Raw genomic sequence first — 139,799 nt, 5'->3', positions numbered from 1 at the left:
AATCTAATTTACAATTCTGTGTATAAAAATATAATTTGTGGACCCCCATGAAGCTTGTTTTAGTTTACACTTGCCGAAAAGCAGGAGCGTTGCAAAGGAGGAGTGGAGAGGACAGAATTCTGCTTTCTGAAAGTCAGGTCGAGGGGCATGTAGAAAAATAGACTCTGAGCGGGTGGCTTGGCCTCACAAAATAATCTTTTCCCCTGTGAGTACAGTTCACATGATAATAATAAATTATCCAAGAAACAAACTATTTAAGGCTCTTGAAGGTCCGGTTCATATTATTTTAAAACATCTATTCATACCAAACAAATAAATAGCCAGGAGAGGTGAAAAAAAAAATAACCAAAATTAAAACAAGAATCAAAAAGTCAAAAATATATATATATATATAAACTAAAGACGACGACAGAATTTCTCGGGGTCTTTGATTCCTTATAGTCTACTTTGGACTGTCCTACTTTATTCTTATTCTTACTCTTATTATAATTAAAGTCTCATTGCGTGCGCTGTTGCCGTGTGTCCTTTGCGGCGTCCGGCCCCCCCACCCCGCCCGCCCCGCCCCGCTCCGGTGCCCTCCCCGGCCCCCGTGGCCTTCAGCTGGACTTGACCGCCATGCCCAGCGGATGCAAAGCCTCGCTGTCCAACAGCCAGGTGCCTATTTGGTAGAGCAGCTCCGAGTACCAGTGGATGCCCGCGGCGCCCGGCGCGTCGGCCGACCCCGGCGCCCCCGGCGCGGGCGGGGGGACGCGGCCGCCGCCCCCGCCGTCGCCGGCTCCGCCGCGGTCCGTGCGCCCGGGCGCCAGCGCGGCCAGGAGCGCGTGCGCCAGGCGGTAGGGCGCGAAGGCCCCGTGCGCCCAGCTGTGCTCCTCGATGACCGCGTAGCACGAGGCCAGCACCCGGTTGATGAGGATGGTCCCGTGCGCCGTCAGCGGCGCGTAGGCGCCCGCCGTCTCCTCGCGCAGCGTCACGCTGTGCACCGCGGCGGGCAGCAGCCGCCGGGCCCCGCCGCGCTCGGCCACCACGTACACGTGCTGGCCCGGCCGCACGCGGCTGGCGAAGAGCGCCCGGCGCCCGGGCGCGCCCCCGCCCGCCGCCGCCGCCGCGGCCGCCGCCGCCGCCCCCTCGGGCGCCCCCGCGGCCGAGCCGTTGTGCGGCGCCACGAAGAGCAGGTGCGCGGCGGTGAGCAGCAGGCGCTCGCGAGGCTCCCGCGTCTCGATGGCGTAGAAGACCTTCTTGGCGCCGCGGTCGCGGTCCAGGAAGGTGAGGAAGTCGCTGTAGAGCAGCCGGCCCTCGTCGTCGGCCGCCAGCACGCGGTCCCCGGGCCGCAGGTCCTTCACCAGCTTGGTTCCGCCCTGCTCCAAGTGCACCGTGGCCGAGCCCGGGAAGCAGCCGCCCGACTTGGCCGCCACCGAGTTCTCTGCGGGGAGGGAGAGGCGAGACAAGGGGAGACGGGGGGGGGGGGGTGGCGGTGAGTCCCGAGAAGGAGGCGCCGGTGGAAAGGGCGGGGGCGCACGCTTGCGTCCCGCGCGCCCAGGCTGGGGATACCTGTGGCTCCGGGGCGCGGGGGAGACAGTCCGGCCTGGGCGCGCGCAGACCTCCCTCCCTCATCCCCGCCCCGGAGGCCGATTTCAGATGCAGACGCATTCCTTAACGACTCTCTTAGGGCTGGACCGGCGGTGCCAAAGGTCGGCTGGCGTCTCCGGCGGGAGGCCGGTTCCCCTCCTTCCCTTCCGCCTCCCTCACCCCCACCGCCGGCTTCGCACACACCCAACCTCGCCGCGAATTCACAGGGTATTTGCTCTCCACTTGGAGTCCTCAGGAAGCCTCCTCGAGCTTACCCGCGCGCCGGGGCGCACCCTCCTTCCCTCCCGCCTCGGCGGGGGGCGCGACGCCCCTGCCTTCGTGCTCTCCGCACCCAGGCCGCGCGGCTGGCACCCTGGGCCGCCCACCCCCAGCGCCCAGCGGGGTTGGAGTGGGGGGGCTTGGGGGTCGGCCGGCTGGTGTGTGTGTCGGGGGGAGTGCGGTGAAAAATAGCTGTAGTAGTTGTAGCAACTGGACAAACATTCCAGAGCTTTTCCTGAGGTGTGAAAACCCGGGGCTGTGTGGATTTTCTAATTAAAATCCAATAAAGGGCTCGCCATTGTCATTGTGATTTCTGCACCAAACAGGAGGCGCTCTTGGAAGAGGGGACCCTTCCCCCCCGCCCCCCTACTTTCTCCGCGCGGCCGCCCCCCTCCCTGTTTGCTCAGGTGCAACGCCCCTCCCCCCGCCCCGCAGCGATTCACACGCGGGCCCTCCAGAGGCCCGGGCCTCACAAGCACTATTTGCACAGCCAGGCCTCTCTTGCAAGCACTCAAGATGTGTATTTGAATTTTAAATGGCGGGGCCTGCTCCGCGCTCGGGAAGCCCCGGGTTCTCAAGGCCCCTTGACTACCGGCTTTCTCCGGCCTCCGTCGCTCTCTGAGGCTCACTGTCCCCGGGACAATAATCCCGAGGAGTCGGGCGGCGCGCGGGGGGCCGGGGAGGAGGGGCGGGACGGCCCCCCGTCTTCTTTGCATTCCAATCTCCGGGATCAGGCTTTTGGCAAATAGAGATCGCCAGAAAGAATCTTCCTGCTGGAATTACTGAGGGTATTTAATCTTCTCATCGTTTTCTCGGGCATGAAGTGCAGGGGCCGGCCTTTGGAGGCCCGCCGCAGCCGCCCGCAATGCGCCCGGGACTCAGGCGAGCCCGAGTCGTCGAGTCGCACGACCCTGCCTGACACGCACCGCCCCGCGCCCGGCCCGCGTGAGCGGAATGCCAATGAGCGGCTCTGCTGCACGCCCGGCCCCGCGCCCCCGCCGGGGTCCCGGGCCGGACGACCGTTGCTCATTTGCGCGGAGACCTCCTGGGACCACCCCCACCCACGCCAGCCCCGCCAGGGGGGGACCCCGCGGACCGGGGCGGCCGGGAGGGGGCCGCGCGCCGCGCCTCCGTTTGGGAGCCCTGCGCAGGGCCGGGGGTGAGGGGCGCGCCTCCGTTTGGGAGCCCCGCGCAGGGGCGGGGGTGGGGGGCGCGCCTCCGCGCCCTCCAGCGGCTGAGACCCTTTTTCGGGCTATAAACCCAGACCTTCTGCCCACCGTCCACACCTTGTGTGCCAAGAAGCCATTATTTTCCTTTCCTCCAAAGTGTGACGACACTTCGCAAGTGTTTTTCCTCCTAACATGTGCTAGTAAAACACAGGTTAGGAGACAAACAGGCAAACCCAGGGGTGAGGGAGACGCAGCTCCTCCGACATCCCCTGTGGACTGCTCTGCTGAAGGCGCAGCTTCTGCAGCGGGGTGGCGGGACCGCCCGGCCGAGTCGGGGCCTGCGCTCGCGCGCGCGCCTGACTCCCGGAGCTGTTCCTCGCCCGCAACAGCGAGTGGCGTTGCAGGCCCAGGGAAGCGGCCTAGCGGCGCAGGGCGGCTAGGCTGGTTCCCGGGGAGGACGGGCTCTCCGGGCTGGCGCCCTCCAGATGTTGGAAGCCGTAACTACTGGCTTTGTGGCCGGCCGCCGGGCTTCGTCCCCCGGGCCGGGTGAGCCGGGTTAGCCTAGGCTCCGGCGGGGCGGGGAGGGGCCGGGGTTTCCACCCGGGGCGGCTCCTCCCGCGCAGGGGGGCGGGGGCGGAGTGGGGAGTGGTTCCTTCTTAAGCCCTCCGGAGACAAAGGCTCCGGGCCAGAGCTGGCTGTCTGGGCTGGGCTGCCCTCTTTCACCCGGAAAGTACCCCCAACCCCGCCCCGCCACCCCCAATCTCCCAGTCTCCTGCCACCTGCACTGGGAGCTCCGGAAACCGGGCTGGAGGAAGGCTCGGGAAGCCAGATACGCTCTGCATCTGGACTCCGAGGACGTGGGCCTCTGCAGCCTCCAAGGTGGGGCATGGCGAAGGGCCTCAGAGAGCACGGCTGTCCCCCCTCCCCGGCCCCCCCGCAAACAGCAGTCGGCCTCCAGGGCCCTCCCTGCCCGTCCCCCACCTATCTTCCTCCGGGCCTGGCGTCAGCCTGTGGGGTGCAGAGCTGGAGGGGGGCGGGAGGGGGGCGTGCTGCCGGCAGGGGCGGGCCCGGCCCCTCACCTGCTTTCACGGAGCAGTGGATGTGCGCCTTGGACTCGTAGTAGACCCAGTCGAAGCCGGCCTCCACGGCCAGGCGCGCCAGCATGCCGTACTTGCTGCGGTCGCGGTCCGAGGTGGTGATGTCCACTGCGCGGCCCTCGTAGTGCAGCGACTCTTCCGAGTGGTGGCCGTCCTCGTCCCAGCCCTCGGTCACCCGCAGCTTCACGCCCGGCCACTGGTTCATCACGGAGATGGCTAAGGCGTTCAGCTTGTCCTTGCACCTCTGTGAGGAGAAGAGGACACCCCAGAGATGTTAGCATCCAGGCCTGCCAGCCACCCCTACCACGGGCCACCCTATGCCTCCCCACCCTATGCCACCCCCGTCCCTGTGGGCTGTTCAGCCCAGCCCCCCAAGATGCAGACTGTCCAGAGAAGGAAGGAGACAAGGCCTGGACCGGGCACTTGGGTAGGAGGGGTCCTGGCATCTGGGGGATGAGTCAGTTCCCTCGGAGACGACCTGGGGACTTTCTCTGCATCTGAAACAGCAGAGGCTGGATCGTGGCCCGAGAAGCAGATGAAATTTCTCTGCAACAAGTCAACTGTGCGTTTCTGGATGATGGTGGCAGGCCTGCACCCTCGGCCAAGGTGCCCTCCAGCCCTGCCCTCTCCTGCTTGGCCCCATCGCCCAGCACCTGTGCGAGGCTCCACCCCTCTCCCTGGACAAACCCCTCGTCTGGAGGCCGCAGAGACGCCGGGGCGCAACGTTGCCGCAAAAAGAAAAATACACTGCTTCTCAAAGAATTAAAAGCCTTGCCTTATCTCTGTGCCCTCCCGCCTGCCCTGTGCCTATCTGGGGCAAGACTTAAGCCAAGGGTAGAGAGGCAGGTGGGACGCTGATAGCGACTCGAGGGGCGGGGGAGCCGGGAGTGAAAGGCAACCAGGTGAGTTATAATTTTCTATAAGGCCAGGGCCGGATGGCAAACATTCTTTATCTGGACAGCCGCATTCCTTTTCCCCGTGGAACTCTTTTTTTCCCCAGCTTTTCTGCGGTCTGATTGTGACTCTTGTTTTCCTTAACCTGTTCCCTTCCCCCCTCTTGTTTTCTTGGCCGGCTCAGAATGGTGTCCTGCAAGTTTGAAGAGCAAACTTAAGAGCTGGAGGAGGGGTGGGGAGGGGTGGGGAGGGGAGGGGTGGGGTGCAGTGGGGTGGGGTAGGGGGGGATGGGGGATGGGGAGGGGGGAGGGTGAACTGGAGGCTGGAGGTGGGGGGGCCCTCTGAGCCCTTGTCTTGGGGAGCCTCCTTCTGGAAACTGTCCTTGGGGTTCCCCCTCCTCCCCACAAGGAAGCTGCCTTCCCTGTGGGGTAAAGAAGCAGTGGATAGGCGGGACTCGAGCCAAGGCAAAGTTGTGGGAGTTCCTGCAGGATTCTTGGGTCCCATTCAGATAAGGATGCGAGAGAGCCTTGGATCACGTGTGCGTTGCTGTGGACAGCAGCTCACTGGACTGTTGCACCGCGGGTGGTGGGTGCGGGATTGCAAAATGCGGGAGTGGTGACCAAGTCAGGACGGGGGCATCCCCCAAAGAGGCAGACTCGAGGGGGAGGTAGGTGACAACTCCAAGCTGACTTGTGCAGAGGGTGGGGTTGACCTCCAGCGGGGACCCCGGATCCCGAGATGACACGACGCCCCCCGCCGGGACCCTGATTATGGCTGGGGGTGGGGCCCGTCCTACGGAGTGGGGGTGGGGGGTGCCGAGGGCTCTGGCAAGGGCTGCTGCCGCATTTTAAGGGGACGTGACCGATTGCGCAACAGGAATAGTCTTGTGTATTTGGCAGCAATAAATACCAGTCTATGGTTGTAGGGTTAAACATACAACAAATGTGTGTGTTGGGGGGGAGGGGATGCGGGCAGAGGACTAGGGGGCGGCTCTGGTAACAGGTCAGCGCTTGCAGGTTTCTGGGCCCGCCAACAGTTTTCTTAAAAAAAAAAAAAAAGTCGGAAGGACAGAGTTTGAGTGAGGTCATCTCGAGGACTGAATGCGTTTTACATGAAAATCAATCAGTAAACCAGGGGCAGTTTCGAGCCGGGATGTGGAAGGCGCTGCGCAGGCGCACACCACGACGCGCACACGCAGACACTCGCCTCCCGAGCCCCCATGGCACCCCGGCTCCCTGCTTTCGGGGGGCAGGCGGAGCTTTTTGATGGCTTCCTCGGGGGCCGCTGGCGAGGGGGAGGGCGGGCTGAGGAGCACCTGTACCGGCCCCCCGCCTTCTGAGCTGCGCCACCCGCGCAGGCGATGGAGAAGCCGGGCGAGGAGCCCCCGGGCCGCGCCAAGGCAGGCCCGAGTCGGCGCCCCGCGCCCCACGCGCGCTCCCCCCGCTCGGCCGGGCGCCGGGGGCGGGGGGGCCTCGGCCCCGCGGCTGCAGGACGCTCCGCGCCCCGGCCGGGCGGGGTCGTCGCAGGCAGAGCCGGGAAGGCTGAGCCGGTGATCAATTCACTGGGTCGTGTGCCGCGAATCAAGCCCGCCTCTGTGCAGCCACCGTGAAGCCCGGCGGGGCCGGCGGGCCCGGCTTTGTGTCGGCGGAAGGCCGAGCTGTTCCCCACGCCTGGGCTCCCGCCGCCTCCCCCGTCTGCGCAGCCGCTCCGCGCCCCGGGCAGCCAAGCGGGGGCTGTCGCCGCCGATGGGCTTCCCCGGCGCGGGGGAGGGGTGCCCCAACTTCACAAGGGTCCCCCCCCCCGTCCCGCACGCGCCTCTCTCCACGCCTCCGCCCCCACTGCAGAAAACCAGGCCCCTCCCGTGGAACCCATCGCGGAGCGCCGCTCCCCGGGGACCGCCACCCACCCCCCCCCGGAAATCTGGCGGTCCCCACCGCCGCCCCCGACCGGCCCCCGGCGGCCCCCTGCCCCCTCGGAGCCCCCAGGCACCCATGGCCGGCCTGCGGGGAGAGCGCGTCGGTCTGCGCTCCCCCTTCCCCGCCCCGAGTTAATATTAACAGGAGCGCCTGCGTTCCTGAACTGCTCTCAAAGTTCCACTGGGGACGATCTCGCCATGGTTGAGGGACTTGGGCGGCAGTCCCATTAGAGAGACAGGGACGCACAGAGACAGGGGAGGAGGGACACGCACCTGAGAACAGTCTGGGCGGTTATCTTAAGTGGGGGGCCCGCGGGGCGCAGGTGCCCGCTCCCCCCCCTTCGCCGGCCCTGCCCTCCCCGCCCAGGTCTCCCGCCTTCCGCGCTTTAACTCTTAGGTCGGGGGCGCGGGAAGGACGCGGTGGCGGAGAGCAAGGGGGCACCTCTCAGGCCGCCCCCCGGCCAGCCTCCCCATTTTCAGGGGGCGTTGGGGGGGGTCCCGGCTTCGATCCTGGCCCGCCCTGCCCCACCCCGCCCCCTCGCCGGCTGCCCCTCCCCCCTCCTTTTGTGTTGGGAACGGGAATAGCCACTGCCCAAGGAAAAAAAGTATTTGTTTTCGTTTCGTTCGTCTGAGGGAAGTTGACAGAAGGTCAGAAGTTCAAATGCTGCCAGCGCACACGGCGGCCGGAGCGGCCCGGCGTCGGGCCGCGCGGCCGTGGGTCCCGGCGGGGGCGACTAGGGGCCCGGCGGGGGTCTCGGCCGGGCGCCCTGGCCCGGGAGGCGCCCCCGCCCGGGAACCGGCCTGCCCCCTCCCGCCCGGTGTCGCCCGGTGCCGCCCCTGCCAGCCTGGCCGTCGGAGCGCCGCCGGGAGCCCTTGGCCGAGCCCGCGCTCGGGCGCGTGGAGGGGCCGGCGGGAGGCCGCGGTCCAGCCCCACGCGCACTGAAACCCGAGCCGCGGGATCGATAACCCGGGAGTAAGTGGAGCCGGGATGCGTCCGCCCGGGTGCGCGGCTCCGCGCGCTCGGCCCGGGTGGCGGGGCTGCGAGGCCTGCGGCCCCGGCAGGGTGCGGGCCGGGGACCCCGCGCCCTCCCGCGCCGGCCCCGAGCGGAGCGCGGCGCACGCCGAGCCCTCTGGCTCGGGGACCACCGGCGCCCCCGCCCCCGCCGCTTTCTCCAGGATCGCGCCCCTCTCGCCTGGCTCCGAGGGGTCCTGGGAAGGCCCCTTCCGTCCCGCGGGGGTCGAGCGTGAGCCGGGGGTAGGAACCCCGCACGCGCCGGGCCCCCCGCGGCCTGTGCAGAGTTAACTGCGGCTCTCGCCGCTCCCGGCACCGGCGCGCGCGTCCGCACTCGCGGGCCAGATTTAAGGTGGTCGGGAGCAGATGCCAGCGAGCCGGGGAGAAGGACCTTCTCCTCCCCCGCTCCCTCGCCGCCCTCTGCCCGTCCGCGGAAGCCCGCTGCCCCGCCGGGCCCTCGCCCTGCTCGGCTCCGCCGCAAGGCCGGGCAGCGGGCCGGGGAGCGCCGCGGCCCCGGAGGTGGCTCCCGGGTCGCTCCCGCCCCCAGCCTCCCCCGCACCAGCGCCCCGCCAGCGCCGCTCCGTCAGCGGCGGTGCGCTCCTGGCCCTAAAGGTAGGACTCGAATATTTTAATAGGGCAATAAAAAGGATGTTGACCTATATTCCTCAGGAAATCCATTTCTAGCTTCAGTCCTACGTGCGTGGAGTTGGCGGAAAGTCTCCCACTGGCGGGGAGATGGGCAGTCAGGAGTCTTCAGCGGAGGTAGGGAGGGCGAGAGGAATGTGTGTTTCGCTTTGGTTCGTCTCTCCAGCCCCCTCCCGCTGATACCGAGTCTCTCCTAATTCCTAGGCAAGCAGGTTGAAAACTAGCGTGATGCAATGCCAGTAAGTTCTAAGTCCCTCCCCTCAAGTACCGCGGGCTCGGGAGAATCAGAGGGCATCCTTAAAGAAATATCGATACGTTCACACTCGGATGGGCACAACCGCCCGCGACCGAGTGGCGGTGGAAGCTCTGTGATCCGGGCAGGGGCCAGCCCGGCTGCTTCTGGAACCCCGACCCTTTGTCAGCACTGCCTGTGGAGGGGCTTCGGTGGGGTGGGGGCGACAGAGCGGGGGTAGCGGTGGGAAAAGCAAAGCACCGAGGAGAAAGAGGGTAAGCGCAGAGGCTACACCTGCCCGGTGACCCCGACACCCCTTGACGCTGCCTCCTTGCCTCCTCCCAACTTGGAAAGGACAGATGACCCCAAAAGGAAGGTCTCCCCAAGTTTCCAGCCAGAGCCAGGCAGGATGGAAAGGCCATCCCAGCAGGATGCATGCGGTCAGGGGCTCCCGTGGACCGCATGTCCTGGCGTCCTTACCCCCCACCCCCACCCACAACTTGTCCATCTGGACCCTTCACCTCCATTCCCCTCCAGGAAGAGGAAGGCACCCGGAGGCCCGCAGGTGGGTGGGGAAGGAGCGGGCAAAATCGCCTTTCTACCTGCCTGAAGAGCAAACAGACCGAACTGCATGGTTACACATAACCCCTTGAAAGCAACACACTCCACGCCCCGCGCTGGGTTTCTACCTGAGTCATCAGCCGGTCCGCTCCAGTGTTTTCTTCATCCTTAAATATGATGTCGGGGTTGTAATTGGGGGTGAGTTCCTTAAATCGCTCTGAGTTTCTGGTGATCTTCCCCTCATATCTTCCACTGGCCCCTAGGGTCTTCTCCGCCACGTTGGGGATAAACTGCTTGTAGGCTAAAGGGGTCAGCTTTTTGGGGTTCCGCCTCTTGCCAAATCCCCTGCCGGGTCCGCACGCCAGCCCCGAGCACATCAACAGCGAGGAGACAAGCAGCACCAGCAGACATCTCGCCAGCAGCAGCATCTCGTCCATGGAGCCCGGGGACCTGGCGGCCGGCCGGCGCAGGTCCGAGTGCGCGAGGGTGCGGGTGTGCGAGTGTGCGCGCTCTGCCTCCCTCGCTCCGGCTGGCTGCGGGCGCCCGCGCGCCCTGCCTCGCTCTTTCTTTTCCTATATAACCTTGCCCGCCGCCGCCGCTGCGGGGGACTCGCCACCGATCCGCACCCAGACGGGGGCTGGGACGGCAGGCTGCTGGCCGCTGATAACGGAACGCATCGGAGTTGGGGCTCAAGACAGCCGGCAGAAGACAAAAAGAGTCTGATTTTAAATGGTAGCAAGCCTGAGAGCTTGTGCGAGAGGCTGTCTTCAGTACTATATTATAGCTGGCAGGGCGGATCTGATTGGCCGAAGCCGCACAAGCTTGTCTTCTGATGTTTAACCCTAAAAAAGACTCATTTTTTTTCCCCCCTCTGTTGCTGCTGTGGCTTTATTTTTACCTGAAGGCTTCTAGTTAAGAGAGGAAAACATCTTCACCGAAACAAAGGTGAGAGGGAGGGAGGAGACAGGCGGATGAGGATAACCTCAGTTACCCCTGCCCTGCACACACCTCCCATTCCCCCTTCCCTTCCTCCAGAATGGTAGATGCTTCAGTTAAAACCAACTTAAGTTTTTAAAGGACAATCTAGACTCAGTGTCCCCCACCCTCAAGCTTCCATCACCAAACAAATAGTCTCACAAATGTTTGTTGGGCAGAGCTGCCCAGGTCTTATTTAAATGTTTTCCCAGGGACTTTATCATGCAGGCCAGGTCTCCCTGCAGTTGAAAGACAGGGGTGGGGGGGCGTCCTCTGCTCCTGAAGGTTCCAGTCGCTACAACTGGTCAGGACGCACATCACACACCATGTGGTGCTGTTTGAGGAGCTTCTGACACCTTAAAACAACGCGAACCTGCTGCTCTTTATTGTGCTTCGCTTAATGCATTATTTTTAATGCCCTGAAAGTAGAATAGAGATGAGCTCAGGGGCTGGTGCAGAGTGAGCCGAGGGGATGGGCCAGCCGGCTGGGCCCGAGTGAGTCTGGGGGGCTGCACCCCAGCTCAGAGCAGAGGACAGTGCTGGTGCCTGTGTGGTGGGCGGAGGCCCACTGTGCTGGGGACAGAGGCGGGCAGCGGTGAGTGGACAAGGCTGTGCACACACCGCCCCCACGATTGCATCGATCAGAGCAAAGTGCAGGCCAGGGATGAGGTGAATGTGGAATTCAGGCTCCTTGCACATCACGCCGAGCTGGCTTTCCCTGGAGCTGGGCAAGCCAGTCATCGTGCCCTGGGGGCTGCAGCCTGGGGTGGGGCAGGGCGCTGGGGGCACACCGTCCTGGTCAGAGAGGGGCGTCCAGGAGCGAGCTCAGCGCTCAGGGCCGGCAACGCTGGAGCTCTCAGGTCCTGCCTTTAAGGAACAAACTCAAAGTCTTATTTCAACCAGAAAAAGAAAAGCAAAGGTCCACCCCCACCCTTTTGTAGAATATGCCCTCCTTCTGGGCCCTGCCCTATTGCTCAGACACAGTAACTGCTGGGAGTGGGGTAGGGGGCGGGGCTCTCCACGTGGAGAGGACTGAGCGAGGCCTGGGACTCACTCTGCAGTTAAGAGCTGTCGCTGGGCCCCAGCCACAGTCCGGGCGAGCTCCACGCAGACACACTTTGCTGAGGGTGGCATGGAAGGGGGGAGTCGTCAGAGTCTGCAATGCGGCCCTCACAGACACCCAGCATCACCGAGGCTCTGCCGTCCAGGAGCCCCTCCCCTCTCCATGCTGGTCTATGATTCGTGGGGCATCAACCCAACTTCCTCAAGGCCTCCCAGTGGGACAGAAGCGAAGGGTCACACAGGCCTGGACCCCGGAGGTCGGTCTGCTTGGGGCGGTGGCCTCGTGCAGCTCAGTGTGGTCGTGACACAGCTGGAGGTGGGGGCTTGTCCTCAAGCCCCTGGGCCCTGGGGACACTCCAGCCTCTTGACCGCCCTCCCCCGGACACTGAGTGGCGTCTCCCTCCCTCCAGCCCCTTCCCTCCCCTCCCCTTTTCCTCTCTTAGAAAGGCAAAAGGCCTGCAGCACTGGGTCTCAGACCTCGCAGCTGGAAACCCAGGACCCATGTAGCCACCATGCGAGCAGGAATGCTCCCCCAGAATCCCGCCAGGACCCCAGACCGGCCAGGCACCAGAGCGAGGCTGGCACTTGGGGAACCAAAGCCTGAGTTCCTCAGCTGCAGAGGGCTTGGAGACCTAGGGCCTCGGGGAGCGGGCACTTGGCCCGTCACTCCCAGGAGGTGGGAGGTCCCTTCTTCTGCCCCAGCGGAGGGGGGCGGGGGTTGGGCTGAGGCCCTCCGTGCCCGCCAGCCCAGGACACCCTGAGAGCCTGCCAGGGCCGCCTGCTCAGAGACTGGCAGATCCTCAGTAATGAAAAAGCAATAGGCCGTCCACCCACCACTGATGCCTGAATTCCAAGGACCTGCTCCCTGTCGTTGGGGCAGGGGTTGGGGAATCAAGACAAATCAACTGCAGTTTGCATCTCTTGCCCTAGAAATGAGGGCATCTGCCGCGCGCCCGGAGAAGCTGAGGTCTCGCCCTCCCCCCACGTCCCCTTCCTTTCAGCCCACCCCTCCCACCTCCCAGACACCAGACACGGTTGTCTTCCACCTCCAGACGCCAGATGGCTCCCTCTCTTTGCCTTTACCCCTCCAGACGGTCCGGGCCCCTCCCCTTGCGGGTCCGAGGTTCCAAGCCCCAGCCTCTGCCCGCGCTGACCCGGCCTCCCATGTAACCCCGAGGGTCCCTTGCTGACCCGTCTGGGCCCTGCCGGCCTTTCCCGCGGTCATCTCCTTCCTCCCTCCACCCCGCCCCCCTCCCCGCAGGCTCCCATCCTCCCATCCCTCGCCAGCATCCTTGCTGAGGACAGGTGGCTGCCCGGTTCCTGCCCCCGCTCCCAGGAGGCGCCTCCAGGCCGGCCCCCGCCGCCCCGCCGGCCCCCGCCGCTAGATGGCCCCGTCAGTCTGCCTACAGGCTCCGCTCTGCCCGTGTGGGAGCCGCGTGCCGCCCGGGTCGGGAGGCCCCGCAAGCGGGGCTAGACGGCGTGCTCCTCGTCCGCGGCCCCGTCTTTAGTTTACACGATCGCCCCTTCCCTTTTCCGGTTTGGCTGGGCCCTGCCGCGGGAGCGCTGGCCTCCCCATCAGAGCGGCATGGCCACACCGCTGCAGGGTTGCCTGGACCGCGGATCCTACCTCCCTCCTCCATGTGTCCCCCACTCTGACTTCTTTTCCCCGATGACACTCGTACTCAGTCTCTTGCTATCCAATCATCCAGTTTCAATTGCTTTCACATTTTTGTTCCAGCTTTGGCAAATTGACTCTCTGCTGTTCCAGTTCTCCTAGGGATTGCCAGCCAGGCCCCGCTTGGGATGCTGGAGGGATGCACCCTTCTCCACTGCAGGCCTCACCCCATGTTCCCTGCCCGACGGCCTTGGCCCTGGGCCAAGGGTCCCCGGCCTCCTGGGGTGTCCAGGCAGGGCCCTGCTGGCCCCAGCGGGAGCCCCCCCGCCCCTCCACGGGTCAACGGCAGCTGCCGGCCGCCCTTCATCCGTATCCCCATCACGCTGTGGCTGAGAGGCGGGCAGGGCTGGGAGGAACTGAGGAGGAGGCCCCCAGCCCTGGCACGCTGGCATGAAGGGCCAGCAGGGCAATGCTGTCTGCACGGGCTGGCGCCTGCATGGCCATGTCTCTCAGCGTTCAGAGCCAAGAGAGGGCCCTGCCCAGGGATGGGCACGGGCCTGGGGGGCGGACCCAGGGTTTTCCAGGCCTCAGTCGGCCTCTGAAGCAGGAGCGGAGGGGACAGTGAGCTCCCCTTCCCCCCGCCCCAGAGGACCTGTGATCTGCTCCTGGAGGGCCGTGCGTCTCTCCCAGGGACAGGATGAGCCCAGAACCAGAGCCGACTGGCCACAGGTCCTGGAGCAGGGTTTGGAGCGGCCCGGGTCAGACTCAGCCCTGCCTCTGGGAGTGGGCACCCTGGACAAGGGCACCCGTCTGGGGAGTGGAGACTCGGGGCCACGTCCGGCTGCGCCTGCCATCTCCTGGCCGGGGGTGGGGGACTCTGGCCACCCCCGCTGGCACTGCTGCGTTGGAGGAGGATGGCTGCGACCCTTCTTGGCAGCTACCAGGGCGCTTGCGTCATCTGGGCAACTTCTGCCCAAAGGTTTTATTTTAGATGGAAAATGATGCAGTGCTGACATGCAGGAACACTGAGGCTGTCACCCCCTCCCAGAGAGGAGGGAGCGCGGAGACCTCGGGGTGGGCTGGGGTGGGGGGCATGGCGTTTGCTGGCAGCTCTGCTGCTCCAGGTCTGCCCTCCTCCGCCCTCTCCCTCTTGACCGGTCACCTGACCGCTTGTGACCCCCAGCGAATGGTGGTCTTCGAGCCTGTGATTCCGTGTTGACCTTGGCCAACAGTTGGTTTAGGGTGGAGCCTGGGAGCCAGCCCCTTCTGCTACTCTGAGCCCCCTACCCCCGCTGGCCCCCTAGATGTGCAGATTTGACACCTTGGCCCAATCCTGCCCTCCTGCAGGGAGGCACTGGTGGTTTGGGCTGGCCTCCCAGGAGCCTTCTGGCTCTGCCAGGCACCAGTCCTGTGTGGAGCTGGGGTGGGGGCCCTAGGGGTCCTGCTTGGCCAGCCGCTCCTCCTGGACCCTCAACTCCACCCCCCAACAGAGTATCCCCTTCCTTTGCTGCCTTGAAAGGGGGTCATGCGCTTCCTCCTTTTCTAAAGATGCTTTTTGACATGGACCACTTTTAAAGTCTTTATTGAATCTCTTGCAGTACCGTTTCTGTCTTCTGTTTTGTTTTTTTTTGGCCCCGAGGTATGTGGATCTTAGCTCCCTGACTGGGGATTGAACTTGTACCACCTGCATTGGAAGGGGAAGTCTTAACCCTTGGACTGCTGGGGACGTCCTGCCTCATCCCTCTTAAGGTGCCCAGGCAAGACCCAGAAACACAGAGGAATCGGGAGGAGGGGGCTGAGAGGTGGCAGCCGGAGTGGCAGGAGGTGGGAGACGGAACAGAAGGGGAAACTGAGGAGTGAACGCACACTCTTGGGCTTCGCACCATTAGAACAAGTCCCTGGAACCTCAGCAGCTCATCTACCCCAGCACTTGGGAGGCAGTGTTGACAAGACTGCCTGGGAGGGTTGTCGGTGCCTCTGGCAGCGGGGTGAGGAGTTTCCTGGGGAGACTGAGGCTGCACTCCAGGGGGAGGCCCTGTGGGGGGAGGTCCAGAGGGGAGGCACGCTGTGGATGCAGGAGGCACTTTCCCTGGGGGCCCGTGGCCCCTCGCCTGGTGGGGAATATGGCACAGGGCCCTTGCTCACAGTGGTGCCCTCCTGTGTGTTTGCCCAGCATCTCACCCAGAGAGTGCCGCGTGGCGAGAAGTTAAATCTCACCTGTAGCTTTGGGTATTCATATTTGCTCATTCATTGTTTATGATACATTTTCATTGTGCTTGGATGATATTCAGTTAATCAAGGCGCAGGACCCTATCAAGCAGGCACCACTTGCAGCTGAGTAAAATGAGACGCAGAGAGGGGAGACCTCTTGCCCAGGCACCTGCGGAAGATGAGGCAGAAGGGTGGCAGAGGGTGGCCCTGCCCTGGAGGCATGCTCGCAGCCTCTGCTGGGCTGGGGCCACATGCATGAGCTGCAGGCAGCTCTGCCCAAGGCCACTTGGCAGTGAGAGGTCAGCGTGGACCAGACTGACCTCCATGTCCAAGCTCTGGGTTCTGCACTCCTGAGGCCCAGGAGAGACAGCCAGCAAGGCTGCATTTCCTGGGTGACCATGAGACTGGCCCCTGAGGTGTGGACAGAAGCGGGGGTTCCAGGTTAGGTGTGCTCAAGGACGCTGCTTCTATGAATCCTTGAATTATTGACCGCTCAGGTGACTGTGGAAAAGAGCACAGAACAGCATGAAAGAAACCTTTAAAAATAAGAGCAGTCTTCCCTGGCCAGCCTCTCCAAGAGATGTCTCTGTTTTAGAACCTGGGACCTTCACTTGGAGGGGACAGCTGCTAGTTGGGAATGACAGAGATTTTCAGATGTAGGACTTCCCTTACCTACGGGTCCTCTGTTATTGTTACTCAGCGTTCTGTTTACCATGTGACAACATGTGGGTCTCCAGGGCCTTTGACCGGGCCAGTCAGAGAGGGGGCAGCACCCACGTTGTGTGTTATCCATCTGCAGGATGGAGAACGGAGGTGATCAGATGCACGCCCACCATCCCCCGCTGGGATGCTGAGCCTTTCTTTCCTCCTTGCCAGATCTCAGCGTTTGCTCATTCCAATTTTATTTTTCCAACAGATGATTGGTTTAAAGCGGCTTATGGGATACTCAGATCCAGGCAGACGACGAGATTCCCTGCAGCTGAGTGAGCCGGGTCCTCTCGTGTCCCTGTCTCCACAGGGTTGGGCAGGACAGACCGTCTGGAAGTCTCACTGACTGCCTCTTGCCTCTTGGTCCCTGAGTGTGTTCATTTTCACACCATTCTGCTCTCCGTCTTGGTTGTCTTGTTGTGGGCTAGCTCCCCCGGGCTGCAGTGACCAAGCGCCACGAAAGGCTTAAGACAACGGAGTACGTTATTTCATAGTCTGGAGGTCAGATGTTTGCAGGGCCATGTCCCGTGAGATGCCAGGGAGGGCAGTCTCCCAGCATCCTCTCAGCCTCCGGCGTTGTATCTTATGGGTTGTTGACGCTTCACACCTGGCCAGCTCCTCCCCACGCGTCTGTGCGTCTCTCCTCTTAGAACCACGCCAGTCTCTGGCTTAGGGCTCACCCCATGCCAGTGTGGCCTCATCTTCCCTAATTCCACCTGCAGAGAACCTAACTCCCACTAAGGCCCCATTTGCAGGTACTGGGCTGGTCTTGTTGTTCAGCCACTCAGTCGTGTCCAACTCTTTGCCACCCCATGGACTGCAGCACACCAGGCCTCCCTGTCCATCACCATCTCCTGGAGTTTACTCAAACTCATGTCCGTGGAGTCGGTGACGCCATCCATCTCATCCTCTGTCGTCCCTTCTCCTCTTGGACATGACTTTTGGCCCCCGCTGAGCCCACCAAAGATGGATTAAGTGTTGGCTCTTCAGTGAGAGGCCAGATTCTCTCCGCCCCGCAGGTGAACTCCTGGTCAGGACCGCCTGGGACCCTGTTTCCTGCTGGGGTGAGCGGAGGCAGTCAGGACCCTGGAACTGCAAGTTGGGCCACCGCAGCTCGTTGCTGCCTCCGTTTGTGGGGCGGAGGCTGCGTCACAGACGGCTCTCTGCCTGTGTCTGCAGTATCCCCCAGCTCCTCGTGTGCGTGCACGTGTTTGCAGATCTCGCTGGAGCCCCGGCAGCTGCTGTCATAGGTCAGAATCCGTCCTGAGAGCTGGCACCCGATCTGGCCATTCCAGCCCCCCCAAAGAAAAGCTGCAGCCCATGGTACCAGGGTCTTTAGTCACAAACATCTCTTTCGATTAACTTAGATGGGCTGATTCCAAGTTTCTTGCTCTCCCGCATTTCCGTCCGCCGCCCTTGGGTCTTGCATGCCATCCTTGCAAGACCCGCAGTCAGCCCGTGACCGGGCCCAGGAATGCCTCCATCACTTGCCCTCTGTGCCTCACGTCCATCTTTGGGGCCAGCTGTGGCCTCTCGCCCTCCATGGAGTCTGTCTATCTCCCAGTATCCCCACCGCGACTTGTGGACCCCAGAGCTCGCCACGTTCCACCCTCAGCGTTGAGCTGATGGCCCCTGTGTTGCTGCTCACAGCAGCTTTGGCTTCAGGGGTGGTGGTTTGCCTTGAATCACTGGGGAGCTATTTGTATCCTCAACACGTTTGCTAATTTCCAGAAGAGCCTTCAGGGTGTGAGTCTTATTCATCTCTGTTTAAGTCCAGCAGCTCCTGCTCAGAAGATGCTCAATAAATATTTGTCAATTGACAGATGTTTCTTATTAATTAGCCAGTTCGACTGGTGACGTGCTGTGAGATGCACTCTGGTGGACGCTGCTTAAAAAGTAACCCAAGAAGGCAAAGCGAGCAAAGAGCAACAACGGAAATCTCCACGTCAGGTCAGAGTCTGGGTACTTCCAAGGCCTCGGTCTTGCTTCGCTGTGATCGCAGAGGGGCTGCGGGGCGGCGGGTCTCCTCCTGTTCCCACACATAGCACCCCGGGCGCTGACCACAGCAGCCGCAGGGCCTCAGAGTGCAGCCCGAGTCAGGCCTGGTCTCTGCGGCCCGCAGGACTTGAGCCGGGGCGGGATCCCCGTCTGTGAAACGAGATGAACGCCCGGGTGGCAGGGCTCACTGGGCAGGTGACCGGTGCCTGGCAGTGCCTGGCCCCGAGTGGGCGATGAGCTGAACAAACGTGGTTTTGCGTAGACTGGTGGACACGGCCACTCGATTCTCGTTGCGGGGAACTGGGCGTCAAGCAATGCCACCTTTTCTCACCAGAGTGGGTCTACGCCAGGTGGCTTCTTCAGTCCGATGAAAAGGACACTGGACCCAACAGAATTTAGATCATATTCTTGCCTTCGTGGCTCCTTTTCCTCACCCTGCAGGTTCCCCTCAGTCTCAACACCACCTGGGCCCTGGTTGCATCCATGAAGGGTGTCTGGCAGGGGCCCAAAGGGGCCTCAGAGGGCCGTCCCAGGCGAGGATGTGTGAGCCCCACAGCGAAGCTCTGAGATCAGGGTGGACACCAGACAGGACCCCAGAGTGACTCACTCAGCCTCAGGCTTGGCCCCGGCTCTTCTGCTCAGGCGTGGAATGAGCTTGCACTTGGTGGCCCTGGATGCTACCTTTTCCACCGTGAAGCATGAGTGACTGGTGTGCCTGGGGCCTGCTGAACTCTGAACGACTTCCTTTTCCATGTAGGGAGCTTTCCCTCGTTTTCTGCGCTGACTCCCTCCTGCAGGATCTGGGATGTCCCTACCAGCATCTTATCCACAGGGAAGGGAGACTCCCGATTGGCGTGTCCCCTTGAGCGCTCCATGCTTGTTTCCATGGAGGGGAAGGTGGGGACAGCCTGGGGGAGGTGGGCCAGGGGCGGGGGGTGGTGCGGAGAGGGTGGGATGCCAAGAGAAACCTGAGGGCACGGGATCAAGTCAAACCCGACACCGCTCCTCCGGGCCTTTTCAGTGTGAGGACGGCTCACCCCAGAGTACACAAACCGACAGACTGCATCCCAGCTCTCCCTGTTTGAGCAGTGCCCAGACAAAGACTGCCCTCCGAGCCCTCCCTCGGGCCGGCCCCGTCCGCCATGGTAACCGCTGACTCCCTGGCCCTGGGAACCGGCCAAGTATGTGCCCGACTGCCCTGGATTCCCTTGCTTCTTCCCCGTCAGCGGATGGCACTGGGTGTTGTGCACGTGTGTTCTTTCTTGCCCTGATGTATTTATGCCCTAATTTTCTCGTGCTTTGTTTGGGGGAGGATGGGTGGGGTGGGAGGCTGTGGAGTGGCCAGGGGAATCTTTTGTATCAGATTGGCCAAGAATGTGTGTCCCTTGGGTTCTTGAAAGGCCACCGCCAAGACGCTGGGCAAGCCAGTGTTCCGCAGGACGCAGCTCTCGATGCGCTCGGAGCGACGTAGCACCTCACGCCAGTGTGATCACGTGGCATCCTGATTCCGCTATTAAGGAAGAAGTAGGTAAAAAGGCCACGGACACCTCAGGCAACAGTTGGTCAAAGGAGGCAGTAAAACGTGTCATTAGGCAAATCCAGTAAGGCGTGGCGGCAGCTTTCAGCCATCCAGCCGCATATCACCTCTGTAATTCACTGTGTTTCAACGAGGTCCGTCTTTTTATAATTTCCTGTTAAAAGCCACGGCAGAAGCACGATTCATTTTTAAATCTCTAACTCAGAGTGTTCAGACAGGCACAGCGTGGTTTCTTCCGGGTGAGGAGGGTGGGATCTTTCAAGGACAAGCCTGGAATTCTGTTAGCTTTAAGTCCACAGACCTGCGTCCAGAGGAATCTCTGAGTCTTAACGGTCTCTCTTCCCACTGAATGTCAGGTAGCTCCACCCCTTTAACAATTACACAGTTTTGCCCAAATCTGCTATAACAGGACAACTAATCTATCGGTCACCTTTCTCTGTAGAAATAATCAATTCTAATCAGTAATTGCTTTTGGGCAGTAGTTCAATTCTGCTGTCATCTTTTGGCTCATGGCATCACAGCATCATCCGAGTAGCTCTAAGGGCAAGAACACATTTCACGATGATGGTGTTCAAGGCCAGACAGCATTTATTCCTGTGCGTAACTATTAGGTTGGTATGCAGTGCCTGTGTCCACACTTTATTCTCCACTTCCACCGGGCAGAGATGTGCGTAGGAGTCTGTGTCTTCAGAATGTCAAACATCTGAGTCTCTGGGAGAGGTCATCTTTTCTTAGTTTTTGGAGAAAGATTTGGTGCCAGGTGAGCACAACCCGGGATTATTGAAGTGGATTTTCTGGGGAAGCTTTTATAAGATCTTAGATTCAGCATAGGAGGAGGGAACGGCGTTAAGTCAGAGGTGAACCAAGAATCTCATGCAAACAGTTTTCAAACCCCGACCCATATCCCTGTGGCTGAGTCATGCTGGAAGGGTGGAAGCCAGTGCTGGCAGGTTTGGCCGTGGGCAGCAACTTGAGGACCTCGGTCCCCGCCTCTGTGACCCATCCCCAGAACTTCTGTTTCCACATCCTCCCAGTGCTGGGCCCCCTCCCTTCCCCGGTCTAGGTGAGTCTTACTAATAAGTTTGGGCTGTTAGATGACTCAGTTATGGGATTTTCTGTGGTCTAACTTGGGCTTCCCTGATAGCTCAGTTGGTAAAGTATCTGCCTGCAATGCAGGAAACCCTGGTTTGATCCCTGGATCAGGAAGATCCCCTGGAGAGGGGATAGGCTACCTACTTCAGTATTTTTGGGCTTCCCTTGTGGCTCAGCTGGTAAAGAATCTGCCTGAAATGTGGGAGACCTGGGTTGGGAAGATTCCCCTGGAGAAGGGAACGGCTACCCACTCAAGTATTCTGGCCTGGAGAATTCCATGGACTGTACAGTCCACGGGGTTGCAAAGAGTCGGACACGACCCAGTCACTTTCACAACTTGGCTTTATAATTTCCCCAACTGGAGGTTTAAATATCCAGTATGTCTTATTTACTCAATAATATAGTCCTTGAGAAGTTGAGTTAAAAGGGGGCATATCTGTTCCTGACTGCCCTCTTGGGTTGTTGGTGGGGGTGGAGCTTGTAGATGAGCAGAGTGGGCTTAAACCAGCTGTAACTGCCACCTACTCCTCAGGGACTTTAAAAACTGTGACCATTTTCTTGAGTTTTTTTCTCTCTCTCTCTAGTGTAGGTTTTGTAGGAGAGAAACACGGAATTTGCTCCTAGTGCAAAGTTTTCCAAAATATATGTTATAAAGAAATAAAAACCCTATTAAAATATTTATAAATCTAAACAACCCCAGAAGCCACACACACAATTAAGCCTTTCAACCTTCTATTCTGAAAGCCAGATAAATCATCATTCAGAGAGTGAAGATGAAAAATCAAAACACACACAGAGTGCTCAGACGGCTGCCATAAAAGAAGGCTCGGAATGCGGTCTAGAAAATTACCCTCGTTTCTGATCCATGCACGGTGCACAGACATCCCAGGAAATCTTTGAGTTTCTGACTCATCAAAAAAAAAAAAAAAGCTTGTGTGATGTCATCTTTGGAGAGCATCACTGAAGTTTAAGGACTCTAGCAGGAAAATGGGAAATCTGATTCAACCCCTGACATTATAGATGGGGAAACTGAGGTTCATCGAACTCAAGTCCCTTGCTCCTGTCAAAGGGTGGAGAGTTTACAAAGCCAGGGCTAGAGCAGGCCCTTCCCACCCTTAGATCAGGCCCCGCTTTCATGTCCGTCTCATCCCAGAGATTCAGAGTCCAGCCTGTGAACCAGCCCTGGAGCCCAAGAACCACACATCTTATTCTTCAGGTGTAGGAGACACTGGAAAAAGCTTGTTCACCGGTTCATCTCCTACCGTGTATCCACACTTCTGCTTAGTCATTCATTTCACTGACATGCACTTGACTCCTAGGAGGTGCTAACACGGGCTCAGAAGTCCTTTCCTACAAACTCAGGAACCATCTGCTGACATCACGTTCAGTCTGCGGAAGAGATGTGATCGTGGAAACTGCTAAGGCTCGTCCCAGAGTCAAGGGCAAGGGCTGCTACCCCTGGAAATGAAGCCCTGGGGTTTCACACCTGCTTCTGCCCCTGGGGTTGGCATTAATTTCTCAGGCAGGGGCCTCCTGGTAGTGTCAGTTTGGAGACCACATCCGTCCATCTATGGCTGGGCTGGGGGGGGGTGTCTCCCTTTTCCCTTGGGGCGGTGGGGGTGGGGTTCAGTTCCTGACACCAAATCCTGGCTAGAGTTTCTTTACTTCTCCAAATTGAGGGGTAGGGTTTCCGCAGCTGCCTCCCAGTTTCTTCCCTGCAGGAGAGGCCCTTCCGCGTGGCTCTCCTGTCTATCACAGGGGCCACTAAAGCCAGCTCCCAGGGTCCACAGCAGGTCTGACTGCCCCCCTAGGGCTGTGGCAACGTCGGTTTCTAAGAGTAAGGATCTTAGCGTTTGCTCTGTAGCTGCTGGAAAATTCCTCTTTCCAGGTATGTTTCAGCACCTTGGAACGGGGATGTTGCTGAGCACGTGCGCGGTGTGCTTGTCGCAGGTCCTGAGGCCCCAGCCTGGCTCAGTCCGAGGTGCTGGCAAGACCCTGCCCACTTCCTCGCCAGGCAGCTCTGCGAGCGGCGGCAGCTCCTAGCAGCCCCTGCTTTCCTGGCTCGCCGCCCGCCCCTCCCCCGCGCCGGGCGCTGGCTGTGTGCAGGTGCAGGCTGTCTGGATCCGCAGGCTGCGCGGGCCGCTAGTGGCGGGTGGGGGGCGGGGAGCCCTTTGATTGACAGCCTCGCCCGGTGGGCGTGAGGCTGAGGACGGCCCTCACAGCTGGAGGGGCCTCGGTGATGTGGGTGGCGACGGCGCCTCTTCCGTTTGGTCTTCTCGGTCGAGGCTGTCTGGACTCCCGGGGAGGGTGTCACCTGGTGACCTCCGGCTTGTGGGGCGCGTGGCGGGTGCCTGGAAAGTGCTCACCTCGGCTGCCGGATGCCACGTCTCCTCCAGGATGCGAAGGGGTCCAGCCTGGGTCCCCGTCCGTCTGCTGCCTTCCTTTGAGGCAGTGGCCCGGGCAGGGCCGGAGCAGGGCGGAGAGGTGCGAGAGGGGGCCGGGCCACGACCCCCGAAGGGCATCGGCAGTCGGGGAGCCCCGGTGCCGGTCCGCGGTAGCCTCTGGCCTCCCTCCTGGGCGCTCATCACTGGGAAGGACCGATGACAGCGTGACGGGGAGAAACGCCCCCCAGGAGAGGGCCCGGCTCAGCCTGGCCCGCCCCGCCCCTCCGGCCGGGCGTGCGGAGGGGAGGGGAGGGGAGGGCACCGCCGGCCGGAGGGAGGGAGGTCGTCCGGCTGCGGATGAGGGTCCCGCCCAGTCCTCCGTGCGGGGCCAGGGTCGCTGTCCATGGTTCTGTCGTTCAGCGTTCTCCGCAGGCTCCCCCTGTGCCGCTGTGAAGGCGCTTCTAGACTAGGTTGGGCGTTGGGGGAACTGAGGGGGCCCGTGTTCATCACGTAAGGCCGGGGATTCCACGAGTGAGACGCAGCTCTGCAGTGAGGCCGAGGGGAGGGCCTGAAAAAGCAGGGGGCTCGAGAGAGGGGGCCTCTGAGCTGCATGACCCCGGGGCAGGGGGCTCCGCTACTCTGGGACCCTGGGTGGGGGGGAGCTCCTGTGGGTGCACGTGCACAGGAAACGGGGTCAGGGGCTCCCCGGGAGCCAGGAGCCGCGGGGAGGACGCTGTCTAAACAGGGCTGGATTTAACGTCTTCTTTTTCAAGTGCCTTTTGGGTTCCAGGCAGGAAGGGGCGGGGGAGGAGAGGAGGCTTGGCCCAGGCCCCCAGGCCTTCCCTGGAGACTGCCCTGAGTCACTGCGGAAGCAGCACCCAGATAGCAAGTGCCCCGTGTGCAGGGGCGAGGGCATCCGTGCTCTAGAGGACACGGGCCCCCAGCTTCTCAGAACTCCTCCTCTATTTGATGGAACCTTCCCAGCAATCTATAGGGGAGGCACTGACAGTCCTGGGGGCTTCCCTTGGGGCTCAGACTGTAAAGAATCCGCCTGCAATGCAGGAGACCTGGGTTCAATCCCTGAGTTGGGAAGACCCCTTGGAGAAGGGATTGGCAACCCACTTCCGTGTTCTTGCCTGGAGAATCCCATGGACAGAGGAGCCCGACAGGCAGCATCCACGGGGTTGCAGAGAGTTGGACACGACTGAGCGACGAACGCACACACACCAACAGTCCCATGTTACAGAGGAGCAAACGCAGCCCTCGAGGACGGCACACCGGGTCGGGAGGTGTTTGTCTGTGGCGGGGGTGTCCTTCCAGGCGTGGAGCGGGTGTCGCTCTGCACGCTGGCATGGTCCCTAGCCTTGCAACCCCTGAGCCTCCAAGAGACCTCACAGGGCCCCACCCCGCAGCCTGAAACCTCACAGACGCCCACTGTCAGGAAGACTGGACAGTTGTCAACGCGCTCTTCACTATTCCTCCAAGGAATTAGAAGGCCTCCAGGCCCCTCCCTTGTAGCTCTCGTAACCCACGGCCAGGGACACCAGGGAACAACCCAGCAAGGCCTTTCACAAATGCACTAACTGTAGGGAGGACTCCTGCAAACAGACACCTAGACGGAACCCATCTTACATGGCAGCTTCACTTATTCAGAACACACCCAGTAACCAGAAGAAGAGTGAAAAGGCCCCTGTGTGTGCTCCATCACTCAGCTGTGTCCAACTCTTAACGACCCCAAGACTGTAGCCCACCAGGCTCCTCTGTATATGGGATTCTCCAGGCGAGAATACTGGAGTGGGTTGCCATGCCCTCCACCAGGGGATCTTCCTGACCCAGGGATCGAACCTGCATCTCTCAGGTCTCCTGCATTGGCAGGTGAGCTCTTTACCACTAAAAAGGACTCTGGATGCCCAGATAGATGTACTAGGTCCATACCCATCCCGTCCAGACCCTCACCTGCAATCTTCATGCTCTTGAGAAATTTATAACTTGGTTTTCTGGTTATGAGCATCCGGCATTTTTAGAAATAAAACATCCAAGACAGAAGAGAGCTTCCTACAGGTTGGCATCGCTAGAGCCCAGATGAAATGAGGGAAGAGACAGGAAAATGAACTACCCTGGGCCAGGCTCAGGGGCTCCAGGAGCCAGTGGCCGGGTGCCTGGGGGAGCTGGCAGCCGGAAGCACTGGGCAGGGTTCAACTTCTGCAGAAGGCAGTAACTCAAGCTCATGGAGCAGGTGGATTTTGTTCAGTTTGAAGTTTAATAAAGTGGAGAGATGGTGCAACATTTCTCCAGAGACATTCTGGTCCAATGTGAAGAGCAGGCTAACTGGGATGACAGTTAGCCCTGGATTCCTGGAAGGCTGCCCCCTGGGAGGGTGGGCACTTGCGTCTCAGCTGAGTGGTGACCCCCCCACCCTTGGGAACTTGGCTGCCCTCGGGCCAGTGGGGACAGGTTGGAGATTGACCTCCACTCTGGAGACGGTGGCAGCCTGAGCCGGGCAGGAGCTTTGCTGTTGGGGGTGGGGACAGTGTGTCTGTTCCCTAGGACTGGTGGCAGTGGTGGCGGGGCTGTCCTCAAGCCCACGGCAGGAACTGACTGGAGCTTTTCTCACTCTAGGAGGCTGGTTTTTAAACTGCTTTGTTAAGCTTCCCTGGTGGCTCAAATGGTAAAGAATCTGCCTGCAATGCCAGAGACCTGGGTTCAATCCCTGGGTTGGGAAGATCCCCTGGGGAAATGGCAACCTGCTCCAGTATTTTTGCCTGGAGAATTTCATGGACAGAGGAGACTGGCGGGCTACAGTCCATGGGGTCACAAAGAGTCAGACACGACTAAGTGACTAACTTTGACTTTGTAGAGATGGAATTCACAGACCCTACAACTCATCTGTTTAAAGTGTGATTCAGTGGTTTCTAGAATAATCAAAGATATGTGCAGCCATCACCCCAGTTTAGAACATTTTCACGACCTTCAAAGGCAGCCTTTAGTTACAGCTCTTCTGCCTCTTCACTGCCCGTCCCCTCAGCCCGGCCCAAGGCCGACCTGCTCTCTGCTCTATCACGGTCCCTGTGCTGGACGTTCAGGGCGACAGGACGCGTGGCCTTCCGTGACTGGCTTTTCCGCACAGCGTGACGTTTCCAAGGTTCATCCGTGTTGTAGCCTGTGTCCGTGCGTCACGCCTTTTTTTAATAGTAGAAATATATGTCCTTGTATGAAAAGGGCATGTTTGTTTATCCCTTCTTTCATCTCCCCCTGCCCCAGACATGCAGAATCGTGTTGTCAGCTGCCCCCATCGCGTTGTAGATGACGTGCCCAGGGCTCGATTATTCTGTGGCTGCGAGTTTGCACCTTTTGCTCACCTTCACCTGTTTCGTCCCCCTTCCCCGTCCCTGCCTCTGGTCACCACCAGTCTGTTCTCTGCCTTTATGAGTTTGGAGTGTGTGTGTTTAGAGAAGGCATGTCAGATCGTACAGGGTTGGTCTTGCTCTGTCTGACTTATTTACCTTAGCAAAATGCCCTCAAGCTCCACCTGTGTTGTTGCAAATGGCGGGATTTCCTTCTTTTTATGGCTGAATAATCTACCACTGCTAAGTGTAATGTGAAACTATCATGCGTGGATATAGGCCGTTTTTCTTTATCCACTCCTCTGTCAGTGGACACCTGGGTTCTTTCCATGTCTCTGCTACTATAAATAATGCTTCAACAAACATGGGGATTCAGATATCTTTTTACGATGCTGATTTTTCCTCAGATAAATACCCAGAAACAGAATTGCTTGATCAAATGGCAGTTCTATTTTTTTTTTTGAGGAACCTCCATACTGTTTTCTATAGTGGCTGTACCAATTTCCATTCTCCCCAACAGTGTACCAGGGCTCCCTTTTCTCCACGTCCTCTCCAACTCTTGTGGTCTCTTGTCTTTTTGACGACAACCATCCTAACAGACATGAGTTCGTCTCTCACTGTGGTTCTGATCTGCGTTTCCCTGGTGATGAGTGGTGTTGAGCATCTTTTCGTGTACTTGTTGGCCACCTGTGTGTCTTCTTTGGACAAATGTCTATTCAGGTCCTCTGTCCATTTTTTAATCATATTATTATTTGATATTGAGTGGTATGTGTTCTTTATATATTTTGGATATCAACTCCTTATCAGATATATGATTTGCAAATTTTTTTCTTATTCAGTAATTTGCTTTTTAATTTTGTTGATGGTTTCCTTTGCTGCACAGATGTTTAGTTTGATGTAAACCCACTTGTTTATTTTTGCTTCTGTTGCCTTTGATTTTGGAGTCAAATCCAAAAAATCATTGCCAAGACCCACATCAGGGAGTTTGCCTCATTTTTACTTCTAGGAGTTTTATGGTTTTGGATCTTACAGTCAAGTCTTTAACCCATTTTGAGTTGATTTTTGTGAGTGGAGTAAGATAGTAATTTCTTTCACATGTGGCTGGCCAGGTTTTCCAAATCTATGTATTGAAGAGACTATCCTTTGACCACTGAATATTCTTAGTGCTCTTGTCAAATATTCCTTGACCATATACGCAGGACTTTATTTCTAGGCTGTGTATTATCTTCTGTGGGTCTACGTGTCTATTTTTATGCCGGTATCGTACTGTTCTGATAACCACAGTTTTGTCGTACAGCTTGAAATCAGGAAATGTGATGCCTCTTCATTCATTTTCAGTATTGTTTTAGCTATTTGGGATCTTTTGTGGTTTCCTACAAATTTTAGAATTGTTTTTTCTACTTTCGTGAAAAATGCCATTAGAATTTTGATAGGGATTGCACTGAATCTATAGATGGCTTTGGGCAGTATAGACAGTTTAATAATATTAATATCTCCAATCCGTGAACATAGGATACTGCTCCATTTATTTGTGTCATCTTCAATTTCTTTCATCAATATCAGACAAATTTCAATGTACAGGTCTTTCACCTCCTTGGTTAAATTTCTTCCTAGATATTTTATTCTTTTTATGAAACTGTAAATAGGATTATTTTCTTGATTTCTCTTTCTGATAGTACATTGTTCAGTTCAGTTCAGTTGCTCAGTCATGTCCAACTCTTTGCGATCCTATGGACTGCTGCACGCCAGGCCTTCCTGTCCATCACCAACTCCCAGAGCCTGCTCAAACTCATGTCCATCGAGTTGGTGATGCCATCCAACCATCTCATCCTCTGTCGTCCCCTTCTCCTCTTGCCTTCAGTCTTTCCCAACATCAGGGTCTTTTCCAGTGAGTTAGTTCTTTGCATCAGGTGGCCAAAGTGTTGGAGCTTCAGCTTCAGCATCAGTCCTTCCAGTGAATATTCAGGACTGATTTCCTTTAGGATGGACTGGTTGGATCTCCTTGCAGTCCAAGGGACTCTCAGGAGTCTTCTCCAACACCGCAGTTCAAAAGCATCAGTTATTTGGTTCTCAGCTTTCCAGTCCAACTCTCACATCCATACATGACCACTGGAAAAACCACACCTTTGACTAGACGGACCTTTATTGGCAAAGTAATGTCTCTACTTTTTAATGTGCTGTCTAGATTGGTAATAACTTTTCTTCCAAGGAGCAAGCGCCTTTTAATTTCATGGCTGCAGTCACCATCTGCAGTGATTTTGGAGCCCAAGTAAATAAAGTCTGACACTGTTTCCATTGTTTCCCCATTTATTTGCCATGAAGTGATGGGAGCGGATGCCATGATCTTCGTTTTCTGAATGTTGAGTTTCAAGCCAACTTTTTCACTCTCCTTTTTCCCTTTCATCAAGAGGCTCTTTAGTTCCTCTTCACTTTCTGCCTTAAAGATGGTGTCATCTGCGTGTCTGAGGTTATTGATATTTCTCCCTGCAATCTTGATTCCAGCCTGTGCTTCATCCAGCCTGGCATTTTGCATGATGTACTCTGCATATAAGTTAAATAAGCAGGGTGACAATATACAGCCTTGACGTACTCCTTTCCCAGTTTGGAACCAGTCCGTTGTTCCATGTTTGGTTCTAACTGTTGCTTCCTCACCTGCATACAGATTTCTCAGGAGGCAGGTAAGGTGGTCTGGTATTCCCATCTCTTGAAGAATGTCCTACAGTTTGCTGTGATCTGCACAGTCAAAGGCTTTAGCTTAGCTGATTAAGCAGAAATAGATGTTCTTCTGGAATTCTCTTGCTTTTTCTATGATCCAACAGATGTTGGCACTTTGATCTCTGATTCCTCTGCCTTTTCTAAATCCAGCTTGAACATCTTGAAGTTCACAGTTCACGTACTGTTGAAGCCTGGCTTGGAGAATTTTGAGCATTACTTTGCTAGCATGTGAGATGAGCGCAATTGTGCAGTACTTTGAGCATTCTTTGGCATTGCCTTTCTTTGGGATTGGAAAGAAAACTGATCTTTCTCAGTCCTGTGGCCACTGCTGAGTTTTCCAGATTTGCTGGCATATTGAGTGCAGCACTTTCACAGCATCATCTTCTAGGATTTGAAATAGCTCAGCTGGAACTCCATCACCTTCATTAGCTTTATTCATAGTGATTCTTCCTAAGGCCCACTTGGCTTTGCACTCCAGGATGTCTGGCTATAGGTGAGTGACCACACCATCACGGTTATCTGGGTCATGAAGATCTTTTTTTGTACAGTTCTTCTGTGTAGTCTTGGCACCTCTTCTTAATATCTTCTGCTTCTGTTAGGTCCATACCATTTCTGTCCCTTATGGAGCTCACCTTCGCATGAAATGTTCCCTTGGTATCTCTAATTTTCTTGAAGAGATATCTAGTCTTTCCCATTCTATCATTCTCCTCTATTTCTTTGCACTGATCAATGAGGAAGGTTTTCTTATCTCTCCTTGCTATTTGTTGGAACTCTGCATTCAGATGGGTATATCTTTCCTTTTCTCCTTTGCCTTTCACTTCTCTTCTTTTTCTCAGCTATTTGTAAGGCCTCCTCAGACAACCATTGTTGTACATTTTTAGAAATACACCTAACTTTTGCATATTAATTTTGTATCCTTCAGCTTTACTGAATCCATTTAATCATTGTCATATATATTTTTTTGGTGGAGTCTTTAAGATTTTCCCTGTGTAGTGTCATGTCATGTACAAACGAGACACTTTTACTTTTTCTTTTCTCGTTTGGAGGGCTTTATTCCTTTTCCTTGTGCAGTCGCTCTAGCTAGCACTTCCAGTGCTGTATAGTATAAAAATGGAGAGAGTGGGCATCCTGTCTTGTTCCTGATCTTAGCGTGGAAGTTTAGCTAGGAGCTTTTCACCTTTGAGCATGAGGTTGGCTGTGGGCTTTTCTTACATGGCCTTTCGTATGTTGAGGTAGGTTCCCTCTATGCCTGCTTTGTTGAGAGCTTTTGCTTTTGGCTAGAGGTGCTGCCATTACCATTTGTGGACTGGTCTCTGGGTGGATGTGTGCTCCCAGAGAGGGTTCATCAGAGCCTGGTCAGGAGACAGAGGCCAGGGGTGAGGACTTGCTCAGAGGCCAGGAGGGGCTAGCTCCCTGCTCTGCCCCAAGCCTGTGGTCACTCTCAGGGTTACCCTCGTGAGAGCTGATCCGCAGGTGTATTCTCTGAAGACAGTGAGTGTCTGAGCTCCTGGCCCCACAAAGGTGTTTGAGTTCTTTCCTATAATCCTTATAATTCTTATGTATCCTGTCATCAATGGTATATGAACTCGTCTGTGCAGAAATCACTCCTGCATGGACTCTCCTGTGATTCTGCGGGTACAGTGACCTAAGAGAACAGACGCTGCAGTGAGGAAATGCAGAGTCAGCTCAGTCCTAGGCTCGGAATGGGTGTCAGGGCCCGCTGCCTCGGTTCCTGATCCTGAAGACATCGGGGTGCACCTGCCGAGATGTCTCTGAGGTCCCCAGCCCTGGCATCTATGGGTGTAGCCAACCTTGTTGACAGAGTGAGGTGCACGCAGGGTCCACCCTGCTTCTCTAGGGGCCTCTGCTGCCCCCGCAGAAAGCCAAAGTCCTTGGACTCGGTTGTCCGGTCAGAGTCTGGGCTCCTGTCTGGAGAGCCGGCAAGGGCCCTGGCCACTAGTGGCTGGATGCTGGCCGCCCGGCTTCCTGTCCCCTAGGCATGGTGCTGTCCATGTCCTGTGTGAGATGTAAACCCTGTCCAGGGAGGAGATGCCACAGCCCCGCTGGGTGTACAGCACTCCTGGAATGGGCGGGGTCTCTTAGGAACTTGGTCTTGGAGGGTTGTAAGCTTTCCTACTCTGCCGATGTCTTCTTTTGTATTTTTTAGTATTTATTTATGTATTTGGCTGCATCGGGTCTTAGTGGTGGAATGTGGCGTTCCGTCGTGGCGTACTGACTCTCCAGCTATCGTGTGTAGGCTTCGTTAGTCCGCAGCTTGTGGGATCTTAGTTCCCTGACCAGGGATTGAATCTGCGCCCCCTGCATTGTAAGCAGGGAGTCTTAACCACTGGACCACCACAGAGGTCCCTATGTCTTCTGAATCCCACCTGTCTATCCCCCTAACCCCAGCTCCTACTACTGTTCTAGGTAAGCAAAGGTGTTTAATAAACACTTGTAAACTGCTTGAAGAATTAAGCGGTGTTCTCAGAGCTCCCTGGATTCAGACATCACTGGAAAGCAATTGAAGTTGTTCACATGCCTTGGGCTCTTAGCCAGGATGGCTGTGACCTGGCCGCAATCTACTCGTCATGCTGAGGACACATTCCCCACTTCACACTGCCTCCCTGGGCCTCGCCTGGCCAAGGCTCTGAGTCACTGCACGTTTGTGACGATGGCCCTTTTAACCAAGAGAGACCCAACTACGGAGCCAGGTTTGTGCAAGAATCTATGTCTGCTGATCATTCATATAAGGGCTTTCCTCGTTCTTGCCTTTCATTAAGAATGACAGTCCAGAACTTCTCCGGGTCTAGAGACAGAGCCGTCACTAGGGCACGGAGACCACCCCCCGCCCCCCAACTCCTCTGCTCTAAGAAGGCATCTGTTCTGACTCCTCTTGAGCCAGGACTTGGGAAAATCACTTGTCCGGAGTTTCTTAGTGGTGAAGAGGGAAGATGCACCTCTGTTATCCTGAGGGTCTGCACTGAGTTGGGCTTGGGGGTGGATGTGAAGTGATGATGTTGAGATCCGGCCAGAAAAGAGGTCCATCTGGCCGTCATTCTGATTGTCCCACGACCAGCTCGTTTGCTTCTGCTGGGCGTTGTCTTGGTGCGAGTACACCCAGCATTGTTCCACTCATCCTGCGTCGTCCGCAGTGGAGTGGACGTTCTTTCAAAGACAGCGTCAAGGGCTTCCAGTTGTTAGGAGGTGAGACAGCAAACTGTAGTCTGAGAAGCTTCAGCAACACTTCTGCGAGAGCACCTTGGTTCTGTGAACCTAATGGAGGGGTCCGAGAGAAAGCTAGAGGAACTTTGGTTGTTTGCTGAAGTGTTGGCTGTAAGGAACTTCCCTGGTGGCTTGGACAGTAAGGAATCTGCCTGCAATGCAGGAGACCTGGGTTCAATCTCTGGGTTGGGAAGATCCCTGGAGAAGACAATGGCAACCCACTGCAGTATTCTTGCCTGGAGAATCCCGTGGGCAGAGGAGCCTGGCGGGTTACAGTCCATACAAAGAGCCTGGCGGGTTATAGTCCGTGCAAAGAGTCAGACACGACTGAGCGACTATCACTTTCACTTTTTAACTGTAACAGAGGCTTCAAGTTCAATGAACTGAATTAGGAAAAAATATATAAGTTACTGGGTGTAATGCCCTTGATGTCCCATGACATTTTCTTTAAATTTTGGCACCCCCCCCACCTCCGTAAAGTGCATTAAGATGGCAAAAAACACATAAACACATAAAACAGAGGTATTAAGTGTGGACATTTTCAAGAAGAATTACGTTTTTACACTGACTTATTTTTTGTGGACATGGATGCTTATGGTTGTGATTATCCACCGAAACACTGAGAAAGTCAAATTGAATAAAACCTTTTTTGTGATTGCCCTAGAAAGACAAATGCTTCTTGATAGTCTTAAAAAACTGCTGTGTCTTTCTAGAAGAGAGCTGGAAATCCTGCTCTTTGGTGGAGAGGCCAGACCGCCTCCCAGGTGAAAGACTTGAATCTCAGTGTCCCCAAGAAGGGGGCCGAGGATTTAGGGTCAGACACACGAGTTCATTTCCCTGGAACACTGGGAGCCAAGCTCGAAGGCACGGAGTGGATGCTTTACTCTGAAATGACAGTGGAGAGACGGGAAAGCAGCCCAGCGACTCAGAGCTCTCTGTAGTCAGCAGCTCTTCTGGACGAAGCTATGCAAATATGCTCAGCCGGCTGTTTAATTGTGACGCTCCTTGGGGCTCTGGCAGTCTCAGAACCACTGACTCGGGAAAATTCCTGACTTTCGGGGCCCGGAAGTCTCAGGAGGGTGCAGCCTGTCAGGCGCGGGGTACAGCGTGGGGCCTGCTCTGCAGGTTCACGCCGTCAGCAGCGGCAGGACGGCTGCCATGACTGCACCCATCTGCTGTCAAAGAGGAAGTCTTATCTTCACTCACTAAATACACAAGGGCTGGGATTTCCACTTGGCAAATGCTGCTGTTTACCTGAAGGCTGCTTCTCTCTGAACTCAGGTAAAGTTCATCCGCAGCTGTTCCCAGAGACGGGCCGCCCGCCGATGCCCACGACTATGCCCTCAGCGGGAGGAGGCTCCTGCCCGGCCTGGACGAGGACGGTCAGCCTTCTGACGGAGGAGGGTCAGCCGTCTGATGGAGGAGGGCCCTGGGACCTCGCCTCGGGGAGGCCAGACCTCCACCCTCTCTCCGTCTTTGTAGATTCTGGAGCCCGAGTCCCTGCTGGGCTTGTAAAGCCGGGCGTTTATTGGAGTTCGTGACGAGGTTTCCCCTCGGCATCACAGACTGTTTAATTGCATTTCTCACAGATGCGCCTTTCAGCCAAGTTCGGGTAGGCTGTATTTTAAGTAGAGCTGAGATAAGTAATGCAGATTTCTAAAACATACCTGAACGCAGATTTTTGAGATTTTTGTTTTATGTTGGCGTGTAGTTGATTTACAGCGCCACGGTAGTCTCCCATTAGCTCTCGGAAAAGACGGGCGACGAGGTGCCTGTAAGCTGTGAGATCTCCAGCCACTTACCTGTGAGTCTGTTAACCCGACAAGGCCTCAGAACAAGGCGTGTCACACCCACATGTGTACACACACACACGCACGCACATGCAAACCCTGGCAAGGAACAACACGCACTTCCCTCAGCCAACACACAGGCCCACATACACCCCGTGCAGGCTTCTCCCCCAGGGCCGGGCCTCGGGACGCCGAGCCCTCAGGCAGTCTGAGCCTGTGGACGCCCGCTCACTGCCTGGATTTGCCTTCTAGCGTCTCTGGCTGTGGTGAAAAAGGAAATTCTCTTAGAGGACAAGCACTGGTCACTTCTGAGGACTTCTGGAAAATGTGCTTCAGCTTCTGAGCAGCTGTGGTGTGGATGTCTGGTGGGGGCGGGGCAGGTTTGCGGCAGGGGCGGGGCAGGGCCCATGGTGGGGGCGGGGCAGGGGCCCATGGCAGGGGCGGGGCAGGTCTATGGTGGGGGCGGGACAGGGCCCATGGTGGGAGCGGGACAGGTCTATGGTGGGGGCGGGACAGGGCCCATGGCGGGGGCGGGGGGGCTGGTCTATGGTGGGGGGCGGGACAGGGCCCATGGCGGGGGCGGGGCAGGTCTATGATGGGGGGCGGGGCAGGGCCCATGGTGGGGGCGGGGGCTGGTCTATGGTGGGGGCGGGGCAGGGCCCATGGTGGGGGCGGGGCAGGGCCCATGGTGGGGGCGGGGCAGGTCTATGGTGGGGGGCGGGGCAGGGCCCATGGCGGGGGCGGGGGGGCTGGTCTATGGTGGGGGCGGGGCAGGTCTATGGTGGGGGGTGGGGCAGGGCCCATGGGGGTGGAGTCGGGTGGGTGGGTAGAAGCCCTGCCCTGTGTCTTAAGGTCCGGGTCTTGTTCTCCTTGTTTGAGGCAGGGGGCCAGAGGCTCAGGAATGGGACTGAGTCACACAGTCCCCTGTTGGCCCAAGAGTCGTCTTTGGTCTTCCCTTGGGCTACTCTCACTTTGAAAATTTCTGCCCTTCTTGATCAAGTACTGCACGCAGTTATCTCGTTTTCAGTCTTAAGTCAGATCAGCACTGCTAGCTTCTGGGTGGAATTTGGATTTTTGCCTGCTTGGCCTTGCTTCATTTCGGACAGTTCCTGACTTGGGAACCAGGCCCACCCGCCCTGCCAAGGTTTGCCAACAGGGATGCGCTGGAGGCGGGCGGGGCCTGGCATCCCTGCCCAGGTTGTGCCTGGGTGTGCGGCATCTCCGCTGCAGAGGCCAGCTTGTCCTCAGGACAGCGTTAAGCTGTGTTGGCCCTCACTCCTCTCTGTGAGGCTTGCACTGCCCTTGGTTCCCTGCCGGCCCCAGGGCGGGTGACGCACCGCCCCAGAGAAAAGCCAGCCCCACTGTCAACGCCTGCCTGTGTGCCCTGGAGGTCTCAGCCCGGCGGGCACCCACCCTCATGGGCACGTGCCGTCCTTTCAGTTTTGAGAAAAAACATTTATTTTTATTCCTGCAGGAGCTTCACCTTGAAACTGAAAGAGTGGCTCCCATCCGCATCTACAGATTCCTGCTGCCCCATCCCGGTTAAGACTCCGTCTCGTGGGAGGACAAGCAGCCGGACAATTTATTACCGTCATTTCTACGTCCATTCCGCTTTCCATTTTGATATTAAATTATCTGCCATAAAGTGGGAGGAATTATGGTCTGTGGGCCTTTCCCTTCTCCCTGCTCTTTATGTGGACAGGCTGCTGGGAAGAATGCCCCTTCTCAACCAGAGGATGTGGCGGGTCAGGAAGTCGGAGGGTCACACCTCGGAGCCACTTTCTGCTTCTCCATCGGCCAGTATTTGCCTCATGTCTGCCCGGAGGAGGTGTAGGGGTGGATGGCTCTTTGTGTGGACCACACGAAGCTTCCAGTCTATTCCAGGAACATAGGAGACGGGCATGCTGAGCAGCAATGCTGTCGGGGGTGGAAGGACCTCTAGCAGCTGGGATGTGGGGACAGGTGTCCCAGAGCCCTGGGCGGGGTTTCCCAGAAAGATGGTCAGCACAGCCCCGAGCTGGGCGGCGGCCAGAGTGGGAGGAGGATGCTGGAAGCCGGGGCGTGAGCCTGGAGCCCTAGCCAGAGGACCCCCAGGCTGAACAGACAAGCGATCGCCCCAGGCTTGCACCAGGAAGACGGAGGGCCAGGAACCTCTCATCGTGGACCCACTGCTTTGAATCTCACTCAAGAGGTGAGGCTGACGACGTGAGATGTCCTTGGAGGTGAGGACTTTGGAGTTTATCCGGAGGGCCTGCTCACAGCCACCCCGAAAGGGGCTGTCACGCACGGGCCCCCTCCCAGGTCGCAGCTGTGCAGGGGTGGACTTGGGGCCCCTGGAGCTCAGAGGAGCCGTGGGAGTGCTGTTCTTTGTCCCCGACATGCGGGCTCTGTCTTACACGCACGGGGGCTGGAGGTCTTTTGGGTCCCCGATGACAGAATGTTGGGCAGAAGGTACTACAATGTCTCTGCTTAGTTCGGAGGCCTCTTTCTTTTGGGCAGGGGGCTTTGGGGGGCTTCCCCTCCCCCACATCCAGACACTGCCCAGGTCCTGGAGCAAGTTTAGGGCGTCCAGAAGTAACCGTCCACTGGCAGTGGGTGAGGACGGCCCCCAGTTGCCACCTCAGGCTTGGCAGAGGTCACTCTCTCTTTCAGGACGGCACCAGGCCATCTGGGTCAGCAGGAGGGTGTTGGTCCCGGAGCCACCTTGGCCTTGGGCCGGTTATTTCGGTACCAGTGTCAGGGTTCTTGTGGGGGTTAAAGTGATCCCAAAAACCTCTTAGCTGAGGGCCTTGAGTGTTAGCCCTCAATAGGTAGGTGTTAGTTATAATTCTTCAGTTCTTAAAGCACCTCTGAGATAGTTTTTATTATCCTATTTTATAGATGAGGACAATGGGGCTCAAAGAGGTGAAGTGATCTCCCCAAGGTCACACAGCTGGGGATCTGTGTTTGGGTCCCTGACGCTCGGCAGTCTTGGCCTTGTTTCCAGGCTCCTCTGTGCATTCTGTATGCTGGCACCTCTTTCTGAGCATCTGAGCAGCCCAGCCTGGTGCTCCTTGCCCCTCCCTCCGGGCTCCTCTCCTCCTTTGCTGTCCCTGGGGACCACCGATCTGTGGTTTGAGGTCTTTGCTGTTGATTCTGAGTATGGGTCCCTTCTGTCTCACTGGCTCAGCTTCCTCCTGGATGAACTGGAAGTGGCCACAGGGGCTGATTCCTGGGTCGCCGAATGGTCACACGATGTTAGCGTCCAAGGATGGAGCCCAAGGTGAGGGGGACCCTGGGCTTGCAGGTGCCTCCTTGCGGGCACTCAGGATGGGAGGGAGGGCTCCAGGAAACATGGAGGATTTGAAGGCTCGACTTTCAGGCAGCCTCACCAAGGGAGGTCTAACTGGTCAGTGTGCTTCCAGCAGGACTGAAGCAGCTCGTCACCAGAGACTGCAGGGCCCCTGGGGTGCCTGGAGCCCGTTGTACACAGCTGTGCAGGCCTCTGAGGCCCTGAGACCTAGGGCTCCTCTCTCCCGGGGCAGGGAGGAATCCAGGAGGAGACAGAGCGTTTTAAATGACCTCATCTGCTACCCACTCTCAGGCTCCAAAGACAAAGCTGACGTCAGCTCATATTTGCAATCATTTTTCCTCTTTCCTGCAAAACGGCCCCTGCTGCTGGGAGAGCATTTGGCAGCTGGCCCCGTTGTGGGCTTGCCAAGGCACAGTTCCATCCCTGGGAACATTTCTCAAGTGCCCACCGTGGGGGCGGGGAGGCCGCAGCTCCCCAGCAAGGGTCTCTGATGCGGCTGGGGCCTCTCCAGGCCCAGGTCTCAGGGGGCATCTGGCGCTGCTCCCCCCAGACCTGGAGAAGCACCAAAGAGCTGGGTCTTCTCCGACCCTGGAAAGGGCCCTCGGGGTTGGGGGGGAGGATCGCTGCCAGGCTTGTCTGGTGGAGGAGCTGAGACTGCGGTCCTGCCCTCTGAGCAGGCATGTCTTGGCACGGACCCCGGGAAGGAGGCTGGGAAGGCTGGGGGGCAGGAGACCCAGGGTCCCCCCCAGGAGTGGATGGTGGAGCTTGGTGTCTCCCGGCCAGGAGGGCGAGGCAGAGAGGCAAGTGGCCGCGTCGGCCCAGCCGAGTCGCCAAGAGTTTACAGAAAATCCGCCCCCCCGAGTGATCGCTCCAATTTTGTAAGTGCATTTCCACCACAGAGCAGCCCCCTGTAGACCCATAAATAGTGAGCTGTGAAATGTCTCTGTTGCCAGGTTGCTGTCCCCAGCGCACGCAGTGGAAAGGGGGCCCAGCCTGTCCAGCCGGCAGATGCGTCTCCAGTCCTCACCTTCTCGGGCTCCTGAGGGGGCTCCCATCCCCTCCCCTGTCCAGGCCACCCTCCCCCGGGCTCCTGACTTCACCCCAACATAAGGGCTACATATTGACGTTCAGGTTACATCTCAAGCTCGGGTGTTCCTACAGGAAAGACAATCACCTGTTGATCCACAAGTGTTTACAGGTAGGTCCGTGCCAGGACCTACCTGCTCAGAGGGTGTGACCATGAGCTCAGCTCTTCTACTGGGCAAGCCTGGCAGCAGTGCCCACGAGCACCCTTTCCCCGGAACGTAGAACAGTTAAGATGCTGGCTCACAAGGAAGCATTATGAGCACAGGCTTGCAACTGTGCATCTCACCTTCATTCAGAGTGCACGTGATCAGTGCCCACCGAGGCCAGCGCAGGGGACCTTGGGGGCCGATGTTTACTCAGTGGGAAGAATATGGAGCTTTCTTATCTCGTCCCCCATCCTGAGGCCAAGGAGACGCGCCCCACCTGCCAGGGGCAGCCCCAGCTCTATCGATTGGTGACTCAGGCTTTACAGGTGAGTGTGCGATTCTGCAGGCTGCGAACGTCTGCTCTGCTGCAAACAGCCCGCCTCGCCCTGCATACATGTCCCACCACACACGTGCCCACGACGGCTCTCCTCACGGCTCCGTCTTTGTCCTGAACGTGATTTCAGGGGCACAGACTCCAGGATTGTTGAGTTCTGTTTGCAGTTTAAAAAAGTGGAATGCAAAGTTCCACTTGCAAATGAACTGGGGTTTAGCGTGCTGATAAATAGCACAGGTCGCTGCCCTGCCTTTCTGGAAGGCCACCACCCGCGAATTCAGGCGGTGCAAAGCTGGTCCGAGGTGGCAAGATGCTGCTCCTCAGGTTTAACCCCAGTCCTGATGGGTGGCTGTCCCTTCAAGGGGTCCCAGTTCAGATGGCAGGGACCCCTGAGTCTGTGGCCTCTGGCCTCCCTGTGGCTCTGCACAAGCTTGACTTGGCAGGTGCAAGAAAACCTTTCAGGCCAGTGAGCTGGGCCCCGGGCCCACCCTCCGAATCCTCCTGCCTGGATGCTTAGGGTCTCTGTGCCTCAGGGCCTCGTCTGGGAAGAGGGCTGCCGGCCCCTGCCCCTTGGGTCTCATGAGGGTTCTGTGAGAGCTGCCGGTGAAGGCGGGGAGGGAGCGAGCAGGTGTTTCGTGGCCGTCGGGTCCATCCGTGCTGGGTTCTGGCATCGCATGTCCTCAGAAGCCCTGGGTGACGGTGGAGGCCGCCTCTCCAGGGGTCGCTGGCCCTGGGCCCCAGGCCACCCTCCACCACCCCCAAACCCTCACACAGGCCTCCTCAATCTCACGGGTCTGTGTTTCCATGCGCCCGCCTCGCTGGGTTTTTGATGTACTTTCTTTGTTTCCTGGGGCTTTTTGAGGAGAGAAGACACTTTGTAAAAGTCTTTTAAACCACCTGAAATACTTCAAAGTCAGTTCTTGGCTTTCCACCTTTATCTGGAGATGCACACGGCCATGGCTGGCTTCTCATGGAGATGGCAGGGCGAGGCTGGCCTGATGTGGCCACAGACTAAGATGATCAGGAGGCCTCCCCATGTGTCCACAGGACATGGCGGGTGGCCTCCCATGTCCCCCTTCCTCTGCGCCCCTTCAGGCCACTCGCCGCCCCAAACATGGCCCCGGTCTGGGGCCCCAGGATGTCCATGCACTGGGGTGGCCTCGTGGATTTGGGGCTCACAGAGGCACAGGGCTCACAGGGGCCACCAGAGGCCTCCTGGCCTCGCCCCTCCACTGGGGCTCTCTACACAGTGACTCTGACGGGCCCCTTGATCCCAGGCACGCATCGAGGACTTGCTTCAGCAAACAAGAGCGGTTCCAGGACTGCCGACTCTTGGACTCTCCGCACCTGGCCTGATGGGCCATGGCCATTCCTCTGGAGGCCCAGTCCAGACCCTCACGCCCCGGGGTGCGCCTTTCTCAGCATAAAAGGCAAACTTCTCGCTGAATGGGTGGGTGTGTGACCCTCCAAGACAGCGGGGTCAGAAGGGCATCTTCTTGCTTCCCCCAAGGTGGTGACCCTGGGGTCCCCTCAGGAAGGGTTAGGGTACTGTGGGCCCAGGTCCCCTCCATGCAGCTCCTTCCCCTGTCCCCTCTGCGTCCCCGACCCCGAGGCAGCAGCCGGGCCTTCACGGTGCTCGGCTCTGGGCCCCCTGCCTTCCCCCCTCTTCCAGTTCCACGTGAGCACCTTCCCACACCCCAATTAACCAGGTTTAGCTGTCAGGTGCAGCCTCAGGCTCAGAGATGCCCACCATGGTGCTTAAATGAGCCCGGGAGTTATTCCTCTCGCGTGCAGAGGCCTGGAAATCTCTGCTCCCCCCAGACCAACTTGAGCTTCTGGTCTGTCTGGTCCAGACTCCTTTGCAACAACACTCCGGCCACAGAGGAGGGGACAGGAGAAGACAAGATTCGATGGCTGCGAAGGTGGTGACAGGGTTGCAAGGTCACTTCCCTTCACGTTCCACCAGGGAGAGTCCTGCCTGCTCGGACTGAGCTCTGGGGAGGGGGCACGTGGCCTCCACTGAGGCCAGGGCCGGGAGGCCCTGTGTGAAGGGAAGGGAGGGGGTATCCGGCTTGACTGAAGCTCCACCACCGTGGTCCTCGCCTCTGGTCTTTCCTGTAGGCACCCTGTTCCCACAGGGATTTTCCCAGAGTGCCTTGTGTGGTGGGGGAGGGGGGATGCTCACGGAGGCCGTTTGCTTTCTCGCTTCTGCTGGCAACTCTGGTCACAGGATCTGGCCTGATTGACCAGAAGAAAGCTGGCCGCCGAGGTTTCTTGTGGCCCCTGAAGGACTCCCAGGCCTTCTCCTGGGGGTTGGAGGAGGCTGAACGGTGGGCATCCCTTTCAGACCATGTTTCCGATGCTTGGACCTGGTGCTGTGGTTCGATCCTGGCAAGGACCCGGGGTGGGCAGCACCCAGGCTGCGTCCTGACGTCTGCTGCAAGCCCCGCCACCCTCGGTCTCCTCGGCATTTTTCACTCTCTTCCCACCCCCACTGCTAGGGCTCGGGCCTAGGGGCCTGACAGCCACTGTCCTGACGGCCTCTGCTCATGCCTCTTCACCCAGACCCAGCTCCCAGGCCTCCAGCTTTCAGCCTCACCAGGGGAAAATGTCGGTGCCTTTCCAGAAAGGTTGAAGGATCCGTCCCCCTGGAGGAGGCCATGGTGCTCCCTGTGCCCTGGGGAGGACCAGGTGAGGGCGTGGGGAAGTGTCCGTGTGGGAGGTGGTCCCAGGAGTCAGGGGTGAGCGAGGAGCGGCTGGGGGCTGTGTACAGGAGGACGGGGGCTCCGCTCTGTGAGGCAGGGATGCCCCTGGAGTTGCCTCTCAGTGGGGAGGGGGCGGGCCTCTGCCCACAGCTGTCCTCCCCCGGCTGGGGTGGGGGGCTGCCTCCGGGGGTGTCGCAGAAGAGCCTGAGGACCAGCACAGGGAGCCCTCGGAAGGCAGGGAGTGGCACGGAGCTGTCCAGCACCCTGATGGAGTCAGGCAGCTCAAGAAACTCCCCCCACTCCCCCGCCGAAGACAGGCTCCACACGCCCCGCGAGAACTGTCGCCCAGACACCGACGCCAGTCAAGACCGCCTGCCACGCTGTGCTCCCCGTGTTCCACGCCACTCACAGGATTTTGCGCCTGGTTTTCCGTGTGTAGATGCTATTTTCCAGTCTGTCCTGGGAAAACTCATAACCCACCATCCACTTGTCTCCCTCCCACCCAGGACAGAGCGCAGGCGATGGGCTCCCAAGACCAGGGTCCTTTATGATTGGAGAGGGGACTTCCCACAGAAACTCAGAACATGGCATTTTCACTCTAGCAAGTAACTTTGATGCAAGGAACATTCCCCCTCGGTTGACAGGGGACCCTGAAGGTGGATTCACAGAGATTTAAGCCCCTGGTCTGAAGGGAACAGTCTTTACACAGTCATCGTCGTATAAATGCACTTAACGTTTTAAAAACTTTTATTTATCTTTGATAATCAACCTAGGAATACAGCCCAGAAGACTTAATTATGGCTTCAGGAGTGAATGCCAGTGTTAGTATTCCTGACAGCGTGAAATAAAATCAGCAAAGTGGTAGCGAGCGCAGAGAGGAGGGAGGGGGAGGTGCCCTGCCCCTGTTCTGCAGAGCGGGTGTCAGGAGACGTCTGGACAGCTGGCAGAAGGGACAAAGTGTATCATCTCAATGTATCAACTTGAGTCAGAGGAGAACTGAAACTATGGGATAGTAACATAGCTACTGGGATTCCCTCCTGGTGCAGTGGATCAGAATCCACCTACCAATGCAGGGGACGCGGGTTCAATCCCTGGTCGGGGAAGATCCCACGTCCAGCAGAGCAATGAAGCCCATGCACCACAGCTACTGAAGCTGGAGTGCCCTAGAGCCGCTGCTCCGCAACAAGAGAAGCCGCTTCGATGAGATGCCCCTGCACCGCAGGGAGGGGTAGCCCCAGCTCAGCCCGACTAGAGAAGATCCCAGTGCAGAGATGAGGACCCAGAGCTGCCAATCCCCGCCCCCAAAAACCCCGAAAAACACATAGCTACCATATGACTGGGGGTCTTGAGAAGCAGTGAGTGAGGGGCCCTTTGCTTGTCTCGAGCGGCCCCCACAGAGAGTTTCTAAAGCTGAAAACTTGAAGGAATAGAGGCTGTCCTGCCGGGACAGACAAGGCTGTGCTGTTTACAAACAGGCTCAGAAGTGTCAGCTGTGCAGCTTCGAGGGAAGGTTATTTCCAGCTCCTGTTAACTGGGGGGTTGGGGGTGGAGGTGCAGCCTCGGCTGTGGTTTCGGCCGGGGAGGCAGCTTCCGGCGGCGCTGAGGATCTGTGTCCCTGAGATGAGCCGGTGCTGAGAAGTGTGACCCGGCCCCTCTCCTCCTGCGGGGTCCCTTGGATGGGGCAACCACCTCCTGGGTCAGAGGTCAACAAACCTGGCTGGCCACTCATTTTTAGGTGACTGTTGAATTGAGCAGTTTTTCCTTTTTAGATGATTGGAAAAAAATCAAAAGGTTAGAAATAACCCATGACATGTGAAAATTATACAAAATTCAAATTTCAGTCCCTAAACCACATTTTATTGCAAAAAAAAAAAAAAAAATCAGAAGGTTCTAAAAGGCAAAACTTGAATTTGCTGTAGGCTGGCCGCCATTTATACACTACTTACACTGTATGAAGTATTATAAACAACAAAAGCGTGGGGAGGATGTGCATAGGTTATATGCAAATACTGTGCCGTTTTATGTGAGAGCCTGGAGCATCCTTGGATACTGGTGCCCATGGGAGTCCTGGGTCCAGTGCTCCCACAGATACCTGGCTACAGCTGCTTGCCATCTGCCCTTCACGGGACAGGTTTGCCCGGATGCTCCTTAGGGGTGGGCATTCGCTTGGCCCTCCCCAGCAGGAGGATTCATTGATTCGTTCATGCACACCTTCATCCCGCAAATGTTTAATGAGCACTGACTTCATTAGAGGATCCACCCCCTGGAGATGTTGGTGCCACAAAAGTATATGAAGGATATGTTTCCTCCTCAAGAACAGCGGATCTGAACTAGCCATTGAGGCCCCCTCTGTCTCAGACTGGGGCCCTTCCTGCAATTCCCCCACTGTCCGCTGTCATCAAGCCTGGGGTCCCCAGAGGATCAGCAGCATGAGTTCAGTCTGAGTTCAGCTTTTCCAAAGAGAGGCATTACCCTGGAGGTGGAGTGGGTCCCATTTTCCTCTGAGGAGCTCAGAGACCCAGATGTTGCTGGACGGGGCAGCCTCGTGGGTCCCAGGTCGTGTCTCACTAACCGAGGAGTCCCTGAGGGCGTGAAATAGACCAGCCAAAGAGCCCCCAGACCCTCAGCCCCTCTCCAAAGCAGGTCTGACTTGGTTTACAAACATTTCGTGGAGTTGTTCACGCACAGATGGGGAGAATAGAGGGCTCAGAATTAATGACCCGATTTTGCGGGGAAAGTTCTCAAGAAGGTGCAGCGTGAGGGCTACGATCTGATGGGGGTTTGGTGCGCTCGGCCAGGAGGGGCGGCCAGGATGGAGTTGGGGGTGGTGCAGGGGTTTCCAGCTGCTGCAGGCGGTCCTCCCACCTGAGGGCAGGTGGGCTTTAAAAATGTCTCGTCCTCCACCCAGTCCCGTCCCGCATCCCACCTCCGTCGTGGTCCAGAGGTCATCTGGGGCAGAGGTCATCTTCCTGAACGCCAGCCCTCCCCCCTCACCCCCCCCCACCCGCCCTCCCCGGACCGGGCACGGCCTCCATCATTCTCCTGTCCCCTGATAGAAGGAGCAATGAAGTAAATGTGCCTCCGTCAGCCGTGTCTGCTCTTGGTGGGGTGAAGGAGAGGCACCCGTCTTCACGCACAGGCAGCGTCGCTTGTATGAAGGGGCCCCCAGAGCCTGGGTTTCAGCGATACCTCCGCCCGCTTCCTCCAAGTCTCCCCTTCCCCGGGGCTGATCCAGACGCCCTCTGTGCCCCAGACGCGGCCCCACTCCACCGCTGAGCACAGCGCACGTGTCCCTCCGCGTTCACGTTTCTCCAGGATCCGGCACGGTGCCGCGCTTCCGCTGCCGTCCTCACCTTGGGGCTTCCCGGTGGCCAGGCACGCCCGGCTGGGCTGCGCAGGGGGCGTTCGGGGGCTTGCTTCCCCGGGCAGTGGGTGCCGCCCGGCGTGGGGGGCTGGTCGAACGCGCTGAGCCGCCTCCCCAGACCGCCGCTCACTCGTGGCTCTTCCTCTCCCCTGGATGTTTGGGTTTAGTCACGTGCTCTGCGTGTTTCCCGCAGAAATGGAGCCTCTCCCAGTCCTGGGGGCTGGAGTCCAAGCTTCAGATGTGGGCAGGGCGGGCTCCTCCTGAGGCCTCTCTGCTTTTCTCCCCGTGTCCTCACGGCGTCACCCCTCTGCGTGCCTGTGTCCTGACCTCTTACAAGGACACCAGTCAGATTAGACCTCATTCACCTTAATCACCATTAAGGCCCCATCTCCAAATGCAGTCAGTCACATGCTGAAGTCCAGGGGTTAGGACTCTGACATATGAACTGGGGTGGGGGTGTGTGCACAATTCAACCCATAACAAATTCTGAAAATAAATGAAATTGAAGCTATTATTTGAAGAAACATCAATGAGTTTTTTAAAAAAATTATTTATTTTAATTGGAGGCTAATTACTTTACAATATTATGGTGGTTCTTGCCATACATTGACATGAATCAGCCACGGGTGTACATGTATCCCCCATCCTGAACCCCCCTCCCTCCACCGTCCCCACCCCATCCCTCAGAGTCATCCCAGTGCACCAGCCCTGAGCACCCTGTCTCATGCATCAAACCTGGACTGGAGATCTGTTTCACATGTGGTTAATATACATGTTTCAATGCTATTTTCTCAAATTCATCCCACCCTTGCCTTCTCCCACAGAGTCCAAAAGTCTGTTCTTTACATCTGTGTCTCTTTTGCTGTCTCGCATATAAGGTCATCGTTACCATCTTTCTAAATTCCATATATATGTTAATATACTGTGTTGGTGTTTTTCTTTCTGACTTAACTTCATTATGTATAATGGGCTCCAGTTTCATCCACCTCATTAGAGCTGATTAAAATGAATTCTTTTTAATTGCTGAGTAATATTCCATTGTGTACATATATACACAAAGGCCAATAAGTTAAAAAAAATCACTCAGATGGATACTAAGCATCTCATCATTCACAAAATGCTGCGTTTTGGAGAATTATTAGAAGGGTAACATTGAGCTCTATGTGCCCGTAGACGATATGGTCCAGAATGCTTAAAATGCCAATTTTTTTTTTAAAGATAAGAATGGATATAAGCACGACCTGAAGCAAGCCCATCGGAGGCAAGTCGACCTCTCAGCACCCTGTTGGGGTGTCTGGCCTCCAGTGACTGGGGAAGCAGGTGAGCGTATCTGCTGCCTGGGAGGAGATGGGCAGGGAGGCGGCAGCTCTTGCCTCTGGTCTCGGATGACAGGGACTTTGGCTGGGGGCCTGGGCGCCTGGTCTCCCGTCTTTCCTGCACCCCTCCTCCCATCTGGCTGGCTGTGGAGTCCTGACCCTCCCCAGCAGGGAGGCTGGGTGGCATTGCCCCCAGCACTTTAGCTGGTCTCTGCCCCTCCTGGGCAACCAGGGGCCGCTCATGGGTAGACCGATGCTCCTTCTCTCCACTCCTCGCAGAATGGCACTCCTCTTAATCCATTTTCAGTATTTCTGGACAATCAGCCCAGGTTTCGTGTTGCCAAATTACAGCTACCCCCTCCCCAGACTGGAATGCAGGAGTGTTTTTGTCTAGAACAGTCACCGAGTCCCAAGGAGTGAAAATCTTTTGAAGAGTAGTATTGGATACACTATCTCAACTGGCAACTGCCTATGTTTTATTTACAGCTTCGCATTTCCTTAGTTCCGAGGATAATGTTATTTTTGTCCTGAAAATTCAGCCTTCCTATTAATAACAAATGTAAACCCGTGGCCATATCCTGCCGCCGTTCCGTGCTCAGATCAATGGCAGGATGCTGCTTCTGCTGTATGTGTGTGTGTGTTTTTTTTTTACTGAGAAAACATTTTGTTTCGCTGTGTCTAGTACTCTTTAGGTATGATTTGTCCAGAGTGCTTGAATGGGTCCCGATAGCTGATAGGTTATCACCAAGCACAGATGACTCACAGGAATTTTAGTCCAGTTTTTAGAGGCGGAATTTTGGAGGGTAAAGAAGATGTTAAGACCGTGGGCTTTTGCAGCCTCATCGAAGAGATGAAAAGGAGGAAGGAAGAGAACCTAGAGGGTGCAGGTCCTCTGTGAGTTAGCAGCACAGTCAGTGCTGGAACGCTGGGACCCTCTTTTTAGTGGGACATTTCCTCTTTGCTGATGCTTCCTTGACTGAAGCATGGATTCATGGAGTTGGCCATCCTGCAGCTTGGAGTCTGCTCTGTGGACCGTCTGTGATGTTAAATGACGCAGAGCCAGGCCATCGAGAGGGAATTGTTTGCATGACCTGGATTTCCAACCGCCTGGTCGTCCTGGTGGCGAATCGCAGCACCTTCATTTTCTGATTGGTTCGCCCAGAGTCGCTTTTGTCTGGTAATTGCCCAGCTGCCCATGCTGTTATTGGTATTGGCGTCTCATGTGTGCACGGGGCTGGAACTGATTGGCTGAACTGCTGGATCAAGCCAGAAACATACAACCATCCTTCAAGAATCCAATTAGACATTTAGGGAAATAGCAGTTCCCCTACCACGTCCCTCCCCCCCAGAGTCTCTATCTGCACAGTTCAGATGGGAAGCAATCTTGGAACCATCTGAAAACACGCACAAGCCCGCCGCCGCTCCCTGGAGGGAGGGAGGATCGATCTTGCGCTGCTTCTATTGATTTAATGTCACCTCCGTGATTTAATCATGTTTTCTCTCCTCTCTGTTTGCAGTCTTTCTTCTATTGTCTGCCACAAGCAGCCAAGGCCTTTCAGCCGCTGAGCTGGTCAAAATAACTTTGTTTTCTATTTGCATTGTTTTGAAGAAATGATTAAACCACCAGGGTGGGACATTGGTGGCTGGTGTTTTGAGGGGTGTATGATGTTGCAGGGCACCCGAGTCTTGGCCTTGGAGTCCCAGCCGCAGGGTTGGTGGGTGTCTTGGCCCCAGGGGCAGGGGTGGCTTCCCCTTCAGCTCCGAGGGAAGCGCTTGCTCTGTGGACGATGCCCTTCTTGCCCCTCCTCCTCCCCTGGGCCACAGAAACCATGGTCGAGATGGCCGCTTGCTTGGAAGGAGGACTGGTTCAAAGGGAGACTTGGGGACGCACCTTGTTTTAGAGTCGCTTTGATCATTAGGATGACTCTGATCGGTGCCAGCGTGGCAGCCCCGAGGGGCGGCAGACACCTAGGGGGCTGCTGCAGGCGGTGGGGAGGCCGTGGCCATCCATGGGTCCTCGCCGGCCGTCACCGAGTTGTGCTGTCTGTCCCTGTCTGGGCAGAAGATCCCAAGACATGCAAGTCTATGTTGTGTGGAGGGGATGAGAGTCTTCTCTGGAACGCCTCCAACTCGAGAGCTTTGCTTTAAGATTTTAAAAAAGGTGCTTTTTACTTTTCTTAGAGAAACTTTTCCCTTTATTTTTTCAGAAGCGATAGACATAGAGAGGCAGTCAGGGAGAAGGAGAGAGGGGATGAGAGAGAGAGGCAGGGAGGGAGAAATAGCTACCTGGTTCTAATCAGCGATCTCCATGAACGTTGGCAAGGACTGGTCTGGGGGTCCAGACCCTGGTGGGTCCTCCTTCCCTGGGGCTGAGACTGAGGTTCCCTGGGCTCTGAATCTGCCCTGACTGTGCTCAGCTCTCTGTCTCCCTTCAGGCGGTACCCTCTGCCTTCCCCTCCTTCTTCATCCATGAAGTGGATGAAATGCTGCCTCCAACTTGACTAAATGTTTTAGCCCCAAACTCAGGAGATAGTGGAGGATGGAGGAGCCTGGCGTGCTACCATCCATGAGGTCGCAGAGAGTCAGACATGACTTAGCTACCCAACAACAACAACTGAACCTCCTAGAAGTTAAGAGTCACTTAATAAACAAGGTGCCTGAAAGAAGGGATAAAAATGGCACTTACTGTTGCGTTAGGATGGACGAAGCCCTGTGTGTTATTAAGTCCATGGGAGTGCTCCTAGTAGTATCCATGAACATTTGTAGGGTTCAGCTCATTCATTAACATACAGAAGAAGGTAAACGAATATGCCAGACATGCAAGAAGCTAAGACAGGAGCAAAGACAACAAGCACGAGCACAAAGCAAGAAAGCAGGGAAAGCAAATGACATGCAGAAATTAGCATGAGCTGTCTGCTTGGGAAGAAATGATAAAGACATCCAAAAAATGAAATACAAAGAAATGAAATGTACAGCATTGGAAAATACAAATATATCGTGTTAGAAGATGAGATCCAAGCATGGAGATGTCGTTATTAAGAGTAAACCCGAGAATGAGTATGACCGTAATGTAATTCTCTGCCTGTAAATGTGTGGATTTTTCACACACTGAATTGTTTCCTGGGAGAATACAGATACACAAAACAGGCTCAATAAGAGGTCTGAAGCATGGATGGATTGATGTCCTGGGAATAAATTGTTCATGTTGTTAAAAGAGTTACTACCAAACTGGAAACATAAGTCTGAGAGTTTTAGCAGCAAATTCTTTTAAACCTCCAGGGAAGGGATAGTTTTCTTTAACAGATTATTTTCTTTAGAGCAGTTTTGGGTCACAGCAAGCCTGAAGGGCACATGCAGACATTTGCCACGTACCTGCTGCCCCACTCATGCATCTGTTGGTGTTGTTCAGTCTATTGAGTCAAAGAGTCGTGTGCAACTCTTTGCGACCCCATGGACTGCATCACACCAGGTTCCTCTGTCCTTCATTGTCTCCCCAAGTTTGCTCAAATTCATGTCCATTGAGTGGGTGATGCCATCCGACCATCTCATCCTCTGTCGTCTCCTTCTCCTCCTGACTTCAATCTTTCCCAGCATCAGGGTCTTTTCCGATGAGTCAGCTCTTCGCGTGAGGTGGCCAAAGGATTGGAGCTTCAGTTTCAGTCCTTCCAATGAATATTCAGGGTTAATTTCCTTTAGGATTGACTGGTTTGCACTCCTTGCAGTCCAAAGAACTCTCAAGAGTCTTTTCCAACACCACAGTTCAAAAGCATTAACCACTCATGCATAACTTCTCCCATTACCAACTTCCCCCAGCACCCAGCAGAAGGTTTTGTTTGTTTGTTTTAAACCAAGGTTGCATCTACATTGACACCATCATCACCCAAAGTCCATAGTTCACAGCAGGGTTCACTCTGGTGCTGAACACTGTGGGTTGTACGCGTATCCATTACGGCGTCATATGGAGTGGTTCTCCTGCCCTGAAAATCCTCTGTGCTTACCCACCTAGGCCCTGCCCCAGTCCCTGGCCACCACCCGCCTCTGTGCTGTCTTCTGAGTTTTGCCTTTTCCAGGATGTCGTGTGGTTGGGATCACAGTGTGTAACCTCTTGCAGACAGGTTTCTGTCGCTCAGTCATCAACATTTAAATTTCCTCCACGTCTCTCTATGGCTTGACAGCTCATTTCTTTTTAGCGTTGAATAATGTTCCATTGGGCTTCGCTGGTGGCTCAGATGGTAAAGAATCGGCCTGTAATGCTGGAGATCTGGGTTCGATCCCTGGGTCAGGAAGATCCCCTGGAGAAGGGAACGGCCACCCATTCCAGTCTGCTTGCCTGGAGAATCCCATGGACAGAGGATCCTGGAGGGCTACAGTCCATGGGGTCGCAGATAGTCGGGCACGACTGAGTGGTTTTCACACTTTGCAACATTCCATTGTCTAGATACACCACAGTTTATTTATCCACTGAAGGACATCTTTGTTGCATCCAGGTTTTGGCAATTAAGAATGAAATGACTATAAACATTCACTTGCACATTTTTGCAGAGACATAAGTTTTCAGCTCCTTTGGGTAAATAGCAAGGAGAATGATCGCTGGATTGTATGGTAAGAGTATGCTTAGTTTTGTAAGAAGTAAATTGAAAGAGAATACATTGAAAATGCTACTGAGACTATTAAGATAGTTTGTGCTCAGTAGGCTACTTACGGTGAAAAACATTAACCAGGAGATGTTCTACCTGTTTGCAACCACTGGTTGGAAATTTTAAGGGGAAAAAATATCATATTCATTATAGTATATAAATTGTCTTGGAATAAATTTAAGAAGCATACAGAACTCATAACAAACAACCAAAACATTTTCATTTAATGAAATGGAAAGGTACGCTATGTTCCCAAATGTAAAAAATCATTATTATAAAGATGTAGTTTTCTCATAATTAATTAAAAATAAAATATAACTCAAACAGAAACAGACTCACAGACATAGGAAAAAAACTTCCGGTCACCAGAGGGGAAAGTGAAGTGAAGTGAAATCGCTCAGTCGTGTCTGACTCTTTGTGACCCCGTGGACTGTAGCCCGCCAGACCCTTCTGTCCATGGGATTCTCCAGGCAAGAGCACTGCAGTGGGTTGTCATTTCCTCCTCCAGGGGATTTTCCCAACCCAGGGATCAGCTCCAGGTCTCCTGCAAAAGGGGAGAGGAGAAGGGGTGGATGCGGAGTATGAAATCAACAGATTCAAACCACTATACAAAGAACAGGTAAACGCCAGGCACTCACTGATGGCACACGGAACTGTATCCAATGTCTCGTAATAACCTTAGTGGAAAATGATCTGAAAAAGTACGTATGTACATACAGTTTATGTATATACAGTTTCACATATACAGTTTCATATATGTAAAAATATATACAGTTTCATATATGTAAAAAAGTGGACCACTCTTTGCTGTACACTTGAAACAGCACAATATTGTTCAATTAAAAAAATATACCTGTACCTGTTTGCAACAACTAGCTGGAAAATTTATTAAAAATAAAAATACTTCAACTAAAAAAATACATCAGTTAAAAAAATACTATATTTCAATTAAAAAAATATAATGTAATCTCAACCAAAATTGTGTAAGGATATTTTTGGAACTTGACCAAGTAATTCTAAATTAAAGAGATAACAAATAAGTGGGAATAGAGAAAGATTTTTAGAAAAGCATATTAATAGTATATTTGCTATCCCAGATTAAAAGTATTGTGAGGACATATTGAATCCACCAGTGTGAAAATAGGAAATCAGTAGGGAAAAAAAAGAAGACTGAGAAACAGATGCAATATTTAAAAATAATCTAGTATTTAATAAAATGTGCCTTTCACATTAGTGGGGAAAGAGTGAGCTATTCATGAAAGGTGATGGGACACCATGTCACTACTCAGAGAAGAAGGATTTGGGTTATACTTCCTATCAGACATCAGAAGAGCCTTCCTGTGGATTAAATAATTCCATGAGAGAAGAAAATGAATTGGGAAAAAAAGAGAGCAGTGTTTATCTGACCTTAGAAAGCAGAGGTGGAGAAGGCAGTGGCAGCCCACTCCAGTACCCTTGCCTGGAAAATCCCATGGACCGAGGAGCCTGGTGGGCTGCAGTCCATGGGGTCGCTAAGAGTCAAACACGACAGAGTGACTTCACTTTCACTTTTCACTTTCATGCATTGGAGAAGGAAATGGCAACCCACTCCAGTATTCTTGCCTGGAGAATCCCAGGGATGGGAGAGCCTGGTGGGCTGCCATCTCTGGGGTCGCACGGAGTCGGACACGTCTGAAGTGACTTAGCAGCAGCAGCAGCAGCAGCAGAAAGGAGAGGACCCTATAAAGGCAAAGACTGGGGTTTGACTATGTTAAATTTTAAATATCTGCAAATTAAAAATAGTATTTCAAGTTAAAATGCAAACGAAATGTACTGGGAAAAATCCACACATCACAAAGGGGTAAAATTCTTAAATACAAACATTCCTATGAGGATCCATAAGAAAAAGTGGAACATTCAAGGAGAAAAGTGAGCAAATAACATCAATAGACTATTCACTGAAGCAAAACAAATTGCCAGCGAGAGTAAGCAAAGTATTCAACCCCACTAGTAGTTAAATAACTAACAGTATAATTAAAATAATAGCTTTTAATGATCAAATGGGCAGAGATAAAATACTGAGATAACAACCAGCTCAGACTGGCAAAAGACTGAGTGATAGAACTCTTGTGTCCACATGTGAGTGAATTGGTACGATTTTCTGGGAGCACTTTTATTACTTTTAATCAAGCTTCTTAATGCTTAAACCACTTGACCTAGCAATAAACCTCTCCTAGGAATTTATCCTAAAAATAATTTTAAAAAGCTGCATGCAATAATTTTTATTTCAATGTCTTAAATTGTCCCAAAAGATTGAAGACAACATGAATAGCTAAAATGGGAGATTGTCCAATAAAAAAGCCCTATTTATATAATGTGATACCACAGTCATAAGTATGAAGAATATCTAGCGAGTTGGAAAATTTGCATCATGTAATAAGTGACAGAAAGGATGCTTCTTGTAAGAAATTTCCTAAAGTCCAATAAATGTTCTGTAGGTATAGGTCCTTAAAATAGTTATTGTTTGACTCTAGCTGGTACAATTAGGGCAGATTGAAAGCTACCTTTGTGTAGCTTCCGAATTTTGTACAATGAACACGTATTACTTTTATAATCGTGGGGGAAAAGGGAGTGCTGTGAGGCTGAAGGAAGGGCTTGGGGAGGAAGGAAGTGTTAAGAGGGCGCCGGGTACCCGAGTGCCTTCAGGAGTCCTCGTCCACAGGACCAGCATCCCGACTGCGGAAGCAGGCTTGCAGGTGTACCCTCGGCTTCTCTGCTGGGGGCCCTTGGAGGGGCTGCCTTGTCCTCACGCCCTGTGCCGTGCACATGCTGAATGCTGGCCCTCCCTTGCAGAAGAGGGGTTTCTGGGGTGGGGGGTGTTGGAGGGCATCCCCTCCCCTCCCCCTGTTCCCAGCCCTGTTGTGGATCTGTTTTGGGCTCAGGGGAGCTGGCTAATCCCCCATAGAAGGTCAGAGATGCCCTAGTTGACATTTTTTACACTTGGATCTTGTGAAGGCCTGGGATCCCATGACGTTGTTTAATAGCTCCTCCTCCAGAGCTGCAGAAAGCCTGAGAAAGACCCACCGCGTACTGGAGGCAGGAGAGGTCGGAGCTGAATTCCCCGCAGGGCAGGCATTTATTCCATCACATCCTGGACTCTTTGCTCGCAGTTGCACACTTTGAACAGAAGCATCACACTTTCGGAGCTGTGTTTCTCAACATGGGATCCAGGGATTCTGCGTCAGAATCGAACTGCTTGGAGGCGGGGGCATCTCTTCTTCAGGGCATCTCTTCTTCAGCCCTGTCCCTCCTTGTCCCCAGCTCCTGCCCTGCCTCTCTCACCACCGCCTCCGCTCTGCCCTGAGCCCCCTGTTCCCAGCCCATCTCTCCTGTAACACGCGTCTAAAGACAGCTACTGTGTTTGTTTTGCCAGGATATCTTTTACAGTACAAAGATGATAGTCATAATTCAGTGAATTTACTGGGTGCTGACTTTGAGACTGGCATCATGACCTACCTAATTATCTCAGTTAGAGAAAGTGTCTAAATTATTCTTCTTTCTCAGATGAGAGAGCAGTGGCTCAGAGAGGATAAGTAAGTTGTCTGCAGTGACACAGCTGCATAATGAGCGGTAGATTGGGAGTGGCCCACAAAGCCCACCTTCTCTTGTCTGTTCTTCTTGGGACTGAGTCCAGCTTGCTTCAGTTGTTGTTTAGTTGCTAAATTGTGTCCGACTCTTGGTGACCCCACCGACTGCAGCACGCCAGGCTTCCCTGTCCTGCACTGTCTTCTGGAGCTTGCTTGAACTCATGTCCATCTCGTCCTCTGTTGTCCCCTTCTCCTCCTGCCCTTAATCTTCCCCAGCATCAGGGTCTTTTCCAGTGTGTCAGCTCTTTGCATCAGGTGGCCAAAATATTGGAGTTTCAGCTTTAGCATCAGTCCTTCCAATGAATATTCAGGGTTGATTTCCTTTAGGATGGACTGGTTTGACCTCCTTGCAGTCCAAGGGACTCTCAAGAGTCTTCTCCAACCACAGTTCCAAAGCATCAATTCTTCAGCACTCGGCCTTCATTATGGTCCAACTCTCACATCCATAAATGACTACTGGAAAAACCATAGCTTTGACTATACGGACCTCTGTCAGCAAACTGATGTCTCTGCTTTTTAATACCTTGTCTAGGTTTGCCATAGCTTTCCTTCCAAGGAGCAAGCATCTTTTAATTTCATGGCTACAGACACTGTCCGTGGTGATTTTGGAGCCCAAGGAAATAAAGTCTGCCACTGTTTCTAATTTTTCCCCATCTATTTGCCATGTAGTGATGGGACCGGATGCCATGATTCTAGTTTTTTGAACGTGGCTTGCTTCAGAGTTGGCCTCAAAAGTGTCCAGATCTGGAATCAATATGCTGAATTTGGTTCCAGCTGGAGTCGAATATTAAATCCTATGGAGGTAGCCCAAACTCGTGTTATTTTTGTTGTAGTTTTCAGATCTGTCACATGGGCAATACATGCTCTTGGTCTTCTTCACATGTTCTAAATTACGTCTCCTCCAGCTTACACCACATGGTTAGTTGAGTTTAGCGTTTGTATTCGTGTTGGATAAATTCCATCTTATTAGTTTTGCTGTATATCTAGACTCTATTTAAAAAATTTTAATCCAGTCATTTGAATACTGTTGTTCAGTTGCTAAGTTGTGTCCGACCCCTTGTGACCCCATGGACTATAGCCTGCTAGGTTCCTCTGTCCATGAGAATTCCCAGGCAAGAATACTGGAGTGGGTTGCCATTTCCTTCTTCAGGGATCTTCCCGACCCAGGGATTGAACCCACATGTCCTGCACTGGCAGGCGAGTTCTTTACCGTCAGCTACTAGGGAGGCCCTTTGCGTATTAACTGCATCTTAAGGTTTGTATCAGCCTCAAACCCAGGCCTCGCATGTGGCAGGTGAGAATTTTACCACTGAACCACCAATGCCTCAGAGAGAGGCTTGCTGTATATCTAGACTCTTTATTTAATTTTTTTTGATGCAGTCTTTTGAATATTGTTGTTTAGTTGCTAAGTTGTGTTTGACCCCTTGTGACCCCATGGACTGTAGCCCGCTAGGTTCCTCTGTCCATGAGATTTTCTAGACAAGAATACTGGAATGGGCTGCCATTTCCTCCTTCAGGGGATCTTCCTGACCCAGGGACTGAACTCACATCTCTTGCACTGGCATGTGGATTCTTTACCATGATCCACCAGGGAAGCCCTCTGAATGTTAGCTGCATCTTAAGGTTTCTATCAGCCTCAGATTTTCCGAGCAGTTGGCCTTTTCTATGTGGGTTCAATGTGGAGGAGCCCAGCTCTGGGGGCAGGGGATGGACACCATCTCCCTCCTCAGGAAATGGGCCACTCAGCCCTGTCCTTACTCCTGGGATATGGTGAGATGCGGCTGCAGGCATGGACACCCTGGAAATGGTGCTGTCTAAAGCAATCCACCACACAAGTGTGTTTAAACGAGATTTCTCAGCTTCTAGCAGTAGACTCAAGAGAGGGTGCAAGGCAACCTTGTGAGGGAGTTTTGTGCCTGTTGTTATCTGGGCCCAGGGTGCTTCCTCCTGGGCCACGGTCTTCTCAGGGGGCTCTCCAGGCCGCTGCTCACCACTCTGGGGCTTCCATGTCTTCACCAGCGTTCCCACCCTTCTGTTGGTGCTTCCTGTCCTCTGCAGGCTCACCACAGACGTCCGGTGGATCTAAGAACGTCCGACCACTAAGAGAGCGTGCCGCTCCCCAGAGAGTCTGATCTCACTCGTGTCTTCCTGGGCTTGACTTCACACTTGGTGTGCAGGTCACATGGCCAGTAGTCACACCCCTGTAACACGACCGTGAAACAGTGGGTGCTAAAGCCGCACAAGACCGTCCCTGTGGTTCTGTCGAGAAGTGCCTCAGGCATTTACGTGCAATGAAGAGTGTCCACTGGGGCAAGTTCTGAAGCGCGGCCTGAACACGCTGACTGCAGTTTAAGTGAGCCCCACGGTTTTCCGGTTTCCCTCCTGTTTTCCAGGAGTTCAGTCCTCACTCTGGAGCAGCTTGCAGGGCTGAGCTGTGGCCTTTCCAGGAGCCAGCTCACCTTGGAGTGTGACCTCACACGGTTCTCCCTGGCCCCCACTTGCCTGCAGCGGCTCAGAGCTCCCTGCCTTGGACAGTGGTCCCGCCAGGGTCATGTCCAGGTGGGGGTGGCGGTGTCTGCGAAACCCAGGCAGTGAGTGACCGTCGGACACACATGAGAGGGTATATCTACTCTCTCATCTGGAGACGCGTTGATTTCCGCCCCTTGGAGACAGTGTCTGGTGAGGGGGCCCAGGTGGGGAGGAATGTTCTCCGTGGACTCTGGGTGCGATCTGGGCGCCAGGAGAATTCTCGGTTCAGCCCATGCTTTGCCCCAGTCTCCATGGCCAAGCACCTCGGAGGGGAGTGTAGCTCCCCTGGGTGTGGACTGAGTACCACCCCTGGCTGGAGCTGGTGGGAGACAGTGGTCCCTTCCAGGCCTCCTGAGCTATTGTCTTCTCACCTCTTGGTGGGACAAATCATTATGGTCTTCTTTTGAAATACACCCCCCCCCAGGGGTCTCCAGGGGCAGCGTGGCAGCTATGGGAGACCCCCAACCCCATGGGCACTTGCATGTAGCATGCTGGCCTCTGTACATCCTCCTGGCAAACAGAGCTGCTTCCTACTCTTGGAGAAAGCGTCCTAATGGAGATCACAAATTCACAGGAACTCAGATCCAGACGGTAAAGAATCCACCTGCGATGCAGGAGACCTGGGTTTGATCCCTGGATGGGGAACATATCCCTGGAGAAGGGAATGGCAACCCACTCCAGTATTCTTGCCTGGAGAATCCCAGGGACAGAGGAGCCTGCAGGTTACAGGCCACCGGGTCACAAGAGTTAGACACGACTGAGGGACTAAAGCACCCCCACCAGGAGCGCAGGACCTGAGGTCTCAAGCGGGTCTCCCTCCGTTTCGCCCACGGTGGCCCCACTTTGTATACAACAACCCCAAATGCCCCCCAAACCGTGGGGCTTGTAGTGCTAAAGAACCTGCCTGCCAATGCAGGAGACCCAAGAGACCCGGGTTCCACTCCTGCGTCGGGAAGATCCCCTGGAGAAGGGCATGACAATCCATTCCAATAGTCTTGCCTGGAGAATCCCATGGACGGGGGGCCTGGCGGGCTACAGTCCACAGGGTCGCAAAGAGTTGGACACGGCCGAAGCGACTGAGCATGCATGCAACCCCAAATGCCTTATTCGTAGGGCTTCCACTTTTCACGGAAACTTTTTGTTGTGAAACCTAAGGCATGCAGGGAGGGGCATAATGGATAATGAACAGGGTGAGGAGGGGTCGTAAACAGTAACATGACCCCCAATAAACTCGAGAAGCAGAACACAGCTGTCTCCCCAGGAGTTCCCCAACTTACTCCTCACTTCGTTTGGTAAGCATCTGGCTATCCTGTACCTTTGACAGCATGCACCTTCTTAGTTCAGTTCAGTCGCTCAGTCATGTCTGACTCCTTTCGACCCCATGGACTGCAGCACACCAGCCCTCCCTGTCCATCACCAGCTCCCAGAGCTTACTCAAACTCTTGTCCATCGAGTCAGTGATGCCATCCAACCATCTCATCCTTCTAATTGCCATGGAATATTCTGGTAACAAGAACAACCAAATAAAAACTACAAGCAACAACACGGATTAATCTTAAAACATGACGATGAGCAAACGAAACAAGAGTCGGAAGAACAGATACAGAGGAATCCCGCTGGTGCAAAGCTCACACAGAGGCAACCTTTGGGCCCGATGGAGGGAGAGGAGCCCCTGCCCCGCCACCTGCCCAGGCCTCCAGGTGAAGCTGCTCAGGGCTTGGGGCCCACGTTTCCTAATTGGTAACGAAACTGTCACAGGAAAACTAGGTTTTCAAGTCTCTCCCTTCTTTGGTGGAAGAACACGGAGTAGCAAACACACCACTGGCTTGCAGAGGGTTCTAAATGGGGGTGTGCCCACTTAGGGATCTGCACTCACACGGAGACACCCAGACAGCAGACCTCACGGTGCGACGCCCATGGGGAGGGGGCGGGGGTCGCTGGGCCGAGAGGCGGCCGTGGTGGGAGCGTCCCCAGGAGCGGCCCTGGCAGCAGGACCACTGCTTGGCTTGGACTCAGTCCCGCACTAACTCCAGGGGAGTAAGAAGCAGAGTCGGACCCCTGGCCCTCGAGGGGCAGACTGCACGACCCAGGAGCCTGGAAGGATGTGGCAGGGCCCTTCGGGGGCTGGCCCAGTGCCTGCCCACCACCCGGGAGGCAGGACGGCCCCTGAACTGGGGGGGAGTGGGGGGTAGCAGCTGTCACTCTCTTGAGTCCTGTGTCGTCCCTGGGACGGGGTGGGGGGTGGGGGCGCTGACCAGGGGAGATTCCCACGGCTCCAGGAGAGGAAGGGGGCCCCGGGCCCACCCGGAGCCATGAGCGCGGGAAGGAGGCTGATGCTGGCCCCCGTGGCTCGTCTCCCACCTGGCCTGCCTCCCGGGGGTCGTGCCAGCCTCCTGGCGCCCCACCCACTGGCTCCTCGCTGCCTTCGGGAGACCTTCGATGCCGCTGTGCTGCACTTCCGGGCGGGCCGGCCCACGCTCCGAGGGCTCCCTTTCTCTCTGAGTGCTCCCTCCCCAGCGCTGCCCTCTGCTCGGGCTGCTCCACAGAACCTCTTTGTTCTGCACGGAGCCTGCTGTCTGTCCTCCACTGTGCGCTTGGGACAAAGAGGCCTGAGTCACTGCTGACCACGCGGCCCTGCCCTGCCCTCCCCTTCCAGAAGCGCTGAGCTCATCCCCCAGCCTGTGTGCAGGACTCTGGGCTGTGGGACTCCAGCTTCCCTTCCAGTCCCCTCGCCTGTCCCCCCCCTCCCCTCCCCCGCCCGCTTCTCTTCAATGTTGGAGGAGGTGATGGAGGAGGTGAGCAGGGAGACTTGTCTCATGCGCACCCTGACGAAGGACCCCCGATCCTAAAGAGAGAGGGTGGGACCTGGGAGGAAACACGGCTCAGGGGGAAAGATGGACCCCAGGAAGGTGGACGCTCAGGGACCAGACTGCTCCCACCAGGCCCGTGGAGGGCGGTGGGCTTGCCCCCGCCAGGCTAGGGTAGTGTAGGGGCTGGATAGCTGTGGGGGTGTACTCTGGGTTCTGGGGAGGGGACTAGACTGAGGGACCCCGAGTCCTTCCCCTGCTTAGGGTCTAAGCATCCTGCCCATGGGGAAGGCTCTCTGGGGAGCAGTGGCCTCAGTGCTCTTTCTGTTTGACGTCAGTTTCGCTGTGTTGGTTTCAGGCGTCCAGCACCGCGAGTCAGCACGTCCGTGTGCTCATTCTGTCTTTAGATCCTTTTCTCATGCAGGTTACTCAGAGTACTGAGTAGAGTTCCCTGTGCTGTCGTCGCACCGTCAGCCCCAGCAGAGGCAGGCAGCGCCCCTTCCGCTTAGCTCTGCTGCCCGTCGACTTCCTGACGCTGGCCGAGAAGCAGTGATCGTCGCGATCGTCTTACTCTTTAGGAGGACAACTTTTACAGCATGTGAACCTGAATGTCCACATATGTTGAACAAGCAATGTCGCGTGTTTGATGACTGGTTCTTGCTAGCACCCAGGAACTCAGATCCCGTCCCTCTTCTCTTTGGGACCTGCGCGGCGCCAACATTGGCGTGACTTTTCCCAGCAGATCTCTGAAGGCGGAAGTTCACGTAAAAGTGGGGCGGGGAGGGCACTGCTTGTCTGCTTCTCTTCTGGGGCCCCAGCTCCACCACGGGAGAAGGACAGCGCGCCTCTTCACTGGGGCAGCTCTCGGTGGACAGAAAAGCACTCTGACGCTGAGTCGGACGGCATTGCCTACTTTGCGGGGATGAAGCGGACGCTGGGAAAGTCAAACGGGGTGGCAAGCTCGTGCCAGTTTGCGCCACGTTCCTGGTTCTAGCATGGAGAGGGCCTGCCTCCAGGGATGGCCAGAGACCGTTCCAGGACAGGCTGGGGCTTGAACTCGAGTCCCTGAACTTGAGGGCTGCTCACGATGGAGGCTCTGGCCTGGGAGCTGCTCTGTGCTGACCGCCGGTTGTGAACGGTCATCGCATCGTCAGTCCTTCCACTCAGCAGAGGAGGACTCCCGATGCGCGATCGCCGGTTTGATCAGGTCCAGCTGGGACCCTGAGCCCCGTCCTAAGTGCACACTTGCGGGTCCCGGCCCCACGGTGTGTGCATGTACAGGGGGGCTACACGGTGTTCCCGAGCGGGGGCCGCAGGGGGCTGACAAGTCCTGAAGACCCGCCCTTTCCCTGAGCCCCTGGGGGATGATGAAGAAGAGGATGGAAAGGGGTGCTTGCCCCCTTCACCAGGCGGCCGCCTCACATGGCCTGGCTCAGCTCCTCTCCCAGGAGCCGGTCTGCGTGGGCCCAGTGCCTTCACCAGCCCCGACCCGAGCCCGAACCCAAACCTGAACCCTACCCGCTTCTTGTCTGGACCCTGGGGGTGTAGGGTGGGGAGGCCCAGGGCTGGGTCTGGGCTGTGGAAGCCATGTGCTGTCTGCCCTGGAGCTGTTCTCAGCTGGAAGTGCTCTTTCATCAGCCTCTGCTGCCCTTCCCTCTCCTGCCAGCTGTCTGTGACACCGTGGGGTCAGGGGCAGAGGGAGCTGGCAGGGTGGTGGCAAGGTGACCTCATGGGACCCTTAAGACAAAGCCAAGCGGGGAGGAGAGAGGCCTCGAGGCAAAGGCAAGCACGGAGCTCAGGCACAAGAGCCCGAGGATGCTCAGAGTTGGTATGGGAGCCCTTGGTTCTCCAGGAAGCCCGGAAAAGGGTGGGCCTCCAGGTGGAGCTTTCTGATGCCGTTTCAAGAGCTTCTTGAGACAGAGTTGCTCAATCCCCAAGGCCTGAGTGGAGTCTCAGGAGGGCCAGGCACATCCCTGGGTTCTTCTAGAAGGTTCCTTCAAAGGAGCTGCTCCGGACCCTTCCTCAAGGATGCAGGTACAGGCCAGGAGGCCCATGTGCCCCCGCGGGGCACGTTAGGGGTTGTTTGTCCTCCCCTGGCCCTGCAGCTTTCTCTGGAGATGCCAAAAAGCAGGTGTATTTAGCAGCACCCCTGCCCTCCATGCTGGGAACAGCTGAGAAGCTAAGTTCTACCAGGATCTCCGTTTGGGCGCCTACATTGTGTCAAAATGCCAGAGTCTGCGGCGGTAGCCACTTTCCTACTTGTCCCCTTAAAAGTGCCTGTGGGTTTTTTTTGCTTCCGCCAGGTTGCAGAAGAGACCTATGAGCCCCAGACCTGTCACGATCCTGGGCAGGTGTCAGTGGAACTGAGTTTCTGTTGGGCCGGCTACCACCTTTCCCTCGAGGAAGGAAGGCATTTAAGAGTCAAGGTCAACAGGAAAACGTTAGTGCAGATGCTCCCCATCCGTGCTTGGGGCCTCAGTGATTTTGGGGGCCGCTCCCCTCCTTTCAGCTCTCTCTGCAAGCATGGGTCCTTCTCATGGTTTGCCCAGGGCCCTGTTCTCCACGTCTTTGCACGTTTGCTGGCTGTTTCCAACGGTCCCCAGGTGTAGTGAAGCACGGTACCCAGCTCCCAAGTTTCAGGATGTGGTGCTGGGGCGTGTGGAGAGAGCACCTGCTGGATCGAGTCCACGCAGGCATGAACCAATGGGATGCACTCAGCACGGTGTCTTTAAACAGAAACATGCAAAAGAAGCGCATATGCTGATCAGTTGGCAAAATGTGAAGCCTGAGGCTTGTGGGCACCTAGCCCCATCTTTCCTGGGAACCACGGCCCAGTTCCCAACATCTTGATGCTTGTGGACTTTCTAGAACACAGCTTCCACGACAAGAGGGCTGGCTGGGTTGTACCCCCCCAGAGACGCCGGCTGGGCTTGGGGTTCCCCGAGGCCCCTTGCCCGGCGCCCAGCTGCGGCTACCTTTCCTTCCGGGCCCAGCCGAGCCAGTGGCCTTTCAAACAAGCACCTCTTTATTGCCACGGTTCCAGGGCCATGATGGCATTTGTTTGTGATGGGAAAATAGGCCTTGGCTTTGCATGGCCTTGCTGGTTGATGCCACGGTGCTGATTTCTGCCTCCGAAGCTGTCAGCTCTACTGGAGTAGGGTGGGGGACTTCCTGCTGGCCAGGCAATCTCAAAGGGCACTGTGTGACCTTCCAGGCCCGACAACAAAAGGATTTTCATCTGGCAGAGCATTGCTCGCCCCGTGGCTGCCCGGCGTGGTCACATTGTCGGTGACCTTCAGGACAGGACCGCTTGGAAGTTGGGTACAGGAGCCCACTTTCTCCCGGGACAATGGAACCTCGAGTGCCAGCCATTCTCAACGCCCGGCCTGGCCATCTGTCCCGTTCAGAACCGTAGGTGTCTGAGATAGCGACGCTGCAACAAGCGGGCCTTGAGAACCTTAACTCTCGGCAGGGCCTGGCCGGCAGCCGCCCTCGGGCTCTCTCCCGGGACGTGCCGCAAGGGCGTGGGGGTCTGGGGGGCTCCTGGCCCCGGGGCCCGCACCCCTACATTCCAGAAGCCCCAGCGGATCCTGGATCTGGCCTGTCTGACCTCTCCTGGATGGATGGCAGGGCAGTGAGTAAAGTCTCACCCCCATGCGACAGGACTCGGGTGGGGCGGCTGGAATGTCACGCGGTACAGAGGAATGTAGCGGGTCGCACAGCTGGATGCACACAGACCGGGCCTTGTGGGGCTGGGGCAGAGAAGCCGGCCTTGTGGAGGACTGTGGGGGCGGGCGAGGCCGCAGGAAGGGCTCTCCTCCCCCAGGAGAGGCACTGGCCGCCTGTTCTCCTGGGTGTCCAGGGTGCGCCTCCCACCGCCCACCACGGCAGGGCGGCCTTCACGCCTAGGTCACCTGGAGACTGCTTTGTCTCCCGATGGAATCCCAGCAACATGTGGCACATGGACACTGGGGTTTATGGCCCAGCTGCTCGGTCTCAGGGACGCTTGGCTTATCTCTCGGCCTTGGTGTCCTTATCTGTGAAATGGGTGCTGGACGCTGACCTCGAAGAATGGTGGGGCCGCTCCTGCAGCCTGGCCGGAGGCCCATGTCCAGAGGGAGGCTGTGCACACGGCACTGCCTCCGCTGATGGACTCCAGCCTGGTTACCAGCCAGGGGTCCCGGGAGAGGGCAGGGAGCAGGCACCCCCCAACCCCATACAGGTGTTGAAACCTCTCCTGCGACTTGCTCCTCCTGGTGTGGAAAGTAGCAGCGAGGTGCTGGTGGGACAGGTCAGGCCAGTGGGGTGGCACGCTGCTCCGCACGGCTCTGCGGGTGCCCGAGGGGAGCCCAGAGGACAGGGCCCGGTGGGAAGCTTGTTGGCGGCAGGGCTGAGCGAGGACCCACGGCCCTGGGACTCAGTCCCAGGCTCCCCTGGCGGGCGTGGTCCTGAGAACCGCTCCTCGCAGGCCCTGGGGGAAGAGCTGGTGCTCTGGGAGATGGGGAGGGGCCTGGCACCCAGGGAGGTGGCAGTGAGCAGGTGGGGGGTCCCTGAAGGCTCCTGTGGCCCCATTGATGCTGCGATCTGCAGTGACTGCAGACGGGACCAGCTAGGGGACCCGTAACTTCTGGACCCACCTCAGAGTGGCCCAGACTCTGGCTGTGGGGCAGGCTGGCACGTAGCGGGTGAGGAAGGAAGCTGACTGCTTCAACCTGGCCCCCGGGGTGGCCCCCAAAGCCCCTTGCATCACCCAGAATGAGGGGAAGGGGCTGGGAAGGGCCTTTGACTGGTCGATTGGCCCACTCATGCTTGCCTGAGAGATATATGAGCATGCGTGTTCCATGCGGTAGGTAACGGGGCTCCAGGAGGTGAACAGAGGAGACAGGAAAACCTTTCCTGCGGGAGCTCACTTCTCGAGAGGAGAGAAACGGCAGTGAGAACACGCAGCTGCTGCTGGTGGCGTCTGCTGCGGACGAGACTGAGCAGGAGGCAGGGCACGGGCCAGAGGGGGTGGTGCCAAAGCAGGCAGGGCCCAGGGTGCCCCGGTGCTGGCGGGGAAGGGCCCAGAGTGGAGGGGGCCCCAAGCGAGCCATCCCTCAGGCCGAGCTGGGCCGTGGACCCGAGGCCCCAGAACTCGTCTCGTCGCTCGTGGGGAACTTGCGGGTCACGCAGCACTGGGGCGCTGGTGGAGTGGGGCGCCTGCCTGGGCAGCTGGGTGCTCAGTGAAGGGGAGGCACGTGGGGCCAGCATGCCTCCCCCCGACTCGACAGGAGGTGGCGATGACCCGCGGTGAAGAGGAATCTGCCCTGCTGGGCGCAGCTCCGCACCACCTGCCCTCGTGTCTCCCGTGATGCTGGGCGTGCGTGTCTCAGGGCTGCAGATGGGGAGACTGAAGCTCAGGGCGGCGGGCATGAGAGGTCACAGTGGCTGACTGCGCAGCTGGGGCGGGAGGCGTCCAGGCTCTTCGGCTCCAGCCGCCAGTCCCCTTGGTCCAGCCAAGGTATTGGAGCTCCAGGTCTCTCCCAGGCGAGCCTTGGTGGGGGGTCCTGACACGCGGGTGCCCTGCTGCAGGGACATGGGTGGGGGCGGGCACTCAGCACAGACCCTCCGCCTGGGGTTGCGTCAGTTATAAAAATACCCGGCCTGGGCTTCTGGCGTCCTGTCCTTGCAGTATTGGATTGCATGGTTATAGCTCTGCGGACAGGCCCTGATGGGCCGCAAGACGTCAAGCGGCAACGCCAAGATGAATGCTGTCCTTAATGCCCGGTTCTGGCTTCGACCTTGCAGGGCCCGGCCGCCTTGCTCCTCCAGAATTTTGAAAAAATTAACTCTTTATTCTCATCTCAATAGTTTGCCAACTGTTTGTTTTTATCTTGAGCTCAAGTGTTTTGAAGAGGGGGCAGGAGGGAGAGGGGGGAGGGACAGAGGGGAGGGTGGAGTGGAGGAGGAAGAGGAGGAGGGAGGGGAGGGGGGAAAGGAAGAGGAAGAGGATGGGGAGGGGAGGAGGGAAGGGAGGGGGAGAGAGGAGGGAAGGGGAGGGGAGAGGGAGGGGAGGGGAGGAGCACATGGGAGGACGGACCCACGCCTGCCCCCCAGTCCCTGCCCTGCCCCCCGATGTCTAGCCGATTGTGGGGACACCTGTGTGGGAGCCCAGATGAGTGGGCGCCTTCGGGTCCCCACGGCAGCTGCTTTCCCCCCGTGTGGATTCTGGAGTGTCGTGACTCTCGCTGCAGCCGTGGGTCCCGCGTGCTCCCGCTCTCCATCCGCTCTGCCTGTCCCTCCTCTCTCCCTCCTCTCCCGCCTCCTCCCTTGGGTTTCGTTTCCTCCCCCCAGGCCCAGAGGGGAGACCCTCCCACCTGCTCGGTCAAGATGCCCGGGTGTCCTGAAGTGGGGTGGGGCCGCACTTGGAGGGGGCTTTCCCAACAGTGCCTGTTGGGGGTGGGGGTGCCTTCCAGCAACCTCTACCTGCCTGCGGGGTTCACCCCTGGACCCCTGATGACCCTGCAGGAAGTGGGTGGAGCTGCAGGGGCTCCGGGGGCAGGATGCCGGCTGGGTGCCACAGTGGCCCCTCCTGCTGGTGCTATCCCGGGTCAGTGGAGAGCAGGGGGGAGCTGGGGGCAGCTCCTTGGTGAGGGTCGCACCATCCGGCTTGTTCCTGGCTCTGTTCCTCGTGAGGGTGTGTTGGGGAGCTGAGTGTTGAACTCTAGGGGACGTGGACTCCTGTCCCCCGAGGACACGGGTGATGCTTAGAGTGGCCAATGGTGCCATTTCCTGCTGCCCCATGCCCTGCAAAGGAGAGGAACGGGAGCCCAGGGCCGCAGTGGGCAGAGGTCTGCCTCCGGGGACCTGGGCAGGACAGAGGAGGCTGGAGGGGCAGGAGAGAGGGCCCGAATCCGGTGCCTTACGCCGTGTTTAAAAAATAGTGGCAACTCCCAGGTACGAGCTTGTGAACGCAGGAAAGGAGGCGGGGGGCGGGGTGCTGGGGGTTCACGTCAACACTGTTGCAAAAGGCCCCGCCAGCCCAAGACCATCCTAAAGGGAACCATCCCGGACAGTCACTGGGAGGACTGATGCTGATGCTGAAACTCCAGTAAAAGTGTTGGCCCCCTGATGCGAAGAACTGACTCATTGGAAAAGACCCTGATGCTGGAAAGACTGAAGGTGGGAGGAGGAGACGACAGAGGATGAGATGCCTGGATGGCATCTGTTTGAGCAAGCTCTGGGAGTAGGTGATGGACACGGAGGCCTGGCGTGCTGTGGTCCACGGGGTTGCAAAGAGTCAGACACGACTGAAGAACAGCAAGCCCGAGACAAGTGTCCCCGAGCCCCTGCCCTCCCGTTTGGTCACAGACACTGGGACCTGTGTTCTTTTGGTGGCTTTCCTGGTGTGAATGGCAGTGAAATGAGCCGGGCACAGGGGCAGCCCGAGGTAAGGGGGCAGAGGACCCCCACCCAGACTCAGGCCTTGTACTCCACTGGACAGAACACGCTCACTTTCTCTGGAAAACCGTGCTGCGTCCCGTGGAGGAAGTGCTGTGGCCCTTCAGTGACGCTCCTGAAAGGAAGACGAACACTCTGAAGCTTCATTTGTCCTGCACTGTGTAGGCAAACAGGCGTCCAGCCACTGGTGTTAGTGGGGGCCGGGGGCTGTGGGTGGCACCCATGTGCCCACCTGGCCTGGTCGTCAGCTTCAGTGGGTGTGGAGAAATCTCCCCTGCCCTCATCCGGAGGCTGGGTTCTGAGAGGGACCTGATTTGCACCCGGCGTCCTCACTGTCAAAAGATACCTCGGGTCAAGCCATTTCAGGGGTCCCCCCAACCTTGGAAATCCCAAAAGATTTTGTACATTCATGATGGGAGCGGAGAACCTAAATCGGTTTAGAAACCAGACTATTAGAGACTCAGCTGACTCAGTTTGACCTGACAGCTTGTGTGTCTGACTGCTCTGGCCCTGTGCGCAGTAGGTCCTCAGCAATCCGGCTGGAAACCAAGACAAGCTGAGGTTTGAGGGAAGGTGGCAGGTGGGGGAAAGTTGGAGAGCAGGGAGGGAAGGTGGCGTTTCACTTCCTGCTGTTCCGCGTCTCGAGCACAGGCATCAGTGGTGAGTCACAGGGACTCGCCCTCCAGGGAGCACGTCAAGCCCTTCTCTCTGGAATCTGCAGCAACGGGGCCCAAGATGCAGCTGTGGCTCCCAGGGGATGGTGCAGACCTTGGTGTGAATAGAGTCTCTCACAAACGGGGAGGAAGAAGCTGGCGGGCAGCCCTGGATGACTGGTCATTGGTCATCGGTGACCAATGAGCCACCGATGGAGGCGCCGGTGGGAGGCTGTGGCCCCTCCCCGCCACGGAGCTCCGTGTCTAGGGGCGCACCAGCTGCAGGGTGGGAGGTGCTCTGGAGACACGCGTGCTTATCCCCCCACCTGGCTGGCGTGTCCACTCTGGGGGCCGTTGTTGTGGATTCCGGGCCCCACCATCGGCATCGGCGTTTGCAACCTGTCTCAGATGATGCTGGCACACCTGGGGGCCAGGACGGGGCCTCTGAGCTCGTCCAACAGCCTCACCTGGTGGGCGGAGGGGCTGAGGCCGGGGGCGGGTAGGTGGTGAGACCAGAGTGTCCCACACCTGTCCAGTGTCCCAGACTGGGCAGCGTCCAGGAGTGTCCCACAGACTCTTGCCTGCTTGTTCTCTGGATCCTCCTTGATTCCCATGATAGCTGGTTTGCGGCGAGCTCCAGGGGGCTCCGGTGCACGACGTGGGTGCAGGGGAGGGTCAGAGAGGAGGTGAGGCAGGTTCACTTGCTCCTACCTGAGACCCGAGGAAGCTGAGCCCTGGCCTGGCTCACCCGAGGTCACCTGTGCACAGAGCCGGGCGCCAGGGAGCGCGCCAAGCCGTCAGGTGCTGCCACCTGTTGGATCCACCAGCTGTCCAAGGAGGGTGTGCCCAGAGGCCGATGGAAAAACTCGGAAACACACGGTGCGCTTGCCTCGGCCGGGCACAGTGCGTCTGCCCTGGATTGCTCCATGGTGACCCGCAGCTCACGGCCACTGCATCTGGGAGCGGCCACACCCCTCAGGACTCTATATGGAAGCCTCTGGGGGTACTGGCCTGTGGCCTCGGATGTGCGTGTGCTGGGCTGGAAGCAGCAGATATGGTAATAATATTCGGTTTCCAGGAAGTATGGGTCTGCCTTGGGCCTGAGATTTTGGACCAAAGAGCTTTTTGGAGGATTTGGAGCTAAGAACCCCCAGACTTGATGGCCCCTGTGACAGGTCCCCAGCACGTCCCCAGCCCTGGGGTGAAGTGTCACATTCCTACTCGGAGGCACACCCCATGAGTCCTTTGGGCCTGCTGGCTGGATGTGCGATCAAGTCACTCCTCCTCAGGGCCCAGCTCAAAGCCCTTCTCTGGGAGATACTTTTGGGTTTATCCGGGCCTCGTTCATTCATCCACTAATTTACTTGTTCAGAAATGTTCACAGGACACTCGCTCTGTCCCAGAACCATGGAGCTTCTGATGACAGGAACAGAGCCGAAGTCTCCAACCCCGTCGAGCCTCTTCCAGAACTCCCAGGTCCCAGCTCGGAAAGATCCAGCTCCGAGGTCAGCAGATAGTGGTGATCGTGCTGTGTCAGTCGCTGCCTTGCACACGAGCTGCTTGTGTCTGCCCCCGAAGACAGAGAAGGCGCATCTTTGATGTCCCGACAGGTGGGTGTGGGCATGGGCGGAGGTGGCTGGGTGGACCTTCTGAAAACTCGCTTTGAAAAAATCGATATGACTTCATACCTCACCATGTGCACATGTTATTATTAGTAATTATTGGGAGAGAGTGAAAACAGAAATCTTTATTTTTTAATGGGGCATGATTAAACTTTAATGACCAGTGACCTCACAAAATGACTGCCACACAATGCAATTTGCTCATCTCTGCTTGTGCATACCTTCTGGGTATTAGAAAATTACATAATTAAGTATAGATTACCACAGGCATGTCATTACACATTTTATTATTCCTTAGAGACTTAGTAGTAATACTCTGTATTTATATGTGCTTTTCAACAGATTATCTCCAATCACTTTACAAATATTATCTCATTAATCCTTTGCAATAGTTTCATGAATTTCTCTATTTAATGGATTAAAAAACCACAACCTACAGCAATTAAGTGACAAGCTGAACATCGCACACTCCGCTCGTCTACCAGGGAAAAGGCAGCTTCACCGGCTATATCCACCTGGAGAGGGTGTGTTCTCATTAAGTCAGAACCGAAGGTAAAAAAATCCTTTCCAAGTGCTCAGGAAAATAAGCAGAAGTAGGGTTGTTCATCGTAGAACAGTCATGGGGCTGATTCTTCAGCGTCTTTCATGGGTGAAGTGCTAGAGGAAGAGTGTAGATGGAGCTTTCAAAAAGAGATTAAAAAATATATATATACACACACATCCAAATCAGGGGATGGGAGCAGGAACCCATTTGCTTCATATTCACTTGCAAACTGCTTTGTTACTTGTGTTTGTGGATAATGGCTGTAGAAGTTACCATCATGGAGCAAGACGGTGCCAAGGACATCAGGTGGTACCCAACAGCATCGAAGTCCATTCCCGGGCCCTTTGGGAGATGAGCCTTCGTGGGTGGTTTGGGCCTCGTTTCCTGAGGGGCCTGGGCATTCTGCTCATTGCCGCTATCCTTTGGGACCCTCTCGTTGGGAGGCTTTGAAGGACGAAGCCCTGCTGCTCTCTCTAGTCGCTGGCACTTCAGCCCGTAGCAGGCACAGTCAATCATTTCTTTATACACAAACAAAATATTTGGGGATTGTGAGTAGTCCAAAAGGCCTGTTTGTCACTCAGAGAATTCTTGTTTGTTTTTCTCAGCTTTACTCTCAGGAAAATGGATGGGAGTCTGGGTGAGTTCATCTCAGTGGAGTCTGCAAACTGTCAGACCCTGGGGATACGAGCACTGTGGCACTCTACTGTGTTTATGTGTGACTATCACTAATTTCTGAACGTTGAGCTTTAAGCCAACCTTTTCACTCTCCTCTTTCACTTTCATCAAGAGGCTCTTTAGTTCCTCTTCACTTTCTGCCATAAGGGTGGTGTCATCTGCATATCTGAGGTTATTGATATTTCTCCCGGCAATCTTGATTCCAGCTTGTGCTTCTTCCAGCCCAGCGTTTCTCATGATGTGCTCTGCATATAAGTTAAATAAGCAGGGTGACAATATACAGCCTTGACGAACTCCTTTTCCTATTTGGAACCAGTCTGTTGTTCCGTGTCCAGTTCTAACTGTTGCTTCCTGACCTACATACAGGTTTCTCAAGAGGCAGATCAGGTGGTCTGGTATTCCCATCTCTTTCAGAATTTTCCACAGTTTATTGTGATCTACACAGTCAAAGTCTTTGGCATAGGCAATAAAGCAGAAATAGATGTTTTCTGGAACTCTCTTGCTTTTTCCATGATCCAGCGGATGTTGGCAATTTGATCTCTGGTTCCTCTGCCTTTTCTAAAACCAGCTTGAACATGCGGAATTTCACGGTTCACGTATTGCTGAAGCCTGCCTTGGAGAATTTTGAGCATTACTTTACTAGCGTGTGAGATGAGTGTAATTGTGCAGTAGTTTGAGCATTCTTTGGCATTGCCTTTCTTTGGGATTGGAATGAAAACTGACCTTTTCCAGTCCTGTGGCCACTGCTGAGTTTTCCAAATTTGCTGGCATATTGAGTGCAGCACTTTCACAGCATCATCTTTCAGGAAATGAAGATCATGGCATCTGGTCCCATCACTTCATGGGAAATAGATGGGGAAACAGTGGAAACAGTGTCAGACTTTATTTTTTGGGGCTCCAAAATCACTGCAGATGGTGACTGCAGCCATGAAATTAAAAGATGCTTACTCCTTGGAAGGAAAGTTATGACCAACCTTGATAGCATATTCAAAAGCAGAGAATTACTTTGCCAACAAAGGTCCATCTAGTCAAGGCTATGGATTTTCCTGTGGTCATGTATGGATGTGAGAGTTGGACTGTGAAGAAAGCTGAGCACCAAAGAATTGATGCTTTTGAACTGTGGTGTTGGAGAAGACTCTTGAGAGTCCCCTGGACTGCAAGGAGATCCAACTAGTCCATTCTGAAGGAGATCAGCCCTGGGATTTCTTTGGAAGGAATGATGCTAAAGCTGAAGCTCCAATACTTTGGCCACCTCATGCGAAGAGTTGACTCATTGGAAAAGCCTCTCATGCTGGGAGCGATTGGTGGCAGGAGGAGAAGGGGATGACAGAGGATGAGATGGCTGGATGGCATCACCGACTCAATGGACGTGAGTTTGAGTGAACTCCGGGAGTTGGTGATGGACAGGGAGGCCTGGTGTGCTGTGATTTGTGGGGTCGCAAAGAGTCGGACGAGACTGAGCGACTGAACTGAACTGATCACTAATTTACCAGTTCAGCTTGATGGTGCAGGAGAACAGTAAGTGCATCAGATCTTTATTTCGTGGGTAATTCACGGTGGAGGCTCTGAAACAAATTACCTAATTAAATTGTGGAAACTTGGCTTCTTGGATTTTTAAAATTATTATAGTTTTACCTTTGTTAGCAGTCACCTACAGTTTAACCTTCCACTTGAGCAGGAGGAAAGAAGGCCTTTGTAGCCAGGAAGGAGTGGCTGTCTGCTACTCAGATGAGCTCCGTGTGGAATTCGGGGTCTGCTCTCTCCCGACGGAGGCCCAGAGCATGTGCTGGCTGGAGGAGGGCCGTCCGTCTGTGAGTTCCAGGTCTAGGATGGACCTGTGACGGCTGACAGGTGGGATGAGTCACAGTGGAGAAGGAATTGGGCACCCGAGTTGGGAGCCCGTGTGATCTCGGGGTGTTTCTCAGCCTGTCTGAAGATGGATTGCCCTGCCTGTACCATAAGCGAGTAGGTTATTCGAGTGCTTTCCACACTTGGATGTCATCTAAAATTTTACAAAACGGGCCCGTAACCTCGGGGACTGGCCTCTCTCTGCGTTTGTGTCTCTGTGTTCTCTGCGTGTGCGTGTGTGCGTTTCTCTCTCCTTTTTACCTATTTACTTATTGTTAGGGACTTTAAAAAGCCCTCCTATTATTAGCGGGCTTCCGAGGTGGCTCAGTGGATAAAGAAATCTCCCTGCAACACAGGAGATGCAGGTTGGATCCCTGGGTTGGGAAGATCCCCTGGAAGGGGGCATGACTACCCACTCCAGTATTCTGGCCTGGAGAGTCTCACGGACAGAGGAGCCTGGCGGGCTACAGTCCATGGGGTCACAAAGAGTTGGTCACGACTGAGGCGACAGAGCACGCATGCACTGTTATTAACACCATCATTTTATGAATGGCAGGACATTCTTGGACTGAAAAGACCAACTTCAGAACAAAGGTGATCTTTTCAATCGAATAAGCTTGAGTTTTTATGCACAAGGTCACCGCTACTATCCTTACTGTCCTCGTCTCATCAGTGGGACCTCCTCACGACCGAGGACCAGTGTATGGGAAACCCTGGGCCCAGGGCCCCTGCAGGCCCTGCAGCAGCCCCACTGACCATTTTTCGGGTCCATGAGCCAAACCCAAAGCCTGCCCCGGGACTCTGTCCCCGCTCTTCCCTTGCCTGGAACCCTCTTCCTCCAGTCTTTCCTGAACACACCTCGTTTCCTCGTCTGAGTCTCAGTTCAAGGGCCACCGCCTCTGCTCAGATGTCAGCTGTCACCGGGCTGTCTTATGTAAAGCACCGGGAGCAGGGCCTGGCTTTAACAGATGCCCAGTAAGTGCAGATTAAATGAAGGCGATGATGGAGGCCTGACGCCCAGGGCTGTCTCCTGAGGGCTTGGGTTTGTGGGTCTGCCTGCTGTGCTGGTGCTGTGACTGTTCCCGACTCACTCAAGTGTCCCCAGCTGTTGTGACTCTTCTGATGGCAGGCACACGTTGGTCCTTACCTCTGGCCTCCGTCTCTGAGGCTCAGGGACTGTTTGTTCCATGCCTGAGTGAATAAATGAGTGAACGGACAACATGAGATTCAATCTTTACCTTCGAGAAGCTGGTGCTAATTGGTGTAAAAGTGCTCGTCTGTAAACAGTGGACGACGCGACGCACACGATTGTCCCAAGCTCAGTGACCGACTCCCGTGGGCCTACACATTTACTTTTCTGCAAAATCACTTGAGAACTCATATTTCCCCAGTTTTAGCTTTTGTAGTGCTAGGTCCTGTGGGAAGGGCAGGGCTGGGGCCTGCTGGTGTCAACACAATTGGATGAAGACAGAAGGTGGTGAAGGAGGAGACGGTGTGGGCTGAGAGCAGGACCCTTCAACCTCAGGGTTCCAACCTGAATTTCAGGGCAGTGCAGGAGCTGGATTGAAATGTTTTACTTTTTAATTAAACTTTAATCAGAATATTCAGAGTCATAAAAGAAAGCAAAGAATACTCATCACTGGAGCTTCCTAAGCAGGCACCACTAACATCTGATTTAATCATCATTATGAAAATATTTCCAGGGCCAAACACTAGCAGAAGCTCTGCAGGTGTTGGCGATGATTCCCGGCTTCTGTCCCAAGGTGCACACGGGCTGAACCCCGAGTCAGCCAACGTCTGGGTTTCACGCCTGGGAAGCCCCGTGTCTGTGTCATGCTTTTCAAAATTTGAGGATTGGAATAAATCTCAGTCACAGTGTCACAGCCCCTGGTGCTGAGCTGTGCTTTCATCATTGACCACACGAGTCAATTTCCACAGCAGGTAAGATGGCCTCTTTTTTTTTTTTAGGAAATGAAAATACTCTGGGTGCTCAAACTTGAGTTTCAGATGCACAATGATATCTTTAAAAGTATAATTATGTCCCCAGTATTGCGTGGGGCATACTTATACCCCTAAATATTTGTTTCAATGAAATCACTTGGGATCTGGGTAGTCGTATAAATCCACCCTAATTGCAGGGGAGATTTGGCTTGAGAGAAATGTGCCAAGTGTTTCTGAGTAACAGGAAGAGCAGAGGCGTGGGGCACGCTCACTCCTGCCCCCCAAATTCTGAGCGATGCTCTGGCCCTCTCCACGTTTCTCAACCTTCATGCAGACGAGCTCCTTCGCTCCTCACAGGGGAGGAAGCTGTGGTCCTGCCCCCTGGCCGAGCGCGGCTAAGCCAAGACCTGCCTCTGCAGGCTGGCTGCTCTTGGAGCTCTGGGTGCCTTGACCATTCACCACCTCTGCATGGATACCCACACTCAGCATCTCATTCCAGCTCACACTGGCTGATTTCTGGCTGCACATAACTGTATTTTTTAAAACAATTTTTTTTGGCTGTACTGGGTCTTCGTTTCAGCACTCGGGCTTTCTCTACTTGCTTCATGCGGGGCTTCTCTGGTGTGGGCTCCAGGGCGTGCGGACTCGGTGGTGGTGGCTCACGGGCTCCGTTGCTCCACAGTGTGCGGGATCTTAGTTCCCCACCAGGGATCAAACCTGTGTCCCCTGCGTGGGCAGGCAGATTCTTCACCCCTGTACCCCAGGGAAGTCCCTTGCCATACTTATTTTACAACATGTAACTTTGCTCGTCTCAGGACGGAAATGAAGCTCTTCTGTCCATGCTGTTCTACCCACTCCTAGAGCAGAAATGGTGAGATGGGCAGATGGGAGGTTAAAGGCTGAAAACTACTAAAATATGCTGGCACGGAGGGGTCGTCTTAGTTTCCTGACTGCTGTGCGACACGTTATTTCATTTATTCTTTATAAAAACCCTGGGCTGTGGGAACTAGTCACAGCCCCGTTTTGCAGACGAGCAAACTGAGGCCATTCACCACTAAGTGTCCTGCCGCGACTGTGAATGAAGTTGTCAGCGAGCGTGAGTCCCAGGGCCGGGTCCTTCCTCTCTCCAGGCCGCTTGCTCTGCCCCTCCCTCCACCTTCTGCCTCAGCAACTTGCTGGTTTCCAGGAGAATCTGCTGGACACATGGCAGCCTGGACTCCGTGCAGATGGCCCTCGTTAGCCTGACCCATCTGTCGGCCTGGAGGGCGGCCATGTGTGCCGCCGCGGCTGGGCAGGACGCCTGCGCTCACCTTTCCCACGCGGCTCTGCCAGGCGAGACTCATCTGACCCGGGCCTGGTGGCCGCTGGCTGAGCCTGGGGAGGTGGGCTCGCCCTGAGAGGTCACGGTCAGGGTGGGACAGAAGGAAGGAGGGGTGTGCCATCAGCTATCTTCGTCTGGAGCAATTCTGTGAATTCTGCACCAATGAAAACGAGTCCTGGAAAGGAAGCTGAGCTTGGTCCATCTGCCCGTAGTCTTTGCAGGGCGAGCGCTCGACTGGTCTGCAAAGGTGCCAGGTTGAGTGGTGGCCCTGGACCCCCTTTCTGTGTCTTCTGCCGAGGGGCCCCTCCTGACTGCAGTGTGGTCCCTGCTCCTGTGCTGCTCCTGAGGGTGCTGGGGCTGCAGGTACAGGACACTCAGGAAGAAGGTGTGTGTGTGTGTGTGCGCACATATGTGCGTGAGTGTGTCTGGGGGTTCTGGAGTTTGAGCTGCTCCTCCTTTGGGGGTTGTACAAGGCCATGTCCTTCCTCAGGCACTTCAGGCCCTGGCGGTCCTTCCTGGTCCCCCTGAAGTCCTCCAGCAAAGCGCTGCTGTGAGCTTCCTGACACCATAGCAGCGGCTCATTAGGGAGCAAGAGAGCAAAAGAAGCAAGAGTTCCATGGAGGAGACTTTCTGTCTCTGTGGGTTTCAGGATCATTGGGACTTAGGGGCTGCTGCCTTTGCTCTTTCAGACCGGTTGACTGGAGACGAGGCTACCAAAGCCAATGTCTGTTTCAGGCCGTGAAACCAAGGGATGGCCTGTGAGGGAGTCTGTCCAAGGCTTTGGCATGGTCACCTTTAATGTCGTCAGCCTATTCAAAAAGGCAGCAAACCAAGAAGCAGTTTCTTCAGGCTGCCCTGATGCTCTTCCTGTGATGCGAAGAAAAGCCTTTTGGACAAGGAGCCCGAGGGGTGAGTTAAATCTCCTGATTCTACTATGACCCGAGCAAATGATGGTGAGGATAATCATCAGGATTGCTTGTGTGATGCCCGCCACCATCACCACCATCATCGCCATGGCTACCATCATCATCACTGTGATCATCACCACCACTACTATCATCGTCACCAAGACTACCTTCACCATCACCATCACCATGACTACCATCACCATGACTACCACCACCATCAGTGCCATCACCACCACCACCATCATCACCACCATCATCACCACCACCGTCACCATGACCACCATCCTCATCACCATCACCACCATCATCACTGCCATCATCACCACCACCACCACCAGCAGGAGCACTATCATTATCCCCACCGCCACCATCATCGGCACTTGTGTACGCACACCACCATCACCATGACTACCATCACCATGACCACCATCCTCATCACCATCATCACCATCTTCACTGCTTCACTCACCATCACCACCACCGTCAGTGCCATCACTCGTGCAGCGTCGCCCCGCGCCAGCTACTGTCCTAAACACTTAGTGCACATTCATTCATTGACTCCCCACAACAACCTAAGAAGTTCAGTTCAGTTCAGTGCAGCCGCTCAGTTGTGTCTGACTCTTTGCGACCCCATGAACCACAGCACACCAGGCCTCCCTGTCCATTACCAACTCCCGGAGTTTATCCAAACTCATGTCCATTGAGTCGGTGATGCCATCCAACCTAAGAAGTAAGGTACTGCTATTATTACCCTCATGTTATAGGTGAGGATGGAGGACTCAGAAGTTAACCGACTTTGCCAATCTCTGCACCCAGGAACTGTGCAGCTGGGATTCGGTCCTGGTGTCCCTGCTCTTGACCCTTAGGCAGCAGCTCAGTCATTTAATGCTCTGGCCCTCCACGTTCTCATCAGTAAGATGGCATGATATTTATGTCTAGAGATGTGAATGAGGGCTGACAGGCTTCCCCAGTAGCTCAGTGGTAAAGAATCTGCGTACAATGCAGGAGCTGCAGGGAAGATCCCCTCAGGAGGGCACGGCAACTCACTCCAGTATTCTTGCCTTACAGAGGAGCCTGGAAGGCTATATAGTCCATAGGGTCACAAAGAGTTGGACACAACCAAAGTGAAGTAGCATGCAGCATGTGTGAGAGCTGAAGGGCTAGGACAAATACTATTGAGAGGCTGCCAGGCACCCACCCTGGAGTACGGAGGACGAAAGGGGGTTACAGGAGGGATGAGGCAGCGGGACTTGGGTGAGGGAGCCGGGAGGACTGTCTCACAGATGGGGCTCTGGGGCCAGACCTGTGAAGGGCCCAAAGCTGGTCCCAGTCTTCCTCCTGGCGGAGGTCCTGAAACGCTGCCCACGGGGAGATGTGGATGTTGCCTGCCCATGCCCTCGTGGCAGTGGGTGCTGTGGCCCTGGCGTCGGGAAGCTCGTCTTGTCCCTCTGCCCCCTGTGGCCGTTCAGGTCTGTGTGGGCATCACCGCCTCCAGGCTGCCCAGGGGGCTGCCGGCTGCTTCCGCTTGTAGCCCGGTGTCTTGTAACTTTCCCCGTTGGTGCTGGCCCCTCGTTCTGGAGCAGCAGAGCTGGATTCTGGGGACGGAAGCCTGGAGAAGACTGGAGATTCGCTGGAGGTGTGCAGATGGGGAGCGGCCCTGAGTGCAACTTCCCAGCAGATCTGTGGGAGGGCATCGCTTTGCAGCCCTCCTGCATGTTGGCCTTGTCGCCCCGTAAGGTACATGCCCTCACTCAGGGCAAAGGCCATGACTTACTGAGTGAGCCCAGCCTCTGTGTCCTACAGAACTGGGTTCAAATCCCAGCTCTGCCGGCTACTCCCTGAAAGGCTACTCTTCAAAGACTCTTTTTCCTTGTATGTTCAATGAGGTTAACCAAAGGACCATAATCGTCGTGTTCTGAGTGTAGCTCCTGGTGTGTATTAGACGTTCAGCCCTTACCCTCAACCCCCCCGGAGGCTGTGTGAGGAACACGCCATTTGATGATAATCTGATTGAAAACTCTGCTGGCCCAGGTGCAGAAGCAGAAAACGATCTGAAAACAGGCTGCATATGCAGTTAATTGCACAACGTGCTAGGGCCTGAGATTTCGAGTTGTCAAGAAAACACTGCAAGTGGACAGATCTGGTGTAGGGTGTTTGCTTGCACACGGAGTCAGAGCGTGCTGCTGGGTTTCCATTCGTCTTTGTTTTGGGGATTTTATTTAGAGTGAATCTTAAGAAGACGTGAAGGCAGGGATATTTTAAGACGAGGGACAATGGGGGACTGGCTTTGAATGCTCATGACAGGGTTATCAGAGATTAAGTCAAAACTGATAGGTGATGAATCAGTAGCTGGAAGGCAGGATAACCCCAAGGAAAAGAAGTTCAAGGATAAGGAAATGGGTGGGAAATCTATTGTGGTTATTTCTAGTTTCCTAGATAAATGGTTATAAAACTTGGAAAAATATTGATTGCAACCAGCCGGGAGCATAAATGCCCTGAAGAGGCTTAGAACGAGTCTCTTCTAGAAGATCTTAGAGGACGTGAGAAATTTCTCAGAAGCGAAGTCTTTGTGACTTAAAACGTCTCACGGCAGGACAGTGCTGTCCCCTAGGAGCTGCGGCTGAGGGTCCAGTGTCAGGGGACCGAGCCCTCACAGGGGCCAGAGCACTGGGGATGCACAGGGACCCAGGACCACTCTGGTGAGCAGGACTGTGGCAGGGAGAAGCGAGACAGGGGCACGCCCACTGGGCAGGCTTCTGGACAGCTGTTCTTACTCAGCAGCTTCATTTCTTCTTCCCAGATCTTTCTTCTCCCAGCTCTGAGAACTGAGTCCTAGAGAGAGCCCCATCCCACCCTCCTGCCGCAGGACACATGTCCTGATCAGCATGGACATTAATGGATTAATCAGCAGGGACAGCATCGATCGCGGCAGGCTTCAGGGCCTGGCTCTGCCCGGTGGCAACCACTAGTGTGGTGGCATAGAGCCTGTCCCACGGGGCTGTTGACACTGGAAAGGAGTGGACACTGGAAAATAGTAATTCCCGGGCCAGCGGCTGCAGGAGGAATGAGGTCTTGGTGTCGGTAGGATCCTCCTTGACAAACCCAGGGACGCACGGCTGGGAACAGGCCTAGAGATAGGCTCAGAAACTGCCATGGAGGCCTGTCCCACACACCAGACCTGCTCAGGTTCGTCCAAAGGCCCCAAAGTCACAAGAAGACTGGCTCACGAGCATGCTGAGATCATGTAGCCCATGAAGGACAAGGCCCACCCCTCAGCGGGTTGGGTCAGGAAAGGCTGTGAAGAGAGCAGGCTGGGTGCTTCACTTGGGGTGAAGATTTGGGGGTTTAAGATTTTGTTTTAAACACATGTGTAGATTTGAGCTTCTTTGGTGCTTGGTCCTGTCTGACTCTTTGCAATCCCGTGGACTGTAGCCCACCAACACTCTCTGTCCATGGGATTGTCCAGGCAAGAATATTGGAGTGGGTTGCCATTTCCTCCTCCAGGGGATCTTCCTGACCCAGGGATCGAACCCACATCTCCTGTGTCTCCTGCATAGCAGGTGGGTTCCTTCCCCACTGAACCATCAGGGAAGCCGAGTTTATTTAAAAATATTTTAAAAACGTGCATGGCTCTTGATATGGATTTTCCAGCTGGCGGACAGAGTCTTTGACCAGGGTCCTTGGATCTGGCAGGGTTGGGGGTTGATCCCTTCTCATGCTCTGGGTGAAGTTGCCTTGCAAGGTTCTGATGGAGGCAGCCATCCAGCTGGGCTATTCTCGGGCTTGGGTAGATGGGGGCAAAGCCCCTCCACTACTCGGGTCTTGGTTTTTTCATCCATAAGGGAGAAGCTGGGCTAAGATCAGCCCCTGCTCCTATTTCTAGAGGAGCTCTGTCATTCGCTGGGAGCACCAGTTCTGGGGACTGAATCACTCCACAGTCTCAAATACATCTAAAGGAATATTTCATCTTCCTTCCAGAAGACAAATACGATGTAGCAGCAAGCAATAACAGAAAGTGGGTTTTTTCATACAAATATTCTGTGACACAAATACCACCTTTCCTCTGTCAGTTGCATTGCAAGTGTTCACCAGTCTCTCTAATAATAAGAAGAAAGTATGGCTTGATGACTCTGGTTAAGTGGTCAGGACCCTGCCATGTGCTCATAAAGCGGTCACACCAGGCCCTGAAATGGCCCTGTTGATTTATTAAACAGTGCCAGGCAGGAGAGCTGGAGCAATTTCTTGTGGGGGTTGACACATAGGTTTAAAATACCTGATGGTTCAATCTGGTATTAGTATGAGTTTTCCTGAAAGGAAGAGTGGAGAAAGGGTATGGGACACTCCCTCTGAGATGGTAGACTAGGCAGACGCAGAGACTCTTCATCCTGACTGAGATGCTGAGTGGTTGCAGCTCGCTCGGGCCACAGGGATCCTTTTTGGCCATCTCCCTTGCCTCCCTTTCATTTTGAGCCTGGAAGTGTTGTAGGTATTTTCCTTTTATAAGCATAAACCCATGGTCCAGAGTTTTCCCTGGACAGCCTGATAATCGGCAAGACGACGTGTTCATGCACTTGACAGATATTTGCCTGGAACCCACCGGGTGCCAGACGCCCCTCTCAATTCTGAGATGCCGCAGGGGGAGACGAGTCTCCCTCCTCACAGAGCTGGAGGGCAGTAAGGCCTCCGTTTTGTTACGAAATGGGTTGTGCTTCTATGACCTCTAGCGAGCGTTGACGGAGCCCTCCCCTGCCCCCCAGAGGCTGTGCCCCCCGGGGCCGAGCTGTGCCTGCAGCCCCGTCAGCACCGGGGCGGGGCTGGGTGTGGGGCCGCAGGGTTCATTGTGGCATCCAGCACCTGGCACAATTCTGGGCACACAGTAGGTGTTTTCTGAATATGCAGCTATCGTACAATTAGCTTTTTCCTAAAAAGCATTCCGGGTTCTGTCACTGGTGAGTTCGCAAGGGCAGGAGAATGTCTATTTTTTTGTTTTGTTTTGTTTTTCTTGCTTTCTCATGGAAGCAGCTCGTTCACGTGGGACAAATAAGACCATTCCTGCTCTTCAGGGATGTTCTCTTCGCTTGCCTTTATTTACACAGTCACCTGGAAATTGTTCTTAAGACACGGGAAGAAATTGGGTCATGCTCCCAGGCCATTTGCAAAACGGTTCTTCCCCAAGAATCCTCAGAAGGATTCAGGAACTATCCAAGGGAGAAAATGCTAATGTTCCCGCATCTTTCACAAGCCAGCTTTCTCCAGCACTCGAGAGGACTTGCCAGAGATATTTTTGGTAGCTCGCTCAAACCGAGGGGCTTCAGGAAATGCACGTGGGGCGACGTCGCCTGCGAGCTGCTTGTCCTGTCTTTGATTTTCCTGTCAGAGGCTCGGACTTACCCAGAATCCGCCTGACTTGGCATTTCCTGACTTTCGGCTTTGGGCCCGAGCGGTGTTTAAACAAAGGGCGTGGGGCCCAGTGGGGGTGGGGACCGGACATTGTTGGACTATCACACGGGATAAAAAATTAGATGTCCCTGTCAAACTAAGTTTAGGCCTGTGAGCCATTGTTTGCTATGTGACAGCAATGCTCGTCCATTTGTGACAGCGAAAAGAATCAGCGGAGCGACATGCTCTGATGTAAGATGAAACCGGGTGGATGCGCGTGCTAAGCCGCTGCAGTTATGCCAACTCTTTGCAACCCCACGGACAGTAGCCCGCCAGGCCCCTCTGTCCATGGGATTCCCCAGGCAAGAGTACTGGAGTGGGTTGCCATGCCCTCCTCCAGGGAATCTTCTCAGCCTAGGGATCAAACCCGTGTCTCTTATGTCTCCTGCACTGGCAGGCGGGGTCTTTACCTCTAGTGCCACCTGGCAGGCCTGAACTGGGCATTTCCTCTTAAACAGAAATCTCCACTTAACTGCCCGTTAGCCATCAAACTGCCAGGTTGCAATATAGAGTGTATATTGACCTCCCTGCGTGGGTCGGTGGGTGGGGAAACACCTTCTGGAGTGACAACAAGGAGAAAATAGTCGAGTCGTCACCTTATTTCTGTGGAGGGCGCCAAGGTTTTTGTGAAATGACCTATTTACAGAAACAAATTACCCGTTGCTTGTATCTTTCCTTGATCTACCAACCAACAAAATGAGCTTGATTTTTTTTGTTTCTTGCTTTCTAAATGTTGTAGGGGGTTCAGATTAAATAATAATCCTCTCGGTGTTACTAAAATAAAGTGAAGTGAAAGTCTCTCAGTCATGCCTGACTCTGCGACCCCATGGACTATATAGTCCATGGGCTTCTCCAGGCCAGAATATTGGAGTGGGTAGCCTTTCCCTTCTGCTGGGGATCGTCCTGACCCAGGGATTGAACCCAGCTGTCATTGCAGGCGGGTTCTTTACCAGCTGAGCTGCAAGGGAAACCCGAGAACAGACTTGATTTAAAATATTACTAGCAGGTTGCGTGTCTAAATTTCTTTTCCCGGCGGGAATGAGCCTCCATGAAGAACTCGTCTTGTAAGGCAGCGGTGGGTGTCTGCTCTGGGGGCTGGGCGTGCTGCATCGCCCCAGCTGTGTGGCCCCACGACCTTGCTTCTGCCCCACAAGCATCTTTCCAAACCAGCCCGTGGAACAGCCTGAGGCCTGGGCTGGTGGGGACGCCAGGGCGTTCATCATTCCAGGGAGGTGGGGACCCAGCCACTCTGGGGACTTGAAACCATCTGTTTCTCACTTCCTTGCTGGAATGAAGCAGGTCCAAGAGTGGGGTGTGTGAGATAAAGAGGGAGGGGGTCCCCACCCACGAGGCTGCTGCTGGAAGTGTGGTCCGACCCCCGGGTGAGTCGGGGCGCATCCCGGAGCCCACAGTACCCTGCCAGCTCCCTTCCCCCTGTCCTCACGGTTCACGAGCACGTTCCATCTGCAGGAAGTTATCTGTACCTGTGTGTGCTGTGCATCCGTTCAGCCCCTGCTCGCTGAGTGTTTGCTAGGTTCCAGGGAGCACGCAAGGGGCAGGAGCCTCAGCCATGGGTCACACTTGCCCCTGGAGTCACCGCATCCAGAGGAAGGAGGGGCCAAATAGATCAGCGCCCCCCATCCCTTCATCGTGCTCCTGGAGGGTCGGGGGGGCGGGGCGGCAGGTGCCCTGGGCTGGAGGCAGAGCTGGACTGGGCTCTTTCCTGGCACGTCCCTGATGCCCAGTGGGGAGGACACTCGCTGCTCATGGCTGTCAGAGGCTCCGACACCACGGCTCTGGGAGGGTGGGCGCTAACGCCAGAGAGCAGAGCTTCCAGAAGAATTTTAATTACTGTAAAAATAATGTGTGTGGAGAAGACTCTTGAGAGTCCCTTGGACAGCAAGGTGATTCAACCAGTCCCTCCTAAAGGAAATCAGTCCTGAATATTCACTGGAAGGACTGATACTGAAGCTGAAGCTCCAACACTTTGGCCACCTGATGCGAAGAATGGACTCCTTGGAAAAGACCCTGATGCTGGGAAAGACTGAAGGCAGGAGGAGAAGGGAACGACAGAGGATGAGATGGTTGGATGGCATCACCGACTCAATGGACATGAGTTTGAATAAACTCCGGGAGTTGGTGATGGACAGGGAGGCCTGGCGTGCTGCAATTCATGGGGTCGCAAAGAGTCGGACATGACTGAACTGAACTGAACTGAATCTGTGTGGATTACAGAATATTTTGAAAACGTAAAATGCTTAAAAAAATAGAAAAAGAAATAAAATCAAAGGCACAATAACAACCACTCTGGTCATTGTTTTCTCCTCAGACATATTTTTTCAGTGACTGTGTGTATGGTCCATTAAAACAGTATTCTTTTTTTACTTCAGGAATTATCCCATTACTTTCCTATACTCTTTGAGATTTAAAAAAAATTATTGGAGTGTAGTTGATTTACATGTTCTTTATGTTTTAGGTGTGATGTGACTCAGTTATACATATATCCCACTCTTTTTAGATTCTTTTCCATATAGGTCATTAAGAGATTGTTGTAAACAGGATTTTGTAATGACTGAATAGTATCCTGTGGCTTAGATTTGCTTTTCGGTTTAAAATTTCTTCTATTTACAAACAACGTTTAATGCCTGTCTTTGTCCGCAAAATATGTTTTTGTTTGTTGGTGGTGTTCAGTCACTAAGTCGTGTCTGACTCTTTTTGACCCCATGGACTGCAGCACAACAGGCTCCTCTGTCCTCCACTATCTCCCAGAGTTTGCTCAAATTCATGTTCATTGAGTCAGTGGTGCCATCTAACTATCTCACCCTCTGCCACCCGCTTCTTCTTTTGCCTTGAATCTTTCCCAGCATCAGGATCTTTTGCAATGAACTGACTCTTCAAATCAGGTGGCCAAAGTATTGGAGTTTGATCTCCTTGCAGTCCAAGGGACTCTCAAGAGTCTTCTCCAGCACCACAATTTGAAATCATCATTTCTTCAGCCCTCAGCCTTCTTTATGGTCCGACTCTCACATCCATACATGACTACTGGAAAAACCATAGCTTTGACTCTACTGACCTTTGTTGACTAAGTGGTGTCTCTGCTTTTAAATACACTGTCTAGTATTCCATTCAAGAAAAAATCGTCTTTTAATTTCATGGCTGCAGTCAGTGTATGAAGTGGTTTGGGAATGTTTTTATTGGCATTTTTTAAAAGTTGTTTCCTTGGGATAGATTTCTAAAAGTGGACCTGTTGGGCCAAAGTATATCTGTTTAGTTCAGTTCAGTTGCTCAGTCATGCCCGACTCTTTGCGACCCCATGGACTGCAGCGTGATAGCAGGATTCCCTGTCCATCACCAACTCCCAGAGCTTGCTCAGACTCATGTCTATCGAGTGGGTGATGCCATCCAACCATCTCATCCTCTGTCATCCCCTTCTCCTCCCGCCTTCAATCTTTCCCAGCATCAGGCTCTTTTCTAATGAGTCAGCTCTTCGCATCAGGTGGCCAAAGTATTGGAGTTTCAGATTCACCATCAGTCCTTCCCATGAAAATTCGGGACTAACTCCCTTTAGGATGGACTGGTTGGACCTCCTTGCAGTCCAAGGGACTCTCAAGAGTCTTCTCCAACACCACAGTTCAAAAACATTGATTCTTCGGTGTACATAAACATTTTTAAAGGTCTTTGGGCCAATATCATCAAATTATTTGCAGATAATAATTAAATTATTATGGGAACTTTGTTCCTGGAAGCCCTTAGTGCTGTGGGCGCAGGCCCTGACTAAGTCAAGCAAATGCTGCCCTGTTGTCTTATCTGTGTTTCTTTTAAACTAACTAAGCTAATTTTTATTACTCATGTTTATTTCCCTTTTTTGGGTCAATTCTGTTTCTTGTTCTAATTTTCTGTCTTCATCTTAGCAGCTATTTCCATAGCTTTTTTTTTTGTTTAGTGAATATTCGCCTTCCTTTATTATATGAGTTGGAAACATTTACTCAAGACTCATTTAATTTTTGAATGTTTTATTTTACAGATGTATTTATATGTTGAATCTATTCTTTTTTTCCTTTATTTCTAGGAAGAAATTGAACTTTTGATGTAAGATGACACTACTGCAATATTTTAGATTTTAAGTGCTAATGCGTGCTAGGTTGCTTCATTCGTGTCTGACTCTGTGTGATCCCGTGGACTGTAGCTTGTCAGGCTCCTCTGTCCATGGGATTCTCCAGGCAAGAATACTGGAGTGGGCTGCCATTTCCTTCTCCAGGGGATCTTCCTGACCCAGGGATCAATACAAGTCATCATGGTATTTAATGTATGGAACCAAGTTCTGCCCCATTTGAGTTTAAAATGATGGGCTCAAAAAAAGGCATCTCAGAATAAAACGGAAGACCTATTACATGAACATTTCGTTCTTTTTTTGGTTTGATCTCCACACAGTTAGAAAGACTTTCTGTTCATCTGGTCCCACAAGCAGACAAGAGCAGTTCTTCAGGATTCTTTCTTTTGGGTTTTCCCCCAAATATGTTCATTCAAATGTCATTTCTGTTGGAGGTTGGTGGCAGCCTGACTTCGGAAGGATCAGGAAGAGCTTGAACGCTCCTGGTTGTAAGGAAAGACAATAATAATAAAGCCTTTGTTGTGGGGAGGCGGGGGAGCGTGGGTTTGCTCAGGGTTTGCTCAGGGTTAAGGACGGGGCGTTTGCTGCGGAGGTGTCCACCCTGACTCAGGGGCCTGGGGATCTGACCGGGCCTTGCGGGGGAAGCTGAAAAACCGTTCTGTGGTCCTGCCAGGGCTCAGAGCTGGAACTCGCTCTGTGAGGGGCCCGGGGCATCCAGAACTGGCAGTGAGTTGCCTCTGAGTCTGACAAACTGAACGTGGCAGGGTTCTGCTTATCCGAGGCCCCCAGTTGCCCAGCCCAGGAAGCCGAGATTTGGCTGCGTCCCTACCGCAAAACAAAGGCTCTGAGAGGGCCAAGTTGGGGCTGGAGGCGGCTCAGAGGAAGGCGCTTTTTGGTGGCTTTGCGACTCTTTCCCTAAATAACACGGCCGTGAATCACGACCTCTCGGAGGGTGCTGGTGGTGACTCAAACCAAGTGAACCAGTGAGCCCTGACTCTGCTCCGCGGGCAGGACCGGACTCGACCTGGAATCCAGGGCATAGCTGACAGCAGCAGGCCAGGAATTTCGCTTGTTTTCTGTGCTGGGGCAAGAGCTGAACCCTGCCATACGCTGCAGGCGCTGCCCGCTGCGGGCCCTGCGTGCTCAGGGACACTTCCGGCCCCCGTGTCGGAAAAGTACTGCCTGAGTCAGCCCTCGCCGGGTGTCACGGGGCCTCCCCCGCCAGGCCCGGAACCCCATGCCCTGGTCTCTCCTCTTCGCCTCCAATTGTTCTCTGGCTTCCCTGGGAGGCCCAGTGACGAGCCACCGGGGCTGGAGTGAGTCACAGGAAGGCAGAACATCGGGGTCAAAGGGGCCAACGCAAGCCTTGCCCTCCTCCCCATCCCCGCCCCTCCATGCCCGGCTCTGGACACGGAGTCGTGGACACAGGGAGGCCAGGGGGCCGGCACTGGTCATGGTCCGGCCGGCCCGGGGACCGAGTCTTCCGGTTACCACTTTAGCGTTGCTCTCACGCTAAGGGTGCTCGGATCTTGGATATAGCTTTCTGAGCTTAAGCCCGAACACACTTCTCTGTTCAGCTGGTGTCGCAGAGCGCCTCCCCCGGGGCAGGTTGTGGGTCCTCCTCGTGGTCCCTGGGCCTGCCCCTGCCGCCTCTCCCCTCGGGCCCTCGGTGACCGCCAGGCACTCTCTGGCTCCAGAGCCCCTGGGCGGTTACCAGATGTGGTCCTCCTTGACTTACAGCCCTCCCCCACTCCACTTTTCCAGTCTCTAAGGACTTCTCTTGTGGCCTTGCTGGGAGACTGCATGCTAACTGCCCATGAACCACACACATGTTAGAACTGAAATGACTGCATGCTAACTTCCTATGAACTACACACATGTTAGAATGGAAGTGATGGGAGAAGGGAGCTCACGTGTGTCCCTCTGAGTCCGAGCTCTGTAGAAATGGGCAACTCGGCAGAAATAGTGCCTCAGCCCAGAATTGGCTTGTTCGTTCCTTGGTTTTTCTTTTTTCTCCTTGCATTTTGATGGACAGCCAGCGTGGGCCACGGTCAAAGGTGTACCCCGCCCTCGGAACGGAGCTCGCTCGTCTGTAGGGGACTTGCTGTATGAACAAACAAATCTTTAGCATCAGTAACCAAGTCTTCGTTGTACATTGTTCTGCAGTCCCCAAGCCTGTTCAGATTTCCTGTGAAATGACAGGTTTTGGTTATTCCCTGGTGTTCCATTACACCGTGTACCACTATCAACAAACAGATCTTTTGAAGACTTTTATCTAGTTAAAATACTAAGCCAGCCTTTAAAAAAATAAAGCAGTCAGAGCTGGGAGAAGAGCGCCAGCCAGAGGGTCCGCTGGGTGCCCACCGAGGCTCAAGGTTGAGTCCCGTCCCGCCCCCTCCTCCCACCCAGGGCTGCACTCAGCTTCCTGGCTCTTCGCTTGCATTTTCCCTCTGATCTTTCTCAGCAGTCAGCTGCTAGGGGAGCTGGAGCAGGTGTTGATCGCTGCATGAGGGGGGGTCCAGCTGGGAGGCCAGGGGAGGGGGCAGCCAGGGCTCTGCCTGCGGCCTGGGGTGGCCGGGTTGCGTGCGGCTGGGACCCAGGGTGGCATGTGACACGTGACTCCATTTATCTGCAGCGTGGCACGCCAATCTTATCTGTGGTGTAGCCTGACGACAAGCGTCCCTGGAATAAATATTTGTCTCCAGTGCGGTGTTCCAGCCTTCGGTCCCTGGCACGCATTTGCCTCCTCCCCGTCCATGCAGCCGAGTACCGAAGACTCCACGTGCATGGTCGGAGGCCTCTGGCTGGACGAGGGCCCGAGGCCTGACCCCTGTGCTCCTGCGGACCACAGACCCTGCACACCTGGGTGCCGGGGCTCTTTCACCATCACTGAGCTCCACGTTGCTGCAGAACCCCACCCCGGGGTGGCACAGGCCTGCTGGTGCAGAGCCAGGATGAACCTGGCCTTTCCTGGGCTCCTCCTCCTCTTAGGCACTCGCAGCCTATTTCCTCCTTTATCTTGTAAACGCCTAGATTTGTTTGCTCAAGAATCCCCTGTGCTTAATTGCTTGGTCCTGGCCAACTCTTTGTGGCCCCAGGGACTGTAGCCCACCAGGTTCCTCTGTCCATGGGATTCTCCAGGCAAGGATCCTGGAGTGGGTTGCCATTCCCTCCTCCAGAAGAATCCTCTGGGGGGCTTCATAAAATGCAGATTCTCAAGCCCCACCGGGAGCTGTGGCGTGTGCGCCTGGTGTGATGGTGCCGGGGGGAGTTGCAGTGTTTAACAAGGATCCCCAAGTGACACTGATGCAGGAGGGTCCTTGGGTCCCACCTTGGGCCCTTGTCTCCTAGGAGGTTGGAGCCCGGCTGTGTTTCTGTTAGTGGATGTGGGTGTGTGACATCCATAGCTCAGGGGACACCGCGTGGAGAGACTGCCCCCTGCCCATCCCCCACCACCCTGTCCCGGAGGCAGGGACCCTGGGTGCAGGCTCCGCAGCGGTCAGGGCCCCTGATGGACTCAGTGGCGGCTGCTCGGGCTGTCGGGGTGGTCCCTGGTTTGGGGAAGGTTCTGGATTCCTCTTTGGCCCTGGGCTGAGGTGCAGCAGCCTCCAGCCTGTTTCCTCGGGTGCGGCCAGGGTCTGCCGGCCAGGGCTCCGCATCTTGCTGGCTGTTCTGAAGGTGCCTGGTGCAGGATGGGAGCAGGGCGGGTCCACGTGTCGGTCCAAGCTGGGGCTTCCCTACACGGCCCGCTCTCTTCCAATACAAGTGATGGTTTCTACTCATGATGACTTTAAAGGGGAATCACGGTAACTTTCTGAACACAAGCAGCCTTCCCCGGACGCGAGTCAGGCAGTTAAGAGCCACTGAGTCATGGCCGCCCGCGGCACGTCAACACTGGTATCGTGGGGTTGGAGCAGTTGGACTGGACCTTGAGATCAGCGCAGACACCCTCCTGCTGTTGGGGTGTGGGGCTCCGGGGCCCAGCGACGCTCCGGTGGCGCCCGTGACGCTGGCCGCGGGGGCAGGGGTGAGGGTCATGGCCCGGCTCCCACCACGGCCTCTGCGTCCCGGGCCCAGAGCTGGCCACCAGCCCTGGTGGCCTTGGGGAGGTCCCCCTGACGACGGGCTTGGGGGCCCCGTGATCTCAGGTGCGGCGAGACCGTCCCCGTGGGAGGACAGTTCTGATCGGGGGTTCCACTCTGTGTCAGCCGTGGTCCCTCTTTTCACCCCCCGGCAGCCCCACCCCACACACAGCACGTGTCTTCCTCTGATTTCAGCCTCCTCTGGGCATCGCCAGATGGATGGTGGTCCCTGAGATCACCCAGGGACGGTCTCATCCTTCCTGTCCCCCCAAGAAAGCCACACAAACCTTCATGGCTCCTCCATGCACGGCCGTTTCATGAAGAGAGGGCCTGCCTTGTTAAATAAATGAGATAATCAGCAGAGGTTCATTTATCTACTGTGTGGAATTTCATTTCCGGGGACTTATTTCCCTATAATTGGGGAGGGGGTAAAACGTTCAAAATGGTGTTTCCATGTCGGAGGAGAGTCACGAAGGGGAGGTGTGACGAGATTGTCCTTGAGTGCACACGTGTGTGTCCAGTATGCCTGTGTTAGAGTCCTTTTCCAAGCTGGCTTTGAGAACAACCCATTCCACTTTCTGTGGCTTCCCCCATTTTGACCACCTCTGTTTTCATTCCATGAATTCACATCTTCCATAGCATCTTTCTCTCCTTCTCATTTGAAGTTTCATGGCCTTGACCGATTTTGACCAACTTGGATACTATGTAGCATCCAGGTCTATCAGAATTCTGGTTAATCAGAAATAGTTCTAAGCAGTGCAATGAATTCTGATGAGCTTTATTACGAGAACAGAGGTGAGGGATGGTTTTAACAAGTGACGGCGGTGTTCTGCGGCTGGTCTCGCCGCATCTGACCATTCCATTTCAAGGAAGAGTCGCTTGTATCCATCTGTCTTTTTTAAACTGTATCTGTAGATTTTTGGCTACGCTGGGGCTCTGCTGCTGTGCTAAGGCTTTCTCTAGTAGCGGCGCGTGGACTTCCCATTGCCGTGGCTACTCTTGCCGTGGAGTGCAGGCTCTGGGCACGCGGGCTCAGTCGTCGTGGTACGTGGGCTTCATCGCCCCGAGGCACTTGGAATCTTCCCAGACCAGGGATCGAACCCACGTCCCCTGCATTGGCAGGTAGGTTCTTAACCACTGGACCACCAGGGAAGCCCTGCCTGTCTGTCTTTCTAGCATCACGTGGTGATGGAATGCCAGCTCACAGAGGGGCCGCCCAGTCTCCAAGGACAGGGCTGTCACCCCAGTCTCCGTGCAGTTCTCCAGACTCTGGACACTGGGCTCCCACGAGCACCGTGACTTGCGGGGAGGCCTCAGGGCAGGAGGCCTGTGAGGACGTGGCTGGGGTGGGCGGGAGCTAGAGCTTGGCTGGCCGGAGAGAAGATGGGGACAGGGATGGAGGGAAGGCACCAGGAGGAGCCTCGTGCTGGGAGCCCCGGGGCAAGGAAGGGACTAAGCCCAAATGGGGGTCCAGCGGACGGGACTGGACGCAAAGAAACAAGCACAGGGGCCCCGGCTGGCAGACAGGCTGGTTGCTTCCTGCCGCTCTCCTCTGGAGGGCCAGGGCGGGAGACTGTTGGTAGCAGCAGCTCCACCTGGCAGGTGGACCCGTCTCTCCGGGGAGGGCAGATCACCTGGGCGTTTGAGCTGCCCTTCCGTGCTCAGAGCCATTGAGCAGTCAGAGACAGTGCTCACGTCCGTTCACTGCCCTTCGTGACTTAGTCTGCGTGAGCTGCCCATGTCCACCGGGTGCCCTGGGCCTGGAGGCCGGCCCAGCAGCAGCTGGGATCTTCCCATCACGTCTGGGCTTCTGCACGCAGACGGTCCGGTTTCTCAAGCTGCCCTGCTTCCCTGGCCCCTCTCGCAGAGCTAGGCATGGTCCCCCGGGTGAAGCTGCCTCTCTGGGCGGGGCCGTCCCTGCTCTCCCCTAGCGTGGGTGCGGGGTTTCCCCCTCCCCTCCCTGGACCAGTGGTTCTCAGGAAAAGATGACTATCAGTCATTCACACGCTAGTGTGAAGGAGCTGCCGCTAACATGCCCCCTGATTCATTCAGTCAATATTAACCAAGGGCTGCTGGGCCAGAGGTGGAGGGATGTGAAAGTCTTGGCCCTGACCTGCGACTTTCAGGACGAGAACAGCCGTGGAAGAGAAAAGTAAACAGAAGTCCAGGTGGTGAGTGCAGTGTTTCTTCCTGGGGCACTTTCAGGAGCCGGGTGCCTCTTAACGTGGACAAGGCTTGGTTGAGAAAGGCTTTCCGAGTCTCCAGGACGAGCGGGACGAGAGGCGGTGTGGACGTGCAGAAGGGCGGGCATGCAGCCCCACCTGACATCCCTGGCCTGGACGCGCTGGGAGTTTGCGTTGCCCGCAGGGTGGACCCCGGGCAGCTGGAGCCCGGCCCTCTGCCTGCCTGGTGGCCTGGAGCTGGGGGCTCTGGAGGGTTTGAGCAGGAAATCCATACAGTCCTCTCCGCTTTTCACAGGCTGAACCACAAGTCCACTGCTGGGGACTACACTAACGGCTGTTTTGCGTGGGCTGACCCCACGGGAAAAGGTCATGGGCGTCTCAGTCGGGAGGGGACAGCCTGGGCCCAGCCGGGGTGAAGGTCGCTGATCGGGATGGAGCGGGGGCAGGTGCGGGGACAGGGCCTCTGGCTGGACCGCAGAGCGGGTGGTGCGTCCAGCTCGGGTCAGGGGCTGGGCTCGGAGCGAGGCCAGGCGCCTGGCGGGGGCGGGGGGCAAGTTAGCAGGATGTTCAGGTGGGTCCAAAGGAGCGAGACAGCACTGGCGGGATTTTAAAGATGGAGAGTGATTTGAGGATGCAGGGTCCTGTGGCCACCAGTCCCTCTCAGATGGCAGCTTGGGGTGGCCTCCGGGGGTCGGCTGGGGTCCCAACATGGACTGGAAGGGACTGTCCTGCCGGCTGAGCTCGGAGGGACCAGCGAGGCCTCATTGTTTTCCAGGCGGCCGCCAGGCAGAGCTGTGATGGCCAGGCCTGCTCAGGGAGGCCGGGGCTCAGAGAAGTTGGGATGTCTGCTCAGGGCGGATCAGCACAGGAGAGGAGGACCCAGGATCCCAGAGGCACCGGCAGGCTCTCCCAGGTCACTCAGCACCTGCAGTGTGATTCAGGGACACACCCAGGGCCCTCACTGTGGCCCCAGAGGGTCACCCAGGGTCCTCACTGTGGCCCCAGAGGATCACCAGTGCCCACATTGTGACCCCGGGGGTCACCCAGGGTCCTCACTGTGGCCCAAGAGGATCACCCAGTGCCCACATTGTGACCCCAGGGATCACCCAGGGCCCTCACGGTGGCCCAAGAGGGTCACCCAGGGTCCTCAATGTGGCCCCAGGGGATCACCCAGTGTCCACATTGTGACCCCGGGGGTCACCCAGGCCCTCACTGTGGCCCAAGAGGATCACCCAGTGCCCACATTTGACCCCGGGGATCACCCAGGGTCTTCACTGTGGCCCCAGAGGGTCACCCAGTGCCCACATTTGACCCCAGGGGTCACTCAGGGTCTTCACGGTGGCCCCAGAGGGTCAGCCAGGGCCCTCACTGTGGCCGCAGAGGGTCACCCAGGGTCCTCACTGTGGCCTCAGGGGATCACCCAGTGCCCACATTGTGACCCCGGGGGTCACCCAGGGCCCTCACTGTGGCCGCAGAGGGTCACCCAGGGTCCTCACTGTGGCCTCAGGGGATCACCCAGTGCCCACATTGTGACCCCGGGGGTCACCCAGGGCCCTCACTGTGGCCCCAGAGCGTCATCCAGGGTCCTCACTGTGGCCCCAGAGGGTCACCCAGTGTTCGCATTTGACCCTGGGGGTCACCCAGAGTCCTCACTGTGGCCCTGAGGGTCACCCAGGGCCCTCGCTGTGGCCCCAGAGGATCACCCAGTGCCCACAATTGACCCCGGGGATCACCCAGGGTCTTCACAGTGGCCCCAGAGGGTCACCCAGGGTCCTCACTGTGGCCCCAGAGGGTCACCCAGTGCCCACATTGTGACCCCGGGGGTCACCCAGGGCCCTCACTGTGGCCCCAGAGGGTCACCCAGTGTTCACATTTGACCCTGGGGGTCACCCAGAGTCCTCACTGTGGCCTTGAGGGTCACCCAGGGCCCTCGCTGTGGCCCCAGAGGATCACCCAGTGCCCACATTGTGACCCTGGGGGTCACTCAGCATCCTCACTGTGGCCCCAGAGGGTCTCACAGGGTCCTCCCTGTGGCCCTAGGGGTCACCCTGGGTCCTAACTGTGGCCCCAGAGGGTCACCCAGTGTCCACATTGTGATGGTGGGGGTTATCCAGGGTCCTCACTCAGAACCCAGGGGGTTACCCAGGGCCCTCACTCTGACCCCAGGACTCCCACCCTGGATGGTGTCTCCTTCCGGGGCTCATTGACCCTGCTCCTTGCTGCGGTCCCTCCCCCGAACACCTCAGCTTCCCACTGTCCCCCACCGCTCTCACCCCACGTTCTGACACCCCTCATCCACACAGCCCACCTGGCTTTGCCGTCCTCGTCGCAAGTGAGGCCTGAGGCTCCATTGTCACGGAAGCCCTCTCCTAGCTGTCATGGAGGCCCTCTCCTAGCTGTCACGGAGGCCCTCTCCTAGCTGTCACGAGGCCCTCTCTAGCTGTCACGGAGGCCCTCTCTAGTTGTCATGGAGGCCGTCTCCTAGCTGTCTCGAGGCCCTCTCCCAACTGTCATGGAGTCCGTCTCCTAGCTGTCACGGAGGCCCTCTCTAGCTGTCACGAGGCCCTCTCCTAGCTGTCACGAGGCCCTCTCTAGCTGTCACGAGGCCCTCTCTAGCTGTCACGAGGCCCTCTCCTAGCTGTCACAAGGCCCTCTCTAGCTGTCACGAGGCCCTCTCTAGTTGTCATGGAGGCCCTCTCTAGCTGTCACGGAGGCCCTCTCTAGCTGTCACGGAGGCCCTCTCTAGTTGTCACGGAGGCCCTCTCTAGCTGGTTTGTGCACACTTGGGCGTGCGTCCTCAGGCCCACTTCCCAGGTGGGCGGGTCTCGTCCCTATCGCACACTTCACAGGCGAGAAGACTGAGGCTGAGTCAGGGCTGGAGCTGGGGACCAACGGGAGGCTGCAGGAGGCGGCCCCGCCCTCCCTGTCTGGGAAGCACAGCCTTCTGGGGATCCCTCTGGCTGCTCAGCCACGTGCCAGAGGATGAGGGGTGACCCTGGCGCGGCGAGAGCAAGGCCCTGGGGAGGGTGGGGAGGTGGCCACGGGCACCTGGGGGCTCCAGAGGCGCTCCTGGTGGGCACCCACCTCCTGGGACTCTCAGCCGCGGGCAGGCCCGTCCTGGGGTGGCCCCAGGCAGGCTGGCTCTGGACGGGTCGGGCCAGGATGGCTCTGGGGAGGTGCGGGATGGAGGCCGGAGGAGTGCCTGGGCTGCAGGCCAGGGCCCGTGCTGGTCCAGGGCAGGCTCCAGAGTGCAGATGACCCGGGAGCCTCCCACCGGCCAAGCAGAGCGGGCTTCCCGCCTCGGTTCACGTCTGGCTGCCCTGCTGGTGTCTGAGGTCCCCACACCCCAGAGGTGTCGGGGCCTGTGTCAGGCCATCATACAGCACAGCCAGGGGAGGAGGGCTCCCGGCAGGAGCTGGGCAGCTCTCTGAACACACACACGTGTACATAAACAGGTGTGCACACACTCGTATCTCACTGGGGTCTCACAAAGAAGGCTGGGCCTCCTGCTGGCTGGGGGTATGGGCCTGACTCTATCTGGACTCTGCTTCCCCAGAGGCTGGGGCTCCAGAGGACGTTGGGTTGGCCTCTCTCACTCCCCACCGTGGCCCGCCGCTCCTGGCAGAAGCCCCCGAGGAGTCGCCCCCTCCGCACAGACTGACTCAGAGCCCTGGGGCCCTCGGCCTGCCTGAGCCCCAGGTCTGGTTGGGACCCTCTTCATCCCATAGGACAGCTGGATGTGGTAGTGACCAAAGGCAGCCAAGCGACAGGGGGCTAGCTGACTGGGCGCAGTCAGCCGAGGTGTTCGTAAGTGTGCACGGGTCTGGGCACTCGGATCCACATCATGGCTCTGAAAATCACTGGAAATGCCTCTGGGCCCCGCTTCTCTCACATGGACGCTTCATCTGAGATACACATTTATAAATCACCTGGGTCTTGGGTGATTTAGAAGGGCAGCATCTCAGTTAGATTTAAGAGTTGCTGTTTCTGAAACCTCAGCTCCTGCAGTGAGCACCTGCAGGCGGGCCTGGGCTGCCTGAGCCTGCCGGCCATCTGCTTACAAGCCGCTCTTGCTCCCAGAGCCTGTCCTGGGGAACCCCCGTGGACCCAGGCCCCGGGTGCTTTCTCGGGGGCCCTTTCCCATCTCTCCAGGCGCCTGGCTGCTCCCCACCCCGTGATGCCCTCCCAGGTGGGCTGATGGGTCTCCTCTCTGCTGAGGGTCCCTCCAACCTGGGAGGGGCTGGGAGAGGTCACAGGTGGGTTTTTAACATGAGAACGGCTCCTTCACTGAAGCATCAGACAGGGAGGGAAGCTGGGCAGGCCTTCCCATCTGCGCTGCCTGAGACCTGGGGGAAGAGTTTCCCCCGCGGCCTGGCGGGTGGGTGGGTGTCTGTCGGGGGTGGCATGCTGCCCTGGGCGTCCTGTCTCGGGATGGCTTCCCGTCACTAACAGACAGGCTGAGGAGAGACAGCTGAAAGTCTCCTCCGGCTTCCCTGCCACTTGTCCACAGGCTGGGGTGTCGGGGGCGGGGCGGGCGGCTGTGATGGACCGGCTGGGCTCCAGGGACACCTGTCTGAAAGGTGAGCCCGTGGAATGGTGGGGCTTTCATCAAGGCCCCCGGCCCGCGGTGGGGCGCAGGGCTGGGGAGCAGGTTTCAAACCGTGCAGGCATGGATGGCAAGAAGCTGACCCTCCACCCCTGGGTCCGTCTGGGCCCTCACTTTCTTTGATATTCTGACCCAGGAGCCCTGCTTGGAAGCCAGTTACACAATGTCAAACAGTCAAGACAGTGACACAGGTATGAAGCATCTGAGATTTATCAGAAAAGGCTTTTATATCTTTGACTCCCTAAAGGGGCCTCCTGGACCCTCGGGCCACACTTTGAGAACCACTGTATTCATCAAAGCAAGTCCTGTGGCTGATTTCAAATTGCAGGGATAGGGAGAGAGACTGACCCCCTTCAGTGCTAGGAGCTCAAGGGGATGGGGCAGAAGGCAGGGACTCAGGGATGGGGGAAGCAGGGAGCCAGGAAGCCCACTCACCCACAGAATTCTTGCCCAAGGACCAGGTGTCATGTGAGAAATTGATCCTAAAAAGTATTACTCTGGGGACATCCCTGGTGGTCCAGCGGTTAAGACCCCGCCCTCCCAATGCAGGGGGCAGGGGTTCAGTCCCTGGTCGGGGCACTGAGACCCTGCATTTCGCACAGTGCAGCCTAAAAAACAAAGAAAATTGGCACTTTGACAATCACCTTTATTTTTTCATGAAAACTCTAAAGGACCTAATTTTAGTTTCTCTTTGTGTGTTTTAGTCCATTTCCCTCCCTTTTTGTACTAGTTTCTTAAGAAGAATTCTGCCTTCTGGTTTTCATCTTCCTCTTACCTTCCTTTTCAGAGGATGCTATCACTGGTTCTGGGGGACCTCACTCAAAGCAGGACTGATGTCACAGGTCCTCTGCTGTAACTTGGCCCTTGGCGGGTGACCCAGACTTGTCCCCAGGGACAGTCTGCCCAGGAAGGAGGCTCATCTCATCTTAAGGAAGCAGGGGACCAAACAGAGAAGGGGCTGTCTGACACGTCTGCCTGTGCAGCCTCACCTGGGAGCATCCAGCCCCTTGGACTCAAGGTATTGAGTCTATTTAGAAAAAACTGGAAGAAACATTTTTTTGATTACCTTCCCTGGGCTGGGTCTGGGATGAAAGTTACCCGAGTCTCAAATCTGGTTTTTCTCTGCATCCCTTATGAGTTCTGTGCAACCTTCATGCCTAAACAAACATCAAACATAGTGTTTAGTTTGTCTCATGGCCCCGATGTGAGTTCTGTGAAGAAGGGACAGGACCCCTTATTCCCAGTGCTGTCGAGGATGCTGGCCGACTGCTCTAGTCAGGAGCTGTGGCTCCCAGGCCTGGCTCTTCTGCTGGGATGTGCTGGCCTCCAGTGTTCCAGATGAGGGACAGTGTCCTTAGACCGCCTGGGCTAGTAGCATCGATTGCATGAGCTTTACTTGTAATGCACAATCTATATTTCTGCAAGTTATTGCTGAAAAGCACCCACGTTCCTGAGCTGAGTTTCCCTTCTTTTTTTTTTTTCTGTCTTCAGCCTGACTTGCGGACACTGGCGTCTTCCTCGGCCACCCAGGGCGTCCCCTCCAAGGCTGAGGTCAGAGGCACCATTCCCGCCAGGGTGCTGAGTGGAATGTCTCTCTTGGAGGAGAAAGTCAACGACTAGGAGTGAAATTCTGCAGAGCAGAATGAGGAAGAGGCTCGCGAAGTCCTGCAGTCGTGCAGGTGCCCCCAGGAGAGGACCTCCCCGTCCACGGCAGAGGGGCCATGTGCAGGCAACACAGCGGGTGAGGAAGGCACGGCCAAGTGTCCTGAGCCCTGGAGTCCTGCGTGAGCCTCTCGGGCTCGGGGAGCTCTGCTTTCCCTCTTCCTGCCCCCTTTCCTGTTTCTTTTCTTTCTTTCCTTCTCTCTTCCTCCCTCCCTCCTTCTTTCCTTTCTTTCCTTCGTTCATTCTTCCAAGAACAACTTTTTAGTTCTCTCTCTTTTCCCCCCATGAATGGTGTCCATCATATTTTAGAACCTGAATTCAGAAGCCCAGGCTCATGGCCCCGTGTTTGGTGTGACTCACAGTTCATCATGAAAATGGGCCCGCTGACCCCCGACAAGGGCATGGCTTTATAATCTCTGTACCGATACTTAGTAAAAGTCAAGCTCTTTTTGGACACGGGAGTTTCCCCTTGCACATAATATATATAGGTTAAACTTTGCATTAGTTATACCAATTTTGAACACAAGTACAAAAGTAATCATCTTGTTGGCTACTCAATCTACTTAATGATTTTTTAGAAAAGGGTTGTTTGATCAGGGTAAGGTTGTGGACGGGCTTCCGCAGTGGCTGAGTTGGTAAAGAATCTGCCTGCAGTACGGGAGACCCCAGTTCAATTCCTGGGTCGGGAAGATCCCCTGGAAGTACTGTATCTAGATTTTCTCAGAATCTTTTCCAAAACCACTTTGAGAACTCACGAGGCTGGGACGAAGGAATAAACCCCCAGAGTGGGCGCAGAAACGGGTGCAGGGGAGCCTCTGAAAAGCTGGGCTTTTGAGGCACCCCAAGCTCCAAGTCTACAGCTGCTGGAGCTGAACAGCCGGGGCGACGAAGCAGTGAGAGTTTTGGGGGACGGAGCTCAGTGGCCTGGCCGTGCGGCGCCTCCAGAAGGAGAATTCGCTCGTGGTGTGCTGGGTGGGGTGGGGCAGCCCGCTTCATCCTGGGGCGTCAGGCATGGGGACACCATGATCCGTCTTAGTTTAGGGGCGAGGACCCCGGTGCTCATTGGTGGAAGTGAGGCCAGGCTGGCGAGGCGTGTGAACGTCTACACGGAAGGAAGGAAAGCTGGACGGGGTACGGGGGAGGCCTCTCCAGGAGGAAGGGGCGAGCTTGTCTGTGCGGCCTCAAGGCTGGAGCTGCCCAGCAGGTGGGCTAGTAGCAAAGCGGGCTTGAGATCGGGGAGGACCTTCTCTCAGCAGGAGCTCTCCAAAATCAGCGGGGGCGGCTTCTGATGGAGCCCGAGTCACACCCGTGGGGGTGCTCAGGGCCTGCGAGCCCACAACAAGGGCATCACGGACTGACAGAAGTCCAGGCAGGAGGTGGGGGCGGTGCAGCTGACCTCCGGGGTCCAAACCTGGGGTGGGGTACTGACCAGGCATTGGTCCAAGGCCACCAGTTGCTTATTTCTTGGGATTCCTTATGCTCTGGGGCCTCTGCGAATACAAAGAAAGATGCAACATGGCTTGATCTGCTGTTGTATCAGACATGACCACGTGGGACACAGTCCTGTGAGAAAACCGTGCTCCTGGAAGCTGAGGCAGGTGGGTGCTGAGCTGGACGCCAGGAAGGGGCAGCAGGGGTTTGGTCTGGGCTTCAGGAGGTTGGGCTTCATGTGAAGAGGGAGGAGGTGGAGACCTGCTCATAGGATGGGGACAGGAAGCCAGGCGAGGCCTTGGGTGAGCTGCAGGGCCCATCTACCTGGGCAGGGCTTTCTGTCACCTGCGCCCAGGGTGGGAAGGTGTCCTGGGGTGTAACGCTGGCCCCAGCAGCACTCAGTCGTGTCTGACTCTTTACAACCCCATGGACTGCAGCATGCCAGGCCTCCCTGTCCTCCACTATCTCCCGGAGTTTGCTCAAACTCATGTCTATTGAGTCAATAATGCCATCCAACCATCTCATCCTCTGACGCCCCCTTCTCCTCCTGCCTTCAATCTTTCCCAGCATCAGGGTCTTTTCCAATGAGTAGGCTCTTCGCATCAGGTGGCCAAAATGTTGGAGCTTCAGCATCAGTCCTTGCAATGAATATTCAGGACTGATTTCCTTTAGGATGAACTGGTTTGATCACCTTGTTGTCCAAGGGACCCTCAAGAGTCTTCTCCAACACCATAGTTCAAAAGCATCACTTTCTGTCCCCTCACCCCCCACAACCTCTATCCTGCTCTCTGCCTCTGGATCTGCCTATTCTGGGTGTGCAGTTAAATGGAATCATTAGGTCCATGCTCTTTTCTTTCACCCAGCATAATGCTTTTGAGGTTCATCTATGACTCAGCATCGGCTGTTTATTCTTCTTTATTCCTGAACGTGATCGGTTGTACAGAAGGGCCTCGTGGTACCCATCCATGCATCACGTGATGGGCACGTGGATTGTCTCCAACTTGGGGCATTGGTGGCACCAGATGCTGTGAGCATTCGTCTGCCAGTCTGTGTGGGTGTGTTTCCGTTTCCTTGGGCAGGTATGCAGGAACAATTCAGCTGGGCTCTGATGAGCATTAGAAGTGGATGAAGAGGATGGGAGAGGATTGAAGGGGGCACAGAGCCTGCTGAGGGGGCCCCCCAGTGAGAGACACAGAGGAGCATGACGAAGCAAGGATGCTTCTTGACCAATGGGGTTTGGGTCCCAGGCTTGATTGAATACGGCCAAACCCCTGGTGACCTGGGGAGTGGAGCCAGGGAGCAAGTGCTTGGAGTCCGGGGACCAGAGACCTTGGAGCTTTCTGCAAAGGGTACAGAAGCATGAAGAAGTGGGCTGGGCTGGGGGCTGCTCAGGACGCTGTAACCACAAGCAAGGACTGAAGTTTGGACCGAAAAGGGGCAGAGAAGACCCCATGGGGCATGATGGCGGAGCTCAGAAAACATCACAATTGAATTAACGGTGACTCAGTGGTTCATCCCAACTAAAATTAGTTCTCATGCCTACAGCGGAAGCACTCTTTATTTCTTAAAAATTTTCTTTTACACATTCTGCTTGAAGACTGCTCAGAAATAACTATAAAATGGCAAAATATGAATAAACTGCTAAACTGAACAGAATCAAATTCACAAGGGGCCCCGATGCTGACAACACATAGACAGAAAATGACTGAAAGCCCTAAGTGAGCGCAGGCAACGTCTGTCGTGTCGCATGTGTGCGTTCCAACAGGCTAATAGACGCACTTAATCAAAATGGTGAAGCCATCTGTCCAGAGGCTTCTTGCTGAAGCTGTAATGAGTGGTCTCAGCTCTCCTGCAGCAAGAAGGGTCTTTGAGCTGAGTTCTTCTCAGCAGATTCGGAAACTGGATAGTGAGACCAAAGTATTTCTTTTGGTGACGTTTGAGAAGAGACGGGAATATCGCCGTGTTTTCTCCCGGTCTGCACTCAGACGCCTGACGCACAGGGCCACTGCCCCCCACGTGTTACTGTGCCTTCTTTCTGGCCGTGACTGCAGATAAATAACTGAGACTTTGCAAGGCCCATCTGAGCCTGTAGGCCTGTGGTTTGCATTAGAGGCCGTGTTATATTGAGGTCATTACATTTGGTGGTTATATTTAGGGAACATTCTTCTTTAAAAAATGTTTTTCAATTGTGGTAAGAACACTTAATACAAAAGTTGCTATCTTAACCATTTTATGTGTATGGTCCCGTAGGATTAAGAATGTTCAGAACACTGTGTGACAGATTCCAGAACCTGCTCATCTTGCAAACATTAAACAACTGTGCCCACCAAGACAGCACCTCCCCAGAACCCTCCCCCAGCCCTGGGCAGCCGTCCTTCTATTTGCTTTCTCTATGAATGTGACTGGAGGAGGGCATGGCAACCCACTGCAGTGTTCTAGCCTGGAGAATCCTTTGGACACAGGAGCCTGGTGGGTTACAGTCCGTGGGATCGCAAAGAGTCGGGCACGACTGGAGCGACACACACACACACACACACACGCACGAATGTGACTCTCCCAGTGGCTTCACGTACGCGGTCTCACGTGGCGTTCACCGCGTTGTCTGGCTTGCTGCCCTGAACACGGCGTCCTCAAGGTTCATCCGTGTTGGCGCAGGTGTCACAACTGCTTTCCTGTTTAAGGCTGAGTCATCCTCCAGCGTCTGGACCCATCACACTGCATTTATGCATTTATCCATCCATAGACACGTGGCTGGTTTCTACCTCCTGGTTATTATGAATAATGCTGCTATTGGAGGTGGAATTGCTAGACATACGGTAACTCTATGTTTAATTTTTGGAGGAAGAGAATATTATTTCTCTTAGAGTAGGTTTAAACTCATGTACTAACCTGTGTCATACCAGAGCCCCTCTGAGATCAAGCTTTCGTTCAGAAGTTTCTCTAAAGCTGGGGAAGAAGGGGACCAAACTCTCTACGACCCTTGCCTTCTAAAGGAGAATGAGACAAAGTGCTAAAGTGGAAAAAACACTGCTGTGAACTTTGGGAGATGTGCTTCCAGTCTTGACTTTCATCCTTTCTAGTTGCAGAACTCTGACTAAACGAATTTACCTTTTCACATCTCAGTGTCCTCATATGTAAAAAGGAAAGGATTGAAAGAAGGTATATTTAATACCCTGCTCAGCTCTAAATAAGTTATGAGGATAACTTCCAACTGAAATGAATGAATAAACCATATTAAACATTATTTAATATGTAATGCCTATTATTGCAAGATGTTCAGAACTATTAAAAAACCCCAAAACTACAAAATATGGAAGCAGCCTAAAAAGGTCCATTGACAGACGAATGGATAAAGAAGACGTAGTGCATATAAACAGTGGAATCTTATCTATAAAAAAGAATGAAATAATGCCATTTGCAATGACATGAATGAACGTAGAAATTATTTTCCAAATGAAGTAGGTCAGACAGAGAAAGACAAATATCATGGCTATCACATGTGCAGTCTTTAAAAGGTTATATGAATGAATTTATCCACAAAGATTCATTCCAGTAGAAAGGGCCTTTCCAGTAGGACCCATTCGATTACACGAATGCCTGCGACCTGATAGTAGGCATAGATATGCTTATTTGGGAGTTAAGGTTCCTTACTGTATTATTTCCAGATGATTTTCTTCTGATGTTTTTCACCTACTTCCTACTCTTTCCTTCTTCTAGGCATTTAGCCAGTGATCAATTTCTGCAAGCCTTGCTTTATATAAGCTACCCAACAAACTATGGAAAATTCTTAGAGATGAGAACACCAGACCACCTTACCTGCCTCCTGAGAAACCTGTATGCAGGTCAAGAAGCAGCAGTTACAACCAGACACGGAACAACGGACTGGTTCCAAACTGAAAAAGAGTACATCAAGGCTGTATATTGTCACCCTGCTTATTTAACTTATGTGCAGAATACATCACGCAAAATGCTGGGCTGGATGAAGCACAAGCTAGAATCAAGATTTCCAGGAGAAATATCAATAACCTCAGATAGGCAGATGACACCACCCTTATGGCAGAAAGCAAAGAGGAACTATAGAGCCTCTTGATGAAAGTGAAATAGGAGAGTGAAAAAGCTGACTTAAAACTCAACGTTCAAAAACTAAGACTATGGCATCTGGTCTTATCACATCATGGCAAATAGATGGAGAAACAATGGAAACAGTGAGAAACTTTATTTTCTTGGGCTCTGTGGATGGTGACTGCAGCCATGAAATGAAAAGACACTTGCTCCTTGGAAGAAAAGCTGTGACCAACCTCGACAGCATACAAAAAGCAGAGACACTACTTTGCCAACAAAGGTCTGTCTAGTCAAGGCTGTGGTTTTTCCAGTGGTCATGTATGGATGTGAGAGTTGGACCATAAAGGAGGCCAAGGGCTGAAGAATGGATGCTTTTGCGCTGTGGTGTTGGGGAAGACTATTGAGAGTCCCTTGGACTGCAAGGAGATCAAACCAGTCAATCCCAAAGGAAATCAGTCCTGAATGTTCATTGGAAAAACTGATGCTAAAGCTGAAGCTCCAATTCTTTGGTCATCTGATGCAAAGAATTGTCTCATTAGAAAAGACCCTGATGCTGGGAAAGATTGAGGGAAGGAGGAGAAGGGGGTGACAGAGGATGAGACGGTGGAATGGCATCACCGATTCTATGGATATGAGTTTCAGAAGACTCTGGGAGTTGGTGAAGGACGGAGAAACCTGGCGTGCTGCAGTACACGGGGCTGCAGAGAGTCGAAGACGACTGAGCGACTGAACAACAAAGGATGCGTGAACGGTTTGGCCACTCAGTCGTGTCGACTCTGCAACCCCGTGGACAGTAGCCCACCAGGCTCCTCTGTCATGGGATTCTCCAGGCAAGAATACTGGAGTGGTGTGCCGTGCCCTTCTCCAGGGAATCTTCTGACCCAGGGATGGAACCTGGGGCTCCTGCATTGCAGGCAGATTCCCCTTTACCATCTGAGCCACAGAGAAGGATGGATATTTCCTTTCAGGCTTTAGTTTTCGTATTATCTGCTCTGGGCGCAAGAGCACCTTCCTTAGCAGAAGAACGGCTCCGGGTCTGCTGGTGGGGGTCCAGGTGCTGTGGAGGAAGTGGTCCTCTTGCAGCCCCTCCAAGCATGCCTCTGTGGAGACCCCTGGATCTGCCAGCAAGCCAAGCCTCTGCCCAGGCTTGGAATCAGAAATGCCCCCCGCTGTTTTCCTAGGGGCAGGGACGAGTGTGCCCTGACTCAGCTCTTGTCTCGGTGGTCCAGCACGTGGTCGGTCATGGTCATCTGTGAGACCGAAAGTGTGCACCCGATTCCATCTCCCCCGAGGACCCCAGAGGTGCCCACATCCAGGAAAACTCCGGTGCTGCCTGTGTCTCCGAGAAGTGTAATTTTCCCACGGCTTCAACTTAATCACAGTGTAAATATCTTTGGCCAAAGAAGTCCGGCCACTTCGATGAATTCTGGCACTGCCACATTCTTTGTTAGGTAAACTGCCCCGTCACCAGCCTTGCCGGGCGCCCAGCACAAGATCAGCCCGACAGCAGAGAGCCCAGGAGCCTCCATTAAGAAAAAAGTTCAGATCTTTAGTTTTCCATTCATTAAACTTTATTGAGAAAAAATTCTTAAAACTTAGAAAAGTTGAAAACAGGCTCTTTACAATGAGAAACAGGCAAAGCAGAATAACAAACACAGGCGGGCTAACATCTTAGCTCTTGCTATGTTATACCTGCAGTGCCTCCCACTGAGTTCTGACACGACGTGGACCCGGGGCAGGAGAGGCCCCGATGTGATCTGGGGCCGAAAGCTGAGTCCCAGGAAACCGGTCACCAGCAAAGAGGGGGAACCTTTAGAAGCTACTCCTGTGGCATTCTCTGGGATTCTATTGTTCTAAGCCAAATCGGTACTTAAGGACTCTTTTCGGCCCCCAGCTTGGTGTTGGAAAATCCCATGAGCCATTTCCCTGTCCCGTTTGAGCAAATAACCTGCTTACCTTTTGTCAAAGGTGTTGATGCTCATTTTTTCTGGTCATTGTGGGAATATTAATCATCCTTCTGGTTTGGGGATGCTTGCAAGAACTCAGAGCTATTCTTTGTAACCGTTCTCTTATCTATGAACGTACCGTGGGTTTCCACCATCTCCAACCCAGGATGGCCTGGGAACATGTGATAAACGGGGGCTGGCTTGCATTGTGCGGGTCAAAGGTTGGAGAACTAGCCCATCAGGCCACACTTATGTCATATCTTGTTTCTGAAAAAGTCTGAACAAAAAAATCTGCACTAGACTAGCTATTTTGAACAGTTCTTGTATTTTTAATGGGTCTAAAATTATCTGTGTTTCTCCATTTTTCTAGAAATGGGTTTGCCTTTGACATGAATGCCCAACTAATGACTACAGAATTGAGCTCTGAGGGCGTTCTGTGGAATTAGACTAAAAAGATTAAGTTCCTGCATGATATCTGAATTCATATTATTTCTTATTAGAAATTAATTACAGTCGCTTTCTGTTTTTTGGGGAGGCTGGAGGCAGTAACTGAATATAAATAAGGAAAACAAAAATGAAATAAAGCAAAAACAAAGAGAAAAAAAGCAGATGATCATTTAATATGCAGACTGAATTTAAGCAAATTACTGTCTAGTCACAGATTTTCTGTATGGATAAATTTATGGGGAATATAATTAGCTGGCTGAACAGACACATAGCATCTTCATTTATTTCACAAACCCCAGACTGAATGTGAACCCACAATGTACTAACTTACTCTTAACATCCAAACAATTTGGAAGTAATTGACTCTTTGGATAATAAGGTCCTTTGGGGTTTCTCTGTTTCCCCAAAGATGTCTTAATAAACATCAATTAGCGATGCATAGGTCTACAGCTGTAGATGCAAATAGTCTTTATTAGTTCTTCTGTTTGTTGGAATTTTGGACAAATTGAGTTGACTGCACCCATGGAGTCAGCAAACACAGGTGTGCCCTCTCTTAACGGGACTTGCTGTATCTTTGTTATATAGGCCTTTCAAGTTGCAAAGTCTCAGCACAAATTTTACCCTCTCCAGCGAGGCTTTCTAGGTAACCCCAGCCCACCCTACTGACTTCCTTTCTGGATTTCTCACACGGTTTTGCCTCCACACTTTGGGGCGTTTTTGTTATTTTCATGTAGGTGCCTCATCCTGCCATCTGCCCCAAAGATTCTATGTACAAGTGATGCCGCAGCAAGATATAAGCCCCTTCTTGAGAGCTGTGCCCTTCCGGGCCTGGGGTCAGCACTGGGTTGTCTTAAAGCCTCAGGATGAGTTATTCTCATATATGTCGGCGTGCTCTTCCAAGACCAAAGCAGTCCTCTTTCCCGGTCAGTTAGGAACGGCGCCTGGGCGTCTCTGATCTGCTCTAGCGGCCCCGCCAGCCGGGGGTGTTTGCCGGCCGGGGGCCGTTGAGTCCTGGGCGGCAGGTCTGTAACGGCGTCACATTTGGAGTCCTGTCTTTCTACGCTCTCCTTCTCACACATGCCTCACGGCCACAAAATGGATGCCCCACCTCCTGCCTCACATCAACTTTCCTCAGAAGAAGGAGGAGAAAATGAGGGCGAGGAGGAGGAGGGAAGAAGAAGGGGAGGAAGACGCGGAAGAGGAGGAGAGAAGGGGCGAGGGGGAGAGAGGGGCAGGAAGGAGCCGTGAGGAAGAGAGGAGCCCACCCGGGTCAAGGGGCCGGAGCCTCTCAGAAGCCCCCGGCGCTCTCACCTCCCTCTCTGAGCGACAATGCCAGCCTCGTGGGAACTGGGAAATGCAGGTTTTAAAGGAAATTCTGCTGCCCTGAACAGAACTGGAGCTCTTTCAGCAAGGAAAGGGGCAGAATGAACGTGGCTAGCCTGTGAGTTCTCTCTTCACGAGGGGCTGGGAAGCACGCTGGAGACCGCCGTGCCGCGCTGTGGACCCAGAGACCCCTGGCCCCACTCAGGGAGCCGGGCGTCCCGCGGGCGTGCGCGCTGACGGCTGTCTGTGCCCCCGGCTCTTGGGCCGAGGCAGTCAGGAGACAGGGGTTCCAGCAGCGGTCCCGTGAGCTCGTGGGGCGGAGAACCGTGTTTGAAACGTGGAACAGCTCTGCAGTGGATGCGTCAGTGGGTCCCCCAGACAGGCCCCTCCCGGGACTGCTTACAGGGTTCACCCCAAGCCCCTCATTCTCCAGTGAGACCTGCTGCACCCCAGGTCCACCTTGCCACGCTCCTCAGTGGGGAGACCCCTCTCCTCTCAGTCGGATCAGATGGCAGCTTTCCGAGGTGCCAGCTGGAATGGGGGCAAGGACACGGCACTACTCCTGAGACAGTCACCCTGGTCAGCTGACCATTCCTTTCTTTAAACTGACGAGAAGGCCTTCTTCCCGACCGGGGCCCTGGCGGCTTCTGCATCCTGCCGGGAGCCTCAGGTTCAGAACATCCCCGCTGCCTTGGTTCAGGGTCCCTGACTGAGGACAGGACCCCGGACTGTCCCAGGCTGTCAGAGCCGCCTGCCGCAAGCCTCAGACAGCTCTTTGACCTTCTTGTTCTCAGTCACTTCCTGAGGGTTGAAGTCCTGTTTTCCTGGCTTGGAGAATTCCATGGATTGTATAGTTTACAGCATCTCAAAGAGTCCGACGCAACTGAGCGACTTTCACTTTCATTCCTCCAGACCTGAAGCCTTCTGGGTGATGGAAAATGATGTGTTTCCTTGGCAGCCTATTCCTCCAGACCCTGAAGCCTTTGGGTGGTTGAAGACGCGGGGTCCCTGGACGGCTGAGGAATAGGGCCTCAGCGAGGCTGGCTGTGAGGGGACCCCTGAGGGCCATTGTCCTGTTTACTCATGGTCCCCAGAGAGAAAAGCCATGATCCCAGGGCCCCCATGTCCACTCCCTGCTCCAAGCCTTCCCTGGTGTCCCCCTGGGGGCTGCCCCTCTCAGATCACCTGCAGAGCTGGCGGGGAGTCACCGGCTCTCCTCCTGCTTGCCGAGTGCGTGGCTCTTCACTCACTCATTTATTTTTAAAAAACTTGTATCAGGTTGTCAGTCACTTGCTGGACCTTGGCGAGCCTGGTCAGCTTGGGTTCTGGGGGGGAGATGGAGAAGCAGTTATGAAACATGCCGAGGTCTTGGAGGAGATGCTGCGCCAGGTGGTCATGGAAGGTGGACCCCGACCGAGCTGGGGGCCCAGACGCACTTCTCTGAGCAGGAGAGCTCGAGCTGACCCCGCAGACGTGGCGAAGGCGAATGGGGGTGTGACGGGCATCATCCATCCCTCTTCTCACGACTGTCCCGTTGGGGGAACCTCTCCTCTTCCCTGGGGGGCTGCTCAGCTAAAGCTGCCCCGTGTGACCTCCTCTCTGGTTTCTGAACGCCCGGCTCACAGAGCCTCTGGGGCGCGTTTCCAGGGGAGCTGGGCCCCCTCCCATCGGAGAGGGAGAAGCCTGAGCTCTAACCCGGTTCCTCCACCCGTCAGCCCACTGTTTCACCTATGCTGGGGGCTGTTTTATAAGAGAAATTTTCTCCTGGAAATTCACCTTGAAATGACCGGAATGACTCCCCCTGGTGTGGGGAGGGGATTCTGGGTGAGGATGAGGTCTTGGGACGGGGGTGGGGAGGTGGGTAGGACTTGGCCCTCAGCAGCGTGAGGTTTCCGTGAGCCACCTGCCAGCTCCTGGCGGAGGACAGCGACCGGGGAGAGACACCCAGACCTCTGGGGACAGAGAACACGGCTCTGGGGCCTGGGGACCAAGGGGGCACAGGCAGCTCAGGGATATGACCGTCCCTGGAGGGGACGCTGATCCTCCTAAGGCAGAGGCCCTGGGGCATCATCGCCCGGGGTCATCAGGGAGGAGCCTGCTGCTCAGGCAGGGGGAGGGGGCGGCCACAGTCTGCACTGTGCTCCCCGCACACAGCCCTGGAGGCAGAGCAGGGTGGCCGTGGGGCTGCTATTGCACGGTGAGGCACATGTGTGACCTCCGCTCACATCGGGGGAAGGCGGGCTGGACTCTGTGCAGTGAGGAGCCGGGCACAAGGCGATGACAGGGCTCCTTCTGTCACCGGTGACCTGTGCTGGGTCCTTTCTTAGGTCCACTCTCTCTCTGCTGTCTGCCCGACATCTATGTATCATCATCTGCATCTGTGTATCCATGCATCCATTTATCCACCCATCTATTCACCCACACATCCATCCACCCATCCATCCATCCCTCCATCCACCATCTATTTATCCACTCATTTATCCACCCACCCATCCATCCATCCTTCCATCCCTCCATTAATCTACTTACCCGTCCATCCACCCACCATTTTCCCGCCCAGTCCTGTCTCCTCTAGTCTCTAGCCTCACACCCTCTCCTCTGTACCCGACATAACAAATATTTACATTTACCTTGAAGGAACCTGGTCATTTCAGCCATCTCCTTTCCAGAAGGTGGATGTCTCATATTTGCTGAAATCTTCTTGGAGAGATTTCTTGCTGTCGCGGTTGTGAGTTGGGTTTAACTTATCGAAGAGTGAGAGTGCTGACTTGACCCCCTGGGTGCATGCAGGAGGCTGGGGGTGAAGTGTCTTCTGAGCGCTCGAGCTGCTGAGCTGGGAAAGTCCGTATCGTGCGGTCTCCACTGAAACAGCGGGCTTGCTCTCCCTGTTTCAGGGAAAAGGCCAGCAGGACCATCTCCTTGGCTCTGAAACCGCTCTGTGACTTGCCCCCTTTCTTCCCTCTATGCCCGGCACCTTCCTTGCCTCCTGGATTTCTGTCCTGTGGGGCCCTTGCTGTGACCTCCGTGAAGAAGAAAAGAGACTAGGAGAGGGGCTGCGGAGTCCGAGGGGCTGTGAAGGACGAAGGCCCTTGTGGGCTTGGGCAGTGTCCCTAAATGTCCACCCTGACCAGCGCCAAGGTCACCTACCAAGGCTTGTGCCCCCGCCATGGGCCCTCCTGACTCAGAACGTGTGTGCAAGGATCTCCAGGCGGCTCCCGCGTGCCACCTGCCCAGAGACTGAGGCCTCGTGTGGAGCTTGGCTGAAATGCTGGTACACAGCATCCTAAGGGTGCCCTTGGGCAGTCGAGCCCTCCCCCAAGCACTCGTGTGTGTGTGTGTGTGTGTGTGCGTGTGTGCGCGTGTGCACGCGCGTGCATGCACGCACACGCACGCACGCACACATATATTTAATGCAGACAATCTTTAAAAACCAGAGCCAGATACGCAGGAAATCTGTCTCACTGCCCAGCCGTGTGCTCCATCCATCACACATCTTGTTCATCAAATCGTCTGAATCCTTCCTGGCGAGTCTGTAAACCGGAGCTCCCGGGGAGGCAGCCCCTCTGTCCTCCCTGGCCACAGCTGCTCCTGTTTGCTGAGCACTCACTGTGCTCGGACTCTGCATTCCTCGGATTCATCCCTGGACGCCGTGCTGTTGAGTCTTGTTTTACACAACGGCAAAGCAAGGCATGGAGACTCTTGGAGTCCTGGCAGAAGGCACTGCGTGTCTGGTACCAGAGCTGGGCCTCAAAGCAGGGGCGACCCTCCTGCTTTCCTGAGGGCTCTTGGAGGGTGGGGCCTGGGAGGTTTCCAGCCTGGACGTGGGATGGAGTGTGCAGCCTCTAGAAAGGACCAAGGAAGGGTCAGCGCTCATGCCTCTGTTCCCTGAGGCCTCATCTACATCACAGTTTATAACAAGTTGAACTGGTCACCATTTAAAGGATTTACTAGGGTAGAGGTGGCTCAGATGGCAAAGAATCCGCCTGCAGTGCACGAGACCCAGGTTCGATTCCTGGGTCAGGAAGATGCCCTGGAGAAGGGGATGGCACCCCACTCCAGTACTCTTGCCTGGAGAATCCCATGGATGGAGGAGCCTGGCGGGCTACAGTCCATGGGGTCAGGAAGAGTTGGTCATGCCAGCGACTGACACCCCCCCCCCCCCCCACACACACACACGGTTGATTTACAGCGTGTTAGTCTCCGGTGTGCAGCAAGGTGACTCACACACACATCTACATGTCTCTTCTTTTATAGATTCTTTTCCATTAAACGTTATTATGTGAAAGTGTTAGTCGCTCGTTGGGTCTGGCTGTTTGCGACCCCATGGGCTGTGGCCCACCAGGCTCCTCTGTCCATGGGAACCTCCAGGCAAGAATACTGAAGGGTTGCAGTCATTCCCTTCTCCAGGGAATCTTCCTGACCCAGGGTTCAAACCCAGGTCTCCTGCTCTGCAGGCAGGTTCCTTACCGTCTGAGCCCCCAGGGAAGCCCCTTGCGCACAGACCTACTGTGCTGTACACCATGCCTTGTTCATCCACTTTACATAAAGGGAGGCATGTCTGTTAATCCCAGACTCCTGATTTATGCCCCACTTTCCCCTTTGGTAACCACAAGCTTGTTTTCTATGTCTGTGAGCCTGTTTCTGTTTTATAAACAAGATAGATTTTTAGATGCCACATATAAGTTACACCATACGACATTTGTCTCTCTCTGACTTCCTTCACTTAGTAGGACACGCTCTCGGCCCACCCATGTTGCTGCAAATGGCATTGTTTACTCTCTTTATGGCTGAGTACTATTCCGTTTATAAACGCACCACCTCTTCTCTGTCCACTCCCCTGTTGTTGGACAGTTGGTTGCTCCCACATCTTGGCTACTGTAAACAGTGCTGCTGTGAACACTGGGGAGCATACGCCTTTTTGAATCAGTTTTCTCTGGATCTGTGCCCGGGAGTGGGATTGCTGGATCACGGGGCCACCGTCTTTTCTCCTTGATTTTACTGTTTAAGACACAGTTCCTAGGGGGCAGCACAAGTATCAGCCTTCCCTTTCACTCTCTGAAAGGGAGTCAAACAATATAAAGTGAGATCCTCCAATCAGAGCCGACTCTGTGGTCCAGGCAGCACTCACACACACACACGCACACACATACACGCACACACATACACGCACACACATACACACATACACACGCACACATACACACGCACACACACGCACACGCACACACACACATGCACATACGCACACACACACACACGCACACACACGCACACACACACACTATACGATATGCACACACTTTCCTTTTGACGTTTTGCTCGCCACCCTCCGAATGGCCCGACAGCCTCATCACCTGCACTCGATCAGGACCGTCTCAGGGGAGGAGGGAACGTGCCATCCTCCTCCCCTTGGGCCCCCAAGGACCACCTGTCCCTTCCCTGGGGCTTCATCCGTGTGGCCACGAAGAGGAGGCAGCCCAGCGGATGGAAGTGACCCCCAGGCCCCACTGCAGCTCCCGAGGCTGAGCTTGTTACAAGGGCGTGGCATGTTTGCTGGGGGCAGACGCTCAGTCCTGGTGCCACTTTGCTGCCGAGACGGCCCCCAGAGAAGAGGGGGCGCAGGGACGGGGACCCGGCTGCGGGCATGGAGCTGGGGCTTCCCGGCCTCAGGTGGAGTTCCAGAGAAAGGTCCATGAGGGCAGGGGACATGGGCTTGAGAGGGGCCTGCCTGGAAAGAGGCTGGGAATTTGGTGTCTTTATAGAAAGTGAAAATGAAGTCGCTCAGTCGTGTCTGGCTCTTTGCTCCCCCATGGACTGTAGTCCGCCAGGCTCCTCCATCCATGGGATTTTCCAGGCAAGAAGACTGGAGTGGGTTGTCATTTCCTTCTCTAGGGGATCTTCCTGACCCAGGGATCGAACCTGGGTCTCTTGCATTATAGGCAGACGCTTTCCGTCTGAGCCACCAGGGAGGTCTCTTTAGAGATGTAAACGTCAAGAAAACGTGTTCTAAACCCGCTTTGTCTCTTCAGCAGAGAGTTGATGACGAAGCACGGAGCACACAGCCTCTGTGCACCGGACTCAGCGCCCCGTTGAGTGTTTCTGTGTCCCCGCCCCTCCACCCCTCGCCCCTCTGCCCCCGGAGGGGGCCGCACCCCTCCTCCATGCAGCGACCTTGCGCAGGTGAGGCTGCGTCGTCATTGCCACCAGAGTCCTGGTGAGCCTGCTCCCCACACGGTTCGGGTTTTAGAAGTTTCTGTCTGGCCAGGCTGGGCTGGACCCAGAAGCCTCCTTCAAGGCCACGGGGCTGAGGGCTGGGGTGTGGGCAAGAAGTGGATTGATTTTCCTTGATTAATTCTGACTCATGATCTTTTCTCAGAAAGGCACCTTAATTTTAAACTTGGCATGGCCCGAAGCCCGAGGCTTTAAGAGCCTTTCTGGTGAGAAGCCTCAAGCCACGTCTTCCAAAAGCAAATGGCTAGAGGGGGGTTCCACCCTCCCTCCCACCCTGCTTTCTCCCTTCAGCTTCTCTTTGTAAATGCGGGAAATTCTGTCCTTCTGCTCATTTGTAAGGAGTTTCTCTCCCACAGAAGACAGCGATGCTAAGGACTGACCAGTCAGTGAAGCATCCCCGAGACCCTGGGCTTTGGGAACGTGGACCACGGCTCCTTGATCCCTGGGTCCCCGGGGCTGGCTCAGCACTGCCCACAGGGAGGTGGCTGAAGGTGAAAGTCGCTCGGTGGTGTCTGACTCTATGCACCCCCATGGACTGTAGCCCGCCAGGCTCCTCTGTCCATGGGATTCTCCAAGCAGGAATACCGGAGTGGGTTGCCAACCCCATCTCCAGGGGATCTTTCCTACCCAGGGATCGAACCCAGGTCTCCTGCATTGCAGGCAGAGTCTGTACAGCCTGAGCCATCGGGGACTCATCACAGGGAGTGGCGGTCAGACTAGGGGGAGCAGCAGGCAGGAGAGATGAAGCCTTGCAGGTGCTGAGGGAGGTCCCTTGTGAGTTATGACGCTCAGGTTGGCTGTGGTCAGGTTCGTGAGGCAGTCAGTCCCCACGGATGGACACAGTCCTTGCGGGAGGGCGTCAGGGCCCCCTCTACTCCCTGACCCCAGGGCAGTCAGCTCAGCCTGCAGACCTCTGAGCTGAGTTCAGCCCTGGGATCTGGGGTACCACCTCACCGCAGTGAAGGCTGCCTGATGCCAGGGCAGCCTCAGACCATGCCAGAGCCTTCCCCTTCTCCCTCCGGACGCAGGCTCACGGTTTCACTTCTGGACACCACAAATGTTTTTAAACACTAAAATCCAAGTGCCCAGATGGAGTGAAGCGTCCCTCCCTTATCAAAGGAGGCCCAGCGCCGACAGCCTCTTCATGGTCAGAGTTGTTTTCTGATGTTTGTGACCCATTAGTCCGCAGGCTCAGTCAGGCTGTGAGGCGTCTGTTTGAGAAGTCCGGTCAGGCTGAGGGAGTTGGGCTTCTGGAAAGAGCACTGGGCGGGGAGTATACAGTCGAGTCTTGGCTGCAGCTTTTCTTGTTTTGTTTGGGTTTGTTCTGAGCAGCGTGGCCTGGTTTGTAAAACCTGCCTCGTCCCAGCAGCAGCGGACAGCAGGCTGGAAAGATCAATGTTTGGATCTCTTGAAGGATCAGTTCTGATTGCTGCTGTTCAGTTGCTCAGTTGTGTCCGACTCTTTGTGACCCCATGGACTGCAGCATGCCAGGTTTCACTGTCCTTCACCATCTCCCAGAGTTTGTTCCAACTCATGTCCATTGAGTTGGTGATGCCATCCAGCCATCTCATCCTCTGTCGTCCCCTTCTCCTCCTGCCTTCAATCTTTCCCAGCATCAGGATCTTTTCCATTGAGTGGGCTCTTTGCTTCAGGTGGACAAAGTACTGGAGTTTCAGCTTTAGCATCATTCCTTCCAAAGAAATCCCAGGGCTGATCTCCTTCAGAATGGACTGGTTGGATCTCCTTGCAGTCCAAAGGACTCTCAAGAGTCTTCTCCAACACCACAGTTCAAAAGCATCAATTGTTCGGCTCTCAGCCTTCTTTATGGTCCAACTCTCACATCCATACGTGACCACAGGAAAAACCATAGTTTGACTATACGGACCTTTGTTAGCAAAGTGACACAGTTAACAAAATCCGGTTAAGATGGCTGAGAACCACAGGCCTGTCCAGGGCGTTTGGACTCTCAGGGGCATGGCCTGAACTGACGGTGACACCAGACACCCTCCCCCACCTCCCAGCACAGCCTGGGCTCCAGGAGAAGGAGGGCAGGAGCCAGGAGCAGAATCTGAGCACAGGGCGGGTGCAAAACGAGGCGCAGAGTGGGCGCTGACGACCCGCCGCCTGCCCGCTCCGCTGACGACCCGTCTACCCGCTCCGCTGACGACCTGCCTGCCTGGCTCCGCTGATGACCCGCCTGCCCGCTCCGCTGACGACCCGCCTCCTGCTCCACTCCAGTCTCTTCCCCTTTCACCCTGTGGCTGGAAACCCTGCTTGACGAGGGCTTCCGCGGCCCGCGTCTGAGGCCCATCAGAACTCCGCTTCGTGTCACGGGGCTCACTCTCTGCTCCAGGCGCTTATGGCGTGCTGGAGCTTTGCTTGACCCCGGGAAGGTCATGGGCACCAGGAGGGCCCGGCTGTCCGGAAGTGGGTCTGGTGGCGACAGGTGGGTGAACAGAGGCCCACGGGACCACGGGGCTCCGAGGAGAGCCTCGGCCACATGCCCCCACCCCTGCACACTCGGGGGGCGCCGGCAGCCCAGGGGCCTGGGAGACCCCGAGGCCTGCTGTCTGTGGGGTCTTGAGCCTGAGGCCGGGTCTGTGTGCCTCCTGGTGTGGGGTGTAGAGCAGGGGTGGGACGGCCAGGAGAGCTGGTTCAGATGGTGAAGGCCTCACTGATGGGCCTGGTCTCTCCCGTCGAAGAGCCAGAGAGGAGGGCACCCTGGACTCGGCTCCCTGGACGTCTTTGCCCACAAGAGGACTTCAGTGTTCCCACAGCGCCAGGCTTCTGGTCCCAGGGGAGGAGGTGCTGGTCAAGGCTTGTGAGCAGATGGAGCCTGAGCAAGACCCAGCCAGTGGGCGAGGTCAGACTGGAAGGACGTGGGGAGCCCTCGAGCTGGAGAGGGGACGGGCCCACGGAGGTCAGCTTGCCACAATCTGACCTCTGAGAAGCCTCTGTACAGCAGCTTTTGTGAGGAAATATAAACGCCTTTTCCAAGTGTGGTCTTGGGTGTGAGTTCTTAGAGCTGAAAGAGGCCTTTGGGAGTGACCCCCAGGCAGGGTAGGAGCGGGGAGGCCCTTCTGTGTCACTGGCTCCATACCCACACCCCGCTGAGTTTTCACTAAACCCCCGAGGAGGGAGGCAGGGCTCCCACTGAAGCTCTGGGGGGCTCTGCACCCCCAGATCCCTCCCTTCAGGTCTGTGGGGTTTCTTCCTCCCTGGCTGCTAACAATTACCTGTTACATATTTAATCACAGGAACAACTTCCCTCACCGTGGACGTGTGGGCTTCTTCACTCTCGAGTTTGTATCGTTAAAAGACCTCTCTAGGTTTTCGATTGATTGGATAGGTCTAATAGTTCATGAGCCTCCCTGAACCAGGAGAGACATTATTTGTGACTATCAATAATTATTTTCTTATTAATGTAATTAAAGATCTCATTCTTTGCTATCTCGGAGCCTAGGAGAGATAAATCTTCCAATTATCTTCACTTTCGAGCTCTTTTTTTTTTCTCTTCAAAATATCTCTAATTATCACTCTTGCTACAAGTATAATCAGCTTGCATAAATTGGATCTATTCTTAGCTGTGGTTCAGCCAGGCCCGCATCCTGCTTCTAGCACTTTGCATGCTATGGTGATAAATTCTAAGCTCACACATCCATTCGACGCACAGCCCCAAATGAAAGGACCAAGCTAAAATCACATATTTACACAGAATTTGACTCAGAAGAGTCTAAACACACGGCAGAACAAAGATGGATTATTCTGCTGTACAACGGGGCCGCTGTCCCCTGTCCATCGACTCCAGGAGTCACGCTGATGACCGATGCGGCTGCAGCTCCTTCTACTGATGTCTGATCCGATGGCTCGTGCCAGCCAAGTCCACTCCTCACCTGGGCTCTGTTTGCAGGGTCTCGGGAGCTGCAGGGGAGCCGCACCCTCCCCATTTACTCACAGAGTCTCTCAGGAACACGTTGCCAACGTCCAGCCCACTGCTGAGTCAGGTTGACTCCGAGTCCAGCAGGACTCATGGAAGGACACAGGGGCTACAGGGCAGGGAGGCGGGAGGGGACTGAGGAGTCTGGGGCCTCTGGACAGGCCTGGAAGGAGGGGGAGGCTGCCCAGAGAGGAGGCCCACCTTTCGGGAAACCCGAAGAGTTCCTCTGCTCTTGCCCACCTCTACTCTTGCCCAACATGCCCAGACCCGTCCCAGCACTCCCGACTCTGGTCCACTGTCTGAGGCATCGCAAACACCCCCCCGAGCACTACTCAAGGCTGCTCCCAGGACTCCTGGTCTGTAGACACCAGAGCCCAGCGGAGATGCCCTGGACGCATCTCCAGTGTCCACAAGGCTGCTGTTGACGTCACTGCGGCCAGGGCTAGTCAGGACAGGGAGACCAGCCTCTCTAACAAAACTGCGACGTCTCAGCTGTACGGCACCCACTGTGCCCGGCCTCTGAGGCTGTTAACCCAGGTCCCCTCCTCCTCAGCATCTGGTCGGGACGTCGCCTGCCCACTTTATGCGCCAGGCCTGGCGGAGCGTGCTCCCTTGATGGTGGGGCTTGGCCCTGTGCCCTGGGACTTGGAGCCGCTCTCTGGACCCGCTGGCCCGAGAGGCCTCGGGGAGCGACGTCAGTGCCGGTCACGTCTCAGAGAGGCCTCTGGAGCCGGCAGGCCTGGGCCACCGTGGGTGACTGTTCTTAAACGAGGCCCCGCACAGGTTGGGGTGCTCGGTCGGCCACCTGCTAGGTCTGCCCGCCCTCAAGCCCGTTGTTTTGTAACGACTCAGCTGTCCCCACCCGGACACGCTCTTAAATTCGGGTCCTGCCCAATGTGTGACGGTGGGGTCTTTGCCTGGAAGCCCACCTGAGCTCTGTCTGGCCTTGGACCCCCGACTCATCCTGCATTGAGTCAGGAGCCGGGTTACCATGGCGACCATGTCTGCCCGCCTCCTGGGTGCTTGCTGCCGTCACCTCCCTCCCAGGGAAGGCGCAGCCGGTCTTCGGGGGGCCCTGCTGTGACCGGGGGGCTGCGGCTGGAGCCGGGCGGGGGCGCGCGGCACCCTGAGGGGGTCCCAGGGCTGTGTCTCGAGGCACAGGCCCCACAGCCGGTGTCGTGGCCTCCCAGTTCTCTGGGCTGCGAGCTTGAGATTCAGGCGCCCGCAGGCTCAGCCCCTCCTGTGGCCGGGAGGGAGGGTCGGGTCCAGCCTCTCCCTGCCGGGCTCAATCCTCCCATGGCCCCCTCCCTGCCCATCCGCTCTGGGTCCCACTTTGCCCTTTGTGCTGGGCCCACACGATGGCTCCCCTCAGCTGATGACACCTGCAACCGCTCTGTTTTGGGGGGGCGGGGTCACAGCCTGAGATGCTGGGTGTTAGGACTTACACAGACTTGGGGAGACACACTTCACCCCAGAGCAGACCCCAGCGCCGAGCACAGGGCCTGATGTTTCGAGGCACGTTGGCAGGGCGAGCCCGCATCGATCCGGGTCCTGGCGTCCGGCCTAGGAAACAGAGGCAGGTGCCCCCTCTCCTGCTGGGTTAGTGCCCTCTGCTCGGGGCCTCACTTGTCCCGTTTGCTGATAGTCGTCACTCCTCGGGAGGACCACCTCCCCAGGCAGCCATTCCTCGTGCCAGCCCTGCCCTGGCCGTGCTACCCGTCTCCCCGTCGGGCGCCGGACCCGCGTGGCTCACCCGCACCTTGGCCTGCTGGCACGGGCGCCCCTCTGCTCGGGCCCCCCTCTCCTGCCTCGCGCCCCGTCCTGGGCTCCCTGGCACAGCCGGCCTCTCCTCCCTGGGTTTACTTCTGCGACCATTCCCGGGACTTCTGTCTGTCATTCTGTCCCTGACTCGTGTCTCTCTGTCTCTCTTCCTCACTCTTGCCCAGACCCCAGGGAGTGCCCCTTCCAGAAGCTGCCATGCCCCTTGCAATGCCCCTCACTGCCTCCCGCCCAGGAGTCTGCAGTAACAGCTGCAAAGCCTCTGGTCAACACGGGGCTCACCCCCGACTGCCGCCCGGGTCCGCACACACCGAGCTGCGCCCTGTCCTGCTTGGGCTCTCCCTCCAGCCTTCTGCCTTCAGGTCACCCGCCTTCCCCGGCGCCCCACAGACCTCGGGGTCTGCCCACCGCACCCCCGCTGCCCACCTGCTCTCAGAGCCTCCAGGCTGGCGTTTCTTCCAGCCCGTCCCATGGGTCTAGTGCTCCCCTCCCCAGCAGGTCTCACGGACCTGCTGATTGAGGCCTTGGGGGGCTATGAGCTCCTGAGGGCAAGAACGGGTCCTGCGGGCTTTGTGTCCCAAACTTACCCCATCCCCTGGGCAGGGTGAGATCCCAAGAGTGTCTGGAATGACCCCCAGACGTTCTCCACTGGGACCGGACACCGGCTTCTGCAGCTGACGGAGGAAGGCCCACCTGGCATGCCGTCGGGCCCCACGGAGGCTCCTGTGGGGGGCCGGGAAGCAGCGGTGGGCAGGTCAGGGTGGCTTCTGCAACAGGGAGCTCGGCCGAGCCCCTCCAGGAGATGCGGGGGGCATCCCGGGCAGGCAGCCCCTGCTGTGGTGCCCAGACCTGGCCCGGTGACTCTTCTCTGCCTCCGTTTCTGCACACGCACAGGGGTGGGGGGTGATAAGGCCAGGGGCTGCCTCCTGGGGCTGCAAGGACCAGTGAGATGGGAGCGGGTGGGCCCCCAGGACAGGCCGGCCCATGGGACCCCCGCACCCCTCCTCTCAGAGCCGCTCCAAGGACAGGGCTGGGAGGGCAGGTGGGTCCAGGCGTTCCCCTCACACCAGGACAGGGAAACACCTCCTCGTGTTTGCCAACAGGGCTGGTGTGGCTGCCTTGTTTTTGTTGTTTAATAATCTATTTTATTTTACGAAAACAGTTCAATAGTTTTATTTTTTCAGTCCAAGCTGAATACAGTTTTTAAAAAGAAAACAAAGTCTACAGAAGTTTAAAAATTATCTTGCCTCTCTTTTTAACATGTTTTATTTTATCCTGGCATAGAGTTGATGTACAAGGCTGTGTTAGTTTCAGGGGCACAGCAAAGCGGTTCAGTTATACACATACATGTATCTGTTTCCTCAGATTCTTTTCCCATCTAGGTTGTTTACAGAATAATAAGCAGAGTTCCCTGTGCTTTGCAGAGTGAGTGCTAAGTCGCTTCAGTTGTGTCGGATTCTGCAACACCACAGGCTGTAGCCCGCCAGGCTCCTCTGTCCATGGGCTTCCCTAGGCAGGAATACTGGAGTGGGTTACTGTGCCCTCCTCCAAGGGATCTTCCCGAGCCAGGAACCGAACCTGCGTCTCTTGTGTCTCTGGCATCGGAAGCCGAGTTCTTTACCATAGCGCCACCTGGGAAGCCCTAAAATCTACTGCATTGGCTAGGAATCGAACCCAGGTCCGCTGCTTGGAAGGCAGCCATGTTCACCACTATACCACCCGGTAAAAGCCTGGGGAAGAAACTGTCTTCTGCTTGTTTAGATCTCAGCTTTCAGACACAACACGACCAGAGAGCCAACCCATCCCACAGGGACTCTTGTCAAAGAGCCTGATGAAATTTACCTCCAGGTGAAGGATTTTTCTCTCTTTGGCCTTGAGATAAATGAGTAAGTTTTGTTTTTGTTTCAAGGTGAAAGTCACGCTCCTGGGCCAGCGTCCTTTTTCGCCTTGGCCGCCAGGAAGCCCAGGGCCCAGCCGCAGCCTTCCTCACATCTGTTCAAGGTGGGCCTGCTTCTGTCTGGTTCCAGGGTCTGCCTTCCGCAGGCGGGGTTGTCCTCCAGGGGTTGGGGATGTGGAGAAGAGTCCTCGGGGCTAGGCTGATGGAGCCCCTCTCCCTCGACCCTCTCGTCTGCTTTAAGCCTCCACTCTAGCAGTCTAATCTCGATCCTACACGAGTTTCTTCTGACTGTCCTTAGACTGCACAGCGCTGGACAAGCCTTCGTAAATACGAAACCGGCTCAGAATGTTCTGGCTTCACCATGCAGCATCGAAAAAGATCGGTGGGATCCAGAGCTTAGGCATTTAAATCCTGCGCAAATAATTGCAGTGAACGCATGAATCAGAGAAGCGCACTTTAAGCTGGGCCGCCTGCTTCTTTCGGCATTGCCTTTTATTTGAAACATAGGCAAACAGAGAGGACTTACGTCTATTTGCTTTTTCTGTTGAATATTTTAATGGTCTGCTCTGCCTGAGAAGACCTGATCCTGAGCTGAGGTTGATGGAAACCACAAGTGGACTTGTCGCAACAAGCCAGAGAAAGTTACTTTTGATGTGTTTTATTGAGATATCTGTGGTACTTTCCAATTATTTTCTGCCAAGAAAGGTAGTTCCTCACGAAACACGACTTCTTTTGAAAACCACAAGTATGGCTTTGTCAGACCTCAGGCCCCACTTCAGTCTCCGGCGGGGCGAGTTCTGGAGAGGGAGGGTCAGGTGGAACTGGGCTTCGGGTGGGCAGACACACCGTCTGTCCAGGGAAGGGGGAGGCCCGTGGAAGGTGCTGATCCCCGGGCGTTTGCAGCACCACCAGCCCCGCTGGGGGCTGGCCCCCCAAGCCTGGGGCAGCTTCTGGCTCGGGGGAGATGCCAAGAGCAGGATGCCGCCTCCGTCCACGCAGCGCCCTGGCCCTGGCTCCTGGCGTGTGGGGTGGGGCCCGTGTAGACGCCTGCTCCAGGGGGAAGCGGGGTCCTCTCCTGTGCTTTTCAAAAGGTGGCTGAAGAAAGAGTCCACAGACACGGAGACAACAGGCGGGAGGTGTTCTCGGATCAGGTGGAAACCACATGAAAGGCACCTTGGAGGAGGAGCCGGGTTTGGACTTGACTCGGCGGCGGGAAGGGGCTGAGCCGCGAGGGCCGGATGAGGGCAGCCAGGAGGGGCTGAGAGTGGGGGCGGATTGTTGGGGGGGCTCCTGGTGGGGAGGGGCTGCTCCGTGGACAGAGCAGGGGTTTTGCTGAAAGGATCTGGCACTAAATGCTGAGCGGGGAAAAGAGAGGCAGGCCAGAGGTGCGAGAATCCTCTCCGGGGGCCCCCAGGGGGCCACACTGGGACCCCTCCCCCGGCCGCCTGAGCCCTGTCACCCACGGCTCTTGACAAAGAGGATGAAAGCAGCCAGCGCGAGGAAAAGTCCCTTTTTATAAGCTGACACTTTATTAAAGGACAGCAGGCATCAGGAGCGTGCAGGTGTCAGAGTCCCCCGGGCAAGCTCACCCCCACCCGGGGGCCCGCTCACTGGTCCAGGCAGCAGCCGGAGGGGCTGAGTCCAAGGGTGGTGGGTCGGGTCACGCGCTTGACCCAGCAGCGTGACTGCGGGCACCCCGTCTGCCGAGATGAAGTCTGCTTCTCCTTCCTGGGCACTCGGTCTGGTCTGGAAGTCAGGGTGGACGGAGGAGCCCCCTGCCCCTGTGCCTGCAGCGTCTCCTGGGCCCCCACGCCGCCCTGGGTCTCTCTGAGCTCAGCCTGGCAGGTGTGGGGTCAACCCCGACATCCCCTTTCCTTGTCTCTCCTTGGAGCTGTAGACAGGGTCACCCCTCTCCAGTCTGTCCTTCTGTGTCCCCGCACCAGGGCTGACCCCGGCCGCTCACTGGGATGGCGAACGGCCCAGGCCGTTGAGCTGCAGTGGACGCCTTGAACTCCGGCAGGCCCCCCAAGTCCCTGTAGGCTGAGTCGGAGCAGGGGACGCTGCGGTTGTCCCTGGGCGGACCCGCGTGGATGCTGTTGTGTGTCGTCTGCGATAGCTGTGCTTCCTGAGGTTGTGACCCGCCCTGGCTCCTGGACCACGTGATGCTGTGGGTCCCCTGAGTACCCGCCCCTCGGGTGCCTGGGACCTGCTGGTGTCCTCCTGGGCTCCTCACCTCTCTTATGGCAGGGCAGCAGGGTTTCTCTCAGTGGGAATGATGTGTGGAGGGAACCACGTGGCCAAGTGTCACAGCTGAAGGACTCGCCTCGTCGGACCTGACGGCTGCAGAGAGGGGCTCCGGGCAGCCCCCCAGCTGTGGTCGAAGCCTCTTCCCTTTGCTCTTTCTCTCCCTGACGGGTGGGGTGGAGCGGGTGCACGCTGGCCTCTGGGGCCTGCCTCTCTTCCTCCTTGGTCTCTGGGTCTCCAGGCCCCGTCGATTCTGAGGGCCCAGGGCACCTTGCTCCCTAGGTCTGCGCGGGATCACCCCCGTGACCACTTCCCCGAGTTCCCCTTTCATCAGTGCCTTTGTCGCTGCATCCCGCATCCCTCTGTGAGTTCTGGACAAGCCCCTAGAGCTCGCTGTCAAAACCCTTGCTGTCAAAGCTGTTGCAGCAGGATGAAGGGCCTCTCTCTGCTCTCACACATTCATTCATTAAGATGCCTTTTTGCCTAAATCACGCCGTGCCTTGCCAAGCGGCGCCCTCGCCTGGTGTCCAGGTCTCTGCCGCTAAGAGGGGCTCCCTGTGGCTGCACGCAGGCCTGGGGGGGCTCCTACCTGTCTCAGGCCTGGACCCCGGGCTGGGATTACTGCCCCCTGATGCCCCCTGCCAGTGTGTCCACGCAGGCCTCTCTCAGAAGGGGCCAGGCCAGCCGGCCTGAGCTGTGTGCGTGGACGGGTGTGTGACGTGCGTGCCCGGGGCCTGGTCTGGAACTCACTGATGAACGCGGGTGCGTGCCATGTGAGGTCAGGGTGAGGCTTGCGGGGGCGGGCAGCCGAGTCTGAGAGTTGAAGGAGGAAGCGGGGTCAGGTCTGAACCTGCACCTGACGGGGTGCGGGCGCGTGGGCTGCAGGCTGTGTGCCGAGTGCAGGAACCTGCCGGGCAGGTGCCGGGGGCTCGCACCGTTCCTGGCCTGGCAGGCGCCGGGGGTGCGCACCGTCGCTGGCCGGGCAGGCGCCGGGGGCGCGCACCGTCGTTGGGGCGGCCCCTCTGCGCTGCCGCCTTCCCGGAGTCCCCCAGGCGGCCTTGCCTCCTTACCCAAGTGCATCCGGGCCCACGGAGGGCGGAGGGAGCCCCAGGGGGTCAGCCTGCGGCCCACGGCCCCCCACCCCCCGAGCACATCCACGTCCCACCTGTCCGCTCCTTGGCGCCCTCGTTCTGGAAGCTCCCTGACGCCTTCTCCCCGTGGGGATCAGCCCTGGCTGGGACAGAAGGGCCGTGAAGGGCAGGGTGGGTGGATGATGGCCCGCTGTCCAGGGCTTGGGGTGTTCCATAGCAGGCTGGGGCCCAGCCTCAGACGCCCCACGCGGCCCGCTGATGCTGGCCTGTCTCTGGCTCGGGCCAACGGCTCAGATTTCCGCGTCCATCGCCACGCTCTCCTTCTCTGCCCGACTTGTGAAGGGTCTGACTCCGTCTCTGCTTTGCGAGCCCCATGAGAGCTGGTGACACTGAGCTGAGGGCATGCTCAGTCCCGGGCCCCTCCCCAGGGAGACCTCGGCCTTCCAGAACTCTCTGTCTCATTCCAACGGCCACATTCAGGCCTGAAGGAATAACTGCTCCTCTTATCATGTAAACCACTCTTTGTTTCTTTGCACTACGAATTTTCAATGCAAAAGTAGAAGACGAGGGGAGAAAGCCAGCTCAACATTCAGAACTCGGAGGACGTTACCACTTCAACATGGAGTACACCTTCCTCAGTCCCCAGGCAGAATACTTCATCCAAGCCCTTCTGGCCAAGTGATGGTGTGAATGGGATGGTAGTCTGCCCTGAGTGGTGTAACCCCCCCACCACGGCTGCGTGCCTCGGCTGAGGGCGCCGGGCACTTGGGAGCTTTCTGAGACGCTGGTCGTGTGGCTGTAAGTGAGGAAACGGCGCCGTCAGACTCCAGACTCCTGCACCCGGTTCCCGCCGTGGAAGACAAAGCTTAACGTGGCAGCAGAGAGCTGACACCAGGTCTCACCCGCCCTGCGTGTTCCCCTGGTGTATGTGTGTGCGCATGCGTGTGGTCCCGTGCAGCCTCGTCACGGGTGTGGGGTCTGTGTCCATGGCACGGTCAAGGCAGCCCAGTCCCGGGACCCATCTGCGTCCCCCACGCCCCGCCCTCGCTTCACAGCTGTTTCCCTATCGCTCCTCTTGCCTTCTGAGATCAGGAAGAGTCCCCACGGCACCTGTGGGGCCAGGCTTCCACCCACCAGGTGGTCTCGTCTATCACTGGCCCCTCCCACCTCCCCTCTAGCCGCTCTGGTCACCTGTTGGCCAGGGAGGGACGAGGTGGCCGGTTCCCATCGGGGCCACTGAGGACGGGCCTGTCCTGAACGTTCGTGCCAGGGCTCCGGGTGAGCCACACGCACACACTTTTAAGGAGCAGAAGATGCCACCTGAATCCCCAAGTGGGTGACGAGCACTGGCTGACCCAGGCGGCACCATGGTTCTTTGGGTTCTGAAGGTTTGAGCATCCACTTTGCTGCTTCCTAGTGGTGTAACCTTAGATCCGCGAGCAACACGTGTCCAGACTCGACTTCCTCCTCTGGGAAATGGGTTGATGAGGATGCATGCTCTGCAGGCTCCTCATCAGCCGTGAATCAGCTCGCTGGTGACCTGCCCTCAGCATGGCAGCTGGCCGCTGTTGCTGCCCCGGGGGAGGGTGGCCTTTCCCCTCCCTCCTGTCCGGCTTTGCTTCCGGAGGCGGGACAGCCCCTCCCGCCCAGCAGAGCCTCCCTGCTGACCTCCTGGTAGATCCCTGCACCTAGAAAACATGTTCTTACTCATCTTATAGGTGCTCTTATCAAAAAGCACCACCCCTTCAACTTTGCCTTCATAAGGAGGATTATTTCCTCTTTCTTCCTAAAGCAAAAACACCTCCTGCCAAGGTAGGGACATTTTTATGGTCCATTTGAACCCAAATGTGTCATGTAGGTTCATAAGAGGCACAGCCGGCGCCAAATCCTGAGGACCCACATGCACACACGGAGGGCCCTTCCCAGCCTCAGCCACGCGGGAGGAGACGGGCTACCCGGAGATGCCCCCAGGGGAGGTCTCATCCGGCTGCCCAGACTCAGCTGGCCCTGGCTGGAGCTCGGGGCTGGGGGAGGGAAGCGGGGCGCACGCCACCCCCGAGTGGCTCTCCCAGCGCCGTTCTGGAGTTGAAGTCTTCTAGCTTGAAAATGAGCCACAGGACCCTGACTAGAGTCCAGGGCTCACCCAGGGATCGTCCAAGGCATCGACTGTGATGCTCCTCTGGAAGAAGATCCCCCCAAACAAAAATGTCCCTCCAAACAGGACTTTTTGTTCCAAGGGAGAACTTGTTTCGGAGCCAGAGGTCAGGGCGTCTGCTTGTACTTTTCAGTTTTAGGATCTTTTTACAGTAATTTTGGCAGAATGTGATGCGACGTTTTCAGTGCAATAGCGTGAGAAGAGAGGGAAGTACAGACTTTGTCCCCAGTTCACAGCTGGTGCTGCTGAAGCGGGGACAGAGCGGCTCCCAGGCCGGGGCAGGGGTCGGGAGAGGCGGGTGAGGCTGGGGGCGAGTCTGTGATGTAAGCGTGGACCGTGTGCGCCTCTACACTGTGAGCTCAGCACGGTGACTTGCGGGTGACGCTGAGCCCGTGCGCCTCTCTATCAACTGCCTGCTGGGGGGCTGGCGGGATGGCCCCTCGGTAACGCATGTCCACAGCAGGGCCCCTCGTCTCACGGGCCCGAGAAGTCATTTCCTGAGGCCCAGGGAGATGCACTGTGCACCCCCCTCCCCAACACCTGTGGTCTCAGGTGGGGCTGGCTGAGGAGCTGGGTCTCCTTCCTGCGGCTGGCCGCCCTCAATTCTCACAGTTGCTGTTTTCTGGAAATGAGACGCAAACGTCATTTTCGAATGCTTCAAGGCGAGAAGTACCGAGCGCGTGCCCGGAGCCACAGCAGCCCAAACACCACGTGTGCTGCCCTCGGGCTCCGGGCAGGGCTGCGCTGCTCCCGGGGCCTGGCCAGTGCCCGGCAGTGTCGGGGAGTCAGACGCCGCCCCGAGCGCAGCCCGCGGAGGAAGCCTGCGCTGGTGAGGCTGTCCTGATGCTTCCCGGGGTCCTGGGGCCCCGCTGGGCCCACAGCCCCAGGAAGCCCGTCCTCCCATGGCTGGTGGGGGGCAAGTGACTTCCCCAGAACATGGGTGGGACGTCTGCTCTGGGTTTTGGGTCCCTTGTCCCCATGTAAGGGACGGTCCCCACACCTAGCGAGACAACAGTTAGGGTGGGAGGAAGGCGGTCGGGGGCGGGGTCAGCTCAGGGGGGAGACGGGAGGAGGCTCGCTGTAACCGCGTCCATTCTCCGCACAGCTCCGCGGGGCCCTGTCTGACTCTGGGAAGCGGGGGTCTGCTTCCCCGGATGACGCCCGAGGACACTGAGGCTTCAGTAGGAAACTCTTCTGCCCTTGGTGAGGAGTGGGGGACCTGCAGGTGCTCCAGGGGCGGCCGGGCCCCCGCCGTGGCCACGAGCATCCTTCATCCCTGGCGGAGGCGGCTCTGCCTCCCTCCCGGGGTCAGTTACACGTGTTCCGAGTGAGATACAACCCTGTCATCTGGGTCCCCCATGGAGGTCTCAAGAATGTCACAACTGCGGCTCGTGTTTGGGGAGCAGCCTCCACAGCCAGAACGTTCCCCTGCTCGGCGCCCAGCCCGTGATGAAAAGCGGCCCGCAGCCGGGGCAGGTCAGCCCCCGGCAGCCCAGTGCGCGTGGAGTTGGGGAAGGTTGGCTTCCCAGGGCCCCCGCATTGCTGGGCAGACCTGGTCACCCGTTCCTCAGGGGTCCCGCCCCCGCTCCACCCACACTGACTCTTCTGCCCACTGTGCCCTCGCCCCTCTACACGAGAGGAGGCGGGGCCCCTTGGATGATCAGCCTCTTGCAGTGCCTCTGCCATGCCGGAGTGCCAGCTGTCTGTCCCTTACCCTTCAGGGGCGCGGGACATGGCTGACCAGCTCCCTCAGCCTCCCCACTTCTGCCTCACTCTCTGATGCCCCCGTTTTGCTGGCTTGGCCTCTTTCTCCAGCTCTGCCGTTCAGGAGACACAGGAGACGCATCCCTGGGTTGGGAAGATCCCCTGGAGGAGGGCATGGCACTCTACTCCAGTATTCTTGCCTGGAGAATCCCATGGACAGAGGAGCCTGGTGGGCTACAGTCCATGGGGTCACAAAGAGTCAGACACGACTGAGTGACTGAGAACACACTCAATTCTCAAACATTTTCCGATAGGACTCCTTTACATGCTGAAAAAGTATTGAGGACCACAAAGAGTTTGTGCTTATTACAGAGGAAATGAAAAATGAATTGATTATTTATGAATGAATTTTAGAGAATTTATTAATTCATTTATAAGTAGCAATAAGAAACCCACTACATAGAAACATGTTGTGATTGAAATAACTACATTTTCCAAAATGCAAAGGTTTTAATGAGAAGGCTGGTGTTGATTTATGTTTCTACAAATGTCTGGCTTGAAACAAGATTGCTGGATTCTCACATTTGCTTCTGTATGTAGCTTTTTAACAGAAAAACAGCTTTCATAGGGTATTATTTACATACTATACAATTTGCCGATGTAAATGGAACGATGCGGTATTTTTAGTATATTCACAGAGATGTGCAACCGCCATCATGCTTAACTCCATCACTCCCTAAAGGCAGTCCATCTCTGCTGGTGGCCGCTTCTCCTTTCCTTCCAACGTCCTAGCCATAGGCAACCACAGGTACACTGTCTGTATGGATTTCCCTATTTTGGATTTTTCATATAAATGGAATTTTATAAAAGGTGATCTTCTGTGGCTGGATTCTCTCACTTAGCGTCATATTTTCCGGGTTCAAGCTGCTGTTCATTCCTTTTTATAGCTGATAATGTTTCATTGTATAGATAGGTCACATTTTGTTTATTCCTTTGTCCGTTGATAGACATTCAGCTTTTCCTGATTTTCTGGCAATGATCAATAAAGGCGCTACGAGCACTCATGTACAAGTGTTTGTGTGGCCATGTTTTCACGTATCTCAGCTGATACACCTAGGAGGGGAATCGAAAGGTCATAGGGCAGCTCTGTTTGATGTCGAGGTGCTGCTGAACTGCTTTCTGAAGTGGCTGCACGCTTTCTTTTGCCCAGCGTGCATGAGGGCCGCAAGCTCTTCCATCCTCATCAACTCGTCAGCTCTCGCTGTCGTCCGCTTCTTTGACTATGGCCGTCCTCGTGGGTGTGAAGTCAGACCTCTCTGGACATCCTGAGCGTGTCCCTGGTGGCTAGCAAGGATGCTGAAAGCACAGTTAGCACAGCCTTTGCATGTGCTTACTGGCCATTCTAATGTCTTCTCTGCAGAAACATCTGTTCTGTGGATTCTTCACTCATTTTCAGTGGGTTGTCCTTTTACCACCGTACCATAAGAGATTCTGGGTATCAGTCGCTTACCGGTTAGTCAACTTGCAAATATTTGCTCTCATTCTGTGATTGTCTTTTTCACTTTCTTGGTGCTGTCCTTTGAAACATTTTAATGAAATCTAAATTGTCTACTTTTCCCTTTGTTGCTTGTGTTTTTTGGTGTCATATCTAAGAATGCGTGTCCCAGTTTAAGGCCATGAAGATTTACTCCAATATTTTCTTCTAACAGTTTTATTGTGTTCGTTTTGCAGCTATGTTATGATCCACTGTGAGTTACTATCTGTGTGTGGTGTGAGGTTGGGGTCCAAGTTCAGTCTTTTGCGTGTGGCTATTCAGTGGCCACAGCACAATTTGTGGAAAGGACCGTTCTTCTTCCATTGAATTGTCCTGGAATCCTTGTTGAAAATCAATTGATCACAGGTGTGAGGGTGTATTTCTGAATTCTCAGTTCAATTTCATTGATTTATATGTCTGTCCTTATGCCGTTACCATACTCTCTTGGTCACACAGTTTTATAATAAGTTTTTAGTCGGGAAGTGTGTTTTCGGGCTTTATTCTTTTTCGAGATGGTTTAGACTCTAATGGGTCCCTTTCATTAGGATCAGTGTGTAGAAGAAGCAGCTGGAATCCTTATGGGAATTGTGCTCAATCTGTAAATCATCATGGGGAGTATTGTCATCTTCACAGAGTTAAGTCAATCCATGATCATAGGTGATATTCTGTTTATTTAAGTTTTTAATTTCTTTTAACAATATTTTGTAGTTTGGGGGGTACATGTTTTGTATGTCTCTTCTTATTTTTTTTTCCCTAAGCATTTTATTCATTTAATGTGATTTAAAATGGAATTGCTCTCAATTTCATTTTCAGATTGTTCTGTATAGAAATACAATAGATTTTTGTGTGTTGATTTTATATCCTACAACTTTGCTGAACTTGTTCATTGGCTCTAATACTCTTTGTTTTAGATCGAGGTTATCTAATATGCTGGCATACAGTTTTTCACACAGGGTCACGAAGAGTCGGACATGACTGAAATGACTTGGCATGCACGGTGGAAAGTTGGGTTGTCAGATTGAGATTTTTCTTCTTTTTAAATATAAGTGGCTATATTTCTAAATTGTTTCGTAGTAACTGATCTAGGGCTCACAGTATATGTCTTAACTGAAAATGTACTTCAGGTTTATATTAAAAATTCGTTGAAATATTGAAGTGTTACTCCCATGTAACTCCCTTTTGTGCTGTTATTAGCTAAATATGTTACAAACCCAACAATGCATTAATATAATTATTTTGTATGGTTAGATATCTTTTAAAGAAGCTTGGAGAAGAAAGGAGTGCAAGTATTTTTGATGTTTGTTATATTAATCTTCTTATTTACCGTTTCTCATTCTCAATTTATTGCTGCAGATTCAAGTTACCATCTGGTGTTTTTTGCTCCAGTACAGCTTTACTACCACTCATCTCTTTTGTGTTGTTATTGTCAAATATATGCTGCCATAGGCCCCCCTAACTCATTATACACACATTATTTTATATAATTGCATTTTAAATTGGCTAAGAGAAGAAAGGGAAGATGTATGTAATGATAGCATCTGTTATAACTACAGGCAGGCAGACACGACTGGGCGGCTGGACTGACTGACCGACAGGTGTACCTTGGAGACGTTGCCGGTTTGGCTCCGAACCACTGCAATAAAGTGACTCTCCCAATAAAGCAGATCGCTGGACTGTCTGGTTTACCAGCGCGCGTGAAAGCGATGATTACACGATACTGTGCTCTACTAAGTCTGCGATAGCATTATGCCTGAAGAAACACAGTGTCCATACTTTAGTTAAAATCCTTTATTTCTAAAAAATGCTGTTCGTCATCTCAGCCTTAAGTGAGTAGGCATCTCTGTGCTGCTGGACAGCCCGGCCACGTGACACTGTTGACTGACTAGGACGGTGGTTGCTGAAGGCTGGGGTGGTTGTGGCAATTTCTCAAAATAAGACAGCCATGATTTGCTGCATTGACTCTTCCTTTCTTAAAGTATTTTTTGTAGCATGCAATGATTTTTGATAGTATTTTTACCCTCAGTACACCTATTTTTCAAAATTGGAGTCCATCTTCTCAAACCCTGCCACAGCTTTATCTACTAAGTTTATGTAATATTCTAAACCCTCTGCTGTCATTTCAAAAATCTTCACAGCATCTTCACAGGGGCAGAGTCCGTCTTAAGAAACCACCTTCTTTGCTCACCCATAAGAAGCAACTCTTCTGCATCTGTTAAAATTTTATCACGAGGTTGCTGCAACGCAGTTACATCTCCAGGCTCCACTTCTAATTCCAGCTCCAGTGCTGTTTCCACCTCATCTGCAGTGAGTTCCTTCACTGAAGTCCTAAACTACGCAAGTCATCCGTGAGGGCTGGAATCAACGTCTTCCAAACTCCAGTTAGTGTTGGTATGTTGACCTCTTCCTATGAATCACAGATGTTCATAAAAAATGTTCACGATGACATTTAGAATGGTGAATCCTTTCCAGAAAGTTTTCAACTTGCCCCCAATCCATTGGTAGACTATCTATGGTGACTATAGTTTTATGAAATATATTTCTTAAGTAATACGGCTTAGGGTTGAAATTGTTCCTTAATCCACGGGCTGCAGAATGGATGTGTTGGCAGGTGTGAAGACAACATGAATCTCTTGGTGTATACATCTCTACCAGAGCTCCTGGGTGATCAGGGGCACCTGGTAATGTTTTGAAAGGAATCTTTTCCCTCAGGTAGTAGTATTCAACAGTGGGCTTGAAATGTTCAGCAAATCATGTTGTAAACAGGTGTGGCGTCATCCAGGCTTTGCTGCATGCACTGGCATATTAGATTTAGTGTGATCCTAAGGGTCCTAGAACTTGCACATGGTAAGTGGGCACTGGCTTCAACTTAAAGTCGCCAGCTGCATTAGTTCCTAATAAGAGAGTCAGCCTGTCCTTTGAAGCTTTGAAGCCAGACACTGACTTCTCCTCTCTGTCTATGAAAGTCTTAGATGGCATCTTTTCCCAGCATCAGGCTGTTTCACTTACACTGAAAATCTGTTGTTCCATGCATCCACCTTCTCTAACGATCTTAGCTGGATCTCCTGGGTGAGCTCTACATCAGCACTTGCGGCTTCCTCTTGCACTTTTGTTACGGAGATGGCTTCTTTCCTTAAACCTCCTTAAACCTCTGCCCGCTTCAGACTTTTCCTCTGCAACTTCCTCATGTCTCAGCCTCACGGAACTGAAGTGAGTTGGGGCCTTGCCTGGATCAGGCTTTGGCTTAAGCCAGTGTTCTGGCTGATTCGTCTTCTATCCAGAACACTAATTTTTCCCCCATATTAGCAACAAGGCTGCTTTGCTTTCTCACCGTTCATGTGTTCACTGAAGTAGCACTTTTAATTTCCTTCTAGAACTTTTCCTTTGCACCCACAACGTGGCCATTTGGCCCAAGAGGCCCAGCTTTCAGATGGCCAGTCTCCCGCAATCCTTCCTCGCTAAGCATCCTCATTTCTAACGTTTGATTTAAAGTGAGAGATGTACAGTTCTTGCCCTATTTGAACTCTTAGAGGCTGTCGTTATTAGCTGGCCTCGCGTCAGTATCATGTCTTGGGAAGCAGCGAAGCCTGAGGAGAGGGAGAGGGGAACGGCTGGCTGGTGGAGCCGTCAGAACACCTGCCGCACTTACTAAGTTCTCTGTCTGGTATTGGTGCCGTTTTTGTTTCCTCAAAACAGTGGCAGTAGTAACAGCAGTGGTCACTGATCACTGCAACAGATATAAGAATAAGGTATAAAAGGTTGAACTATTGCAGGAATTACCAAAATGTGACAAAGAGGCACAAAATGAGCCGAGGCCATTGGAAAAATGGAGCCAATATACCTGCCCGATGCAGGGCTGCCACAGACCTTCCATCTGCGAAAACCCAGTATCTGTGGAGTGCAACAGAGCGGACACAGCACACGAGGCATGCCTGTTGCTGCTTTACCAGCCTTTGCTTTTTCCCTTGTGAATTCTAACTGCCATCTAGTTTCACCTGCTTTCGGTCTGAAGCCCTTCCTTTTGCATTTTTTTGGTATGCTGGGTGTTCTAGCAGCAAAGCTAGTACCCCTGTGTTCTCACTTATCTAGAAACGTCCACTGTACCTGAATTTTTCTAAGACAGCTTTGCTGAGTGTAGGAGACCTGCTCGATGGCTCTTCCTTCAGCACTTTGGCTGTCATCCACATCCTCCTGGCCTCAGTTGTTTCTGATAAGAAGTTACCTGTACATCTTATTGGAGTTCCTTTGTGTGTAATGAATTGTCTTCCTCTTGCTGACTTCAAGATCTTTATGTTTCAGCATTTTGAGTATGATGGTTCTGTGGATCTCACTGAGATTGTTGAGTTTCTCTGTTGTTGAGTTTCTTAGCTGTGCAAAGAAACATTTTTGTATATCAAGTTTGGGAATTTTTTTAGGCACTATTTTTTGGAATAGGTTTTCTGTTTCTTTCATTCCCCTGTTTCCTGCATTCCCATTGTGCATATATTGTGAAAGTCACTCAGTTGAGTCTGACTCTTTGTGACCCCTTGGACTATACAGTCCATGGAATTCTCCAGGCCAGAATACTGGAGTGGGTAGCCTTTCCCTTCTCCAGGAGATCTTCCCAACCCAGGGATCAAACCCAGGTCTCCTGCATTGCAGGTGGATTCTCACATTGCAAATTCCCGCATTTGCAGCTGAGCCCCAAGGGAAACCCACGCATATACTGGTATGCCTTATGTATCCTATGGAGCAGGGAATGGCAACCCACTCCAGTATTCTTACCTGGAAAATTCCAGGGTCAGAGGAGCTTGATGGGCTACAGTCCATGGGATTGCGAAGAGTCAGACGTGCCTGAGCGACTAACACACACGCGTCTTGTGTCTCTCTAAGGCTCCGTTCATTTTCCTCCTTTTCTCTTTAGACTCCAAAAGAACTATCAGTCTACCTTCAAGTTCACTGATTCTTTCTCTTGTCAGCTCAAATCTACCATTGAACCTCTCCAGTAAAATCTTCACCCTGGTCATTATGCTCTTCAATTTCAGAATTTCCACTTGCTTCTTTTTAAAAAATAATTTCCATTTTTAATTGATATTCTCTGAAGACACATTGTCATGACACTTTTCTTTATTTCTTTAAGCACAGTTTCCTTCAGCTCTTTGAACACGCTTGTAAAAGCTGTTTTGAAGCCTTTGTTAAGTCTGACATGTGAGCCCTTTCAAAAGCAGTTTCTGTTGCCTGATTTTTTTTTTCCTGTATATGGGTCACGCTTTCCTGTTCCTTTGCGTGTCTCATAATTTTTTTGTTGAAAATTTGACGTCTTAGATAATATATTGTAGCAACTCTAGCTACTGATTCATCCATCTGCAGGGCTTATTATTGTTTGCTTGTTGTTTTGTTTGGTGACTGGGCTGGACGCTTTCAGTCAGGTCTGTTACGCTCACAAGTGCCGCCTCTGATGTCATCCCCCTGCGGGCACCGTCCTGGCGCGTGTCCAGCCGCTCTGGAGTGACAGTGGTTTCAGCAGGACTCTCTCTGACGCCTCTCCGTTACGTTGTCTTCCCCCGTTGGTGTCACACTCCACGGCTGGCCTCCAAGAACGCTGGCTCATCGCGCTATTGTTCTTGACAAGGCCCCTGGGCATAAATTGCTCCACGGTCAGATTCAATTAAACTCAGGCCCCTTTGTGAGGCTCGTCTCTGGGGCCTGCCTTTGAGTCTTGCTCCAACCCTAGGAAGGCTTGTCTTGGCTGTCTCTGTCACTGGTTCTCTCTGATGAAGTTCTAGCTGGTTTGCATTCTTGGAGCTACCAGCTCCCTGTTAATTTCTCACTACCACCATCGAGGCTGTTTCTGACAGCACCCTTAGGGTGAACTTCCTCACTCTCTGTTTCACACGAATCAGTTTCCTCTGGGAGAGCTTAGAGCTGTCTGCTCTTCAGGCCGGTCTCCTCTCCTGTCTCTGGGCCTAGGGGAGGGGGCAGTGCCCGCTTCTCTCAAGGAAAGCCCCTGCTTTGTGAGCGAGGCATTGCATGGGGGCGCTGCCTCTGCTCTTCTCGGCTTCTCCTTCCTGTGTGTGGAATCCCTGCCCCATAAATGTGCAGGGTGAGGGTGGTCAGGAGCCCACCGTCTCGCTGTGCTGCCCCTGAGCCAGGGGTTCTGAACTATGAGTGGGGTCTCCATGGAAGAAAAGGTCTCCGGCCCTCTAAACTGCTCTCATCTGGAATACAGCTTCTGTAACAGAGTCAGGAGAAACGGGAAATGCTGGTGGCCTGTCCCTCCCAGGGGAGAACCATAACCCCAGACTGATGGCCGGAAGGGGAGGGCGCCCTGTGACACACACACACACACACATATTTAACTATATATATATATATATATATATATATATATATGACTGGCGCGTGGTAAAAATCCACTTGACATGCCGGAGACGCAGAAGACGTGAGTTCAATCCTTGTGTTGGGAAGATCCCCTGGGGTAGGAAATGGCAACCCACTGCAGTATTCTCACCCGGGAAGTCCAGTGGGTAGAAGAACCCGTGGGCTCCGGTTCACAGGGTCGACTAACACTCCGTGTGTATATATACACACATGTGCGTGTATGTGACGAGCTAAACGCTGTCCTTCCTGCAGCCAGGGGTGCAGATGACTAAGACATATTTCTTGGGAACAGTGTTTAGGAATGGAATGAGAAGGTGGTAAGCTGTCTACAGCTGGAGTATTTTACATGGAGTCCAGCAGGTTTTCTGTTTGGAGTGGTGTCCTGGCTGAGAGGCTGGACTGGGGAAGTCTTTAAGGCCCTTTAGGTTGATGAGATTTCATGATTCTAAATACAAACCTGAAGTCCTTCTGAGCCAGACATTTGAGCAGATGACTTTACACTTGTACAGCGTGGGGCTCTCTTTGGGTTTGACCACAAAAGCCATTCTTCTTGGGTTGCTGCCCCTCTTGGGTGATCGGCATGGTGTTTTTCTAATGGCAGGGTCACACTGATATTTCAAAAGTCCACATGTATGAGGTTATTGAAAATCTTCCCATTTGAAGCGGGGGCTGATGTGCTGTGAAGCTGAGTTTGCCTGACCCATGAGAGGCTCTGAGTTGCTACCAGCTACACAAATCCTCCGTCTCAGTGCAGCTAACACACCCTTCAGCCGCAGTTTTCATACCGACCTGCGGCCTCCACCGCCAGCGATTCGCCTCTGTATTGAGGAGAACCTGGAACCAGGGAAGGGGGACGGCTGCTGCTTGGTGTGGCTGGTGCTCAGGAGCGGCCCCCTCGTCCAGGACTAACACTTTATACCTTACTCACGTCTTTGTATCCATGCTGCCCAAGGACTTTTTTTGTTTACATAGCTGCTACTGCTAAGACGAATTCTTTGTGTCCAAAAAGACTTTCTGTCTTGCTTCTAATACAATGAACAACAACAACAAAAATTACATTTGAACTTGCAAATGTATTTTTAGATCCCTCATCTCCGACTTCACATCAAAACAGACTGTAGATCATCATCTCGCTTGTCCTTGTAAGCCTGGTCTAATGATACAGGAAAGAAAGAATGAGGCGCGACACACGGACCCGTCTCCACATGCCCGTGGCCCTGGATCTTTGTTCTCTCCCCACTGCAGCCGGAAAGAGCAAGGAGCAAATTCAGGGTTCTGCTTGTGGTTCTATCATGAAGCTTGCTGCTTCTGATGAGGTGTCTCACCTCGATGAAAAGTGGGAATATACAAGGTTCTGACTGTCGACCACGGTTCAACCAGCGTGGTGCGTAGACCCCAAACACATGATCTGCTGGGGACACTAATGAGACAAGAGCAGCTTGCCCTGCGATGAAGAAGTGTGTCTTGGATCCTAATGAATGATTCAGCTAATTAGTCACCAGCCGCCCACGCTAATGCGGCGAAGGTGTGATGTGGGTTTGGACCGGGAGGGTGTATGGTCTCTTTATAGATGTTAGAATGCCAACCTGCGGGGTCTCGGGCTGGACCCGGAACAGAAAGAGAACATCGGGGGAAAACACGTGGAACCGCACGGATGTCAGCACCTGGTCCTGACCCTGCTACTGCGGGTCACGCTGGGGCTGCTGGGTGAGGGTCCGGGGAACTTCCTGAATTATCTGTGCAGCTTTTCCTACAAATCTCAAATTATCCTCAAAGAAAGAATTTATCTAAGAAAATGTAAAGGCTTTGAAATTCTCTTAGGCGATGCAGCTAATGAAATACCTTTTTTCTTCCAGCCGTACTTCATGGTTCGCAGGATCTTCCCTGACCAGGGATTGAATCCTGGTCACTGCGGTGAAAGCCCAGGATTCTAACCACGAAGCCACCAGGGAACGCCTGAAATGTCTCCTATCAGTGAACTCTGATGGCTACAGAAGGCTCACCTGTTCTTGGGGATACAGGCGTCATCTAGAAAGAGAGGGTGGAACCACGGGGCTGTCTTTGAAGTCCTGTCCGTCAGAAGCTCTGTGATTGAAGGTGCACCTCAGAGCCATGTCTGGGGGGCAAAGTCCTCTAATGTTATCCTCTTCTGCGGCAATCCAGCTACTTCTCTTTATGCATGCTAAGTCTCTTCAGTCGTGTCCGACTGTTTGTGACCCCATGGACTGTAGCCCGCCAGGCTCCTTTGTGGGTGTGATTCTCCAGGCAGGAGTACTGCAGTGGGTTGCCCTGCCTTCCTCCAGGGGATCTTCCCGACCCAGGGACTGATTCTGGCTCTCTTATGTCTCCTGCATTGGCAGGCGGGTTCTTTACCACTAGCGCCACCTGAGAAGTTTAAGTGGAGATGAAAATAAGATGCTGCAAACCTCTCAAGAGCAGGGAAGAGTGTAAATTAATCCTCTGAATTGCTAATTGGGGATTTGGTTGGCTAGGTTGAAGGTTAGGAGATGAAAGCCTGGGTTTTGCTCTTCTCCAAAGGAAGGGAAGGGTTCTCTTTCTGGGGACCCTGGTGTCCCTGCCTGTGTAAGATGCAGACGCTGAAAGGGAAGATGAGAAAGCACTTTGGTTCAGCCCTCCAGAGCTATGTCTTGTCCTCTAGAGCAGTTCCAAGCACAGCCCCCTTGCCTTCCATCCAGAAGGAGCGGCTTGTATGTGGGTGTTGTCAGGTTCCAGCCGCTGCTGTTAACCTGGATGTCGTGAG

The 139,799-nt window shown here is 55.1% G+C and overlaps 1 protein-coding gene, 2 long non-coding RNA genes and 1 pseudogene across 13 annotated transcripts in view; 3 read left to right on the top strand and 1 right to left on the bottom strand.

Annotated features, from left to right (window-relative positions):
* The window catches only part of SHH (sonic hedgehog signaling molecule), a 10,762-nt gene extending 488 nt beyond the window's left edge, over positions 1–10,274 (bottom strand). Inside the window, exons 1-3 of one of the 5 annotated variants that reach the window (XM_086398134.1) lie at positions 9,499–10,274; positions 4,094–4,355; positions 1–1,420 (exon numbers count right to left, since the gene is read on the bottom strand). The exon at positions 1–1,420 is cut by the window's left edge and continues 488 nt beyond it. In XM_086398134.1, the coding sequence (XP_086254260.1) occupies positions 597–1,420; positions 4,094–4,355; positions 9,499–9,807 (1,395 nt within the window). In that variant the 5' untranslated portion in view covers positions 9,808–10,274 and the 3' untranslated portion in view covers positions 1–596. Of the gene's footprint in view, positions 1,421–4,093; positions 4,356–4,589; positions 5,241–8,588; positions 8,918–9,498 lie in introns of those variants that run through there. The other 4 variants (XM_086398138.1, XM_086398136.1, XM_086398137.1 and 1 more) reach the window with 4 other exon arrangements.
* A 24,576-nt stretch (positions 10,275–34,850) lies between these two features.
* On the top strand, positions 34,851–45,418 carry LOC147373384 (uncharacterized; annotated as a pseudogene). The gene is made up of 7 exons (XR_015163072.1): positions 34,851–35,167; positions 35,498–36,214; positions 37,193–37,285; positions 38,269–40,331; positions 40,735–40,803; positions 41,447–41,572; positions 41,904–45,418. The product of XR_015163072.1 is annotated as an uncharacterized LOC147373384 (transcript).
* A 23,061-nt stretch (positions 45,419–68,479) lies between these two features.
* On the top strand, positions 68,480–72,400 carry LOC147373383 (uncharacterized). Its single transcript, XR_015163084.1, has 2 exons — positions 68,480–69,015; positions 69,331–72,400. It is a non-coding gene; the product is annotated as an uncharacterized LOC147373383 (long non-coding RNA).
* A 13,856-nt stretch (positions 72,401–86,256) lies between these two features.
* On the top strand, positions 86,257–107,471 carry LOC147373382 (uncharacterized). 6 transcript variants are annotated; one of them, XR_015163076.1, is made up of 4 exons: positions 86,257–97,429; positions 98,026–98,256; positions 98,730–98,979; positions 104,049–107,471. It is a non-coding gene; the product is annotated as an uncharacterized LOC147373382 (long non-coding RNA). The 6 variants fall into 6 exon arrangements; XR_015163078.1 differs by lacking the exon at positions 104,049–107,471 and adding an exon at positions 100,441–103,508; XR_015163080.1 differs by lacking the exon at positions 104,049–107,471 and having other exon boundaries at positions 86,257–92,620; positions 97,375–97,429; positions 98,730–99,446.
* The last annotated feature ends 32,328 nt before the right edge of the window (positions 107,472–139,799 follow it).

Source organism: Bos grunniens, chromosome 4 (genome assembly GCF_055505025.1).
Source record: "Bos grunniens cultivar Pamir isolate PY7600 chromosome 4, Bosgru_T2T1.0, whole genome shotgun sequence".
Taxonomy (NCBI): domain Eukaryota; kingdom Metazoa; phylum Chordata; class Mammalia; order Artiodactyla; family Bovidae; genus Bos; species Bos grunniens.
This window is presented reverse-complemented; position numbering and strand designations above follow the sequence as displayed.